General features: G+C 36.6%; 2 protein-coding genes and 1 pseudogene across 2 annotated transcripts in view; all 3 read left to right on the top strand.

The window, feature by feature from the left end:
* Positions 1–16,029: 16,029 nt before the first annotated feature.
* On the top strand, positions 16,030–60,690 carry LOC149818935 (putative E3 ubiquitin-protein ligase RHB1A). Its single transcript, XM_089985825.1, has 5 exons — positions 16,030–16,123; positions 32,978–33,102; positions 35,098–35,485; positions 41,362–41,471; positions 60,197–60,690. Exons 2-5 carry the CDS (start codon positions 33,037–33,039, stop codon positions 60,227–60,229), a joined length of 597 nt encoding a protein of 198 aa, XP_089841951.1. The 5' UTR covers positions 16,030–16,123; positions 32,978–33,036; the 3' UTR covers positions 60,230–60,690.
* Positions 60,691–101,890: 41,200 nt separating this feature from the next.
* LOC149818934 (G-type lectin S-receptor-like serine/threonine-protein kinase SD2-2 pseudogene) lies at positions 101,891–104,785 on the top strand (annotated as a pseudogene).
* Positions 104,786–119,352: 14,567 nt separating this feature from the next.
* Positions 119,353–122,486, top strand: part of LOC149818933 (calmodulin-binding receptor-like cytoplasmic kinase 2) — a 10,022-nt gene continuing 6,888 nt past the window's right edge. Inside the window, exon 1 of the mRNA XM_089984505.1 lies at positions 119,353–119,810. Coding sequence (XP_089840631.1) covers positions 119,609–119,810 — 202 coding nt within the window. The 5' untranslated portion in view covers positions 119,353–119,608. The remainder of the gene's footprint in view (positions 119,811–122,486) is intronic.

Raw genomic sequence — 122,486 nt, 5'->3', positions numbered from 1 at the left:
ACCAAAAGCAAAATAAATATTTTTTGTTGTATTTTTATCTATCTTTTATAAAGGGTTTTTATCCTTGATTGCCTCTTTCTCAAACTTAGTTTTAATGAGCTAATATACACTAGCACTTGCACACAAGTGAAACCCGTAGTGCTTAGTCCGATTAGAGTAATGTCATTAATAATGCCTTGCATCAATTCAAAAAAAAAAGTTGCCCTGTTTTTAGGTTAAGATTTTGGAGCATTATAAATCTGGTATTAAAGCTAGGATAAGATTTTGGTTCATGGCTCGTCCAACAATTCGACATCGCTAACCCAAATGCATAAACTCCCATCAGAGTTATCAGTTTTCAAACACCCACCACCAAGGTTGTTTAATCATGTATTTACCTAATGCATTATCTCTCGTGCCAACTGTCAATTTCCAAACAAAAAGATTTAACACCTACCGCTATTTGGGAGTATGTATATGGTGAATCCTGAATATATAAGGCTATATTTGGGAGGTTGTTGGCAGAGTCAGGAGGGTGTTGGAGATAGTTATGGCCAGTTAAAAAATCCTATTTCAGCAGAAGCCTACTTGGGAGAAGGAATGCATGGAATCTTGAATTTAAGGTGGGATTCACGAGGTTCCAAATTTTTACTTTTACCCTCTTTCAACTCTTTTCACAATGAGGTATTTACAACTCCTCATTTTGAATGGATTCAAGTGGGTAGTTACCAAAATACATTTGTCTCTCTCTCTCTTATGCTAATAGTTTTATATTCAGTTTCATCTAGGTAACCAAAATCCCACACAATCGTCACAGGTAAGATTTAGATCAGAAAAAAATCTTATTGGCTCCTTATCAAATTGGATCAGATATAAAATATTTGGATTTAGAGTCATATCCAGACCTAGATTTCCTATATAAATCCATATCTAGGTTGAATATCAATCGGATATTATTACTTTTTTACTAAATCTAATTGAATGAACTCATATTCAATTAGAGAGAAATGGAAACCTATTCACTAGAAAACCTACTAACCTTACCCACTAAGAAATAATTTTTTTCGAATTTTTGGTGTTTTTCCGAATTCTGACATTACAAATGTGTTCAACATGATTGATTTACTAGAAGTTGTTGATACTTGAATCATGCATTTTGGATGAAAAAATGGTATTTGGAGCCTCAAAAATTTATAAAAATTGCAAGCCATTGATTTTTGAAACCTTATAAAAACCTATCCATGCATTGAAATCAAATGCTCCAAGAACTGGTTCTTATAAAAACAAGCTCATAGATCATATATGTAAGGTTAGAATTTTGAAAAAACTTGAAAATCCAATAGCATGTTTCTTAGTGGGGTAGGGTTGATAGGTTTTCTAGTGGGTAGGTTTCCATTACCTTTCAATTGGATATTTGTCCCATATCTAAATTGTTTGGGTTCTTAATAATAGGGTCAAAATGGATTAGATTTGGTCAAATCTTTGGTTTGAACCTGAGTTTTGTTTCTAATATTGACTTAGATTTACATATTCGACATGTTTTTTATTAAAACCACTATTTATAATCAAATATATGATTGGATTCAGATCTATTCCATTTCATTTATAGCTTGTAGGTGCAAGTTTTTTTATCATTATTATTAGGAAGCTTGATGTTGATACTTGGGTGGGCCTAACAAATTAGAGAGTTGACTGAAATGATAAGCAATTTTATGTTTTAATTTTTAATAACCCTTATATATGCTTTTAGTTTGCATTTTTTGATTAATTTACTTTTACTAAAAGTGAATGCATCAATTATTGGGTAAAAACATAGTAGCTTTAAAAGTATACCTAACTTTTTTGTGCATGAGATTCAATCCAATTACAATTCATATTACGTGTAAAATTGTTTTCTAAACAAGACAAAGGAATTAGGTGGACTTGTAATTTGGAATCCTTGAGGGAATTGCTAGTGCTTCCAAACAATCAAGGAATTCCACATTTCCTTACAAATATACTTCCTTTGAATTTCAGTATTTATATTTCCCCTAACTCCCATCGTATCCCACTAAATGCCTCCTCCCAAATGCAGCCTAATAGGATTTGAAAACTCCGCATCCAACCACAACCTCTATTGGTTATAGTTGGCAACTCCAACATTGAACATCCTTGTCATCTTCCTTGTCAAGGTTGTCGAAGTACATGCTCAATCAACTTTGGGATTTGATAAATCTTAAGGCTATCTGAATTTGACATTTTAGTCACTAATGAAGCCTTAATCATCACCCTGCTAATGGTTTTAAAACCAAGTTAGGAAACAAAATCCATAAGCACTTTACCATTTCTCACGTTTGGTGAAACTAAAACCATTGAAGTGGGGAACTTGGAAATGGGACAAGGGGTTACTTAAAAACGGTGACTTGGTCTGTTAGACACAAAGTCTATAAGTATTTGTTTCTCCATTGTTTATATAAGAGTTGTTTTGTTTCTTAGTGGATGCTATGTTGACATAATAAACATCATGGTGTCTTGGATAGTTCCATGTTATTTAAAAAAAAGTTCATTAGGATTTAATAACTGCATCATGGTGTTTTGGATAGTTCCTTGCTATTTAAAGAAAGTTTATTAGGATTTGATAACTGTATTGTCATTTCTAATTTTTTATTAGAAGGCCAGTTTAGTCATTCATGTTGCATAATTTTATAAACATGCTAAATGTAATTGTAACGCCCTGAAATTTAAAAATTGTCTTCATCGGTCTAAAATGAGGTATAGAGCATAGTGAAAATGATTTGATTGGCCTAAGTTATCAAACCTCGGGTGGGTTATAGATGTGGAGTGAACTACGTAGGTTTGGATCCAACTTTTCCCATAGGGCTTGGATCCAAGTCTAACAATGAGATTCTATTATGAATCACATCCCCTTTCCATTTTTCAAACAAATCAGAGTAATTTAAATGTTTGTAAATAAAACAAGGCAAATTCAAACAAAAATAGATATCATTCCAAAATATATGTGATGCAAGGTTTTAGACGATCTAGAGCTTAGAAATTTTAACAAAAACATCATAAGAATGACTTAGAAGTCATGGTTCAACATCCCTACCTCGTATTCTAACCTGCACTGCTCAACACGTCATTCCTCACCTGTATTCCCTTTAAAGGGCCAGACTTGTGAAAGTTGGGTAAGTATATACACCAAAATTATACGGAACTATATAACATTAAAATATATGTATCATCACATTATTCTAATATAGATAACCATAAAAACAATCAGTATGGAATGAAAACAATATAACATGTGTACTTATATTAACTGATAAAGATGTGATCATGAAGAATTTTGTTTCACTTAGTTACAGTTCCCTTGAGTACATCGGGACACACATCACAATAGAAGATAACACTTTGGGTGTTTATTATGCTATATATTTTAAATTTCTCAAAAGTCTAACTGCCCTGTGTCCTAAGCAGGCATCTCATAGCTAAGAGATAGCTCCCGCAGAGGAATAATAAGAATTGTGTTACATCCTATATTAACTATAGAAGTTAGGGATATATCACCTAGGACACATTGATATCCTCAACCTCCTAACCTTCAAGTGACTGGAGACCAACTAGGATGCCTTGCTCCCATAAATTATATCAAGAAGATAGATGAACCTATCATTTGTCACTTCGAGGCTTGTAATGCTTACCCTCTCCAAGGTGGCAAATAGTCGTAATGGGTTACGAGGATTATTTATCTCATAACCCATCCGTTTGCTCTGATGCCTTGAACCATTTGAGTGTCTCGCCAATGACAACAAAACAATATTTATTTAAGTGTACATGCTCAACATGGACATCTTTGCAGTCATAGGGTTCTTCATAACTCCAAGCTCATTACAAGGCTAATACTAGTACATGCATGCCTTACATGCCTTATACTACGAATGCCACACCCCATACTTATAAGTCGGGTTCACTAGCTATAACACGAGTCACAAAAGTTTATGCATATTGCCAATGGTAACATCTCATTTTATTATGCATACATAGTTTGGTTTTTCAACAGTTAATATACTTGTATTTGGAAACCAACAAAATATTCAGTAAAAACAAGATTCATCAAATGTTAAATTGTCTTTCCTTGACTCAAACCATCATAAACCCACAACTCAAGTCAAATGAGATATCATTGCAAACTAAGGAGTCTCAACTCAGAAGTTGACCCTTACAATCTAGTGTTGATGCTTGTTCAAAAGAGTTGATTCACAAATACACAGGGGTTGACTCTTTCTTCAAAAGGGTTGACTCATAACATACAGGGGTTGACTCTTTTTCAAAAGAGTTGACTCATAACATATAAGGGTCAAATCTTTCTTCAAAAGGATCGACTCTTTTTTAAAAGAGTTGACTCATAATATATAGGAGTCGACTCTTCAGAAATAGGGGTCGACCCTTTCTTCATAAGGGTCAACTCTTTTTCAAAAGAGGACTCATAAGATACAAGAATTGACTCTTCAAAAACAAGATTCGATCCTTATAGGAAAGGGTCAACTCTTTTTCAAAAGCGGACTCATAACATACAAGAATTGACTCTTCAAAAACACGGGTCGACCCTTATAGGTCAAGTTTTAAAACATAGCTAAAATACTCAGTAGTGGTCGACCCTTCAGAAACAGGGGTCGATCCTTACTGGTCAAGTTTTAAAATGCAACCACCCGAGTGTCAACCCTTCAGAAACAAATGGTCGACCCTTGGGCCTGACTAGTGACCCTGTGAAGCAGTCAGGGGTCGACTCTTGCTTGCAGGAGTTGATTCTTGTTCTTCTCGGCATCGAGTAACCTCTTTCAAAATCAAACTTCTTGAGATAATTCCACATGATTTATGTGCATATATATATATATATATATATATATATATATATATATATATATATATATATATATATATATATATATATATATATATATATATATATATATATATATATAAAACATTACATAGCACCATGCAAATTTTCCTAAGAACACCTGCCTCAAAAAGTTGTATATTTCTATGATGGTGAAGCTAATCAAGTTGTGGTGAAGCAGGTAGAGGTTGCTTAAATAGTCTGATAAAATCAGTGGCTGATGGTAGTGGCGATCATGGTGGTGGCATTGCATTAGTGAGGAGGAGAAGAATCAAAGGTGGGTGGTGGCAAGTGCCAACAAGGTGTTGTGCACAAGCTTGATGTAATGGTGGGTGTGCAGTGAATGAAGGTGGCAACAAATGATGTGGCAACAAGGTGATGGCTGCTGGTGGCATCAAATGAGAAGGGTGGTGGCAAAGGTGAGTGGTCAGGTGGTGAGGGTCTCATTGTGTCAAGAGATAACACATGAGAGATCGAGAGAGAAATATGAGGAATGAGATGCATGAACCCATGGAAAAATGGGGTATTTATAGAAAAAATGGGTGAAGAGAGTGGTGACAAGTGTAGAGAGACTTTCAACACTTGGTGTGCTGAAGTCATCACTTGTAAAGAATGACTTTACAAGTGGAGAAAGGGGTAATACATGTTTTGTGGTTTGGAATTTGAATCTGGGTTGGATCCAACTGAGATCGAATCCAGGTCCAAACAAAGTTAAATCTAGTTGGGTCCCTAGTTTGGCTAACTAGGTCCCCATCCAGTTTCTAAAACTAGTTTGTTTACATTTTTAATTTCAATTGAGTCCCTACAAAATAAAAAAAATAAAAAATTGTCATTTGAATATAATTTAAAAATGACAACTGTGTCCCTTGTATAGTTGAGCCCATAACTTTCCAAAAATAATCATTTTGCCCCCAAAACTTATTGGGCATGCTCTGAACTCATTTCAACTCGGTTTTTGATGAAATAAAAACCATTCTTCTTAACATTTTGATAAAAACACAACCACATACTTCGAAGTTACAAAAATAGGCCTCAAAATTTTCATAATGTTTCACTTAAAAATTTTGGATATTACAATAATAGACTAATTTTCTTTATAAAAATATGTTAGATGCATTAAGTAAGCCCACAGAGTTTTACCCTACCAGAACAATGATAGTAAGTACGCAGGTAGAGCCAACAAGACTAGGTCTCCCTAGGGCAGTTTCTTTGAGTAAAAAAAAAAAAAAAAGATGCATTGGATTTATCAATCCCATTGAATTTGTAGTAATTATTAAAATTAGCCAAACATCTCCTTCTAACCCAAGCATCGAAATCAAACAAAATAAAAGAACTAAAAAAGGTATCGAAAAAATAAAAAATGTGTTGATTCATTGAGAATTTTTTTCCTTTTTTGAGTCAAAGTAAAAAATTACAAATAAATATTTGCAAATGGAGGCTCCCATGAACATACATATAATTAATCGGTTAACATATGTATGTAAAATGCATATAATATATCACTTTATTTACTTTTTTTATAAAAAATTCACCAAAAAAGTGGGGCACTCTTAATGGGTCCGCCACCTTTTTTTAAATATATATAATATCTATCTAATCGTTTGTTAAAATTAATATTTAGAAATTACTATAAGAAAAAAAATGATACAATCTAAAATATGGATATGTTTGGTAGTATTTTTTATTGATTTGTTTGTAATAATAAATAAATCCTACTTATGAGCAATTTATTAATATTTATTCTTTCGATCTTTTCTTATAAGCAAATATATAAATATCGAGTAGTACATCCTCCCATCTATAAATAAACATTTAACTGAATTGAAAACATGTTGGTAAAAAAAGCAAATATGTGCGTGCTTGAATTTATGTGTTGTAGGATTATATTCATAAAAGAAGGAAGTTGAATGGTAAAGGAAGCATTAATGAGGACTTGGATGATAAGGAAGCAGTGTGGGTTATTTATGTAAGTGCCGAACTGCCAGTGTTCACTATACAAAATCGTGGCAATTGTTAGGTGGACACTCTTGGGAGTAGATGAGGTTCCATTCCTGTTTAGGGCAGTCATTCTGTAAAATCTTTATTCATTGTTTAGGTATCATTGGATAACAAAGGAGTTATACAGTTACCTTTGCATCATGTAAAATGTGTTCATTGTTTTAGGTATTCTTTTATAAGATTGTGTATTTTTCACACTTGGTTAAATTTGAGATTTTTGAAAATTTAGCTAAGTATAGAAGAAGATCGGTAGAATCTCAATTTTAGGCCAATGTTCTTTGAGTATGGGCTTGGCCCAGGTCTCATTGACAAGGTCTAGATGAGCTAATCGGACGATAAAAAGTTTTATTTTCAACATTCAAATTTAAGCAAAATTTGAGACAAATTTCAGAGGCAAAATTTAAGTTATATATCGTTGAATGCGTCTCAAAATTTTGAGTATAATGATATTTTACTTTTTCAAATTCGAGATACGATTAGCCCCAAAATCATAATTTTTTGAAAAAGGACTGCCTCTACATGCCGAGTTTGGATTTAGATCGGACTGGATCCAATGCTTTTGATCCAAAGTAATATTGATCTGGACTCTATCCAAGACCCATATTAATTAAGAATTGATTCAGCCTAAGATCTAATTGGGATTTGGATATAGATTGGGATCTTAGATCCGGATCCAGATTCAAAACCCATACCCAACAAAAGTCTAGCTTTAAATTCAATTGTTATATTTAAATTAAAGTTAATTAGAGTTAAAAAAGACTCCCAGAGAGATAAAGTAACCTTTGAAAGCTTTTAGATATTTAATTATTAAATATTAATTAATTAATTAATTATTATTTTTAATTAAATCTGAATTTTGTTTTGTCAAGTTGTTTAGGACTCCTTAGAAGAGTATTTATATATGTGTATTAGGCTAAAGAAGGTTTCAGAAAGTTTAATTGAATTAGGAAAGAAGATTTGAAAAGTCAACATGAAAGAGTTTTAAATTTTTTGAAAAGATGAGTGAGTAAGAGAGTCTCAATTAGGGATTAGACTCCAACCCTCACTGGAAAGGCTGGATGGATAAGAGGGTGTGTCACCTCCCTTTTTTCACCTATTTATAGCTCAAAAAAAAAATCTTGAACCCCAAATAGAAAGAGAGAGAGAGAGAGAGAGAGGTGTAAGTTTTGGAAAATGCTTTTTTAAAACAATCTTTTTTGAGTAAAATCAAGTGAAAGCCAGACACCAAAATTAATAAAAACCGTCTTGCACGAGTGGTGGAGTCTGGGTCAATCTCAAGAAACGGAAAATACTTTGTATTCAAACACATAATCTAAACTATGTTTTATTGCAAAAAAAATCAGTTAATTAAATTAATAAGGGAGAGAGTGCAACCCTCTGCATTGAACTTTAAACAATAATTAACGACCTTATTATAACCCAAATAATTGAAATTGAAATAAAATAAAAGCCTAATCTAAAAATAAAAGAAAAAGGTCTTCAGTGCTTGAGTCTTCTTGTCCTCTTTGTGTTCCCTTTAATGGAACATGTAATGCATGTTTTTTTTTGCTCTTTGAAGGCTCCCTGAGGACACTTCTTGAGGGCCTGAAGGGGCCTCAGAAGGCACTTTGGGGGTACAAAAAGGGCTCTACCGCACGTTCCAATGTTTTTCTGCAAAACACAAAAACAAGAAACAAAGCAGTATGACAAAAACTAAACACGAATTTACTATCTAATGACTAAAAAAATCAGCAAAAACAAGATTTAAATTAACTAAACTAAGCATGAACTAAACTATGAACTAACTAATAACCTAACACTAAAATACAAAATAGCAAAACAACCTAACTAACTAATCAATCAAGAAGCTAATGTAACAAACTAAGCTTAACTAATTCAAGAAATCAAGAAACAAACTAAATGAATAAGAACACAATCAACTGAACATGACAACTACTTAATTAATTTAATCTAATATCACACGTTAATAACAATTAACAAGAACTAAACACGAAAAAAATGGCTAATAGTAAACTATGCTAATCGGCTAACCCGAATCAAATAAAACTAGTATTAAACTATATGCAAAATAAAAAATTTAACTAACTAAATTAAACCAACAGCTAACACGTGAATCAATTAGCAACTAAAGAACTTAAATAAACGAACTAACGTTGAACTATAGAACTATGGCTAATCTAAAAGAACTAAAAATAATTTAGCTATTCACAACTAAGAAAACCACGTTTAATGAAAACCACTATCTAACAAAGATTAACTAAAACACATGATAACTAATACTCTGACATCTGATGCAATACAAAGCTACAACAAACAACTAATGATAAATGACTAACACACATGATCTAATGAAATACGTAGCTGCATCAATCAGCATTAACAAAATATTAGACGTCAAATAGATAAAGGAATACAACTAGCATCTTATTCAAGAAAGATTAGAATAAATGCATCATGCTAACCTATATATTGTAAACCAGTTTTAACACACAACCATATCAATGTAAAAACAAAGAAAAGCAGCTCAATCAATGTTGACAGTCAACACACTCAACGTTGGATATCAAACAGAGTTAGAGTTGCTATAAAAATACTACTCGACTACTTGCAATAAAATAAAACTACATTAAACGACTACCAACTTTTCTTTTCTTTTCTAATAAGAAGTCTAACTAACCAAAAAGAAAATCTTCAATAAAACGTAATGGCAGGTATTGATCAACTAACTCAACCTTAACTTAATTGCATAAGCTATGCTCTACTTGACGTCAAACACGATTTTAGAAAAATGCTAAAAAAGAAACTAATCGGCTAAGCAAACAAAGTTCTATTTATTTGACCTAAAACAATGGCGAGTAAAAAAAACTTGCTGCAGACTTTCTTAAATTAAATCTAATCCTAAACTAATATAGATTCAAGGTGACAAAAATAAAAAAACTTAAACTAACACTAGCGATCTACCTAAATCAAGATGTTTCAATGCTTGAATCAAGAAAACAATTAACTATCAAAATGAAATTTGTATTTTTTTTCTTCTTATTTTTTCAGGTGTAGGATATGAACTAACCTAATTTAAATATGCAAATGATATGATGCTATGCTTTATGCAATGCAAAACAACAACTATAACGAAAAAGAGGGAGAAGAAACGACCTATCGCGGATTGCCTCCGATAGATGGGTTGAGAAGAAGATGGTTGATCTCAGTTGCACACACGCCTCACTGACGAAGAAGAAGAAGTTTCCAATGATGAAAGGGGGTTGAAGCAAGAAGAAAAAGAGGAAGAAAAAGAAGAAAGAGAATAAGAGGTAGAGAAAGAAATCAGCAAAAGGGAAAGAGAGGGAGCAAGGGAGAGAGAGAGAGAGGAGGAAAGGGGGTCTGTGTTTTCCAATGCTGGAAAAAACATCCCTTGCTTCTTAACATATAATATTTATAATAGAATATTAGGTTAAAACAAGTTTTTTAAAATAAGTCCAAATAATTTTCAAAAAGAGGTATTTTGAAAAATGTGTTTCATAAAACAAAACTTCCTAAACCAATGAAAACTTCTACTTAAACTCTTTTACACTAATTAAAACTCTGATTAAAAATTCTTAAACTAAATAAAATATTGAAAAACGTAGGGCAAGCTTTGAAATATGTGGATTTATGATAATTTCTATTTCAATACACTTTTTCAAAATTAATGATAAAAATGAGTTTTTAAAGTGATTTTATCATGAATCATGCATAAAATAAGATGAATAAAATGTGAATATTATGCATGATCAAGAGGAAAAGGGAGAAAAAGAAGAAGGAAGAGAGGAAAAGAGAAAAAGAGGGCTTCTTCTCCAAATACCCATCAATTTTTTTGGTTTTGCAAACTTCAAAAAAAGCTACGGGTCTTTCTCTTATTTTTGAATGAGAAAAATAGCATAGATTGGATTTCCATGCATGGTTTTATTGGAAATCCATGGGAAAATAGTAAATCTGGATACTTACCTTAATATGCATGGATTGGGATTTTATTTTAAAAAAATATCTATATCATAGAGTTAGACCGATCTGCCATGTGTTTAACATGCGCAAATCTGATCCAGATCTAGTGCATTAAAAATCTTGGAAAGAATATGTGTATATTTTGCATCTAGTTAAAGATCTCTGTACATGTTTGTTCTCATGATAGAACCAAATTTTTATTCATGTTAAAAACTATACATTAAGTGCTTGTTTCATGGTAAACTTATTTTCTTTGCATAACATAATGTAAAAAAATCGTTAGATGCATGTATGCTTGTGAAATTACATATGCAAACATATTTGAGTGTAAATATGCATATGAATATATACTTGAAATATGAATTTGTACATGCATGCAAAACTGAGTGAAATCATGCATATATATGCATACTTGAAAGATGAAATTTGCATATACATGCATCCTGAATATGAATATGAATATGCAAATGCATGCATAATCGAAAATAAGTATGTGTATTTTTGCACATTCAAAATATTTTTACATACACTTTTACTAAACTGACTGGCAACCCAGCCGAGATGGGCTCGGCTAGGCAGGCCCAGCCCCTGCCAGTAGGCTGGGCACGTGCAGACCTGGTAGCACCTGTCAGTTCCTATTTTGTTTAGTTCCCCCTCCCCCCCCCCCCCACAAAAAAAAAAGGAGATAAATATTTTTAATAAAAGTTTTCAAAACCTAGTCAACTGCCAGTTGGCTGGGCACATATATTTGGACTGGCTGGCAGCCTAGACAAACCTAGTTTCGGCTGGCCTGCCAGGCCTCAATGAACTTGCACAAGCCCAACCATTTGTTGGTTGGACAAGGTATTAAAAAAAAGGAGGTTATAAAGCAAGTTGCGCTTATGTGGATTTTTTTTAGATTTTCTATGAATTTGTATGCCCAATTTATCTTTAGACAAAGGTCTAATTAGTGTTTTCTAGTATCAATTTGTGAGATATTATTTTATTTGTTATTATCATTTTTTAATATATTATGTTGAATTGTCGTATATCAATTTATAAGATATTATGTATTTTATAGTGTCAATTTTTTAGATATTGTTTTGGTTGTTAATATCGATTTGTAATATATTATGGTGAATTGTCGTATATCGATTTGTAAGATATTATGCTGAATTATCGTATACCAATTTGTAATATATTATGTTGAATTATCGTATATCAATTTGTAAGATATTATATGTTTTCTAGTGTCTATTTGTGAGGTATAGTTTTGTTTGTTAATATCGATTTGTAAGCTATTATGTTGAATTGCCATATCAATTTGTAATATATTATGCTCAATTGCTGTATATCGATTTGTAATATATTATGTATTTTTTAGTATCAATTTTTATGATATTTGTAGTATGATTTCTATTGTAGAATTACAACAAAGAATTATCTATTTGCAAAAAAAAATATAAAAATATAATAAAGAAATATCGATTTACAACAAAGAATTATAGAATTACAACAAAGAATTATAGAATGCTAAACATTACAACAATTCACACTAATGAAAGTTAAATGCTACAACTATTTTATAGCTGAAGAACCCACACGTGATTCCTGTGTTGCGTTGCTCACTTTTGAATTAAACTGAGCTTGTTATTAAACAGAACAATATCAGGCACTACATTAAGTTCAACAAGAAATGCAAACATTCTTTCAAAATTATTACATAGCAAAAGACTTGTCAAACTCATGTCATTGTTCCACTCAAACAAGTCGGGGGGATTGTAGGTTCCAACGTTGTAATGCACGTCTGTAGGGTATTGCTGCATGTTGGAAATTACAAAAGTTAGATATTGATAAGTTGCACGTAATGCAATTTACATGAGAAGGAATATAATGTATTACATACTTGTTCATGTGAAGGTCTTGGTTGCTTAAGGGTTGGTTGTTTCTTACACATTTTCTTGCAAACCAATTCCAGTGCACCCTTTATCCTCCGACGACTGTGATCAGAGACATGTTTCCTTTTGATACCCATCGCTAGGTGAACATTTTTATTATAATCTACAAGGTTTACTCCTGACTTGTCGAAGATGATATTGACACTTCGACTTAACTTATCATAAGAGTAAGGAGAAATATGAATTTCATCTACGTTATTCGATCATGTTTTCTTAGATTGATCTTCATGAGCTACAACAAACTCATGGTGAATTAACTGCACTTTTTCAAGTAATTCCCTTTGACACTTTTCTCATACATACATAAGCTTCTTTGATTTTTTATGTCAAATCTACAATATGCATAAGTGACCTACATAGTTGTTGGTAACGGGTGGCTATGTGACACTTTTCATCAACACTAGATGGACTGACATTATTTGTATCTAGCAGTTCAATCTTTTCTTGTCTTATCCATCTTTGCATTAAATATGACTCAGGTATTTCTTGTATTTTCTCTTGATTAAGTGCCTTTAATACATGATGACATAAAATACCTTTGAATTCAAATAATTTGCACGTACATTCAACAGTTTTGTTGTCTATATTGCACGTAACATGTGCTTTTTCCTTTTTGGGTGCTCTTTGCCCTACCATACAACATGGTACTTGTGTATATTCTTATATTGCATATGCCCTTCTATGTTGCAATTCATGACATGTATAACCTTCTTTTTAGTCCATTCAAATACAGTTAGTGTATACAGATCTGCAGGTCGTGTCAATATTTTCATGCCCAAAGTTACAGGGCGGATGTTGAAGCATTTCACATCTTGTTCAAGCTCATTCTGTCTACTATCGTCTACAAATAATTCATACTATTCCATGAAGCGAAACATTGTTAAACATAAATACATTTTTTTTCCAGTGTCACATGCATAAATTCAACTATTTGTGTGCTTATCATACCTGTACAAAAGTATTGTCTTTCATATGTCAATGCCCACTTCTCTTTATCTGCATATAAATGTTGTAACCACACACAGTCTTCAAGGTCGTACATCTGAATCATTTGCTCCCAATTAGACATAAAAGTGACCTCGTCTATGCTCTAAAGTACACACTTTCTAAACTTTTTATCAAACCCTATCTTATGATTAAAAAGGTGTCCTATGTTCTTTGTTGCATTTTGAAAGATATGCCACAAACATAAACGATGATGTGCATATGGCCATACATGAGACACTGCAACCACAATTGCATAATCACCATTTATAAGTACATCTCCTGGGTGCTTCCCATTAATTGCCTGTGTAAATAATTTAAACAGACACTCAAAGGTTTCCTTGGTCTGGTCATACAAAAAAGCACCGCCTAATATGCAATTCCGTGAGTGATGGTTCACTCTGACAAACAACGCAAATGACCACTGTTATGTATTAGTCTTTATTGTTGTATAAAAAACAACCACATCATTGAAACATTCATAATCTACTCTTGACTTTGAACCTGCCCAAAACATATTCACAGCATACCATCTTCATCCATCCAGTTGCATTGTACTAAAGAAATCAGGGTCAATGCTTGAATTCTTCTGTAGGTAATCAACCAAAGAACATATTCATTCTTCATGTTGTCTGACATCTTCCTTCTCAAGTGGTTTCTTAGACCCATAGGTGTAAATGGTATATTCGTGCAACCACTATTTACGCTTGCGCACAAATTCTATGTCTTTCTTGGTGCAATGCCGACGCTATCAGCTATTTTAGCAATTGCAACACATGCTTAAGTTACTTTACGATGTGACCTTAACATATGAGTCATAAATGAAACAACTAATTCATGGTTATGATCATTGATTAAAGTACGAACTATATATATTTCATTCGAAAGTCTTCTTAACACCATTCTCGTTGGACAACCACATATTGAATTTGACTTGCTCCTTGTTGGATTTCCACTTGACTTCTTCCAACTTTGCTTAGAACAAACATATGCCTTTCTCACCACGACACCCTGTGCATTTTTTACCCAATAATACCTTCTAACACTCAAGCCAAGTTTTAAGGCATAATCATTATAAAATTTGTATGCAGCTTCCACATTATTAAACTGCATTTCCTCTACGGGAATAGAGTCAAGTATACTATCATGTAGACTTGAAGTACCTACACCTTTGTCAAGTGCACTGCCATGATCGTCTACCTTATTATTGAATTGCATTTCGTCTGTTGGAATATTCAAGTCAAGAGTGAATCAAATGCCTGCACCCTTCTTATCATGTGCATCATTAGTGCACATATTCACTTCTTTAGGTGCGTCGATACTATAGATGTTCATTGCTCCATGACTTTCCAATGATTACGATACATTATCTTCACTGCAACTAGTTGATAAGCTCAATACTGTCATGAGCAAAATATCAAATTGTGTTAGTCAACGCATACGTTTACTACAATTTATTCAAGATGCATATAACAACGAATACAGATTAGTTATAATACAAGATAAAAACAAAGACGAAACATGCAAATCTATATACGAGAAGCAGGAGGACATTTTCATCCAATGCATATTTATCTTAAGGGAGAACATTTTCATCAAAAGCATATATACTTTTTTTATATGTTATTTTATTATAAAGTCATCGTGGGCAACATTGGCATATGAATTCCTTTGTGCACACTGGAACACAGGAATTTGTGTTCCAGGAAGAACACACAACACCCTCTCATGACCTTCATCTCTCGTTCTTTTCACATTTTCTTGTTTTTAATATGCTACACCAACAATTTCATTTAGAAATGTTATCGTATCAAAACTTTTTTTAGGCAACATTTTTTTTATGAGTTTTTTTTGCTTTCAAATATGCCCTTAAGGGAGCGTTTGCGTGCCACGGAGGAGAGTGTCGTGGTACCCTCTATCGTTCCTTTTTGCTGAAATGGAATCAAGCCATCCTCACGAGAACTCTTTCTGCTGAAAGCGAGGGTTTTCATAGATTTTGGGTTCCTTTTTAGCAAAAAAAAAAAATGCCCAGTTAGGTCACGGAGGGGCCCGCGGAAATGCACCCCCATGGGTCTCCGCGGAAAAACCCCAGTTTCCGCGACAAGCAAACGCCCCTAGGTAAGGAACAAAGGAAGGAAAATTATTCGTTTCAAAGCAAGGATATAATAGTAAAAATACAATATCCTTATATTATATATATATATATATATATATATATATATATATATATATATATATATATATATGAAGAGAGAGAGAGAGAGAGAGGCAGGTGGCGGGGAAAGCCATCTGTTTCTGGCTTATTCTGAGGGCGTCTTGTTCGTGAAACCCCCACTAAACCCCAGCCCCACTTACACAACCCTCGGTAAGGGTTTTTTCTTTGTTTATTGGGAAGTTTTTTCGGATTCTTGACGAATTCTTGCTGTTTCACTGTTTCATTGGTTTCTTTCCAGTGGGTTTCTTTATGTTGAATTCGGTGTGGTTCGTTCTGAATCGTTACTTTTTTTCTTCTTCTTCTTTGGATTTTAATGGATTTCTTGTGATTTGATGAATTCGGATTTGTGAGATGTTCCGGGTTTGCGTTTCTTTATTTGTTTTGTCGCTTCGATTCTGTTGGAATCATGGGGGACTTTCTTTTTTTGAATGAATTATGGGTGACTTTCTAGGCTTGTTGATTATGGACTTCCTTTTATGTTCCTTTTGATTTTGGTGGTCTTTTTTGTTGTACTGTTGAATGAAATTGGGTAGTTAATTAGTCTTGATGAGGTTTGAAATCGTCTTCTCTTTTAAGGATTTTTTGGTGTTTTACATTTGCAACACGAATATGAAAGTTAGGACTATTCATTGGAGAAGATGAAGAATTTGGTGACTTTTTATAAGTTTATTTGAAATTGCATCAGTTTTCAGTGAATGTCGCCAGGATTGTCTCCATTGATTGGCATGGATGAAGTGATGAACCTTTCAGTTCTTGATGAACTTAGTTTTTCATTTTTTCGGAGTGGTGGAGCTCTTGTCATTATAACATTTATAAGTTGCGATCATTTTTGTGATAGTTTCGTGCTGACTTTTGATGTTCTCCGTTTTTCGCTCACTGGTTTGATCAATGGGCCTAGTCCTGATCGAGACCTCCATATCTGACCAAGATACTTTAAATAGCTACGGAACAAAGCCGACATAGATGTTTTACGTCCTCTTCTGCTTGAAACACATTATGCATTTGCTGTCAAGTTAGAAGCCCTTCCCTTCAGTTTCAACTCTTTGTTGACCTTATTTGGTGATATCAAACACCAAAAGCCTACCCCTAGTTCAAAGGGGTCCAATCCTATATTGTTTTATTTGATTCTTATGCAACACTATGCTCAACCAACAGTTTGTGGAAAGAGGCAACTGTGAAGCAGCCAGGCTACACCTCCAAATCAGTTGGCACTTGGCAGATTTCTCTCGTACCTCATAAGGTTAACATGTCTTTTCATTTTTTTTTTCTTTTCTATGGGGGGATCACAATACTATAATAGCTAAACTTTGTAAAACTCCTCCTGAAGAGGACCTCCCAACCCCTTCCATCAACCAGCATTCATCAACTTTGCAATCAGGGGTTAAAGCAAATAAAAAACAAAACAAAATGTTTAACTAATATAGTTCTACTAGCGAAAGACAGGTACCTAGTTGTTCATGTCTGAATCTTCTTTAGAATTCTATCACCCACAACAAATTGTCTGACATTCTTATGCAACCCTTTGAGAAGTACATGGCCAGATATTTCATGGGAAAATCTCCTATTCTGCAACCAAAGATGCATAATTTCACTATCCTCATGTTAGCATTAACACTGAAAATTGTTGATCCACATTTCTGTTCATTAATATTCGACTTGAAACTGTTGCAAAAGCCTTCAAACATAACTGACTATGACATATTCTTTAGACTGAAGTGCTCCTCATTATTAGGATGTCATTAGGAAATTGTAGTTAGATCAAGTGAGGGTTTCTTGGCACTTGGCAATGTTAGCCCTCATATAAAACCCGATTTAACAAGATTTTCATAATCCTTTCAGCTCTTCACATGCCACATTGAATAACAATGGGAGCACCGTCTAGAAGGTGAGAGCCTCCCCCAAATGACCATTTATATTAATTGAGATTGGGGCAATTGCTATGGTCTCTTTGATCCAGTTTATCTATTTCATTCCAAAGCCCATATCGATCAATCAAAGAGGAAGTCCCAGCTAATTGAACCAAACTCTTTCTTCAGGTACACATTTAGGGTGAAGGCTTGTACTTTGTCCTTTTGGATAGGGTGAATTGCTTCTTTAGCAATGATTCCAGATTTTATTATCTGCTTATCAAGGGTATATTGAAGGCTATTACAATCTTGCAGCTAAAACTTAACAATTATCTTATGTATATACTTCCCAAGATAGAAAATGGTTGGAATTTAGATATATCTTTGGCACGTCTTTTCTGTGAATGAGGATTTGGGAAGAATGATTAAGGGCTTTAATAAGTTTTTCACTATCTTGTACTGCTTGTAATAAAATTAATAGATCATCTTTAAGATCTAAATCCATTTAGCCAATGCAAAATTTTCCTAAATGGTTCCACAAAAGGTTTCATTATTAGGTTGTATCAATAATTCTTCCTACAGAAATATTTCTAGTTCTAGTTTCAGATATTCTCCCAAAGTCCTAAATGGCAGGTCCCACAGAGCTACCACACACCCACAGTGCCTAAATATTTCTATATAATAGAAGGAGATCTCATTAATAATGTTTGCTTTGTCCACCACACGACCACCAATCCTCAAGAATGGTGTGGAGTTCATTCTTCTTCTGCTTGAAGTTATCCTGTGGAAGAAATTTTAGATTTTTGACTGCCTATAGCCAGCCAACCCATGTGAGATTGTTGCCTTATGTTATTTCTTCCTTCAATCATCACTTCTTTATCCTTTGCATCAGTGCCATATCTTATCCTTCACTTAAAAATTGAACTTGGATTGTTCATGATGATAAGATTGTAATCAGGAATTCCTCCTCCCAATCTTTAGTCTCTTTAAAGTGATCTTTACCATCTAACATTTTCCATTGCATATTTTTGCTGATCATGTTTTGCTTCTTCCATGTTCAGAAACCAGCCCATTTGCGCTATGATCCAAGACTGTTTTTCGGAAAATTTATCTGCAAGGATCATTAAAATGATATAAAAACTTTAGGGAGATGATAAATTTTTGTCTAGTTTCTTAAAATAAGGGGGTTTAGACTCGGGTAAAGTGTTCTCCACTATGGACTGTCTAGGGACTCCTACCTTTCTACAAATCCGCCACATAATCTTGAGCCATTGTTAATTTTAAGTTGCTGTTTCCTTGTTCTAGACAGGGTTGTGTTGAAGAGCCCAGCCACACACCAAGAGTCATATATTGCTGTCTGAATGTATTCAGCTGATCCCAAAATCCTTCTTCTTATGACTAGTCATGGGATTATAGGCTATTTTCAAATATATATGAATCCATGAGCTATCCTGGAGGCGAATTGTTTGCGAGAAGTTACCAATGTAATGCTTTCCAGCCAAGACAATTTCTAGGATATAATGATACCTCCCAATTTGCCCAATATGAGGGATTATAAAAATATTTGTTCTCTCCATAGATCGTCTTCTATCTAGTAGTCAAAAGTGCTAGTAAGTAGTGACAAACAATACTCAGCACCTAGGCGCCAATCTCCTAAAAGGCTTAGTAGGCACCTAGGTGGGACTAGTCGGCCTAGTTGGGACCAAAAACAAAAAACAAAACCAAAAAATAAGATTTACAACAAATTCTTAAATACAATAGAAAATAGATATTCAACACATTTTTGCAAAATTAAAACTAAAAAATACAATTAAACTAGGTTACATTTCTAACATTCAAATCCATCGAAAAAGTATTTGTTTAGTTGTGTCATCTAGAGATCCACTAAAGAGTATAATTATTTAAAATAGAAATATAAAATTTCATAAAATAGGAAAAACTGAAAAATTTAAATGTTTAAAAGTACATCACCAAAACATGATTATAATGTTTTAAACATTATAGAAAACACAAATATAAAATGCTAAGCTTAGTGGACACTACCCCACCCGCACACACATACATATACGCACACCCCTAGGTGCCTAAGTGCTCCTAGGCAGTAGACCTGTGCCTAGGTAGCCTGGGCAAGATTGTAAGTACTAAGCTGCAACAACTTCTAATTTAGATTTGGCCGAGAACTTCAACCTTCTCCAATTTAGTTTTTTGTGATGTTCCGTTGCTTTGCTTATTCTTTGAATCAGTTAAAACTGACTTGATTTAGCTCATTAGCATTGTGGATAGAAAAAAATTGTTGGTGACTGAGTGTTGTTATGAGCATGTGATATTTGTCACAAAATGGCATGGATCCCATTGCATTCCAAAATGCGTCTCAAGGACCAAGAATACAATGTAGTTAAAGTTTAAACACACATTTACAATAGAAATACTCATAAAACACAAGACTTAAAAATGAGCAATTTCATTAACGATGAAATTCAAATAATACAAAAAAAATATAAAATTATAAAGAATCCTCACTACAATACACTCAAATCACATACATAATCCTAAAATTACCCATCACTTTCTCACTTACAAAGACACCCACCCTTTATATAGAGAACAAGAGGGAGAAGCGAGAGATTAAATAAGAGAAAAGGATAACCAATCTAGCAACAATTAGTTTGACTCGACTAGATTTCTGTCCATTGGACCAATAGGCCAACAACTAGCTCCTCAAGTCAACCAATAGTAGACTTGAGTATATATATACATATATAATATTATATATATATGTACATATCTTAACACTCCCCTCAAACTTACATTGACTCACCGTCTATGTCACATGGGTGCGGGTGCGGGTGTGGGTGCGACACGGGTATGGCGCAATTTCAAAAAATTCGGACACGGGGACTCTGCTATATATATATTTTAAAAAAAATATATTTTAAATATATATAATTGTATATATAATAATAAATTAACACATAAAGATTGTAAATTTTAAAGCAAAAATAAAAAAAGCAATTCTTAACAACACAAACTTATCAAAATATAACACATAAAAAAGCTTGTGAGTGTGATAAACAACAAAACTTATCATAAATTTGTCTCATCGTCTGAATTTGAGGAAAGAACATGATCAATGTAGTTCATGTTGAGAGTATGCAAATTATGTTCTCCCTCCAAGTCCAAGTCAAAATCTTCTGGATTTACAGCCTAATTCTTGGATGGTCCACAACTGCATCAGAAAATGACTATATTAGTATCTAACTTAAAACTTTGAATGCAAAGAAAAAAAATACTTATACTCTTCTTTGGTGCAGCGAGAAATTAATCGTAGATTAGAGTGAACATAAACCAAATCCTCTGCTCTTTTACTAGTGAGTTTGTTTCTTTTAATGTTGTGAATTTGAGTATATGTACTCCAATTTCTTTCACAACAAGATGATGTAGCAGGTTGGGATAACAATTTCATTGCAAGACGTTGAAGATTTGGTGTCTCTGATCCATATGTTGCCCACCAATTAAGGGGATTTTCCTCGTCTCTTGCCGCGAGTGCTGCTAAAGAATCAAATCTCCCAGTAGAAAACTTGCCAAACTCACTATTTACAACCTTAAACATGTGAGGATCATTAAAAAGTCTTCCCAAACATATCATTCTATTTTTTGATATCTCAGGATCTTCATTTGGAGAAACACGACCAACACTTGCTGTTAACAATTTTTTTGCATAGTATTTTAGATTAAGAGAGTGTGCCATGCAATGCAAAGGTGTATTGCTTTTATCTCATCTTCTCACTAAAACTGAATGTACATGATTGTAAAATTCTGAATCATCAAGTGCAATATCTTTCTTCTCATGTTTAAAAATGATACTTTGAACTTTTTCATTCATATTGTCCCACATTTCATAAATTCTATGAAGCCTGAGTACATCTCTGTCAACTTCTCTCAACATTTCCCAAATATGCTCTGTAAATTCAACAAAATATGTAATTTTATCCCACCAAAATCATCACAGATGCATTTTTTGATAGCTTGAGCCTTGACATCATCGTCAGTACGATAAAAATCCCAATCTTGATCAGCCACCATCATCATCAATGCATTCTTGAGTTGCTTAATTCTTTTCATCATAATAATGAAAGAAGCAAAACGAGTTTCAATAACTTTCAGTAACTTGAGATCAGAATGCTTATTAAATATAGAAATGGCATGGTGATGGTTTACAACAAAATTTCTAATATTTCGAACATCATGCTCTATTTCCTCAATCCATAAGCACATTTCATGTGCATGTGCATCATCTTTTGATGGATTGCATATACTCTTAAGTGCCAAATTTAAACTGTGTGCTGCACAAGGAGTCCAAAAAATATGTGAATATGTATCTTCACTTGCCAAATTCATTCCTGCACGACTGCAAACTGGAGCATTGTCAGTAATAATTTGCACCACACTTTTTTCACCCACTTCTTTTATCACTTCGACAAATAATCTCTTTAAATATTCAACATCTTTATACTCTTCAAATGCATCAAAAGTCTTCAAAAAGATTGGCCCATTAAGTGAGTAAGCAATGAAGTTTATCAGTGGTCGCCTTTGTATATCAGTCCACCCATCAGAAACAATCGACACTGCATGTCTTTTTCATGCAAATTTTTGGGTCTCTAACAAGCCTTCAATTCTATTTTTTTTCCTCTGCAAGCATGACTGTTCTTAGCTATGTCACATTGGTGCGGGTGCGACACGGGTGCGGCGCAATTTTAAAAATTTTGGATACGGGGACTCGGCTATATATATATATTTAAAAAAAATATATATATAATAATATATCCTGTGTGCATATATGTGGATATTGTCCTCTAAAGTTTGGCACAAGCATGAGTGTTTTTATAAACTTTGCAAATTGTACTTTTGCCCTTGCAGAAAGGGGGGCCAGGGGGCTCCCCCCGGCGCGGGTCCCGTTGCGTATTCAACGGGCGGGGGTCAGGGGGGCCGTAGGGGGGCAGCGCCCCCCATAAATTTTTTTCTGGGGCTTATGTTTGAGACTCATGCTATATATATATATTTTAAAAAATATATAAAAAGATCAATTTTTTTATGTTTTTTACCCTAAAAATGGATAATTTTTGGACTCAGTCAACGTTGACCGAGTCCAAAAAAAGACGGACTCGGCCTGAACTCGTTGACCGAGTTCGACTCGGCGTTGACCGAGTCTGGGCCGTGTCCGAAGCTGCACCCGTGTCGGGGCGTGTCGACTCGGGTGCGACGCCTCCCTAGCCGAGTCCGTGTGACATAGGTTCTTAGTTTTTCTGAACTAGGAGGCACATAACCACTCAATTTACAATTAGCCAAAGATGTAATCATATCTTTCCAATATGGACTTCTAGCTACATTAAAAGAAATTGAGCTTTAGTAAAAGAATCGACCAATCTTTTTATCAATTTCTACTCTTACCATGTTTTTGAATGACGCTTGTACTGTTTTATTGCTTTTCATCTTTCTTTTCTTTAAAAGCTCTTCTTGTATATCACTAGCAATAGGAAAAGACAGATTAATCGAATCATTTCTGATCTCTGCAATTTTCTTCTTTTCAGCTTCCTCTTGTTCTTTCTTTAATTGCTTTAACATGCCTTTGTCAACCCCTGAACATGCCCTAATTCCTTGACCATGAATATGCAAAAGATGTGCTTTCACACGCGTATAAGAACCTGTGAAAACAGTCTTACATAGATTACAATGAAACTGCACATTCCCACCACCACCACCAGCTTATATCCCTTTTGTCACAAGCCTCCAAAGTGGTTGCGAATATTCTAATTCAGGGTTAGAACTTGAACCAAATGTATTGACACTACCGCTAAAACTTGCCATTATATCTGAAAAGTGAAAACTGAAAAGAAAATAAGTAAATAAAATTGAATATTCTAATTTAAGCCCCTGCTGAACCTTGCGAGCCCCTCTTTTGCGAGCAGAGGGTGCAGGGAGGGGGGGGGGGGCTGTCGAAAAATAAGAACGAGGCAGGGGTAGAGCCCGCTGCCTCGTTATTTTTTCTGGCAGGGGTGCCCGGCAGGTGTAAGAAGGAGGAGTGGGGGAAGGAGGGGGCTCGACTGACAGGTCGAGCCTTGCCCCGTCAGATAGAAGGGAAACGAGGAGGGGCTCGAGCCCCTCCTCGTTTCCCTTCTGTCCGGCGGGTCAAGGCTCGGCTCGGCCTGTCAGCCGAGCCCCCTCCTTCCCCCACTCCTCCTTCTTACCCCTACCAGACAAATGGGAAACGAGGAGGGGCCGAGCCCCTCCTTTGTGAATCGGAGGCACAGGGACCCCTCTTCTGCGAGCAGAGGGTGCAGGGAGGGGGGGCTGCTGAAAAATGAGAACGAGGCAGGGGGCTCCCCCTTCCTCATTTTCCGGCAGGTGGCTGTCAGTCGAGCCTTGCCCCGTCAGACAGAAGGGAAACGAGGAGGGGCTCGAGCCCCTCCTCGTTTCCCTTCTGTCCGGCGGGGCAAGGCTCGGCTCGACCTGTCAGCCGAGCCCCCTCCTTCCCCCACTCCTCCTTCTTACCCCTACCAGACAAATGGGAAACGAGAGCCCCTCCTCTGTGAATCGGAGGCACAGGGACCCCTCTTCTGCGAGCAGAGGGTGCAGGGAGGGGGGGCTGCCGAAAAATGAGAACGAGGCAGGGGCGGAGCACCCTGCCTCATTTTTTTTCCGGCAAGGGGCTCCGCCACCTGCCGGAAAATGAGGAAGGGGGAGCCCCCTGCCGGACGAAGAGGAGAGAGTGGGAATGGGGGGCATACCTGTTGACAGAGGAAAGGGGGAGACGGTGGTTGGCGTCGCCTTCGGCTACGGTCGTCGGAGTGTATCGCCGGCGTGAGGAAGCTGCAGGGGATGGGGGGAGGCAAAATCGACAGGGTAAGCCTCTCGCCCTGTCGTAAACCCCTTTTAGGGTTCGAAAGAAAATTTGGATCTGGGTCGGGTCCAGATCCGAAACATATTTCAAAAAATGGACATTTTTGGACTCTGTCAATGTTGACCAAGTCCAAAACAAGGACGGACTCGGCCTCGACTCGTTGACCGAGTCCGACTCAGCGTTGATTGAGTCCGGGCCGTGTCCTAAGCCGCACCCGTGTCGGGGCATGTCGACTCGGGTGCGGCACCTCCCTAGTTGAGTCCGTGTGACATAGCTCACCGTAAGTTTGCAATTACAAAAGAAGTCCCATTACACGATATCAACATATTCTTCATGATACAAATCCTTGAAGGGGCTTTTAGATCTTCTTTGATATGCTCAAAATATCTTTAGAATTATCAATGCCTCCAATATTTTGAGAACCAGTAAAGAGAGCAAAACAAGAACAATCTAATAAGAAATAACTATACTTAATATATATATATATATATTATTGAGAGAGGATCGCTAAGCACACATGCATTAAATATATATAAAATATTTAATAAGTCAATTTAACATTTTTCAAAATCATTTAAAGTAAGAATTAATTTTGAAAAATCATTGATTTAAAACATGAGTCATTTATCACGTTAATCATTCATGAAAAAATGCACCCTTATATCTATCATAAAAGACAAGTTAATGCATAGAAGGCATGAATTTTCAACATTACCAATACTATTAAGAAATAACTAAAAAAAGAGTATAAATAACAAATCATTTTTACACAACGGAAGATATAAATAAGCATGGATCAATTAACAACAATATTTAAACACACAACTAATGCATATATGAATGAACCATGCAATAATTTAGAACCAATGAAAAATCACTTATGGACAAATATTAATAAATAATAATGAAAATTCTTTTTAAGAAAAATGAAGAGATTTAAAATCCCACAAATGTCAAGAAATGCTTAGATCAAAGAATTTCCCTAATGGAGATACATATCAACAATTCTCAAAGAGAGTCACAAGCAAAAATGAGAAATATTTCATTAACATATGCTTAGAAACACATTAATGCAAATCACACACGACAATCAATTATGGAATAAATCATGTAACTAAAGCATATCCAATGCAAAAGGCATGAAACTATTTCAATAACCATTTCTCATATAAGAGCAAATGAGTTTAGAAAAATTACTAAGAGATTTTAAAAATCTCATACATAATGACTGAATTTTGCAAACCTTAACTCTAGTTTGACCACCACAAGCAATCACTTCACTAGACTTCCAATCCTCAAAAATCTAGTCTATCAGCGACTAGAACAAGGGTATAATCTCAATGCTACTTATGAGCTAAACAAACACACAAAAGTGTGAATATACATCTCTTGTCTACATATAATAACACTCAAAATAAGTGTATAAGTGATTAGAACAAGAGCATAATTACAATGCCACTAATAGATTAAAAAGACACAAAAGTGTGGATAAATATATCTTGTCTACATACAATACTAAAACAAAAGTATTATCTCAATGCCACTTATGGGCTAAGTATACACACAAAAGTATGAATAAACATCTCTTGTCTACATATAATGACACTTATATATGAGGCATAACAGGAGAAAACATAAGAGGTAAGAGAGTTTGTAATGAAAATCAAACTAATGCCATCAATAATGATTTAATCAATTTTTTGAAACTCCACATTTTCAAAAACATAACTACCATCACAAGATATCAAGCATTAAAATACTGTAACAATGGCCATACAAACAAATGAGCGATAAAACATACTCATAAAAACCGAGGTTAATCACCTGCGAGTTAGATACATACCTAAACTGACAAAATGACATGAAGTGTACACAACTAATTCAGATTTCCAACAACAATGAGTTCAGAGGCCAACCATCCATCAATCAGAGTGATAAAACATACTCATAAAAACCGAGGTCAATCACCTGCGAGTTAGATACATACCTAAACTGACAAGATGACATGAAGTGCACACAACTAATTCAGATTTCCAACAACAATTAGTTCAGAGGCCAATCATCCATCAATCAGACCCAAGGCAAATGACAACACGTCACTCATAAACTTGAGAATCTAGATTGATAAGATAACATGAGGTGCACACACAACTCACCTTAATGGCTAACCCTGACCCAATAATAACAAGGTAAAAAACATATGATGCATTATATAAAATTCAGTGACGAACAATCCAAATGCCATAAAAAGGCAATACATATTCACGGAAATCAATTTTCAAATAGGTGAGTTCATAAAAATGAAAACGATTTGAAAAGGCAAAGTTTCAAATCAAAATCCAATAAAGGGGATGCAGTCTTAACATAAGAATTAGTGTAATTATATGCAAAAAAATATGTCAATTGATGCAATTATATGCGATGATGCCTTATGACAATTTTTACAAATTTGAATAATAAGTCATGCCCAATATAAGCAATTTACATACAAGAGATGAAATTTGAATTTTGAGAATCCTTCAAGGGATCATAAATCCACCAATCAAGAAACAAGTGCACCAAGCACATCATATATTAAAGATCAATAGATCTTACTAAAAAGACAAGGATACATGATTTTAAGAAGTTAGAGCTACATCATAAGTCTATATGAGGTAATTAAAGACAATCATATGGAGATTCCCAAATAGCTATAAAATCTTGAGTGTACTAGTGCTCAACCACACAAATACAAAGCCACTAGTGGGCGAGATACAAAGAGCCAACGAAGGGCTATATCCAATCCTCACAAAGAGGAACAAGAGTCATAAAAACAATATGGATGTTATTGATAAAAAACTCCTAAAGAGCCATAAAGGTCCACATATATATATGGTAACATCAAACGAGATTTTTCTTAAAATATAACACTCTCCAATAAGCATGATGCAAAATATCAATGCAGAAGAGAGAAACCACTAAGATGAATACATTTATTATATGATAACAAGTCATGCTTATGCAATTCAATAAAGACTTCTTAAGGCATATGCCTAAAGAAGGCCTTAATCCAACACGTCATTTGAAAATAATCTTACTTAATAGGGCAATATCGCTGCAATGAAATAACATATTCAAATGATGATAGAAAGATCTTGTTAGAAATAGATCACGATAAAAGTTCATGTTTACATTACAATATATTAAAAATTTCAAGGATAGTCCATACATATGTTAAGAGACATTCAAATATGAATTTTAGTATTTTGCAAAACACATAATATTTTAAGAAGCGATTCAAAAGAGTCTTAAATCATGAACCAAGAGTTCACCAACTTCAACTTGAGTGGATAACAACAAAAGTGTTATCCAAGGAACACATTCACAGATCCCACAAAGTGGATACACACAATAAGGCACACAATATATAAAAAAAATATATAATTTTCTTCAATGAAATAAGTGTGCAAGAGCTTATATATTTTTGCGAAATATAGTTTTTCACTACACATATTCATAATCTAAGACATATTTCATTTATCAAAACACAACAATTCCTACTTACTTCAAAAATATTTATGTTTAACATAACTCCTTTTTTAAAAAACTACTTACCATACATATGAAAATCAAGAAGCAAAGGCTATATACTGGAATGCGAAATCCTTGAATCCATTCCATTTATTTAATATGAATCCTTTCCAAGACCCCGATGCCTCGTTCTGATACCATGTCACGAATTGACATGGATCCCAATGCACTTCGAAATGCGTTCTAAGGACCAAGAATACAATGTAGTTAAACACACATTCACAATAGAAATACTCATAGAACACAAGATTTAAAAATAAAAAAATTTCATTAATGATCAAATTCAAATAATACAAAAGAAATATAAAATTACAAAGAATCCTCACTACAATACACTCAAATCACACACATAATCCTAAAACTATCCATCACTCTCTCACTTACAAAGGCACCCCACCCACCCTTTATATAGAGAACAAGAGGGAGAAGAGAGAGATTAAAGAAGGGAAAAGGAGAACCAATCTAGCCGTTGAGTTAGTTTGACTAACTGTTGGACCTAGTCCAACAGCTAGGTTTCTGTCCAACAGCTAGACTTCTAGCCGCAGTCCAACAGCTTGCCATTCAAGTCAACTAATAGTTGACTTGAGTATATATAATATATATATATGTATAAATATATGTATTATATAATATATAAATACATCCATATGTACATACATATACAATATGTATGCGTATATACATATATAATATTATATATATGTACATATCTTAACAGTATTTGCCTTAGCTGGATATTGCTCTCAAAAACGAAAAAAAAGGAAACAAGCTGGATCTAGTGACCCTATACGTGAGGTAGTCGCTTTCCCTCATAATTTTTGCATGCTTCCCAGCTCCTAATTAAAGGAAATACATCATACTGATTCTCCAATTTTCTCTTGCAACATATCCCATATATGTTCAAAAAAGGTCATATCCCCCTATGTACAGCTGTTTTTATGTTAAATAAATAATCATCTCAGCAATCCCTATTTTCTTGTCTAGTTGTTTTTTCCTTGTGCCTCTCTTCGTCCTTTGACCTTCATTTATGCTTGCCACCTTTCAATTTTGTCAATAAGTTCTTCTTTTCTATGTAAAGGATGATCACTTCAAATGTCAATCCTTTTACCTTAGCATAAGACCTTTATGGCTGCCATGTTGATCTTGTGTCCATGTTTGTGCTGTTCATGTTGTACATGCCTGAAGAAAATGACATGCCTTGATAAACCAATATCTTGAAAGGCTTTGAAGCAAACTCCTCAACGAATGAGTTGTAATTCTGAAGGTGCTTCTCAACCTATGTTAACATGGGTATTTCAAAATGCCAGTGTGCACATGTTGATCCTGATACTTTAGGGTGCTGGTGCTGGGTGTTTCTTGACATGTACATGTATTATATATTGTGAATCTGTGATGCTGTTTATCTATATTTTTTCTTTATTTTCAGCTCTGTTGACGATCTCACAAAGATTAGATATCAGTATTTCTCCATTTACTGATCCCTTTCACAAAATCGATCTCCCTTTGACTGTAATATTGGAGCTCAGCTATGTCACATGGGTGCGGGTGCGACACTTTAAAAAACCTTGGGTGCGGGGGTGCGGCAGGGCAAAAAATGTAAAAAATTATATATATATTATATTATATTATATATATATAATTTTGAAGTTTTAACGGTTAACATTGTCATAATTTAACAATTAACATTGTCATAATATCATTCATCATGCATGAAATTTATCAACCTAAATATCAATCAAATAAGTAAAGCAATTACATAAATCAACCTAAATATCAATCAAATAATTAAAGCAGAAAAGAACTAAATTACATACCAAAAGAGGTTCCGCAGCAGGATCATGAATAATTACATAAATAACGCTGAAGTAATGAATCTTAATAATTTTCTTCATCATCATCAAATGCATCATTAGAAGGAATTCTGGGCTCAGCTAAATCCATGTTTATCATGTTGAAATCAGAGGAAGCAGGGAGGGGGGCTCGGCCCCTCCCCTGCCGACCCAACAAGAGAGCGAGAGAGAGCAAGAGGGAGCAGGGGGGGCTTAACCCCTCCCCTGCCAAGCCAACAAGAGAGCGAGAGGGTACCTACGACGAGGGAGAGGAGGAGGTGGCGTCGGGCTCCCCTGCGAGACGTCGGGAGGAGAGGAGGCGAGCGAAAGAGCGGAGCTACGCGGGAGAGGAGAGGATTAGGGCAATTTTTTTCCCTAATCTTCTTTCGCAGCCCCTTTTGATCAAGCAACAAATTTTTTTTTTGCGTTCAAAAATTGGATGAAAACGACCTTGGGTGCGTTGATCGCACCCAGGGTCGTGTTGACCGCATCAGATGCCGCACCCGCACGTGCACCCGTGTCACATCGACGCGGGTGCGACACCTGCTTTGTCGAGTCCCTGTGACTTAGGAGCTCAACATGTCTGGAAGTACGGGAGAACATTCATCGACACATGTTTAGCTTTCGATGTGTTTGGAAGCCCTCGACCCAACGAATATTTCACATAAAGCAAACAAGGGATTCCATTAATCATTGGAACAACTCATTCATTGGAACAACTCAATGAAATTAGTCAATCCTTTTAGGAGTTCTTAATGATCATAGATAGAACCTATCCAATTTTCACAGTGAAATGGTTGACTGTTCACGGACTAGCTGTACCTACCGTTTCTTTTTTTGGGGTCAATATTAGCAATGCAGTTCATCCAACGATAAAATAAATAAATCTAATCCGAATTATAGAGCTACGGCACGATCAAATCCGAACAAACAAAATGTTGAATTGAATCGTACCAGTCTCTACTGGGGGTTATTACTCATTTTTTTACTTGCTGTTTTATTTTCCAATTATTTCTTCAATTGAGAGAAAGAAAGGAAATTCTCTTATCTCATTCGGAAGGATATCATACCCATAACTATCCATGACTGTTCATTCTCTCTCTCTCAAAAAGTTACCAAGTCAACTTGGTGAATCAGTTGATGTGGCCATTCACCTGGTCAAAAAATTGATTGACCAGATTTTCCACAAGAGATGGCCAAGTCACAAGTTTGCTCAGCCGAGTTTTCATATGACTCAGCTATGACTCAGTTGGTTCAACTTATGACTCAACTGAGTCATATGTATATGTACATTATTTATGTATTTGTTTATATATGATATGAGTTTACAATGTATATATTTTGCATAGTATATATGTATGCATACTTATGTAATTGTATATCATATATTTATATGTAATTACCTATATATTTAGTTGATTTAATACATTTAAAAGTTAACATGACCCGGCCTCACCCGGTCATGAGCAGGCACTGCCGAGTTGAGTCCCGAGCAGAGTTGTCTGTCAAGGAAGCAGGAGCTGAAAGCGATTCAGGAAACATAAGCGGGAAGCGGGAACTAAGAAGCAGGAAGTGAGGCACTTCTAAAATTTTAGGAAGCGAGAAATGTGGAACGACTTAGAAGCGAACCAGGAATCGTCTCGGAAGTGAGAAGGGAAGCGAATCGAAAGCGAAGAGTAAACGAAGAGGGCAGCAACCTAGGATTTGAGTGAGAAGCGAATAGGATTCAAGTTTTGCCGATATTGGGCAAAAAAATTTGTTAAAGGCTCCAAGCCTCCCCCAAAAAGAAAATTCATTTCTTGATATTGGGAAGTGAACAAGAATTTGAGTGGGAAGTGAGCGGTAAACGAGTGGGAAGCGATTGGGGAAGTGAAATGGGAAGCACACTTCCCCATAATGTGAAGCACGCTTCCCATTTAAAAGGGTTGCTTCCCCATGCGTTTTGGAAGCGACGCGTTTCACGCTTTCGAAATGTGTTTCGGGGAAGCACGCTTCCTTGAGTGCTATAGCGTTTCTGGTAATTCTGGTCCCGAGTCATTGGGTTTTAAAACATTTCTTTCTCTCCATATATATAGATATTCTTTTTGAAAAAGTGCATGTTATGTGAGCCTTACCCATATTGTAAGTTTGTGACACATACATGTACTCACTGTCCCCAATCATAAATACGCAAAACTGGAATAGTTATGAAACATCAGGGGAATAGAGGGAAAGGAAAAAGTACCCCTGTTTCTGTCAAGTGGATTGGGTTTACCTAAATTCCTTCTGTATCAAAAATATTTGTCTGACCCTTCAATATGTTTTAGAGAGGGTCAAGAATAACAACAGTTTTCAAAAAATATATAATTGTAAATAAAATAAAATCAGATGTGTGGTGCTTAAAAGGAAAAAAAAAACTTGGATTCGAGGCTTAAAACTTCATTATTATTTGGTGATGGCATCTCAGGCTGGCATGCTTCCTAGCATATTTCTGTTTGAGGCATTCTGTCACAAGACTTTGATCTTATTCTGCTTGTGGTGCAGATTTTTGTGTGTGCTTGTGTGCGTATGTGTGCATGCATGTCTGCGTGTGTATGTATATGTGTGTGTGTCCAGTTAGTGTTCCCTTTGTGTTGACTGTTCACTATGAGTGTATCTCAGAACTTTGACTGTCACATGGCCAATATAACAATTTTTTTTTTCACTTGGCATGGTCTAGCTTTTCAATTTTATTATCTAAATGCTCTATTTTCCTAGGGGTGGTGCATCTATCTAGAAATTTTAATTATTCATGGCATGTTTTGAGAACATGCACCATTTAATTGCGTTGATTGTCTTTGATTGGGTAGTCCTATTTCCTTCCTTCCTTTTCATGGAATAGGTCCAGGAACGGTTTGGTCAGACAAGCAATTAGAGGACTTGAAATCGAATCCATAGATAATGGGTGGTTGCTGTAGCTCTTCTAGAAGAGCTGAATTGAACAGAGGGCCTCGTGGATACCAGCATGTGTGTAGTTTCTGCTCTCTTTTCTCTGATAATGCAATGCCTGATACTTAGTTTGTATCTGTGATATTCTATGCCTCCCAATCTTTCGTACCTCAGTTTGCACATCGGTTTCATATCCTCAGTGTAAATCCTACTGTGTTTCTTTATGCAGGTTATGAGCTTCTTTTTCTTTTTCTTTTCCTTTCCAGGAATGTCTAGACTGCAGCTCCTCTTATAGGTTGAAGATGTTGGTAGATACCTGTCTCCCTGACAGTATATTTGCTATGGTTGTTGTGTCTCGATGAAATTGAAACCTGACTTATCCTGTTATTATTTGTTTAAATTTTCATGCGTTGTAACACTTTTCCCATATTTTTCTGTTTTGAAAAAACTACATTTTTATTTAAAAAAGTTTCTGCTTTCGTTTATTTTCCTGTTATTTAAGATTCTCAAGTGTTTTTCTTTTGGCACTAAGAACACAAGGGAAATCTCTAGTTTCAAGCATTGGATTTTCGAGCTGTTGGGCTCTAAGTTGGTTGTCCATATGGTGTTGGTTAAAGTTATTAAAATATTGTCATATATGTCATTCTTTTTCCAAATTTTGCTTTTCCCTTGTTGGCACACAAGTGCAGTGAGGAATGGATGTAGGTCAGGGTTCCTTTGTTTCTTGTTGGACATTGTAGGCTGTATTTTCACAAAATTTTGAAACCATAGTAAATGGTAATGGCATGCTAAATGAATGCTAGCCTATACCCATTTTTTGCACATAGCATGTTCTTCTATTTGTTTTTTCATTTGTTGTACAGAATGATGGCAATGTATGATCCTACTTTTGAAAGTGCCAAAATGAGTCTCAAACAAGAAACAAAGGCTGGTATGCTCCTTGATATACTTTTAAGTGGACATGTCAGCGGAGATGGCATTATCTTATTCCGAGTATGTCCCTCTTTGTTATAATTGTTGAGTTACTTTAGAATTCCATGGCTATCAGTTGCAATGATTAGTGTCCCATTCAATTATTCCCACGTTCGTATTTAGAAAATCAAAGCAACTCACCTGATAATGATAGAAAATTGTTTTTTTCCAATCAAATTCATTCCTCCAAAATATTCCATTTCATTTTGATGAACCCGTTCTTACCATAACATTAACATCATTGTGGATATTACAATGCGGAGCAACAGTCCCTATTTTATTTGTTTCCCTCTTTACTGTTCAAAGGGGGAGTCGTTCTGCTATTATGTAGATACAATATCTACTTTATACTGTAGGTGACCCAATCTAGTGGTTGTATAAAGAGAGACTACACATAAGAAAAGAAGAGCGCCCGGTGATCCACATATACTTACCTTAGACTCCTGGGATTATATTTATTTATGCTTTATCGCCTCACTATCAGGGTTCAAGGCTTCAAGCATGAAAAATCCATGGGGTCTACTACCCCTTTTCCAGATACTAATAACTTACCATAGAACTCCTAGGATCATCTAGTAAGAATCTTCCAATTCACAATTATTTCTTTTTCTTCGGAATTGAATTCTAAAAAAATTACACATGGTAATTCTGAAAGACTGGACACATGCAATGTGAAAAAACCCAAAGAAATTGACTTTGCTAGAGTTTTATATTTTCAGCATGAAATGGGTTTTTAAGAATCTATGAATGTGTTATTCTGTTTACGTTGGTTCATATTTGATAAAAGTTAAAACACTAGTGACCACTGGTATGTGCCCCATAAAGTTTAACCATCATCCATGTGCTAGACCTTCTCATCATGTTATATTTGAATGCAGGAAAGAGGTTGATTTTAATTATTGATTCATTTTTCTTTTAAAGTACTAGCAAATCTCAACTAACTGGATTTTCTGTCTATCTTACATGGGACAGAAGTTTGCGATTTGTTTTTTTTTTTATTGTTGTATTTATGGAATGGCCATTTCAAAAAGGAAATTATGTCATTATATGGGATTCATTCTTCACTTGAGTTTCATTTGAAATTTGAACATCTTTATGCAGTGCCCACGTGCTTCTGTGGAGCAGGATCCACTTTCTCGACACCACAGAGTCTCTGCAGGATCTTCTGATGTGTTGGTTAATACAAATTTGGGAACGTCAAACCGTGAGATATTTCCAACAGCTCCACCACTAAATGCAGGATTCAGACACACATCACATGATGTTGTAGATTCATCTGATAAGATAGTTCCAGTGCAGACATCTGAGGTTCAACCAATCGGTGATATTGTTAGTGGAACACATGAAGATATGAAGGGATCAATCCTCAAGGACCTGGATGATTCTTTGTCTGGATCGCCAAAAGTTTGTGAAGAAAAGAATTCCAAGTTAAATGAACCTGTTCCTTTGGCTAAGGATGAGGAGGATGTCTGTCCTACTTGTCTTGAAGGTACTACAGTATCTAATTTTCATCTTATATTACTGGTCAAACGTGTCCCACTAAATCTTTTAGTATGTGCAACTCCTCCGAGGTGGACAAATTCTACCTAGTCTGTTATTAGCTTTGGCTATTTCACCTTTATCTTGATATAATTGTTAAAATATATATATATATATATATACTTATATATATACATTCGTATATATATAAGTATATATATACATATATGTATATATATATACATATTGCTTTTAGTAAAATACCCGACAGGGGTATTATTGTAAAACTGCAAATGTACCTTTTTATTTTTTGTTTTTTTATTTTTCTTTTTTTGCCTTTTGTTTGAACCACAAGGGGCCCCACTCTTGTAGTCGTTGGGGCCCCAACGGTCAGATTTATGACCGTTGGGGGCTCCCAACGACTACAAGGGAGCCCCCTTGTGGTCCCTTCTTGTGCTCTCCTCCTCTATAAATAGAGGAGGTGTTCCTCTCTTATATGTATGGGTTTTATACCCCTCTCTTCCTTTCTTCAATAATATCCAACTTATGACTTTAAGTCATTTCCATATTTGAGAGTTTTTGTGTGTGCACATTTGGTGTTTGTGTTCTTGGCTCTAGTGATCACTCTTAAAGAGTGACACTTGCTCTATTGGTGCTTCCGCCTCCTTTCATTACATGGTATCAGAGCTCGGTTGGTGATTGGGCTTTTTTCTTTTGTCATCTTGGAAAGCGTGCCTCTCAAAGTTTTGAAGAAAGGAAGAGTATTTGGTGCCGATGGAACGTGACTCTAAAGTGGAGCTCTTTTTCAAGCTAAATGGGTCCAACTATCTCATGTGGGCCTCCGCTATGGAAAATCATCTAAGAGGTAAGAAACTTTGGGGTTTTGTTATGGGGACTACTCCCGAACCCTCTCTTGTTCTTACCAAAATTGAAAATGAAGTTGAAAAGGCTTTAGATGGCGATGAGCGCATCAAAGCCATTAATGAACATCAATCCAAAATCGAGGATTGGGAAAGTAACCATGCCAAAATTTTGGCATGGTTTATGAACAATGTAGATCTTAAAAATTGTGCCAATATTGCCAAGTTTAGAAGAGCCAATGAGGCTTGGTTTTTCCTTAAGGGTATGTATACCCAAAAGGATCTTGCTCGACAATTCTTTTGTCAAGAAAAAATTCGTTCCACCAAACAAATAGATATGAGTGTCCGAGATTATTTTAGCTCTCTTACCCCTCTTTGGGATGAGCTTGCCCTTCTTGAGCCCAAATGGGTTGCTCCACAAGACATTGAACTAAGAAGGGAACAAATTGAAAAGGAGCACTTTTTTCAATTTCTTCATGGGCTTCGCCTGGAATTTGAACAAGTGAGGGCATCTCTTCTTCATAGAAGCAAAGCCCTACCTATTGAAGATGCTCTTGCCGAGGTATGTCAAGAAGAAACTCGACTTGGTTTGAGCATTAGGAATGATGATGTTTTGACCGTTAATAGGCCCGGATCAAATGTTAAAGCATATAGACCTCCCCACTTTAACAAAAATATCAATGGGCCTAGAAAGGGGATCATATGCCACTATTGTAATGAACCGGGGCACATTAGACCGGTTTGTCCAAAGCTTAAAGGAAAGGTTGCCGCGGTTGGAGAAAATTCTCTAAAGAAGGAAGAAAGTACCAAAGAAGGAGATATCAAAGAAACTCTTAATCATATCTCTGAAGTTCTCCAACACCTTCTCAAGTCTTCTCCTTCAACATCCGGAGCCGCCATCGCCTACTCTTCATCACCTCCAGGTATGTGGATACTAGACTCTGGTGCTTCTTTCCATATGACATCTCATAAAACCTCTCTTTCCAATGTTTTTTCCGAACCCATGTCCTCCTATGTTTCAACGGCCGATGGAACGTCATTAAAAATAGAAAGTATTGGAACACTTGACTTCAAAAATTCTCAAAACTTTTTTGTTCCTAAAGTAAGAGTTGTTCCAAAAATTAATTTAAATCTTTTTTCCGTTTCCCAAATCACCGACCATGGATGCCAAGTCTCTTTCTCACCTAAAGATTGCATCGTGCAAGATCTCCAGTCAGGGAAGCTGATTGGGCAAAGCCATAGAAGGGGTGATTTCTATTTTATGGATTTTTTGACGCTTCCATCTAAGTCATCTTGCAATCTTGTTAAAGACAAAAGTATTGGAATTTGGCATGAGAGACTTGGTCATCCAAATTTTGTAAAAATGTCTCTTCTCCCTTTTTTGAACAATACTTGTAAAGACAATCACATGACTTGTAAAGATTGCATTTTTGGGAAATCTAAAGCTACTCCGTTTCCTCAAAGAAGTTATTTTGCCACTCGGCCTTTTGAACTTATTCATTCCGATGTATGGGGACCTTCCCCAATTTTATCTAAAGGAGGTTTTTCGTATTATGTGGTCTTTATTGATGACTTCACTAGATTTACGTGGATGTACTTCTTAAGCCGCAAATCTGAAGTTTTTTCGTTCTTTAAAGAATTTCATGCAATGGTTAAAAATCAATTTTTGGGAAATCTATCTATTCTTAGGTCCGATTCGGGAGGTGAATATATGTCTAATGATTTTCAAAATTACTTAAAAGAAAATGGAATTTGTCATCAACGTTCTTGTCCCAACACTCCGCAACAAAATGATCTTGCGGAAAGAAAGCATAGGCACATAATAGAAACTACAAGAACATTATTGATTTCAAAAAATATCCCAAAATCCTTTTGGGCCGAAGCGGTTCTAACTTCAACATATCTCATCAATAGAATACCTTCATCCTCTTTGAAAAATCTTTCTCCATTTGAAAAACTTTACAATATGTCTCCCGATTATAAAAGATTAAGAATTTTTGGATGTAAATGCTTTGTTTTAACTCGCAAAAATGCTAAACTTTCTCCTAGGGCTATTGAATGTATTTTTTTGGGATATGGCGAAAAACAAAAAGGATATAGATGTTTTGACATACTTAATAATAAACTTTATATCTCAAAAGATGTCACATTCCTCGAAGAAGAAAATGGTTTTTCGCATCAACCAAAAGAAAATATCGACTATTCCTTTTTATTTGACTTGTTACCTCAAGACAACATCATAGATGATCATATTGATCTTAATGAACCTCTTAATGAAGATCTTGTTGAACATCCAAATAATGATCAAAACTTAGAAGAAAATGCTTCAAGACAAATACAAGTCTACTCTAGAAGGAATGAAAGAAATCCTCCATGTGCCCTTGAAAGATTTTCTCAAAATGAGTCAATAGAAGAAACCTCTCAAAGAAGATCAAATCGCATTCCTAAGATTCCAAATAGATTTGTTTCTTATGACTCTTTTTTCCCTAATTATCGAGCATGTCTTCTTGCTATTCACTTCTTTCATGAACCATCTCATTACAATGATGCTAAACAATATGATCATTGGAATGAAGCTATGGAGCTTGAACTTAATGCCCTTAAAAATGCACAAACTTGGGAAATTATTGATCCTCCCAATGACAAGAAACCCATTGGATGTAGATGGGTATTTAAAGTAAAAACTAAGAGTGATGGTTCATTAGAAAGATATAAGGCTAGGTTGGTAGCCAAAGGTTATGCCCAAGAGTATGGGGTAGACTATGATGAAACTTTTGCCCCAGTTGCTCGAATGACTAGTGTTCGAGCCCTTATTGCTATAGCTTCTTTTAAAAAATGGCCCATCTTTTAACTTGATGTTAAAAATGCTTTCTTGAATGGTAATTTAAATGAAGAAGTTTATATGGAACCACCTCCAGGTATGAATTTAAATGGAAAAGTTTTAAAATTAAAAAAGGCTTTATATGGACTTAAGCAAGCTCCTAAAGCTTGGTATGACAGGTTTAGTAATGTATTAATCAATTTAGTTTTTTCTTCTTGCTATACTGACACTGCTCTTTTTGTTAAAAGGACAAGTGACTCTATTGTCATGCTTCTGCTGTATGTTGATGATATGATCATCACTGGGAATGACAAAAAGGGAGTAAATGATGTTAAGTCTATGCTAAAAGATACCTTTGATATGTCTGACCTTGGTTATTTGCGCTATTTTTTAGGAATTGAAGTGGCTTATTCCGAACGTGGATACATCTTATCTCAAATGAAGTTAGCTGCTGAAATTTGTACCAAATCAGGAATATCTGATGAAAAGAAAGTTGAGACTCCCGAAGTTATCAATGCAAAACTAAGACTTGAAGATGGTGTTCTCCTTGAAGATCCAACTCCCTACCGTCAATTAATTGGATCCCTCACCTATCTATCCATCACCCGTCCTGACATAGCTCATGCGGTTCATGCAGTGAGCCAGTTCCAGCACGCACTTACCACGGTTCATATGGCGGCCGTAATGAGAATTGTGCGATATATCAAAAATACCATCTCCAATGGACTCTTTTTATCCTCTTCCTCATCTCTTGAATTGACTGCTTTTACTGATGCTGACTGGGGAGGAAATCCCAATGATCGTATCTCAATTACGGGTCTTTGTATTTTTTTAGGTGAATCTCTCATATCGTGGAGATGCAAGAAGCAGCAGAAGGTCTCCTTATCATCTACTGAAGCTGAGTATCGAGCTATGGCGATGACAACTATGGAAATCGTATGGCTCAGAAGTCTCCTTGCTGACATGGGCGTCCTCATTTCCACTCCTACCAAGCTCTGCTGTGATAACAAAAGTGCGATATACATTGCCAGCAATCACACCTTTCATGAGCGGACAAAGCATATCGAGATGGATTGCCATTATGTTCGAGACGAATATCTCAGAGGGACTATCTCACTGCCATATGTTACTTCAGAATATCAGCTAGCTGACTTCTTCACCAAAGCGCTTCCAACTCCACGATTTATGTTCCTCCTTAGCAAACTTTCGGTCTTCTCCCCGTAAAGTTTGAGGGGGCGTGTTAAAAAAAAAAATATATACTTATATATATACATTCATATATATATAAGTATATATATACATATATGTATATATATACATATTGCTTTTAGTAAAATACCCGACAGGGGTATTATTGTAAAACTGCAAATGTACCTTTTTAATTTTTGGTTTTTTCTTTTTCTTTTTCCTTTTTCCTTTTTTTCTTTTTCTTTTTTTGCCTTTTGTTTGAACCACAAGGGGCCCCACTCTTGTAGTCGTTGGGGCCCCAACGGTCAGATTTCTGACCGTTGGGGGCTCCCAACGACTACAAGGGAGCCCCCTTGTGGTCCCTTCTTGTGTTCTCCTCCTCTATAAATAGAGGAGGTGTTCCTCTCTTATATGTATGGGTTTTATACCCTTCTCTTCCTTTCTTCAATAATATCCAACTTATGACTTTAAGTCATTTCCATATTTAAGAGTTTTTGTGTGTGCACATTTGGTGTTTGTGTTCTTGGCTCTAGTGATCACTCTTAAAGAGTGACACTTGCTCTATTGGTGCTTCCGCCTCCTTTCATTACAATAATCACTTGGATATCCTTTTTCATTAAACTAACGTCTTTATCATTATTCTGTTTTTGAGGCACACAGTGACACACACACACACATTTATGCACGCACACAAATTCAAATATGGGATATTGGAATTCTGTTGATTCCTTTTCTGTGAATCAAACATCTTTTAAGGCAAAAATTTGAAATATGAGCATTGAAAATTTCTCACAATATATTCAGGGTAATTTTTCTGTAAGTTCTGAATATTGCAATTTTAAGATTTTTATCCATTCTTTCTTTTCTGTCTTTTTCTTTGTTTTCTTTTTGCAAATTCACTGATATTTGATAATGAAATTTTGCCGCCAAATTCTAAGTTCTTGTTCTTAACTATTCTATGGGAGTGTGTGTTGGGAAATTTGTATTATGTTTCTGATCCTGTATGTTATCATGCAGAATATGACAAGGAAAATCCCAAGATAATAACCAATTGTGGGCATCATTTTCATCTTTCATGCATTCTAGAATGGATGGAAAGGAGTGATAGTTGTGCAGTATGCAATCAGGTTTGCTCTTTTATATAATCCTTTTTCAGAATATATTTTTTTTTATTAATGGATGCTTAGTGTTGCCTTTGCCCACTTTTAACTTTTAACCCAATATAATGTTACCATCATATCATCCTGCCAGTTGTACAAAATTCAAGGATATTTTTGAGATTAACAGAAAAGGTGGAGGCGCTTTTAAGGAAAAAAACTTTATTTTGTTGCATGTGGCAGCAGTTAGCTGTCAGGACCTATGTAGTCAAAAGCCCGGACTAGTCCGCCTAGTCAGTCTAGGCTAAGTAAAATGCCTAGGTGGCTACCTTAAAAGGTACCAATTTTGCCGACTAGGCACCTAGTCGACGACTAAGCTGCCTCCACCTAGGCACAAGGGCAGTTTAGTTATTTATTATTTATTTATATATATATATATATATTGTTATTTGTTGATATATATATAATTATATTTGTTCTGTGAAATCATGAACACATGCTTAGTTATTATATTTATGTGTGTGCTACTTTGCTTTTAGGATCTTTTCTGTGAAACATTGAAAGCATGCATAATTAATTTTAATTGATTATGTTTTTATATATGTGTGTGTTACTTTGTTTCTGTTGATTTTTTCTATAAAAGTCTGAAAGCATGTTTAGCATTATGAATTATGTAATATGTATGTGTTATTGTGCTTGTGTGAAAGGTTGAAAGCATATTTTGTTTATTATACTGAATATGTTATGAATAATTGAATATATATATATATATATATATATATTTGTGTTTGTGTATAATTATATATATGTATATTCTGGTTATATATATATATTAATATATTTTATGAAAGCATGTGTAATTTTGTACTTGTGTAATGAAATTATCTTATTAATAAAAGAATTAGACATATTTTTATGTATATTTTGTGTACTTTTTTATATTTAATTGGGGTACCGACTAGTCCCACCTAGTGCTTGACTAGTCTTTTTAAGGGTTTACCTACTAGGCACCACCTAGCGCTTTTGACTACATAGGTTAGGACTTGTTTTTTCAAACCATCAGCTGGGCCAAGAAATCATTACTTCTAATGAATTCTTGTTTAAGGCTGATATTTGTTTTATGTAATCTTTAGTTTAATACGTGATATGTCTGTTGCATTTTCTTTTGATCGAGTTATTCTGGTCATAAGTGCTTTTCAGTATCTTTTCTTTCTGATTTTATTTATAATACATTTTGAAAAGCAATTAAACATTTTGGACCTTGAAGGCTTCTTTAATTGTCAGTTTCATTAAAAGTTTGACATACCAAAATATCTAGTTGCTTAGGTTAATATTGACTTATCGCATACTAAAATCTGTTCAGTTTCATACACAAACTGTAACTCGTTCACTGAATAACAAAGCTGAAGTAAATGGACAGACACTTTTCTAAGTGGCAAAGTTCTATGACAATAAAGAAAATGACATGGTCAAGAAATCCTTTTGAAATCACTCCACAACCTTGTTAAATTGTATATATCCATATATATATATATTGTAGATGTATATAATATATATGGGTGTATATTTATAGGTATACATACTAATGTATGTATATGTATTATGTACATATATCCATGTGTATATATATAGTTATTATTGTAACTATAGTTTCTTTTCTTTTTCTTTTTAGTTCTTTTTGAACTAGTCAGCTAAAAGCTGAGTAGTCAATAGAAACAATGGAGCTGGTCCAACGACAAATAGAGCCGTTGGACCAGCCCCAACGTCTCTATTGTGTTCTCAAGTTGTATATAAATAGGGGTGAACCCCCTCTCTCAATGTAATGCTTCTTGCATATTGTATCTCAATAAATTTTTATTTTTTTATATATTATTCTTTGTGTGTGCCCTTGGTGGCATTTGTGATTGTGCTCTTTGTAGCATTTGTGATTGTGCCCTTAGTGGAATTTGTGCTTATGTACTTTGGACTTGTTGGACACTTTGTTCGTGCTTGAAGGTGCCTTGCCTTTCTTTACATGGTATTAAAGCTTGGAGATAAAGCTCGTTGGTGATTCAAATCCAAGTATTCATGATCGTGGTCGTGCATTTGAAGATATTCTCTTAAGTGTTCGTGTGATCCTTTTAGCGCTTGCGTGGTGGTGCTTCTCCAAATTTGTGGTGGAGTGCTCGTGTTCCATTTCTTGTCTACTCTACTTTTCTCTCTCTCTTTCTCTTCTCTTCTTCTTTCTATCCTTCTTGTCCCTTGTAAAAATGGATGACAAAGATAATGTCACCATGATGCCCATCAAACTTAATGATACTAACTATGTTATATAGGTTTCTATTATGAAGCATCACATATGGGGAAAAGGGTTGTGGTGATTAGTGGATAAATCCCATCCAGAGCCAAAACTAATCCTTACTAAAGTGAAAATTGAAAAAAGTACCTCTTTCTGATGGAGAGAAGACTAAGGCTATAGCTAGTTACGAGAAAAAGTGGAGTGGAGGATGATACATGTCAAGATTATGTCTTGGCTTATCAATAATGTGGACATTAAAAAATGTTTTAGCCTAGCAAAATTCGAGCACGCTAATAAGGCTTGAGAATATCTTAAAAATACGTATTTTTTAAAGATATTGCACATGTTAGCAATTTACAAGATAAAGCTCATACGATGACACAAGGGGACAAAAGCATTAAGGAACATTACAGTGACTTGTTCGAATGATGGGAAGTGTTGACTCTTCTAGAGCCTAAGTGACATTGTCTCAAAGATATCGAGCTTAGCCAAAAGCAAATAGATGCAGAACATTTCTATCAATTTATTAACAGCTTGAGACCCGAATTTGAGTCAACCAAATCGACTCTCCTTCGTAGGAGAAAAGTTCCCCCTATTGTTGACAATATTGAAGAATTAAATATGGAAGCGAACATGTTTAAAAAGCGTACTATCAAAATAGAAGAAGACTCCGTCCTACCCGTTTCTAGACCAGGAAATTACATACGTACCTGTCACATGGACTCTTCTATAGGGTCGCCACACATGCATTGATGCGATGTGACACAAGTGTGGGTGCGGCTACCATAAGAATCAACCACAACAGGTGTGGTCAACCCGCACCCAAGGTTATAAATGTCCAAAAATGGACTCGATCAACTATGACCGAGTTTATTTCAGTTCAAATAAAAACAACCACAAAATCGTGGTTTGGGGGGAGGGGGGTGTTAGGGCACAATTGCGTGAACCTCCCCACCCCTTCTCGACCTCCTTCGCCTCCCATCCCCACTCCTTCTCCTCTTCCTACGGTAGTGACAACGTTCTTCTCCTCTTCCTACGGTAGCAGCGACATTCTCCTTCTCTTTGAACATTAGCGACACTATTTAGCCTCTCTCTCCTCCCCTCTTCTTCTTTCTCTTCCTCTATTTCTTCTTCTTCTTCCTTCTCTTCCTCCCTCTACCGTCTCCTCTCTTTGTTCTCTCTCTCTCTCTCTCTCTCTCTCTCTCTCTCTCTCTCCTTCCTCCTCCTCCCCTCATTGGCGTAAGGGCCGAAAACCGAACCCAAGGTTATTGGGTTCGGCTCTGCTGTACCGAAGGTTGCTAGTTTCGGCTCTGTTGAATCCAGGACAGGACTGGGTTAGGCAGAACCCAAGCCTGGGTTTGACAGAACCAGAACACCAGAACCCAGGCCTGGGTTCGACAGAACCAGAACCCAGGGTTGTTGGGTTCAGATATGCTAAACCCAAACTTGGGTTCAAAAGAACCTGAACCCATACCTGGGTTTAGAAGAACCGAACCCATGGTTGCTGGGTTTGGCTCTGCTGAACCCAGGCTTGGATTCAGCAGAACCTGAACCCAGATGTGGGTTCAGTAGAACTGAACCTAGGCTTGTTGGGTTTATCTCTGCTGAACCCAGGGCTAGGTTTGAGAGAACCTGAACCCAGACTTGGGTTCAGAAGAACCAAACCCAGGTTTTGCTGGGCGAAGCTCTGTTGAACCTAAGTCTGGATTCGGCAGAACCTGAACCCAGTGTGGGTTCAACAAAATTGAATCCACGTATGGGTTGGGTTCTATAATTCTATTCTAAATTTAGCCAGCTATTTTTATGAATTTTATTTGAATAAAATGTTGCTTGACTTGTTTGATTGATATGCAATTTGCTTGACCTTGACTTCTATTTCATTGTTAATTTGATTTATTGCATGAATTTATGCATGATGAATTGATGATATGATAATTATTTTTATTTCATTAATAATGCTAACTTAAAACTGTGTGTGTGTGCATATATATAATCACTAGAATATGAGAACTAACATGTGAACCACTATTTTCATGGATTTTTTATTATTTTCTCTTGAATCTAACCATATGGATGTGATCTACATGCTTGGTTTTATAAGAACCTGCCCTTGAATCATCTGATTTTGATGCATAAACATAATTTTTTAAGGTTTCAAAATCAGTGGCTCATAATCTTCTTAAATATTCAAGCATTCAAAAGTCACATTTTTCATCAAAAATACATGATCCAATGGTTGATTCCTAGCAATTTCACCATGCCAAGCACATCCATATGGTTGGATTTGCAAAAAAAGTGTTGGAAATGCCCATATTTCTAGTTCTCATTATCCCCGTTACTCTCTTTCTCTCTCTCTCTATATATACCCTCCCCTCACCCAAGTTTTTTTAAAGTGCCGCATTGTCGCACCCGCACCTGCACCCATATTTGCACCCGCACTTATGTGACATAGATACACACTTACACGCCATCCCACTATGGAAGACAAAGAAATGATGATGATAAAAGAAAGGTTATTTGTCATTATTGTCATGAACTGGGACATGTCAAGCCTCAATACCCCAAACCAAATACTTATGAGAAGAAGGTTTCTTCAATTGGCTCTCTACAAGAGTTTAATGACATCAATACTACCTCTCAAAATTCAACCATCGAAAGCATGTATCTGGATTAATTAGTGGAAGCACTGCAACTTCTCCTCAAAGGAGTGTCTCCATCAACGTAGTCGCTATCTCATCTTTTTCCGATCCCGATAAATTTTCTTGGCTTCTTGACTCGGGTGCCTCATTTTATATGACCTCTAATTATAATATTTTATCTAAATGTCATAATAACTCAAGTGGGTCAAATGTTTTTACTAGTGATGGTACATCTCTCGATATTAAAGGAATAGGGAATTTCAAAAGTTCTTTTCAAAACTCAAAAAGGTTTACTATTCCAAAAGTTAGACATATTCTTAAATTAAATTTAAATATTTTATCTGTTTCTCAAATATCTAACCATAGATGCAATGTCTCCTCCTTTGATGGTTGTTGGGTGCAAGACCGTCGTTCAAGGAAGCTAATTGGGGAAGGCTATATAGAAGGAGACTTATATTACATTAGTTTTTTAGAAATACCCAAAAGTATTTTTTGTTGTAATGTTTAGAAAATTAACTTAGATATGTGGCATAAAAACTTGGCCTTCCTAATGTATCCAAAATTTAGTATTTTTCAAGTTTAGAAAACTTTTGTAAAGAAATTACCCTTTCAACAAATAACTTTTTTCTTCTTCTAGACCTCTTGAGTTAATAATACATTCAGATGTATGGGTCCCAACACCAGTTGTATCAAAGGGTGAATATGCTTACTATGTAATTTTTGTTGATGATTTTTCTAGGCATACTTATGTTTATTTCTTTAAATATAAACTCGAAGTTTTCTTATATTTTTAAATATTTCACAATTTAGCCAGAAATAAATTTGAAAATGATATTTCTATCTTTCAAAGCGATTCAAGAGGAGACTATTTATCAAAAGAATTCAAAGATTATCTAAATTTACATGGCATCATACACCAAAGATCTTGTCCTCATTCACCTCAACAAAATGGTTTGGCCAAAAAAATGCAGACACATTATAAAAACCACTAGAACTTTGCTTATAACAAACCAAGTACCAAAGGATTTTTGAGCTGAGGCTGTTTTAACTATGTTTATCTAATGTGTCACAAAAATAAAAAAAACTTTATGTTTCAAGAAATGTATAATTCTTAGAAAAAGAAGGTTTTTTTTTTTAAAAACTCTAAGGAAACCCCAGACTATTCCTTTGTATTGGATCTAATTCCAAAATTTGATGATGATTGTGATTATGAATCTGATTTTGATGAAGATCATGCAATTAGAAATGATTTGGAGAATGAGGAGCAATCTCACAATGATAATGAAGAGCAATCCCAGAAGGACAAAAACTGGATTCAATATTCTAGGCCAAAGGATCCTAAACCCCATGTGCATTAGATAGATATTCTAGAACTGAAACCCAATTTGAAGTCCAATCTAGAAGGTCATCTAGAATTTCAAAACCACTTGAAAAATTTGCATCCTATGATTTTTTTTCACCCAAGTACAAAGCCTATATTGCTTTAATTCATTCATATATATATATATTGTAATAACCATGATTTTTATCAGATAAATAAAGGTAGACTTTAAGTCATTAAGGTAATACACGAAATTTTATGGTTTTAATTATTTATTCGTAATTGGATCTTAGATAACCTATTTGGATCCTTGAAGTAAATCGGATTTTAATGAGACAATTTCTATAACACTTTAGTGGGATTGGTATAGCTTAAGGCGATGTTCGGATCCACCATATTGCATTTGGATCTTCGACATCAGAACTTTAAATATTAATCAGGATCCTTAAATTGAAATCATAAAGATCAATGTACATTTAGCTGGATCCATAATAGTTCATTTGGATCCGTAGTTCTAAATCAGAGTATGATCAAAACTTCGGATTTCTGGATCCGAATTTATTAAAAGGATTGACGAAGCACAATGGATCTTGGATCCATATTAATTTATGTTAATTTTTGGATAACGTAAATGGATCTATATTAACCTATGAAAGACCCACAAGATCGTATCGAAGAATAAACCAAATGTATTAAGAATATGGTATTTTAAAGCTACTAACATTTTGAATCCTTAGACGGATCCAAATTGCCCAACTAGGGGGTTTCATTAAAAGATTTGGGTTGCGGGTCTCGGTGGTGGCCAAACCGAAACCGTACCCAATTGAAGTGTAATATATATATACACATAAGATAATAATAACAATACTAAGTATAAATAAAAATATATGGATCCGTAGTTGGATCCGTATGGGTCCAAATATCGGACCCAAACCATCGATGGGCCGCATATTCAAATCGGGGCAAGAACGCGGGTCATGGATCCGGTCGATCCGCGCCTCGCACCGTACCGTGCGTTAAGTAAGGGCCCCTACTCGATAAATCGAGTGTTAGGGTTCATTTTTGAACCCTAACTCGTCGTGAGGGGTGGCTAGGGAGCGTGGATGCGCAGCCGAGAGGAGTGAAGGAGGTAACCTCCTCCTTCCGTTTCGGGGGCCACCATCCTACAAAATCCCCCTCCCGAGTCTCTTCCTCCCACCTCCCTCTCGTTTTTGCACGCGCCAGCAGGGGCAGCCGACACCCTCTGCATCTCCCCCTGCGATCTTCCTCTCTCGCCTCTCTCTCGGCTCTGCACTCCCAGCGTGCGACTGAGCCGGCGCTGGTGCGATGTTGGTCGATGTCGTCGCCTGCAACCTCCCAGCAACCCGAGCCACTGTCCTCTACAACCTCCCTGCAACTTTTCCCCTTTGCGAGCTCTGGTGACAACGCCACCACCTTCGTTTCCCCTTTCTTTGGCAGCACCGACGGGGTTCGTCTGAGCGACCATTGCACCACAGCAACCTTCGATCGTCGGAGAAAGGTAGGATCTGTAACTTATCTTGTGGGTTATTGAGTGGCTCTGTGTGTGCTTGTATTGGTCAAGAAAAAAAAAATTCTGATAACCTAAGCCGAGAACCCAATTTCTTAGATTTGGAGGGGGTTTCTCGTGTGTAACCCTAACTCAAAGAATGGGGGGTTGTATTTCGGATCTTTACCTTAAAATATGTACAATCCCGAGTGTGTATTTCTTTTTAAATTTCTGTAAATAGCTTCTTATTTTTTTTCATATATTCTGCTTTCAAATCCTGCTAAATTCTTTGTTAAATTATCAATCATGACGGAATTTGGATTTTTGGTTCTAGTACACTACAACCCAGTCGATCCTTGTAACTGCATTAGTCTGTATAACGTTAAATAATTGATAGTTCAATTTGGGTAATTTCGGTAATTGTTCCTAGCAAAAAAAAAAAAGATGTGCATATTGAACCCTGAATACAATATTCATTATTACCGGATGATTTTCAATTAATCTGTTCAGATATGTATATTTTGAATTACTCTACTTATATATATATATCAGAATAAAGACTGACCTGTGAATTTTGAGTGAGTATTCAATATTTTCTAATATGTTTGTGCATGTGTCTGTAAGTGCTTATGAGGCTGTTGAGCATCATGTATGCTATAACTATATTTTGAAGGCCTGACCAACTTATAGATTTTATTTTCATGTTCCGTACAATGATAGTGAACATGTCATTTAGTTAATTAGGTTTACTCTAATGACAATACTGCGAGATCTTGACGCGAATGCTGGCTGAGTTTGTCATCCTTGCCCAAGAAAGAACAAACTTCAACACTTGAAAGACGAAATAGGTTGAATTTTTAGTATTTTGGTTGATTTACATATTTGGTGTAATGGACCATCTTCTATCTGCAAGTTAAATGGGACATCTTGATTTCTTTGTAACACGGGTTGTAGTAAGTTCAATCCTTAGTATGTGACATATGCAATGATTACATGTTATATTATTTATGTTCAAATTATGAATCTGATCCGCATAACTTAGGGTTCTGTTATGTTTACCAATATATTTATGAATAGTCAGATAGTAAAACCCGATCCAAACGGATTGTGGATATGCGATTATGCTGCATGGCTTTCAAGAAAAATTAAAATCTGGTTTGCCTGTTTCCCAGGTTGAAGCAGCTGATCAAAATTTGTAATATGTTTAAACAGTAAATTGCGAGTTTGTGTGATTGACATATTAACACAGTTAATCAGAAATGTGTGTTTTTGTTAAAATAGCAAATCTTTAAGTGTATGATAGTCTAAAGATGTTATATTATTTTGACGGTTTTAATACTTGAGTAATACGTTATTTTGTGGATTGCTATTAAGCTGATTTGCCTATTATTTTGTTGGCTGTGATCCGATCTGAGTACTTGTGATCATGTATAAGCTTATACAGTTGTATGCATGATGTTGTGTGAAATTAAAAATGTTGCAGTCTCATAAGCTTCTTTCTCATAGTTTAAAGTATGTTGGTTGCGATTTGTTTTAGTAGAACTCATATGCTTTCTCAGATGAAATCTGATTCAGTCATGTTCTTCTCAGTGATGTTTGAGATACATTCTCTTGTATGTCCTGTTCAGTTGATATTGCTCATTTGGGGCTCAACTGCATAGTAACTTGTATATTAAGTTGATATTTAGTTGCATATTAAGCTGCATAATTTATGATGTTTAATTGCATATTCCTTAAATTGTTTCAATGCCCATTATGTGCATATCATCTAGAAGATTCAAATGGCCATTAAGATGCTTATTCTCCAATGTCCATATGCATGTTAAACTGTATATTTTTCTGAAGTATTATTGCCTAACACTACATACTTGTTGAAAGTATCAAATGCCAACTAAGCTGTATATCTTGTGGAATGTTCAAATGAGAATGTGTGGAGAAAAGTATTTAGTTATATTACCAAATCTCTAGGATTACACTGCATGCTCAATAAAGGACACCGACAATGTTTTTGCTTGTTGGCAGAGTTTTTAATACATGCCACCCTGTGTTGGGATGTCACAAGTCAAAACCTAATGGTACGTTGTGGCAATTTGCAATTGAAGAATAAATAAATAAATAATAATGATGAGGAATGATGATCTGGTAACCGAACCTATGGGTCAGTTTGTGGTGGGCATATGAATGTCAAGCCAGTGTATTGAGGGTCATGCATAGACCATCGAAGTTATGATGTGAATCCACATGAAAATGAAAATATAATATTGTTGTCCGACTGGTTTAAAGGCACCGGGGCATTCGTGCTTGACTGGTTTAAAGGCACCGGAGCACTTTGGGTGGGTTATGCAATCAATATGACAAAGGATTGAGACTGGTTTATACACCTTGGTAAAATGACTAAGGTTGGGAATTCTACTGCTATGATAGTAGAAGGAAGTTGGGGAAAAACCCCATACTTCGGGAACATAATTAAATGAAAAGATTAACCCACTCAGATTCGGGCTTACCTTGGAGAGGGTAAGTGGTACAAAACTCCGGGGACATGTGTTTTACTGTTTCGAGCTAAAGTGACTCGATGGTCCCCAGTCCTCGGAGTTGGGGGGACCCAGACTACCAATATGTCCTAGGTGATAGATCTTTGTTCTTCTGCAGAAGTTAGGGATGCATCCTATTTTGGTTTTGGCCTTTGGGAGGTTCTCTCGGTCACTGACCGCTCCCTTGGGATTTCAGTCTCAGTTAGAATGTTCGGGTTAATAAAACAACTTTGAATAATATACCCCCGAACGTTCTCTTCTGTGATGGTTGCCTCGGCCCGTGTGTACCCGCGGGATAAGAAAAGATAAACATCAATTAGAACAGTTAGGTATCACTGTGATGGAGTCATTAAAGAGACATTTGCATATTTTTCAGCATGTTTTATATTGTAATGATCTGAAATCCTGAAATGGGTCAATACGAGGTGATTGAACTATTACATGAAAGTTATGCATGTTATTGTTATTGCTGTTGCATCGCCTACCTCACTTGCTTATTCATGTTGCATACTATGCTTTACCTGCTCAGTTATTGTTATTGCATAATTGTTTACCTGCTCATGTATATGACTGTTGATTATTGTTGTTGCTTTACGTGCTATTGTATATACTAAAGATTTACACTTGACACCCACATCACATACTAGACTCATGATGTACCTGCATTAAGAGTCACAGTTTTCCTACTTAGACGTGGTAGTCTAATTCCAATCAATTTACTATTTTTCAGGTAAAGACTAGGGTTTATGAGCGGCTGCGGGATGAGGCATCAGATTGAGATTTTTGGATTTATTGTTCCAGGGATGGTTGAGTTCATTTTATGTTTTTAAAACTCTGATGTCATTATTCCTTGATAAATGGAAGGAAATAAATGTGTTGGGTTTTCTCTCCACCGTAATGTCTCGAAATGCTTAACTCTATTTTATTTCTTGTTTCCGCTGTTATATATATAAAAAAAATCCTCTTAAATTTGGGTAAAAAATTTTTGGGGCATTACATATATATATATATATATATATATATATATATATATATATATATATATATATATATATATATATATATATATATATATATATAACCCTCAACCTATGCTCAAGCCAAAAAACACTCTGAGTAGGTAGAAACCATGAGGTTAGAGCTAGAAGCCTTAGAAACGGCCGAAACCTGGAGTATTTAAGACATCCCACATGGAAAGAAACCCATAGGTTGTAGGTGAGTATATAAAGTGAAAACTAAGAGTGATGAAACTCTTGAAAGATACAAAGCCAAATTAGCTGCCAAAGGATATTTTTAGAAATATGACAGATTATGAAGAAACCTTTGCTCCAATTGCTAAGATGACCACTATTAGGACCTTAGTAGCCTTAGCTTCTATTAGAAAATGACTCATATAAAAAATGGATGTCAAAAATGCATTTCTTAATGGAAACCTAGTTGAAGAAGTTTTTATGTAAGGTCTATCTAGTATAACTATTCTTAAGGGAAAAACTCTTCGTTTGAATAACTCTCTATGGTGGTCTTAAACAAGCATCAAAAGCTTGATATGATAGGTTTAGTCATGTTATGTTTGATATTGGATTTCAATCTTGCTTTACTGATACAAGTTATGCTTGATATTTGATTTCGATCTTGCTTTACTGACATAACCTTGTTTGTTAAGATTTTTGATGCAGGTATCGTTATCCTTCTTCTCTATGTGGACGATATAATTATCACTGAAGGAGACAAACAAAGAGTTGAAAACATTAAAAAACTTACAACAACAACAACAACTACGTTTTTATCCCAAAACAATTGGGGTCGGCGATATGAACAAAAAAAAAATCATTTTGGGTCTTCCACATGAATCCTTCTCCTCCAATCATTTCTATCCAATGCCATGTCCTCGGTGAGATTCAAAGCATTCATATCCTTTCCTATCATCTCCATCCAAGTCTTCTTAGGCCTACCCCGACCTCTTTTAACTAATATATTTTTCCATTTCTCCATCCTTCTAACTGGAGCATTATTAGGCCTCCACCGAATATGTCCAAACCACCGTAAACGATTCTCTCTCATCTTATTTTCAATGGATGCAACGCCTACCTTCTTACGTATCTCATCGTTTCGAATCTTATTTTTTATTGTATTTCCACACATCCATCTAAGCATACGCATCCCAACTACACTCATTTTTTGAATATGATGTCTCTTGGCAGCCCAACATTCCGTACCATATAGTAAAGCGGGCCTAATTGTCGTCCTATAAAACTTTCCCTTCAACCGCAATGATACTTTTGAATGATAGAATTTAAAATGACTGATTTAAGTTTTTTAAAATACTTATGAATTGAAGATGCTTACTCTCCTAGGGGTTATATGTTGTCTTAGTCTAAATTTGTTCTTGATATTGTCTTCAGGTTTAGGATAACTGATGATAAGAAAGTTGATACTCCAGAAGTAGTCAATGCTAAAATGAGAATTAATGATGTGCAGATCCAATATCTTATAGATAGCTTATCAGAACACTTTCTTATCTTTCAATTATAAGACCTGATATAGCGCATGCAGTTCATATAACATGTCAATTTTAGCATGCTCCCACTTTTGTTCATATGATAGCTGTCTTACGTATTATTAGATATATTAAGACTTTTATTTATCAAGGCTTTTTCTTATCTGTTTCTTCTACATTAGATTTAATTGCTTATACTGATGCTGACTGGGGATGTAATCCCAATAACAAACACTCAACCACGGGTTTTTGTGTTTTTTTAGGTGAATCATTGATCTCATGGCGGTGTAAGAAGCTACAAAAGGTCTCTCTCTCTTCGATTTAAGTTGAATATCAAGGCATAGCTACAACCACCATGGAGGTGGTCTGACTAAGAAGATTGCTGACCGATACAAGAGTTCAGATAAAAAGAGCTTCATGAATGTATTGTGACAACAAAAGTTTCATCTACATTGCCTGCGCCAACATCTTTCGCGTGTACCAAACATATAGAGGTTGTCCAGCTGTAAGTTTGAGGGGGAATGTTAAATTGTGTATGTATATATATATATATATATTATAGATGTATATAATATATATGGCTGTATATTTATATATATATATACATGTACTAATCTATATGTATATATATGTGTACTATATATGTATATATATAAAATTATTATAACTATAGTTTCTTTTCTTTTTCCTTTTAGTTTTTTTTGAACTAGTCAACTAAAAGTTGACTAGTCAATAAAGACGATGGAGCTGGTCCAACGTCTCTATTGTATTCCCAAGTTGTGTATAAATAAGGGCGAGCCCCCCCTCTCAATGGAATTCTTCTTGCATATTGTGTCTCAAGAAAATATATATTTTTTATATATTATTCTTTGTATGTGCCCTTGGTGGCATTTGTGATTGTGCTCTTTGTAGCATTTGTGATTGTGCCCTTAGTGGCATTTGTGCTTGTGCACTTTGGACTTGTTGGTGGACACTTTGTTCGTGCTTGAAGGTGCACCTTACCTCTCTTTACAAACCTATGACTGGTGCATGAGCATGGAAGGATGGGAAGCCTGGGAAGAGTTCTGTAACAGCAGGGGATGTCAGGTCACTGTGATCTTGAAAAAATGCTGGGACACAGAGAATATATGCATTCAGAAAATGCATGTATAGTATAGTTGAAGTATCTGAGTATTCATAACAACCTGCAACATGATGTCTTCATATATTTTTGATATCATTGAAAAAGATGAAAAAGATGCGCATGCAACCTACAAAAAATATAAATAAAGTATGGACAACTAGTTTCGTGCATTCATGGGATGATACTACACAATATAATTAAATATTACTTGTGATCTAGTGTTACACTAGTACTGTTGGATATGTTCTAACAGCTTAGAAAATATGTTTAACATTGCTGATATTGTTTTTTGGAATATTTGTTCTCACTTTTCCCCTATAGTAGTAAAGTACTGAACTTTTTGGTGAAATAGGGCTTTGCCATTGAAATGATAGCTTCTGGCATCATCTTTCGGGCAGCCTACATTTCCAAAGTTTTTTTCCTGAAATTGACTTTTTCAATCTAGTTACAAAATATAATCCAAATTTTATGGTTATTTTTGTTCCAAAATTCATTTCTTAAAATTTGGCTGCCTGATTAGGGTGTGTTCTCTTTGAGAGGATTTCACAAATATATTTCCTTCTTGCTTGATGATTTTGATCTAATTTATGGGGTTAGCTATGTGACATGGACATGTAGCATGTGTATCTTTAATCAATTCAAGACAACACTTGGGCACACCTAGGAGTGTAACTGAGACGGTCATACCCGAACCTACCCGCCATCCCTAACCAATTATAGTTGACCCGACCCGATTTTAGTGGACCCACGTGTTCGGGTCAGGTTCAAAATATTGACCCATAATGAAAATGGTCAGGTCTTGGGCAAAGTTGCCAGTCGAGGAAGTGTGAGCGGAAAGCGAGGCACTTTCAAAATTTTAGGAAGCGTGGAACGACTTAGAAGCGACCTAGGAAGCGAACCGGAAGCAACCTAGGAAGCGAAAAAAGAGAAAAAAAAATAAAAATACAAAAAAAATGGTAAAAGGGGGAAGCGAGGGGGAAGCACGCTTTCCATGGGAAGTGCGCTTCCCAAAAATGGGAAACACGCTTCCCAAAAAAATTTTGTGCTTTCCAGAGCATTTCGGTAGCGCAACGTTTCGCGCTTCCGAAACGTGCTTGGGGGAAGTGCACTTCCCCACTTTCTTTGGCGTTTCCAGTAACTCTGGTCTTGGGTATGGCAAATGAAGACCCAAACCCGTTTGAGCCCAATTCGCTTTTTATACCCGACCCAAATGGTTCTTCATATTGTAAAAATGAACCGACCCGAACCTGACCCAATTATGTACCTGAATCCACTTTGTACCCGAACCGATCCAAACCTGAACTGATTATGTACCAAAACCCGATTTATATGTAAGCAGACTTCAACATAACCCAAGCTTATGATACACTTTGAATAACCCAAGCTTATGATACACTTTGAGTATGATATATCATTGATGTCTTTTTATTTCAACTTCAAATGATTGGTTGGTATGATTGGCATGAAGTTAGAATAGTTAATAAACTTCTCATTTGTTAGCATATAATATTAATAAATTGTTGATTCCATTAATTTACATATTATTTTATTGGTGGGTTCTTAGGTTTAGAATACCAATCATATCAAGACCTGAGCTGAAACCCAAACCCGTTAAGACCCGAACCGTTCATACGCGCATCCGTTAACCCATATGGGTCTACTTTTTTAGTCATCCCAGACCCGAATCCGACCCAAATCAAAACCAGTCTATTAAAATCCGAACCGGTTACTTTGTATACTGGCAAAACCAAAGCTCTTTGAATTCATATGGGGAAAAGTAGAAAAATTCAGCCAATTTATCTTGTTTTGTGATATATGAATAATATTGCAGGAAATATTAAATATCCTTCAAAATAAGATCCAGACAAATCTGACTTAATGGTCACATGGAATAAATGAACTTCAATTGAATTGGATCATAGTAGCTTCTCAACTCTTCAAAAAGAAAATCAATGTGACAGTTTTTTTTTTTGAATTAGATTAAAGATAGAAAAGTTTCATTGCAAGGAATCTTGCTTTATGTTACATAGCAGGTAAGGGCAACAGTTAAAAGGAAAAAGGATCCTTCAACTGTACTTGAAATATACAAATTCCCAATTTTGAGAGACTCATTCTAAAAATATTCCTCCAGTTCAACAGTTAGATAATCAGAAAATAGAATGCTAACTCCCTATGTCACATGGATACAGATGCGGGAACGGGACACCATGTGGATAGATTTGGTAGGACATAACAGTTCTAAAAAATTAGGACATGGGGACACAGTTGTACACACACATTTTTTTTTTAATTTAAAGTAATAAAACATGAATATCATCTCAAAGTTCAAGAGTAATTAAATCAAACAATGAAACTAAATTGAAACTGAAATACAATATAGTTGATAACAAATTTTAAAAGAAAAAAGAACGGCAAGTGAACACAGAATAAGTAGTCAAAATCCTAAAAGGAAATAGCTAAAATTAATTACATAATGTTGATTATGTCTCAGATTGATCTGGCTGTGTCCATGAAGTGTCCAGGTGTGTGGATGCATACAAAGTATCATATGTCTAAGGAAGGCATTCTTTTTTTAATAACGGGGAGAAACCACCATCTATCTCACATGGATATGGCTGTGAACACGGGGATTAGACAATTTTTTGTAGTTTCTAATCTGACTTCTCTATAAGGGGATACAAACAATAGGCAAAATAGAGCATCTGTATGATATAAAGTTATAAACCATTGTTATGGTTCTGAAGTCCTGTTATGGTCTAAGAGGTGTCGCATTGACTGCGACCCTATTTCAGTGTTTACAATGTAAAACTCCATGAGTACTCTCCCCTACCCACCGGAGATAGGTTCCCATTAGCTTTGACCTTGCGGCAAAGGATCCACACCCCATGTGTCTAATTTGCAACATCCTTCAACTTGAATGCCTTAAGCTGACCCACCTAGCCAGGTGTCTGGAGCCCTTATTGGCATCTAAAAAAGGTGTTTATGTTTTGTCGATTCATTTAACAAAATGATCCATATTATGTCTAATTTATTTATGGTTATCCTTAAATTTTGGCTTTTAGCTAAGCCGTTCAATCAGGAAAATCATTGGATACACTCATAGGTTCCAAACACCCTAGCAAGAAACACTATAAATTTTCCTTTTTTTGTCACACCGGACCTCCAGCTGTGATCTACATGCTTGATTGAGTAGCTGCGACCAGCCCTGAAATCATGAGTTTTCAGCATGTAGACAAAGGCCTATAGTGTACTAAAATTCACCCCTCAAATAATATTGATTCAGTGGTCTATTCCTACTAATTTGACCATGCTGAACACATCAGATGGGGTTATATTTGGTCAATATGACCTGTCCTCATGAGTTCAAAGTTTCAAACTAGGGGCTTTAGTGTAGCCAAGATTTTCCCGTTCAATCAAGCATAAAACTTTCTGGAGGTAATTGAAGGCTTTGAAAGGAAAAAAAAAATAAAAGGAAAATTTGTATGGTTTCTCACAATCATATTTTGTGACGAGTCACATGGCTTGTTGACTTTTCCTTTCTTGCCTATGCTAGGCACAGGGCAAGGCAGGAATATAGCCTTACTAATAAGCCTGTATTCCTTCAAGGTATGGGCAAAAAGTATTTAATACTGTACCAACCAAACATATTGGATCTAATACCAAACCTGATATCTTCAAAAAAAAAAAAAAAAATATATATATATATATATATATATATATATAGAGAGAGAGAGAGAGAGAGAGAGAGAGAGAGAGAGAGAGAGAGAGAGAGAGAGAGAGAGCCTAAATATCTATATTGTGAGAGTTTTTGGTTATAGAAATGACCCACATGCAATCAGTGAAGTTTCAGCTCAGTTCAACACTGAGGTCGACTGAAATATGTTTGGACTTTGTAGTTGAACAAATTTATAAAAGTGAGATTTTCCCCTCGTTTGAGAGCAAACAAAATGAATCCAGATTTTAACATGCTTCAGATGTCAACTTGAGCCAGAAATTGATACATGATATCTACGGACAGCTATCTAATGTTCGATGCATTGGTACCCAAAACATCCAGAAGCTGAAGCCACTGAAAATCCCAATCTGAAATTTTTAGATGTACATTTTTAGTCTTTATTCTCTTGTGCTGGGGTATAGAGTGGTAAATGAGTGCTGAGTGCTGTTTCCTAGACATGAAAATTTGTAGTCCTAAATGCTATATATAATATTACATGATATTTGCATAATTGAAGATATTAATGATTATCTGTTTTTGAAATTGCTGTGTTTGTGTCACTTAGCGTGGTATCCTATCCCCTTGTCTATGTGACATAATGCCCAACCTCATCTTCAAGTTTCCCTCACCTGTTTGTGTATCAGCATCTGAATCATATCATGTTTCTCCTTAAAATCCACCTGCTTCTCCTCTTTCACCTTAGAATTTATCTCTTCATCTGCTAAACTGCTGCAACTATTATTTTGTTCCCTCAACAACCTGGCAAAATTATCATCCCCTTAAATTGATATGCTGGTTGACATTTCTGAGTTTCAGAATTTTATAGCTATTCGCCTGAGGATCTGCTTCCACTTTATTAGATATAGAAAGAATAATTGATTAAGAGTAACAAGCTAAGTGTTTCTCGATAAGTTTGGCTGCCCATACTAAAAGGGTTTTTCTTTATTTGCAATTTTATTGTTACAATACTTACATGAAGAACTTGGATAAATGCAATGGTGGCATTAAATCTCTCATTTGTAATCTCTAACCATGAATTTTATAATATTCCCCCGTAGCTTGAATTTGATCATACTATTCATGTCCCTTAGCTGCTCTTCATTAATTATCCATCATAGCTGTACTCAAACTGCTTCCGTTCCAGGCGATGATGTTCAACGGACAAGGCAACTTCTAGCAGTTCATGTTGCATTGATACAAGCATCAACACCTTTGTTCAGATGCAGATGCAGAATGGTGTTTGTGGTTTCCGTAATTGTCTGTCTGAGGCATTCGTTTTTTAGATTGAAAGGGCTTTGGATTTTGTTGGTAGAGGTAGCTGTATTTTCATTCTTGACTCAGCAGAGTTACAGTCATGTATCTTCTTCAATCTTCATCTATAGTGTAGTCTCTTTACAGTAGCATCTTGGGTTGATATTTCTCAGGCTTGGAGCTTGCTCACCTATTGATGAATGTGGATAAGTAGTATACGAAGGTTGGTTGTTTGAATCTGAGATTTGCATCTCTTGTATAGCTTGTGAACAGGATTGGCATGATGCTTTTACAGCATTGATTTTGTAAATTGTTACAAATTTTCTCTTATTCAATTGCTGTAAAGAAATATAGGTTGATAATTCAAAATGCTGTTAAGTTGTTCGATTTTGATTTATTTATTTTGGCTTGCGAAAATACTCATAACCGACCAACTCGGATGCATCACTTTGTGGATAGACGGTGTTTTTTGCTACGTTTCAACTACAAGGTCAAGACCCTGCTGGTATCATGTTATCCAATCAGTTATCCCTGTTTCCAGTGTTCATGCTTTTCTTAGGGGTGTGGTCGCAATAAATCTATTCTCTTGTGGTGCTTAAAATGCTTGGTTGACCATGCGGCTCTGTTCATAAGGCCATCTGTAAATAGCGAGCTAAGAGATTGTCTAGACTCGTCTGTTGGTCTTAAAATTCTTTGTAAGGCCCTCTGGTTGGCACAGTTAACAGGGGGACATCCATCTATCTCATTTGACTTCTGATTATGCCAGTCACTGAGAGCTTTTCAGAACTTTGGAAGCTCACTTTCAGGTCCATTTGAAAGCGTGAACCACACACTTCTTTCAAAGCTTTCAGAGAAAGGACCACATTTCAGGGAATAAGAAACATGTTTTCTAAAATATAGACAATAAGGCTTGGGTGGCACTTGGGTCTCTCGGCAAGCGAAGCCTCAGTTGAATATCTAAGCCAATACTGACGTTAGGTTATCAAGTTGAATCTCCACCTATATATCTATGCAAAACGAATATGGTCTTCATGGGGTCACACCTCGTCGAATCAATAAGTGCTTTGAAATCAAGAGGCCGTCCATAGTTAAGGACTCAAGGTCGCGTCCCTCTCTCTCTCTCACACCACATATATATAATCAATTGTACTTACAATCTAGTTGAGATCTCACCATGCAAGTCATCATTCAATCTAACCTCGTAGATGTGATCAACATAGTCAATTTAGTGGGAATTGACCCTTGGATCATGTTTTCTTCTGACAAAAATGTTGCATTTACAACCGATGATTTTTACGTCACAACAAAAACAGTACATAGATAGGATTCTGACAATCCAACAATCTGCTCCTACTAGGGGTGGTTAGAGCTCGATCCGGGCCCGGAGATGGCCTGACCCATTTATTAATGGGCTGAGTTTTGGCCCAGTTCTTAATGGCCCCGGGTTTAAAGAGCAGCCCATGATCCGGCCCAATGGGCCAATGTTCAGCGGGTCAGTCCACCCCGACCCAAACCTATTTGTAGATTATTTTGTAATGAAGCTTATAAATTAATTCTTATAATACCAAGAGCAATGAATTAAATGAAAGATTAATGCGCTCGTCTAATTATCTTTTCATTTTTCATATAATCAATGCAACTAATTAGGTAAATAGTAATACTTACCAAGTTACTATGCAAAGTTTTTTGTCAAGGTGCTTGCTAATTGCCTGTATAAAACTATTGACAAAGTCGTTAGCCCCCTCTCAACGAGCTTTCATTCTTGGTCGTAGAATACAAGATTGTGTGGTCCTTGCTTTCTAGATCATCCATAGAGTATTTACTTCAAGAAAATCAATTTTCATGCTCAAAGTTGGCTTAGCTAAGGCCTTTGATTGTCTCTTGGAAGTACCGATTCCAAGTCCCGGAAGCCATGATGTGGGTCAAGTGGATGAGGAAACTTATTTGTCATGTACAGGTTAGTGTTTGTTTGAATGGTGAAAGGGGTACCCCTATAATGTTAAGTGCGGTAGGGCTGCTCTTTTTCATCACTTCTCAATCTGGCAGCTGAAGTACTGGCATCAATATTCAGGGGCGCCATCTGTGAAAGGGTTCATGCATCCAGTTGACATTTCAGGTATTACCTTCTTCATTTTTCAGTTTGATGATGATATTTTGATTTTTGGGGAAGCTTCTATTGAACAAATGAGTAGGATGACCCATTTTTTAAGTCATTTGGTCTTATTTCTGGGTTGACAGTAAACGAAAATAAGTGTTATGTGTTCGCGTTCATCAAAACAGAACCGGAATGTAAAAGTAATAACACATACTGGTAGATGCCATAAATGAAACTTGTGTGCACAGGTGCTCGACGTTCTCCTCAGCCTATCGATGTCCACGATGAAACCAGGTCGCCAAGTCGATGATGAGCAGGACCTTGAACCCAAAATGAAAGAGGACTTGGTTGTTCTCACTAAGCAACCCGGCCCTTTCTTATAGGCTTATGAGAGAAGCTTGTAATGTGAGGATTTAGTGGGAGGTTACCACTATTGGTGGTTATCCTACATGAGCAGTTGCAATAAGTGCCCTGTAACTTCCATGAGTTATGCTATCCCATGATGTATCCATGTCAAATTGAGTCACATTAGGTTGGATACAATTTATATTTCAATACTCTCTCACTTGACCCATTGAAATAAAAAAATATTTCATCAAGGTTTTACTGTTATCTAGATTTAATTTTCATGTGGGTTCACATGCTATCCTGTATCACAAGAATGAATCATATAAATCATGGAGATGAATACTTCTTTATGAAATGTCATATTTTCATTCACTATAATATAATTTATTTCCAATACTTTAGCATGTTAAAATTACCTTTATGAATAGGTTGGTCTCTAACCCATTTTATTGGTCCTCTAATATTGTTATTCTATTATTTTATCTAACTAAATGAGAGACCCTTTATGCAGAATCAATAATACATAAAGTCATAGAGAATCAATTTAGCTTTACAAATGTGATCACATATAACCATAATGTATTTCCCTACATTAGAAAAAATTAAACAAACCCATCTCATTTAAATGTTGAGAATATAATCCTGATGCTAGCTATTTAGTAAGAGAAACCACAACCATTTTCTTCATACCGATTGTATCAAAATATACTAGATGATTTTCAGTCATTTCTTTAACAACAAAATATTTTAACTCCATGTGTCGACACAAGGTTGAGCTCTTCTTGTTATTCAAGAAGGACATGTCAACTTCATTATCACATAAGATCTTTAGCGACCTCCCAATAGAGTCCACTATACCAAGATCCATAATGAAGCTTCTAATCTATATGACATGAGATAAAATCTTGTATACATCAATAATTTTTGCCCCAATGACTTTCATAAATTCATTCACTGTCCTATAATGAGATATGACACCTCAAATATTTTGAACCACTCGCGATTGCAAAAACATGTAAAGATTATTCGAGCACTCTTATTTCTCATAGACAACTTTTTAAGCGTTCTCACTCCTCATAGATAGCCTTCAGAGCGGTTGTTCTATTCTTCGTATGAGTGAGAGATTAATCGTTCTATACGAGATTTATATTGAAAAGGTAAATGTGAGGCTCTTTATTACTCACTTTTTCTGAGACAAACACAATTGGACCATTATCATTCTACTTTGGTAAAAACGATAATACTCATAGTTGCTTCATCTCCTCAATTTAAAGGAACTGACTTCAATTAATGAAACTAACAAATCATGTATAACTAAACACAATTCAGCACTGTACCTTTAGATACAAACATATTTCATGGGCTGATATATATATCTACTATTGCACCCAGTGTGAATTTGGAACACAATGACCTACCTTTGGGTAGAATCATTGTTTCATAAAGTTACACATAATCATAATACCAAATCTTATCATGGTCCAAAGAATCCTCAATTAACACAACTCAGATCACTTTGGTGATTGCATGAGTCAGCTACTCGAGACCTTTTACCACAAATATACTCGTACTATAGAGCATGCCCATGCACAAAAAATAATGCATGTATATTCATGACGAAATACATATTATATCATCAAAAAATATAGTTTCATGCTTTAACTCATATGCATAAATAAATTTTGATAAAAAACATCATATATGTCATGAATTTAGCTGAAACCAATTTAAAAATGCTCTAAACCGGCTCCAAATCGGTTCCAAAACTATCAAACATGTCTGAAATATATAAAAAAGCCTATAAACCCTTAAAACTGAATGAGAAAATCCATTCTCCTTCACAGATTCATGAAAACAGAGTTTCTATATTTAGGAACCAGTGAAAAACCAATAGAAACCGGTCAAAAAGGGTTCTGAATCGATCCTAAAATGCCCCGTATTGGTTACAGAACCGATTCAGGTGTAAATAGTGCATGAACCACATTTCGGATTTGATCTGATTGAATTCAGATCCAGATCTAATTTCAATGAATCCTGGGTTGGATCCCTCAGTTCAAATCCAGCCTAGATCCAGACCCATAATGATCGGGTCCCAAGTTGGATCCTATGATCTAAACCCGATCTAGATCTAGATCCGTAAAGAATCCAGGTCAGATCTGGATCCTCGATCTGGTCTGTCCAGATCAAACCCAGACCCGAAACCACAAATGGGTCCGGGTCGGATCGAGCTCCTCAAAACCGTCTAGATCCGGACTCAGTCTAATCAAGAACTAGGTGAGATCCAGACCACAACTCGATCCACCCGGTCCATAACGGATCGAAAATTCGATCCATAACGGATCTGATTCCGGATCAGGTCCGCCCTAGGAACAGATTCAATACCCAATCCACATGGATTGTGTTTGGATCAGGCCACTCGCCAGGTCGGGACCCGACCCGCCTGGAACAATTACTTGATAAAACAAAAAATGAATGCTTTCGGTTTCTAAAATGAATGCTTTTCGATTTCAGAAACTGAAAGGCTCAGACGCACGTCGCCCCCACGAACGCGCGGGACATCAGGCGCCCCCCGGGACTGGTGTTTCTGCCGGTGAAGGCCACCCCATGATGACATTATGCCGCCATCGAGTCCTCCCTAGCAGCACCGGCGAAAGGAAAGGTGAAAGTTTTTTTTTTATATACAAGCATCGCCGGGGCTGCCGTCACCACCGGCGGTCGGCCAAAGCAGCCGGCGGCGACACTCGATGGATGGTGACCAATCGTCGTCTTCCACTGCCGTCCGCCGACGGTTGCAATGGCCGAAAGCCTGCAAAATCCAAAAACCCTTGTTTCCCCCCCCTTTTTTTATATCTGTCCACCGTCGGTGGCTGTCGCCACCGACAGCTAGCCATTGCAGCCAACGGCGATGGTTGATCGACGACTACCAGTCATCGTCGGCCACCGCCATCTTCCGGCGGTTGTAGTGGTCGGAAGACTGCAGAAACAAGAAACTTGTTTATGCAGTTGTTTCCCGTCTGTAGTCGACCGCCGGCTGCCTCCGGCATCCGGATCCAAATGCCGTTGCTGACGGCATCCAATCGTCGTCATCAGCTACCCTCCGCCGGACTTCAGCGTCTGCGCGGAGGTCGGCGGTTGCAGAGGCCAGAATACTGCAGAAACAGGAAACCCTGTTTCTGTAGTGACCGTCGGCTGCCTCCGGCTGCCTCCGGCTGCCGATCGTGGATGACGCCGGCGACAGTGGCTCAATGCCGGCAACGATCTGCAGAAACGGGAAACCACCCGACGTCCCACTGCAGGCAACGACGTGGACCCTCTCTTCCTGCTAACCTACGATCGACCATACTGTTGTCCACGCCTGTGGCCGTTGGCGGCCAAACGCCTACAGCAAGTTGGCCCTGAGCAAGAGGGGGTCTCTGCGGTAAAACACAATTCCGACGAGTGACATTGGTCAACAATAGAACCAAATGTAAAAGGAGAATACATGTTAGTAGGGGAGGGTGTCTGTGTTCTTCCCGCAACGCAAGCTAAATTCAAGTGTTCTGGTGTGGTGTGTACGTAAGAATATCTTGGGACCCATGATGATTGCCTCCGATGACTTTATAATAAAATAATGTATAAAAAAAAGGAAGATATGCTTTTAACGGAAATGTCTTCTAGTAAAATAGATATGCGTTTGAGCGAAAATATACTTTCGCTCCCCGTATATAGATTTTCACATTCTGCCTTTGTTTTTAGCTTGTGCTATAACACATGGTCGCCTTCTCGTTCCTGTCTTGTGTTAGATAGAAAACTTTTCCTGGTTTGTTTCTATCTCGTGCAGATCACTATAAATCGAATGATTGTTTCGATCATTGGTGGGCATCAAAAGAAGATTTGTCGGCTATCTCTTTTTACAGTTTTCTCTTTTTCTTCATTTTCGTTAAGCAGTATAGAAAAAAGCAATAACACACAAACATTCCAACAAGTGCCATTAAAGTGTTGTGAGTACATTTTCATGTTATGCTATTGTTGAAGAACGTATGTCGTCGTGAGTGTCATTAAGGCATTGCTTTGTTATTGAAGGTAAATTTTATTGTTTCGACGGTTGAAAAATTAAAGATATTTGTAAGGCGGTGAGATCTCCTGACAAGAATGCTTGGTTACAAATGCAAGCAATGGCCTCTACCCCATTCAGTATCGTCCATTCACTCAATATATACAATGTAACCAAATCGCGGTTGTAGTAACATGTATATCGATTTGTGAGATATTGTTTTGTTTGTTAATATCAATCTGTAATATATTATGCTGAATTGTCGTATATCGATTTGTAAGATATTATGTATTTTCGAGTATCGATTTGTGAGATATTGTTTTGTTTGTTAATATCGATTTGTAATATATTATACTGAATTGTCGTATATCGATTTATAAGATATTATGTGTTTTCTATTGTCGATTTGTGAGATATTGTTTTGTTTGTTAATATCGATTTGTAATATATTATGCTGAATTGTCGTATATCGATTTGTAAGATATTATGTGTTTTCTAGTGTTAATTTGTGAGATATTGTTTTGTTTGTTAATATCGATTTGTAATGTATTATGTTGAATTGTCGTATATCAATTTGTAAGATATTGTGTGTATTCTAATGTCGATTTGTGAGATATGGTAACTGATTGTTAATATCGATTTGTAATATATTATGCTGAATTATCGTATATCGATTTGTAGGATACTATGCTGAATTGTCGTATACCGATTTGTAATATATTATGCTGAATTGTCATATATCGATTTGTAAGATATGTATTTTCTAGTATCGATTTGTGAAATACGGTTTTGTTTGTTAATATCGATTTGTAAGCTATTATGTTGAATATTTGATACTGTGATTCATTCAATCGTTTCTTTGACTTGCTTAATTAATCAGTAGTAGTTGTTATATGCATCTTGAATAAATCATAGTAAACGTATGTGCTGGCTAACGCAAATTAATATTTTGCTCATGATAGTGTTGAGCATATCAACTAGTTGCAGTGAAGATGTATTTCAATCATTGAGAAGTCATGGAGCAACAGACATCCATACTATCTACGCACCCGAAAAATTGAATATGTGCACTAATGATGCACATGATAAGAAGGGTGCAGACATTGAATTCACTCTTGACTTGAATATTCCAGTAGATGAAATATAATTCAATAATGAGATAGACGGGCATGATAGTCCACTTGACAAAGGCGCAGACACCTCGAGTCTACATGATAGTACACTTGAATCTGATCCCGTAGAGGGAATGCAATTTAATAATGAGGAAGCTACATATAAATTTTATAATGATTATGCCTTAAAACTTGACTTCAATGTTAAAAGGTATTCTTGGGCAAAAAATGCACAGGATGTCATAGTGAGAAAGGCATATGTTTGTTCTAAGCAAGGTTAGAAGAAGTCAAGTGGAAATCCAATAATGAGCAAGCCAGATTCAAGATGCGGCTGTCCAGTGAGAATGATGTTAAGAAGACTTTCGAATGAGAAATATATAGTTCATACTTAAATCAATGATCATAACCATGAATTAACTGCTTCATTTATGACTCCTATGTTAAGGTCACAATGTAAAGTAATTGAAACACATGCTGTAATTGCTGAAATAGCTGATAGCACCGACATTACATCAAGGAAGACATACAATTTGTATGCGCACGTAGATGGCGGTCGTGAAAATATACCATTCACACCTATGGGTCTAAGAAACCACTTGAGAAGGAAGGTGCTAGAAAATATGAAGAATGGAGGAATATGTTCTTTGGTTGATTACATAAAAAATAAAATAAAAAATTGACCCTGGTTTCTTTAGTGCAATCCAATTGGATGAAGATGAGTATGTTGTGAATATGTTTTGAGTAGATTCAAAGTCAAGAATAGATTATGAATGCTTCAATGATGTACTTGTTTTTGATACGACAATGAAGATTAATACGAAACAATGATCATTTGCGCAGTTTGTCAGAGTGAACCATCACTCACGGAGTTGCATATTAGGCGACACTTTTTGTATGACCACATCAAGGAAACCTTTGAGTGGTTGTTCAGAGTATTTACACAGGTAATGAATGAGAAGCACCTTGGAGCTGTACTTACAGATGATGATCATGCAATTGCAGTGTCTCATGTATGGCCATATGCACATCATCGCGTATGTTTGTGGCATATCTTTCAAAACGCAGCAAAGAACATATGACACATTTTTAATCAGAAAGCAGAGTTATAAAAAGTTTAGACAGTGTGTACTTGAAAGCATAGACGAGGTCATCTTTATATCTGATTAGGAGCAAATGATTCAGATGTATGACCTTGAAGACTGCGTGTGGTTACAATATTTATATGCAGATAAAGAGAAGTGAGACAAAGAAAAGTGGGCATTGACATATGAAAGACAATACTTTTGTGCAGGTATGATAAGCACACAAAGAGCTGAATCTATGCATGTCACACTGAAAAAAGTCTTGTATTCATGTTTAGTAATGTTTTACTTCATGGAACAATATGAATTATCTGTAGACGGTCTTAGACAGAATGAACTTGAACAACATGTGAAATGCTTCAAAACCTGCTCTGTAACATTGGGCATAAAAATATTGACGCGACCTACAGATTTGTATACACTAACTGTATTTGAATGGACTAAGAAGAAGGTTATACAAGTCATGAATTGCAACATATAAGGGCGTATGCAATATAAGAATATACACAAATACCATATTGTATGGGAGAGCGAAAAACATCCAAAAAGGCAAGAAGCACATGTTACGTACAATGTTGACAACAGAATAGTTAAATGTACATGCAAAATGTTTGAATTCAAAGGTATTTTATGTCGTCATGCATTGAAGGCACTTAATCAAGAGAAGATAAAAGAAATACCTGAGTAATATATAATGTGAAGATGAATGAGACAAACAAATATTAAACTGCTAGATACAAATAATGTTAGTCCATCTAGTGTTGATGAGAAGTGCCACATAGCCTCCCGTTACCAACAACTATGTAGGTCACTTATGCATGTTGCAGATTTGACATCGAAAAGTGAAGAAACCTATGTATGTATAAGAAAAGTGTCAAAGGAATTACTTGAAAAAGTTCAGTTAATTCACCATGAGTCTGTTGCAGCTCATGAAGACCAATCTAAGAAAATGGGATCGAACAACGTAGGTAAAAATCACGCTTTCCCTAACCCTTGTGAGAAGTTGCGCCTAAGCGTAAACATCATCTTCGACAAGTTAGGAGTAAATGTTGTAGATTATGATGAAAATATTCACTTAGCGAAGGGTATCAAAAGGAAACCTGCCTCTGATCGCAGTCGTCGGAGGACAAAGGGTGCACTGGAATTGGTTGACAAGAAAATGTCTAAGAAACAACCAACCCCTAAGCAACTAATCCATTCGCATGAACATGTATGTAATACAATATATTGCTTCCCATGTAAATTGTATTACGTGCAACCTATCAATATCTAACTTGTGTAATTTCCAACATGCAACAATACCATACAAACGTGCACTACAATGTTGGAACCTGCAATCTACCAGACTTGTTTGAGTGAAACGATGACATGAGTTTTACAAGTCTTTTGGTACGTAATAATTTTGGGAGGATATTTGCATTTCTTGTTGAACTTAATGTAGTATCCGATATTGTTCTATTTTATGACAGATTCGGTTCAATTTAAAAGTGAGCAACACAACACAAGAATCACGTGTAGATTCTTCAGCTACAAAATAGTTATAACATTTAACTTTCATATCTTACAAATCGTTGTAATCTTTAGCATTCTATAATTCTTTGTTGTAGTTCTATAATTCTTTGTTGTAGTTCTATAATTCTTTGTTGTAAATCACTAATTCTTTGTTGTAATTCTATAATTTTTTGTTGTAATTCTATAATTCTTTGTTGTAAATCGCTAATTCTTTGTTGTAATTTTACAATAAAAATCATGCTACAAATATCATAAAAATCGACACTAGAAAACACATAATATCTTACAAATCGATATACAACAATTGAGCATAATCTATTACAAATCGATACTGAAATTCAACATAATAACTTACAAATCGATATTAACAATCAAAACCATATCTCATAAATCAATACTCAAAAATACATAATATTTTATAAATCGATATACGATAATTCAACAAAATATATTACAAATTGGTATACGACAATTCAACATAATATCCTACCAATCGATATACCAGTGCACTGAAATTGGTTTGCAAAAAAATATTTAAGAAACAACCAACCCCTAAGCAACCAAGCCCTTCACATGAACAAGTATTTAATATAGTATATTGCTTCTCATATAAACGACAATGACAATGCATGTGAGGTATAGTGAATTAGAACATGGTCTGCTCAATGCATTTGTTCATCGGCGTGGTTTTTAGTTTGTAGTGTATCATCAACCTTTTCTATCTTTTGCTTTAGCTAATGTTCAATTTGAGATAGAGGGAAGATGATGATTTTGAATACGAAGTGCCATTGACGCGATCGCGGGTAAGAATCGAGGAACCTCCATCTTCTCCACCTTCTGTTTCGCTGTTGTCTTATCGCGACACACCAACATCATCGAAGAAACCCATGCTGGAGGAGCCAACTCCACCAAGAATGCGATTGCAGTTGAAATTGGAGCCACCATCTTTCCCACTTCAGTCTCTTCCTCCAAGATTGTCGTACCATGAAGCCTTGTCGTCGACGAGACCCGTGTTGGAGGAGCCTCTAAGAAGGCGGTCTGTGAGATTGCAGGAGCCCCTACATTCACCATTAGCATCTCTTCTGTCCTTGCCATATCGATAATTTTTTGTTGTAAATCGATAATTCTTTGTTGTAATTTTATAATTCTTTATTGTAAATTGATAATTCTTTGTCGTAATGTTATAATTCTTTGTTGTAATTCTACAATAGAAATCATACTACAAATATTATAAAAAATCGATACTAGAAAACACATAATATCTTACAAATCGATATACAACACAATTGAGCATAATATATTACAAATCGATACGAAAATTCAATATAATAGCTTATAAACCGATATTAACAAACAAAATCATATCTCACAAATCGATACTAGAAAACACACATTATCTTACAAATCGATATACGGCAATTCAACATAATATATTAAAAATCGATATTAAACAATTCAGCATAATATCTTACAAATCGATATACGATAATTCAACATAATATATTATAAATCAATATTAATAACCAAAACAATATCTCACAAATCGATTCTAGAAAACACATCATCTTACAAATTGATATAGACAATTCAACATAATATATTACAAATCGGTATACGTCAATTCAACATAATATCCTATAAATCGATATACGACAATTTAACAAAATATATTACAAATCGATATTAACAATCAAAATAATATCTTACAGAATGACACTAGAAAACACATAATATCTTACAAATCGATATACAACAATTCAACATAATATATTACAAAGTAATCATTATCGTATTAATCGCTATCACAGTAATCACTATACATAATAATTGCTATACAGAGTAATCACTATTCATAGTAATCGCTATTCATAGTAATCACTATGCATAATAATACCTACAATAGTACATTATGACATATAGTAGCAATTAACGTACCTTTGTCACATTTTTCTCCTCTTCATCCCCTCTCTTCTTCTGCTTTTGTACTTATTCCTTTCTTTCGGTATTAGCAACCATTGTTTGCGTTTTCCTTTCCCTTTTCTTGTCTTCCTCCTGCTTCTTCCTTTCTTTTTCCTTCCCTTCCTCGTCATGCTTCTCCATTTGTCTTTCCTTCCCTTCCTCGTCCTCCTTCTCCTTCCTTTGTCTTTTCCTCTCTTCATCATCCTCTTTCTCTTTCCTTTGCCTTTCCTTCTCTTCCTCGTCCGCCTTCTCCTTCTTTTATCTTTCTTTCTCTTTCCTTTGTCTTTCCTTCTCTTTCTCGTCCTCCTTCTCCTTCCTTTGCCTTTCCTTCTCTTCCTCATCCTGAATCTTCTTCCTTTGCCTTCCTTTTCCTTATTCTTCAATTGTCTTTGCTTCTCTTCCTCCTTTTTTTTCAACTGTCTTTGCTTCTCTTTCTCCTCTTTCTTCTTCTTCAATTGCCTTCGCTTCTCTTCCTCCTCCTCCTTATTCTTCCTTTGCTTTTCTCTATCCTCCTTCTTCTTTTGCGTTCGCTTCTCTTCCTTCTCCTTATTCTTCCTTTGCTTTTCCCTTTCCTCTTCCTCCTCCTTTTGCCTTCACTTCTCTTCCTCTTTCTCCTTATTCTTTCTTTGCTTTTCCCTATCCCCCTCCATATTTTTTTGCCTTCGCTTCTCTTCCTCTTCCTTATTCTTCCTTTGCTTTTCCCTCTCCTCCTCCTTTTGTCTTCACTTCTCGTCCTCCTTCTCCTTATTCTTTCTTTACTTATCCCTTTCCTCCTCCTCCTTTTGCCTTCACTTTTCTTCCTCTTTCTCCTTAGTCTTTCTTTGCTTTTCCCTCACCTCCTCTTCCTTTTGCCTTCACTTCTCTTCCTCCTTCTCCTTATTATTCCTTTGCTTTCCCCTATCCTCCACCTCCCCTTTCTTTTTCCTTGATTTCCTTTGCTTTTTTTCATTATCCTCCTCCTTCATTTCATTTTGCTTCTCTTCGTCATCCTTCTTCTTCTTTTTCATCTGTACTTCTTTCTCATCATTCTTCGTTGGATTATCATCTTCAATATCTAATGGATTAGGCTCCGCTCTATACTTTACCAACAATTGCTCCATTTCTTTATCATTCTCAATCTTCATTATTCTGTAGTAGGCTTCTAATTTCTCATACAAAGCATACTGTTCAACGATTTTGTCAAGAGATTAACCTGCTGTCGGCCAAGCATTTCTTCTCTTAGGAATGTAAGCCACAGGTAACCTGTACAATACAAAAACTCACCGAGACGACAAAGGGTGCTCCAGCAAAGGGTGCTTTGTCAACAGGAAAGAAGATGAAGCGCTAGATTTTTTGTGGAACGTTTAGGGAGAAATATTGCGAAGAACTCCTTTTATAGCCGAGGAGTTTAATGCTTATGGGACCCGCCAAAGATTTTTTGTCGGTTCACATTTTTGGCGGTTCATGTTTTATAATAAAAGATTTTATAATGACGTCTTTGTCAGCCAGAAAGATTTTCCTTTGTTACGAAAATATTGTCATAGTATAACACAATTCAATGATCAAATATCATACAAATCGATATGGAAATTACTGTTGATAGCTTATAAATCGATATACAGAATTAGGATAAAAATTAATATTTAAAATAAAAAATATCTTAAATCAATATTAAGAATCAAAACATCTTAAATTGATATGTAAATTCCTATTGATATCTTAAAAATCGATATTTAGAATCAAAACAATATCTTAAATTGATATTAAGAATCAAAACAATATCTTAAATCAATATTAAGAATCAACATAGAAATTGATATTAAGATTCAGAACAATATCTTAAATCGATTTGGAAATTCGTATTGATATCTTTAAAATCGATATTTAGAATCAAAACAATATCTTAAATCAATATTAATAATCAAAACATCTTAAATTCATATGAAAATTTCTATTGATATCTTAAGAATCGATATTTAGAATCAAAATACTATCTTAAATCGATATTAAAAATCAAAACAATATCTTAAATCCTTATTAAGAATCAACATAGAAATCAATATTAAGATTCAGAACAATATCTTAAATCAATTTAGAAATTCGTATTTATATCTTAAAAATCGATATTTAGAATCAAAACAATATCTTAAATCGATATTAATAATCAAAACAATATCTTAAAGGTTTAGGATTTAGGGTTTAGGCTTAGGGTTAGGATTTTTAGGGTTTAGGGTTTAGGATTTTAGGGTGTTAGGGTTTTAGGGTTTACGGTTTAGGGTTAGGGTATAGGGTTAGGTTTTAGGCATTAGGGTTTACGGTTTAGGTTTTAGTTTAGGTTAGGGTTTAGGTTTATGGTTTAGGGTTTACAGTTTAAGGTTTAGGGTTAAAGGGTTTACGATTAAAGGGTTTAGGGTTTAGGGTTTAGGTTTTAGGTTTTAGGTTTTAGGTTTTAGGTTTTAGATTTTAGGTTTTAGGTTTTAGAGTTTAGGGTTCAAATCACACCCTTCATAAGTACATATCGTTGTAACATTTTGGCTTCATAAGTAAACATCATAGTACGATTTAGCAAACTTAAGTACAAACCGTGGTAACTTCATAAATCTTTACAATTTTGACACCTTAGGTAAATTACTATTGCTCAGGGCTTATACAATTAGCAAAAATCGTTCATTCACTCAGTATATGCAATGTATCACAAATCACGGTTGTAGTAACATATTATCGATTTGTGAGATATTGTTTTGTTTGTTAATATCGATTTGTAAGCTATTATGCTGAATTTTTGTATCAATTTATAATATATTTTGTAAGCTATTGTGAGATATGTATAGCGATTTGTAAGATATTATGTGTTTTGTAGTGTTGATTTGTAAGCTATTATGCTGAATTGCCATATCGATTTTTAATATATTATGTGATATGTATATCGATTTATAAGATATTATGTGTTTTTTAGTATCGATTTGGAAGATGTTATACTATGTATTGTCTTATCGCGATCTACACAATGACGTCTATGTCGACCACAACTGGATGAAAATCGCAATTTGCATGAGTACAAATCATGATAAAAGTGCACGGATAAATCGTTGTCTCATCTAGCCTTCAAATATACACATCATTATACACATCATTTAGGGTTTAGCGTATTGGCTTAGGTATTATGTGATATGTTTACTGATTTATAAAAGATATGACACAATTTGTAATATATTTTGCCATATGTACATCGATTTGTAAGATTTTATGTGTTTTGTAGAGTCGATTTGTAAGTTATTAGGCTGAATTGCCGTATCGATTTATAATATATTATGCGATATGTATATCGATTTGTAAGCTATTATGTGTTGTCTAGTATTGATTTGTAAGCTATTATGTGTTGTCTAGTATTGATTTGTAATATATTATGAAGTAACTGAGACAACGATTTGTCTTTGTTTGTCTATGTGAATGATATCCATATGTAATATCGCACTTTACTCATAATGGTTTGCAACTATTGCTTAAATCAATTTGTACTTTACTAAGTCTAAACATCGTGTCAATTTGTGTACACATGCGTAAAACCCTGCAAAATATAAAACCCTAATATAGATATATATAAAACCCGACCCGACCCGTCCCGTTGTCCAGGTGTAAAACCCTAGTCTATTTAACATCTCTTCCTCTTTTCTGCGACAACGCAACTTCTTTTTCTTTTTTCTCCTCTTCCTTCGCCTTCTTCTTCTTCTTCAACATTTTCGTCAAACACATATCTATCTTATAGAGACTCATTTTTACAGAAGAGGTACTCGAAACATCCATATCGTTCATCGTCGAGTTCATTTCCTGCTGCAAAGCAATTCTATGTAGAGTTGCAGATACATCCTCTCAAAGAAAATGAGCTCATTAGTAATGACAGGCCACTCCACCATTTCCCTTGGGCTGAGGCTGATAGAGACTCTAGCATTTGTGTACTCTTGAGAATATGCTTCACAAACTTCAGCTCATGCACTACCCCCTTGAAGGGGCCGATAGGCTACATCATAAATCACTTTTACGTATTTGTCTTCAATATAATTTATGACAAATACGTAAAAGCGATTTATGATGTAGCCCATCGGCTGTTCAAGGGGACAATGCCTGAGCTGAAGTTTGTGAAGCATATTCTCAAGGTGCAACATTGCTAGAGTCTCTATCAACCTCAACCCGAGGGAAATTGTGCAGTGGCCTGTCATTACTAATGAGCTCATTTTCTTGGAGAGGATGTATCCGCAGCTGCACATAGAATCGCTTTGCAGAAGGAAATGAACTCGACGATGAATGATATAGTTGTTTCAAGTACCTCTTCTGTAAAAATGGGAGTCTCTAAAAGATATATATGCATTTGACGAAAATGTCCTCCCATAAATAGCTGTCCACATTCCCGCACCTGGATTTCATTAGAAGCATATCACTATTTTGGACATGGGTTTCATACTGGTGATGATATCTATTTTCTTTCTTGATGATGGTCATGTATTGTATCTAAGTCCAAACCATTGGTCATGATATATTATAACTAAATACTAATATTTTTTGTATATGAATGTGGTTTTAAATCATGTGGGTTTGTAGTTATGAGGTTCCGGCGAGAACAATATGTCTTTGTGAATGAAATCGATTTATATTTAAGAAGTTGACTCGATTTGTATCATTGAAGTAAAACCCAAAATCCTTAAACCTAAACCCTAAACCCTAAACCCCAATCGCCCGTAAAAGCGATTAGGAAATATCGTTGACATAGACATAGCCCGTAAAAGCAAATCGCGATAGCACGTGGCCTTCATACCTCATTGTGTAAATCACGATGGTACGTGTCATTCACTTAGACAAAGCTCATTGTCTAAAAGACAAATGTCATTGTGTAAATTGCGATGGTATAACGATTTACACAATGACATCTATGTCAGCCACATCTGGATAAAAATCGCAGTGCATGAGTAAAAATCACGTTTGTGCAAATCATTTCAGCCGTTTGTCAAAATTTATGCAAAGAGATTCATTACTAGTATATTGCTATTACGTTTCAGAATTCACCGTTTCAGACATTTATCAATCATTGTGTAAATCACGATAGGAACACAACTCGTAAAAGCAAATCAGTGGCATTTTTACTGTACACAACGCTAAACGCTTGTTTGATTTTTATTTACGAACGTTGATCATTACAACGATTTGTTCAGTGGCAACAATTTAGTCGATTTGCCTTTGTTACGAAAATATTGTCTTAGTATAACGCAATTCGATGATCAAATATCATACAAATCAATATGAATATTCCTGTTTATAGCTTATAAATCGATATGCAGAATCAGCATATAACTCGATATTTAGAATAAAAACAATAGATTCGAAACAATATCTTAAATCGATTTGGAAATTCATATTGATATCTTAAAAATCAATATTTAGAATAAAAACAATATCTTAAATCGATATAAAAATTCTTATTGATATCTTAAAAATTGATATTTACAATCAAAATAATAGCATATAAATCGATATTAATAATCAAAACAATATCTTAAATCGATATCAAGAATCAACACACAAATCGATATTAAGATTCAAAACAATATCTTAAATCGATTTGGAAAGTCATTTTGATATCTTAAAAATCAATATTTAGAATCAAAACAATATCTTAAATCGATATTAAAAATCAAAACAATATCTTAAATAGATATGGCATTTCCTATTGATATCTTAAAAATCATTGTAATGTTTAGTCAATTTGCCTTTGTTACGAAAATATTGTCATAGTATAACGCAAATCGATAATCAAATATCATACAAATCGATATGGAAATTCCTGTCGATAGCTTATAAATCGATATACAGAATCGACATATTAATCGAGGGCTTAGGTAGAGGGTTTAGTGTTTAGGCTTTAGGGTTTAGTAATATATTAAGGGTTTATGGTTTAGCATTACGGTTTAGTAAGATATTAAGGGTTTAGGGTTAGGGTTTAGTGTTTGGGTTTAGGTTTTGGGTTAGGGTTTATGTTTTAGGTTAAGGGTTTAGGGTTAACAGTTGAGGTTTAGGGTTTTACGGTTTTAGTGTTTAGTGTTTAGGGTTAGGGTTTAGTAAGATATTAAGGGTTTAATGTTTAGGTTATAAGATTAGGTATAGTAATATATTATGCGATATGTGTACCGATTTGTAAAATATTAAGTGCTTTCTAGTATCAATTTGTTAAATATTTATAGTATGTAACTGAAACTTGTGCGTGAAGAATTTACATTATAAATACATGAGGTGGCCATTTGCGTGTTCAAATCGTTGCACATTTAGCGATTTCTATGAAAATCACTTCAAAGCATCATACCTGTAATTAAATAGCTGTCACGTGAACCGCTATCGTCTACAAGTATAAATCGCTATTGTATCAATCATATAAATCATTTCTGCTTTAAACGTACAAATCGCTACTTCAAACATACAAATCACTACTTCAAACATACAAATCGATGTAGAAATCATACGCTTCAGAAGTACATATTGTTGTAATGTTTGGGCTTTAACAGTAAACATTGTTGTACGATTTAGCAAACTTGATTACAAATCTTAGTAACTTTATAAATCACTACTGCATTAAATGTATAAATCGTAAATCATAACTCATAAATTGCCACAACGATTTGCCTTTGTTACGAAAATATGTGTCATTCATTTATAAAAGAAACATATACGACAAGTCATTTCTTTTATTGGCACGGTAAATACCAACTCGATGCATAGTATAGTGCGATGCAACTATCATGACAGATAACATGAAGAATGATGTGCATCTAGATTTAATTTTGCATGGTCGACAGGAAGAAATCCTTTTGCCTCATAAGTGCGCGTAGTTTTCATTCTCCTCCTCCTTCTTTCTTTGCTTTTCCTTCTCTTCGTCATCCTTCTTCTTCATCTTTAGTTCTTTCTCATATTTCTTTGTTTCATTTTCATCTTCATTATCTGATGGATCAGGCTCCACATAATAAATATCCAACAATTTGTTCATGTCTTTTTCCATTCTCAATGTTCATTATATTTTGGTACTTTACATAACCCTCATATATATCGGATTGACGAATGATTTCTCCAAGAGTCATTCCCTCCAACGGCGAAGGCTTTCTTGACTTAGGAATTGTAGTCATTGCTAACCTGCACAACACATAAATTTAACTGCATCATTGTATGTTACAACCGCCTCCCCAAGTATATATTATTATAAATTATCACATTTGTTACACAATCACCAACATTACAAGTCATCGTAATATTTGGCTTCATAAGTAAACACCGTAGCACGATTTAGCAAAATTAAGTACAAAGCGCGATAACTTCATAATTACACATCGCTACTGCATCAAACATATAAATCGTTGCTGCTTCAAACGTATAAATCATTGTATAAATCACACCCTTCATAAGTACATATCGTTGTAACGTTTTAACTTCATAAGTAAACATCGTAGTACGATTTAGCAAGCTTAAGTACAAATCGTGGTAATTTCATAAATCATAAATACACATGACTACTGCTTCAAACGTATAAATCATTGCTGCATCGAACGTATAAATCGCTTTTTCAAACGTACAAATCGTTGTAGAAATTAAACCCTTCATAAGTACATATCATTGTAAATCATAAATCGCTACTGCATTAAATGTATAAATCATTGCTGCTTTAAATATATAAATCATGAATCATAAATCGGCTAAATCACTACTGCTTGAAACGTATAAATCGTTGTTGCATCGAACAAATCGCTACTGCATTAAATGTATAAATCATTGTTAAATTCAAACTTACAAATCGTTGTAGAAATTTAGCCTTTATAAATTCATATCGTTGTAATGTTTGGTCTTCATAAGAACAAATCATGCTAACTGTTTTTTGACGCCAAGAAGGTGGATAGGTACAAGTCGATTTGTTTTAGTATGAAAATAAGTGTTATTTAGTATGAATAGTATATCTAGTTGTAAGATTTAACATTCAGATTTATATAACAAAAATTGATTTGTTTATATAACGAAACCTTAAACAAAACTCACCGAAAGGATATTAGTTTTGCTAATCCGACAATGGAGGAGAAACACCTAGAAAGTAGATGCAGTCGATGGTGACAACAGTGCTTCGACTACGCTCCAACGGTAGTATACGACACAAAGGGATGCTCCGGCGACAATAGACGACGAAAAGGGGTGCTCCAGTATCAGCAGACGACGACAAAGGATGATCCTGCGGAAACAAATGACGTCAAAGGTTGCGTCGTCAAAGAGAGCTCCTGTTACATCAGATGGTGCATCGTCAAAGGGTGAGACAAAACGTTTAGGGCGACATATTGCGAGGAGCTCCTGTTAAAGCAGAGGAGTTTACTCCTTAGGGCAAAAACAATGATGATTTTAACCCTTTCTCTCTTTTGGTGGGAGGACATTTTTGTCCTTTACTCAAAACGTTGTTTCATGACACTAATGGCGGGAAAGGGTACTTAAGTCTTTGCAAACAAACCAGACTCCGTGGCTAAGTGATGCCGACACACACGGGGAAACGCGCCCCACGTGCTTACATACGTGGCGCTCATTCAGACCCGAGAACACACCTGCGTGTTCGGGGGGGGGGGGACATATAACCTGCTGCGTGTTAGTAGAAGCCATAGAAGAAATGAGCGTACGTGGGTGCTCAGTGTTCTCCTCAGCCTATGGACGCCTATGATGAGCCATGAGCATGACCCTGAACTCAAAATGAGAAAAAAAAAGATACCTTTGGCTGTTCTCATCAAGCAACCGGGCCCCTTTTTGTCCCTTCTTATAGGCTTATGAGAGAAGCCTGGAGTGAGAGGTTACCACTATGGGTGATTACTCTAGTTGCAATAACTGCTCTCTAGCTCCTAGCTCCTATGAGTCATGCCATCCTATGATGTACCATGGTCACTTTAAATTGGATACTATCCATATTTCAACATTTTGTATCTTTGTTTAACTCCAGTAAGCAACTAGAGGTGGTGGTGACCTCATGATTCCTAAAAAGGTTGTTAAGGAGTTGAAACAGATTCTACGTAGGGTTTTGTGAAGTGGAACCTCCAAAGTGTAAAAGAAAACAGCCCTTGTTAGGTGGGATCAGGTGACCCTCCCCACCGATAGAGGGGTCTTGGGGATTAGATCACTCTTTGAAATGAACCTTACCTTAATAAAAATAGTGGTGGAAACTCAACGGGGATTCGTGTGTTAAAATCTTTTTTGGGGACCTTTTTTTCCATGGCAATTGAAAAGGTCGGCTCTATTGGGCTCTCATATCTACAGAGCATGGTTCAAGATATGACTGATGTTCATGGAGCAGCTCACAATAACTCAAGATGGCGGTGACTCTCAAGCTAAATCCTCTTGGGCCCATCTCGTGAGTGGTCATTTTCAGTGGCATCCTTCTACTTCTCCCTTGTGCCACCCGACATGGACATACTTTCCTCACCGTTGCTTTTTGGGGCCCGGGCCAAATGGACAAGATTCAGATGCAAGTTAATCTATATGCAAACATGGTCTGCATCTTCCGAGCGTTTGCTACCTTTGTTGGAATGCGGAAGAAAAACTACAGCTTACCTTTTTTGGTTCTGCCCAAAATTTCAGTTGTTATATTCAGCATGATGGAATCTTACTGATTTTCATTCACTTGAACCTTCTTTTTCGGCTTCGGCCTAACAAGCGATGGTTGTTGGTATGATGCATTTGGGTATGCTCTGCATGATGGGTGGTCTGGACCGAGAGAAATGAAAAAAGTGCTCATACCAGATCCATCCAGGAATGTATCATAGGCTGCCATTGTATTTTCCGGCAGCAACTTGCACTGGCTGTCTCCTCTCTACAAATCCCTAACGAACTTTCTGTCCTCTTTCCGGCCTGACACCACGTCAGCCCCCCTCTCATGTTAACTATTATGATTCCGTTATCAATATATATTTTTTCATTCCCTTAAAAAAAGATAAATATTATAACCAGTTAATTCCAAGAATTCAATGGTCATTAGACGAATGATAACCAAGTTCATGAATTTTCATAGTTTCTACATTTACAACCAAAGTTATAAGTTCCTATTGACGATTCCTCATCGATTTTGCTTATATGTTCTTCTTTTAATAAAAGTTTTCTTCATTCTAAAAAAAAAGCCCGATTAATTCCAAGTATCTAATCAATGGCCATTAGGCCAAAACCGACCAAGTTCACCAATTCGAAAGTTTCTACTATTACATCCAAGTTCATGAACTCCAAATTCTCTACTTTTTGCCTCGCCAAAAGATCTCCATTCAAGCATATTCATGGCAATGCTGACTTAGAGGTTAAGTATTTGAACCAATTGTTTTAAAGAATCCAATGGTCATTAGACAAATACCAATCAAGTTCATGAATTCCCAAGGTTCTAGTAATACAACCAAGTTTATTAATTCCAAATTCTTCACTTTTTCCCCCTATTTTAGGGAATGAAACTCATTAACGTGATCTTTTGGCATAATGCACCAGTTGGGAGACCATGAAACTGGTCAAACTTTACATGATACCCAAATGTCCCTCCTCCCCTTTTAGGTATATTGGAATTGAGAAGGACAAAGACGGCTTACATGGGCCACCATAAAGTAGTCCCAAAGGACTGATAATGATAGTGATGTGTGAAGGTGTCTTGCTAGTTTGACCCCCACCCGTGACAACAACAAAAGATAAAAACAACTTTAAAGATGCTCATGATTAGCTGTGGTTTTGCTTAGTACCATGGGTAAGGACTAGGGTTGTCAATAGGTCGGGTTTGGCTGTGACTAAGGTGGAACCAAACTTGGATTAGATTTTTTGGTACCGTATCGGGTTCAGACCCAAGTTTAATGGGGTTCACTATAAGAAAAACCATACCTGGATCCAATAAGAACTACATGAACCAAACTAGGACCATACCCGGTAAAACCATATATATATATATATATATATATATATATATATATATTTTTATCATTTTTGCATTAAAAAATTGTGGGTCTTAATCGGAACTCGGTGTAATACCTCGAGATTTCTAACTTAAAAAATTTTAAAAAAATTTGAAACTTTATTTGGCGATGTAAAAGGGGGTTATAGCACGGTGGAAAAATCATTTTGGTTGGCCTAAGTTAGCAAATTCTCGGGCGGATTATAAGAGAAAGGTGAACTGCGTAAGCCTGGATCCAACTCCTTCCATAGGATTTGGATCCTGGTCTAATAATAAGGATTCTATTCAGAATCCAACCCTTCAATTTTTCAAACAAATCAGAGTAATTTAAATATGCAAAAATAAAATAAATTAATTTAGGCAAAAACATTATCATTTTAAAATGAATAAGATGAGGTTTATAATTCAAAGTTTATGAATAATATGTTTATCAAAATATCCACAAAATGGAGTAAAAAATATAAAAAATGAACTGACCTAGAAGTCTTGGTCTGTCATCCCCACTTCGCATCCTGGCCCGCACTGCGCAACTATCGTTGCTCACCTGTGCTCCGTAAAAATGTGTTAGACTGGTGAAAGTCTGATAGATATATACACCAAATCTATACAGAACTATATAACATTCAAACATATATTCTCATCCAGATGATACAACACATTAGTTCAAGTATCCAATAACAAAACAATTATGAAACATTTATGAGAACATGTTAACATTCATTATGACCTTATTCATAAGACAACTTACTTGAAGCTCATAGTCTTACGTACAACTCAAAGCTCGTAGGTGCTAAGCAACATAAATCAATTTACACTAAATGATGTTTTCAATACAAAGTTGTGTGATCAGCAAGGTCTGTGTTTCTCTTAGTTATAGTTCCTCAGGTACACGAGGATGCATATGGCAGTGGGAGAGAACACTTCAAGTGTTTATTATTCTATGCATTTTAGATTTTTCAAAGGTCTACTTGTCCTTGATTTCTAAAACAGGCAACCCGTGATCGAGAGATAGCTCTCGCAGAGGACCAACAAAAATTATGATGCATCATGAACTAATTACAATAGTTGGGCACTATCACTTAGGATACATTGATAGCCCAACCTCTCAACCCTCAAGTGCATGGAGACCAGTTTGGACGCCTTGCTCATATAAATCATCAAGAAGATAGATGAACCTATCAAAGAACACTGGAGATTTGTATCACCTATTCTCTCTAAGATAGTACATACAGACATAATGGTTATGAGGATTGTCTATCTTATAACCATCAATTTATTGCTCTAGTGCCTTGAACCATTCGAGTGGCTCGCCAGTGAAGGCGTCATTATTTATTTATTTAGGTGTGCATGTTTAACATGTGCATCTTTGCACTTAGAAGGGTCATTCATAACCCCCAAGCTCATTGCAGAGCCATTAGTAGTACATGCATGCCTTACAGTACCTAGACACATGCCACACCCTATGGTTGTTAGGACCTCAATTTCATTCCTTCAACTACAAACTCCATATGAGCCATATCCAGTTTGTGCATAGCTCAGTATGCATATACATCCTTTACCTGGGGTCATATTATCATATACCCGCATCCAGGGTTAAGGGAGTTGTCTTTCATCGTAGGAGTCGACTTATCAAATTTCAAAGTTGACTCACATAGTTCTGGGGTTGACTCTTACTTCAGAAGAAATATTTTGTTTGTATTCAAGTCTTAGACTCAGTAAGAGTTGACCCCCAGGAAGCTAGGGTTGACCCTGTGTCAAGGGTCAATAGTAAGCTCAGTAGGGGTCAAGTTTTTATAAAAGTCAATAGTACTTAGCAGTGGTTCAGATATTTATAGAAATCAATAGAACTTAGCAAGGGTCCAGGTTTTTACAGAAATCAATAGAACTTAGTAGAAGTCCACTTTTTAAAATAGAAGTTCTTACATGAGTCCACTTTTTAAAACAAAAGTTCTTAAACCAAATCTTTGCCTATTTTATGAATAATTTACATATAAAAATACATGCATAAATATCACATAATTTGATGTAAATCTGTGTAAGAATACCTACCTTAAAGAGCATGCTAATCCAAAGAGACAAAAAATTTCCAAAATATTCATGAAGAAATTTTCCTCCAAATAAGATGTGAACCTCTGATGATCCTTATGAGTGTGTGGCTGAACCGGGTAAACAACAAATCCAAATGAAAGGGAAACTAGGTCAACCTAGGGGGAAACCAGGTCAGCCCAGAGGAAACCATGTAATACCCACAAATTTTTTGGATTTATAAATAAACTACTTTGACATTAATTATCATTGGCCGTTGAAAATCAAATTATTTATAGATAATATTCCTGTATTTATTGGATCATTGAAATCTCAAATATGTGGTAGTTAATTTTTATCTCGAAAATTTTAAAGGAGAAATCAATTTATCGAAGAAACTATTAAATTATTTATCTAAATATTGTATTAGATCCATTGAATGAACCTATTTTAAATTGAGTTTGGATTCAAACCAAGTTAATGTAAGTTATAAACATAGTTAAAAATCTAATTTATGTTATTCGAGAATACAATGGTGTCCATATCAAAAATTCAAAGAGAACGGAAGTGATTTCATCAAAATCCGAATTCGTACAAGTCTTGAGCATGCTTGACAACTTCAAGTGCAAAATTATAATTTTACTAGTCTATTTTTAGAATTTCAAATATGGGATTGCATTTGTATCAAAATTCTAAGAAGAACAGTCTTGATTTTACAAAAATCAGAGTTATAACGCATCCATAGTGCTCTTGACAAGTTCTTGAGAATAGTGGTAATTTTACCAAATTTCAAGGACAAATATAACGTGAATGTCATAGTTGTCCCACTCTATGTTGACCAAACCTCATAGGATTCCTATTTATTCAAAACCAAAACTTGACTTAGCCTAGAGGTGAAATAAACTTTTTACTGGGGACCTATTAAAAAAAGGTAACTAAGAAAAATTATAACTAAACTACCTAGCTAACTATTCTAAAAAGTAAACTAACCTAGTTAGATCCTAACTAACCAACTTTTCAAAACCATGGGACAACACATGGTTTTGAGCCTCTTATTTTAAAAAGAGAGGGGCTCCCCCCCTTTGTCTTTCTAAGTGACAACTTGATCTTGCCACTTGGCAAGATCTCCTTGCCCCCTACCTCCTATAAATACCACCCGCCCTCTCTCCCTTTTCTATCATTCTCAACTTAGCCCTCCTCTCTCCCTCTTCCCTCTCTCCTCTAGCCCCCTAGTCGTCCCCCCCCCATGTTCTCCTCCCCTTAGCCACCTCCTCTCTTCTTACCTTAGCCACCTTCCCTTCTTGCTCGGCTAGCCTACCTCTCACTTCTAGCCACTAGGCTAGCCCAACCTTTAGGTTTAGACCTATCCTAGCTATGCCCTTAATCTGAACCCAGCCCTAGCCTAGCCTACCATCCCCTAAGACCCAGCCCAATTTGAGCCTAAGCCTTGATCCACTTAGCCCCCACCTAAGCACACCTGGTTTGACCAAAACCTTACTAGACTCTACCTTCTTCCACCCTACCTAAGCTCTGCGTAAATTAGATTAGCCTAGCAAGGTTTGATTCTGCCAGCCTCCCTCAACAAAGTTATAACCTGAGAGGAATCACTAAAGTCTTAGGACGAAAATTCCCCCAATTTTCGCTTCTATCAACAAACGTTCTAAGGTAGGATCTCTTCCTACCAAATGCTCGTAAAATTATAATGTTTGACTTTATGATCAGTTGTTTTATTTAATGCATCAGTACAAACAAATATTTTTTGAGGGAAAGGGATATTTTCAAGGTAATGGATATATTTTAAGGAAAGAGATATTTTACGAATGGTTTACAAGGAAATAAATACTTATCTTGGGATATTCTCGCATATATTATGAGAAAATGTGTTCGCATACATGATCATACATTGTTTCATGCTCACATGCATTCATTTACGCAAAAATCATGATTTCCATAAAATAAATAAATAGTTCAATCATATTGCCAAGGTTCGCGAAACTCGATGGGCCATGCATGTACGTAACTATATAAGGGCCATTATCCATGATTATGCATGAGAAAAATATGGCTCAAAATGGAGCAATGGTTCAAAGAATCTCTGGAATTCAATTTAAACACAATGTGATGAATGGCGTGAAACTTATGATATTTTGGCTGTATGCATTGGATCCGCCTGAATAGGCAAGGTGCTCGAAAAGGCCAAGAGTGCTAGAGAAACACTGAAAGATAAGATGATCCATACACGCATACCTAAAGTGACATCCACCTTCATAGGTGCATGCTTGGAAGTATATAGAGCTTTCACTGAATGGGAGGAAACATATTACTATGTCATAAAACATTGGTTACCCAAATGGGGTATGTGGAACATCGATGCCCTTAAACACCCAAGAGAGGCAGACATAGTAATAAGATACTGACTAAGAAAAAAAAACTTCATGCTTCCCATTCAAAGCTTGGCCTATCTTGAAGAGGGTAGGAAGTACAAACTCCGATGAATACTATTGTTAATATGCCCCTCGAGTAGTAATGACTCGACGTCCCTGTCCATCGAAGATATGGGATAGGATCTACCAATAGATAAATCCTAAGTGGGTAGTTTCCATACTTCTACAGAAGGTTAGGGTGCATTCTTGTTTCTCGCCTAGGGTGGACTTCTCTCCCGGTTATTGAACTGCCTCCTGTGGAGTCATAGAGCCAATTAGTCGTGCGGAGTATTAAAATACATAGCATAACAAACTCCCGTATAGTCTCAGCTAACTCAAAGTTTCCTCTATGAGTATCCACAATGAGAGTTAATTATCAAAACATAAGAACTTCATGCTCACATTAATTATGGTGTTACTTTACTTAAAGCATGCTCATTCCTCTGATTAAAGCATGCATACATGTTTATGAAATGTGACATTTCAATAGTACTTTACTATGACATCTGAATTTTTTTGTTCACTGTTTAACATTTCTGAATCATATTTTTCTGTGTATCCATTATATATCATCCAAAACACCATGTTGAATGTTATACTTTTACTTGGAAGGCTTTCACAAGTCTGACCCTTGTTATGGGCAGATGATTACAAGTGAAGAAATACGATATAGCTGCAAAGCGTATGCGAGATGCTTCCACACAGTCGATGAGCCAATCATTTTCCTTTATCGGGTATTGAATTCAGACACATGATATTGCATTGATTTTGTAATATTTTAAATGATACATCATTCTGTTAAATAAAAGTATTTTATCTATGTCATATTAATTTCTTTTGAATTCAGTATAATCGTTTTAAGTGAAATGTAAATCGCCCAAGGTTTTGAACCCTTGTTCGAAAAGGTTTTCGCTGATGATTTAAAAAAGTAATTTTTTTTTAAATAGTCTGAATTCCTGGTGCGTTACAGACATGGTATCAGAGCAGTTTAAAAATATTAGCTTACGACATGTCTAGCAGTCCAACATCGCTCTGTAAGTATTTCTTTGCGTAGATTGTTATTGTTTAAATATCTATGATTACTTATAATACTCTAAAACTTAGTATAAACTTTAAGATACTAAGATTTTATTTGCGCAAATGTGGACTATCAAAACCAATACTGTCAAGACATCTAGAGTAGCAAGAGAGGATCACTCTAAGAAGCCTAAACTTTCTAAATTGTCAGAAGAAATTAATGATGCAGAATTCAGACAATGCAAGGAATATCCAAAATTCGCCAAATATAAAAAATGATGTCCCATGATTCTTAAAATGGGATATATACTTTTTAAATGACTAGAGATAGAAAACCAAGGAACTTCGATTCCCCTCATAGTCACAAAAATAAATTTTGGAGAATGATTGGGATATGGCAAAAAGAGTGATAGAAAGAGAAATCTGAAAAAAATATTCGGTCATCTTCGATTCATTAAAAAAGAAATCTTGCATCACCAACAACCAAACTCAAAAAGCAACGAAACTCATGATAGACGACCGTATCCCCATAAAACTGGTGGTTGCCTCTATTACAGTAAGAGGGACCATTTTGCCCAGAATTGTTACAAGAAGGCGACAGACTGACATAAGTCGTATATTGGAGAATCTTAACTTTAACAACTTTCTAGGGGTACTAAAAGCTCCACCATGGCGTAGGCACACTGAAATTAGGATAGACCTTTCTCAAATATCCTTTAGAAGAAAACAATCACGCTAATTTTTGTCAAATTATTGTTAGCCTTTTTGTAATTACCAGTGAAGCTGGGATTTTTGAGTATATACTAATACAAGATATAGTTATGATTAATACTTTTCTATACTCTCCATGGTTAAAAATCTGGAACCACTTGATCAATTGAAAACAGGATGCTCGAACTCACCCATAAAGTGGATGATTGACTAAATAATGTAGCTATCATGATTGAAACAAGAACTTGGATTTTTAAAGAGTAATGAGGTTTCATATAGGCCTTTGGTAGAGGCAGTTCACAAAGATTCAATTAAAAAAAAACTTCAAGGAAGTAGAGAAGGAAATATCTAAGTAAGGGTGTGAAATTATATGTTCGATATACATATGCTTGTGTTTATATGTTTTGAATTGAGAAATATGATTGATCGAATATGCATACGCATGCTTTGAGGTTCAATTTATGAACATATGAATGACATAAAATATGATGTTAAGATATGATATGATGCATATATAAAATGATTGAAATACATCACGATAGGAATATGTGAGTTCTTTTTTATATGGGATCCATTGAACGTTTGAGCCCAGATAGGTGGCTTACAACCTTGTATATGATCATCTGAATTGATAAATATTTGTGTTAGTGCCCAAGAATGGTGGCTAATAATCTTGTGATTTACATTGCCATATGACTATACTTTATGATATAATGCATGTTGAATGTATACACGTTTGTGCCCGAATTGGCGGCTAGTGAACCAGTGAATGATCAACTTGATTATGCATGTATGACAATAAAATCCACTTGATAAATTCAAACTTGTTGAGGAAAGATTTCCAAGAGGATGATCCTATGAGGTTTTCCATATCCAAGATCGAATAGTCCCTTCTAGTTAGGCTATCCAATCCTCCCTTCTAGCTAGGCTAGCCAACCTCTCCCTCCTAGCTACTAGGCTAGCCCAACCTTTAGGTTCGGATCTATCCTAACTATGCCCTTGGTCTGAACTCAGCCCTAGCCTAACGTACCATCCCCTAAGACCCAACCCGGTTTGAGCCTAAGCCTTGACCCAATTAGCCACCTCCTAACCACCTTCGGTTTGACCAAAACCCTACTAGACTTGGCTTTACTAGACCCTACCTAAACTCTGCCCAAATTAGCTTAGCCCAACAAGGTTCTAGTCCGCCAACCTCCCTCAACGAATTTACGCCCTCGGAGGAATCACAAAAGTCTTAGGAGGAAAATTTCCCCAGGTTATTTTGGAAATTTTCCACTTCTATCAATAAATGTTCTGAGGTAGGGTCTCTTCCTATTAAATGCTCTAAAAATTATAATGTTTGACTTTATGATTGGTTGTTTAATTTAATGCATCGGTACAAACAAATATTTTTTGAGGAAAACAAATATTTTTAAGGTAATGGATATATGTCAAGGAAAGGAATATTTTACGAATGGTTTACAAGAAAATAAATATTTACCTTAGGATATTCTCGTATATATTATGAGAAAATGTGTTCACATATATGCTCATACATTGTTTCATGCTCGCATGCATTCATTTACATGAAAATCATAATTTTCATGCAATAAATAAATAGTTCAATCATATTGCCAGGGTTTGCAAAACTCGATGAGCCATGCATATACGTCACTACATAAGGCCATTATCCATGATTATGCATGAGAAAAACATGTCTCAAAATGGAGCCATGGTTCAAGGAACCTCTGGAATTCAATTTAAACATAGTGTGATGAATGACATGAAACTTATGATATTTTGGTTGTATGCATTGGATCCGCATGAATAGGCAAGGTGCTCAGAAAGGCCAAGAGTGCTAGAGAAACACTGAAAGATAAGGTGGTTCATACACACATACCTAAAGTGGCATCCGCCTTCACAAGCACAGACTCAAACGTACACAAAGCTTTCACTGAATGGGAGAAAACATATAACTGTGTCATAAAACATTGGTTACCCAAAAGGGGTACGCGGGCCATCGGTGCCCTAGAACGGTCAAGAGAGGCAGACACAGTAATAAGATACTGACTAAGAAAGAAAAACTCTCTGTTCTTTATTCAAAGCTTGGCCTACCTTGGAGAGGGTGGGAGGTACAAACTTCAATGGATAGTATTGTTAATATGTCCTTCGAGTGGTAATGACTCAAAGTCCCTGGCCATCGCAGATACGAGAGAGGATCTACCAACAAATGAATCCTGGGTGAGTAGTTTCCATACTTTTGCAGAAGGTTAGGGTGCATCATTGTTTCTAGCCCAAGGTGGACTTCTCTCCCGGTAATTGAACCGCCCCTTGCGGAGTCATAGAGCCAGTTAGTCGTGCAGAGTATTAAAATACATAACATAATAAACCCCCATACAGTGTCAGCTAACTCAAAGTTTTCCCTGTGAGTACCCACAATGAAAGTTAATTATCGAAACATAAGAACTTCATGCTAACATTAATTATGGTGTTACTGTACTTAAATCATGTTCATTTCTCTTAATAAAGCATGCATACATGTTTATGAACTGTGACATTTCAATAGTATTTTACTATGACATCTGAATTTTTCTGTTTACTGCATTAACATTTCTGAATCATATTTTTCTGCGTATCCATTATATATCATCCAAAACACCATGTTGTAAATGTTGAATGTTATACTTTTACATAAAATTGGTATGGATCCCTACTAAGCTTTCACAAGTTTGACCCTTTTTATGGGCAGACGATTGCAAGTAAAGAAATATGATATAGTTGTGGAGCGTATATGGGATGCTACCACACAGTCGATGAGCCAATCATTTTTCTTTCTCGGGTACTGAATTCAAACACATGATATTGTATTGGTTTTGTAATATTTTAAATGATACATCATTCTTTTAAATAAAAGTATTTTATCCGTATCATATTATTTTCTTTTGAATTCTATATAATCGTCTTGAGTGAAATGTAATCTGCCTGAGGTTTTGAACCCCTGTTCGAAAAGGTTTCCGCTGATGATTTTAAAAAGTCAAAAATTTTAAAGGGTCTAAAATCCCAGAGCATTACAAACTAGGTCAACCTAGAGGTAACCCGGGTCAGCCTAGGAGAAACATGGTTAGCCTAAGGAAGACTGGATCACCCTAGGAGGTGAATCGGGCCACTAGGGAGTTGAATCGGGTGGGTTAGGGCCAAGAGAAAGTGGGATAGGCCAAGGAGAAGTGGGCTAGGCTAAGAGAAGGTGGGCTAGTCTATGGGGGTGACAACAACCAACATGTACCTATATCACCATCCAAGAGACCGTGGCAAACCATGGTATTCACCTAAGCTCCCAATTGCTTATTGAGAATAGGGAGGATGAAATTCTCCTAGCAGGAACTTCTTCCTTTAATGTTGTTGCAACTTGAAAGCACTCCCGTGACAAACACTCGACGCTCCCTTTAATGAAGTCTGCCCGGTGTAAGAGTCACCATCCCAAAGCCACAATAACCTTGCACCTTGCCTTGGAAGGTCTTCTACTCATCCAAGACCGTCTGCATTAGGTTTTTGATGAAGAGCATTGAATATGAGTTGGATGTGAATCCAACTCTCTAGACCCGATTTAGGATTTGATACTCTAGAAGATCCAAGTCTATTCAGACCTATTCAGGTTCAAATGGATATCCAGAGTAACTCTATTATTTTGGCACATCTCAATTTTTGAGAATTTTATTTTTTTAGCTTTTTAAAAATTATCTTTTGTGGAGATTCCATTTTTTGCGAATATTGGAATCATTAGTGTAATATTATTATTATTTTAGGTGTTGGATCTTACAGATCCGGATAGTTCTAGTGTCTGATAAGATTATTTTAAGGCATTAGAGGGTGTATGAGTTATCAGGTAAATTTTTATTTTAAATAGTTTTAATTTTTATTTAAAAAATATTAAATAATGTTGGAGATCCATTTGAAGCATTAGATCTTACCCAAGATCCAATTATTTGGATATGGGTCCATATTGGTGCCCCTATGAAAGGACCAATATGAACCTCTTGAGGAGTGCTTGACATAGTCAAAATGAGGCCTTATGATTTTTTCAAAACATGAGGGAAATTTTTGAAAGTCTTTCAAATAAAGCCTTCTCATTGGTCACATGAGAGGTGACCATGCGAAGGCTTAAGGGAGTTCAAAAAAGTCGTGTAAAGCTACAAATCCAAATTTTGGTTGTTGAGAAAAGAGAAAAAAATCAATTCAAAATATGTTCTCTCATTGGCTCTTCAAAGGGTGGTCTTGGGAGCTTCCATAGCCCTTTTCAAAAGAAGACATGCATTTGACAAAGGGAGGTGGCCTCCAACGTGACTAATGGGAGGCCATGCTACCTTTTTCACCCTTTAAAAGAGCCTAGAAAAATCGTGAACCCCATTATTTCTTGTTTGAAAATTTTCTAGAACAAAAAAAAGAAATAAGAAAGGAAGTCTTCCGCTCTTGGATGATTTTTCTGAAGAACTTGGAGTCCAATCTTTGTGTGAATACTGTTGCTGCATCTTCTGTGAAGGACCAACTTCTGTGAAGGTTCATCTTGGTCATGTGAAGCCCTTTGGAGCTGAAAAATAAAGCTACAAAACCGTGTCCTATGAGTTGCTAAAAAGGAGCATAGCTAACTTGTGGTTGTGCTTTTGTTTTGCCAAAAAACTTGCATTGTTGCTGAAGAACCGACCCTATACTATTGAAGAATCATTTGAAGACCTCACCATCGAGTTGTTGTACTGTACCACGTGTTGTCTAAGCCCTATGCAAGTCCTTGTCAAGTTGTTGTCCTCTTGTTTTCGGCTTTCACTTGAGCGAGTTTCTATTGCTGGTGCATGTGACTGTTGCAGTGAACTGTGGCCTGTTTAAGGATCTTAACAAACTCTATTCGAATCTGGCTTGAGAATATATTCACTCATTTTTAGTAGATCTATCATCTAAATTGATAAAAAAAATTGCATTTTCTGAATTTGAATCCTGTGAAAAATTCCTGCTAGTTAGTTCTTTAGAACTTGAACTGTGTTTTAATTTCTATTAGACTAACCGGAGTTTGGGATATGGTGAAAGGGCTTTTGACATTGGAGAATACACGATCAGAAGTGTTTGTGTGTGCATATTGAACAGTAAACCCAAATATTAAAATTAGATTAAACTAAATTTACTATTAAATCATGTAAACATAACTTAGTTCTGTGACTGTTTGTGGGTCAGATATAGTTACACCATTCAAGGAATAACTCTTATTCTTTTTCATAAAATTTTTTATATGATAGCTTGTTGGAAAGATAACATATGTGGCTAAAACTTATATGTTTAACATATTTTCTGATTCATTCGTTTTGACTATCAAAATTTGTCTGGAATCGAGAAAACAGTCATTCGGGTGACTGTCGGGACTATAACAGTCTGATTCATTATTTGGTTTGTATTGGAGCCATCCGAACTCCGATTCAAATAATTTTTATTTTTATGATTTGATAATTAAATTTTATACAACTTTCATGTTTGACAAACTTGCTGAATCATTCATATGTATGGTCAAACGTGTTTAAGAATGGACAGAATAGTCTTAGAGGTGACTGTTCAGGACTGTATCAGTCCAACATCTTGCTTGGGTCGTATCGGAGTCATACGATGTCCGATTTCAATGATTTCAGTTTTTATGAGTTCAAAACTAAATTTTTTACAACTTTCATGTTTGGGTCATTGATTGAATCTATAAAAAACAGTCCCATCCTGACCTATTCATACTGGAGAGTTCCAGCAGACCCACTTGTGAACGCCGATCCATTGGTCTGGTGTCTGATCCGTATCTCGACCATCAGTGATTGGATTTTCGAGTTTTTATAATCGTTGGAAAGGGAAGTCTGCTATCTACAGAATTCGCTTTGGTGTTGTCCTTCAATTTAGAGTGCAACATGGTACAAATGACCCTTATAATCCATTTATATATATAGAAAGAATTTAGCATAATAGTGCTGCAACAAGTGATGGAGATATACTTGCTGCAACATAGACAGAGAACCAAAAAAACACAGTTATAACCCATTGATTCCAATACGACTGCAGCAAAAAACATAAGCAACTGCAGAAAATACTGGTAAACAACCACATTAGATTGCACTATACTCAAACTATGCATCCAATAAGCTTCCATTAGACTGCAGAACATCCATCTGATTGAAACTTTCTGCAATAAAATTTGTCTTCATCTCTCAAACTTGTTCACCGCAATTGGTGAGTCAAGTTTCATGAACAAATGGTTCGTAGCAGAAGCTCTTACAATTCTGCTTGAAGCCATCCAGCAATGAAGTCAACTAGCGTTAGCAGGGATCGTCCTACACGACCAATTCGATCGTTACCAATCCAAAACTGCCTCGAGCTCGACCACTTGAACCAACCAGCATTTGCAGCAGCCTTCCTACACAACCAGCATTTGTAGCCATGCCCAGTCAACTAGCCCAAACTGCCTCTCCACCAATCCTATGATCCCAAGAATTTGCAGATAGCCTTCCCCTGATAGTTGAACCAACATTCCGCAGGATATAGAGCAGCGACCATAACAATAGATGTCGTAGATCTGCGAATGAAGTACTGGCAGGCAGGTACATGAAAACACTAATAAGTACTCACGCGCACATATATCTACACACACACATAAACGCACACACACGCATACACCACCCACACACAAAAACATGAAGTGAGGAGGTAGCAATGCATTTCTGCCTCGCCCCTTCCGAAGACGGTGGTCCAGACTGATTATTGCAGCTATGGTCCAACAATAACCGACCTCATAAGCTCCAGCCTTCACTTGTACCATAAAATCTAACTCTAATTCGCTGCAAAACCCCGATAATAGGATGTCCTGATCTCCTTCTCGTCAACGCAGCTGCTGAAGGCAAGCCACCGGAGTGAAAACCTCTTACAGTGCCTCAGGCCAGCAAGGTCCAACCAGCGCTGCAATTCGTTAGGAAGAGAGACGTGTAGCAGGAGACCAAATCATTGTTCACCAGTTCAAATTGAGTCATGGCAGACTGTGTTGGTCGGTGAACACAATACCAACAATAGGGAAAAAAAGGTTGGGGCGATGATCAGATCATAGCCTGTCGATTGCCAATCCACTCCAACGGAAGAATCTGCCGTTATTTCAACCAATGGTGCATACCTGCTCATTCCATATCAGCTTCCCTTAAGCGCTGGAGTAAGCACCGATTTAGACATAAACAAGTGTATCAGGCTTGGGTGGTGTCATTTCAGATCATCATCTGGAAACTTTGGCAACTGTGGAATGCCATATTATTTGAAAATTCTTCACTGCAAGGGCATCAAATTCTGCATAGCTGTGGCAGGGCCATAAGAGAACACATTCTTAGGATATGCAATGCCTCTGTTCACACTAGTGTCCGATTGTGGCAAAATGATGGTAGATGGACTTCCCTGCCAGTTGATTGGGTTAAAATCAACATCTCTTTGTTTATTCCATCAGCGTTGGCATGTGGGCTTCACAGTGCGTGATCATCAGGGCCACTATATAGCTGCAAACAGTTTTTCTGCCAGTTCCGATGTCAGGGGCAGGGGGTTCTTTCTTGCTGAGCCAGAATTCTCATCCAAATCCTGTATATGTAATCTTATTATAGAGACTACATGAAAAGACCAACTCAGGGAAGTCAGACAAAGTATGGAGCAAAGGAGTAGACGAGCAGAATTACGTCATATCGTGGAACACCTACTTAGCAATTTCAACGGTGATCTTGTGTATTCCAAAAGAATCTAACCATGTGGCTTGGCTAGATCTTTAGATGTTTTAGGTTCTTTAAACCAAGAGCTCATTTGGCATGATTTGAGTCCTGATTGGGCTCCCCCCTTTGTAAATTATTTTATTGATTCCTTAGAAAATAACTGGTAGGGATCCGCCTAACCCCATCTTTCTCTGTAAAAAGAAAAAAAAGGGTGAGATAAATGTTTTGGAAGCACACATTACTCCATGCAACATGTATATTCCATATAACATTTACAGAATAGAAAACATGTATACTGAATAATCATTATTTTTTCATCTATAGCATTTCTATAGCCCTTAGAATTTAAAAAGAAAAAGATAAAAAAATTATAAATTTAAAAGAAACACTTTAAAAATAAAGTTATTGTTATAATATTGTAACATTATCATGTTGTTTTAAATTTATATTTTAAAATATCTTTATTCTAAAACGTGCTATTATATGATCTTGAGACTGATAGTTATAACACCACCACGGGGTTGCCTGCATAGCCAGTAGTGTGGTTGTGAGTAGGGGTGTCAACGGGTCGGGTTTACCTGAACCAAACCCTATAGGGTCCGGGTATGGTGATAAATACATGAATTTGTGAAAATTTTATACCAGACTCGGGCCTAACCCGAGTTTCGATTAAGACTGACAATTTTTCATTGTAAAAATAATAAAAAATATTATTTTATCAGGTATAGTCCTGATCTGGTTCATGTAGTTTTTATCAGGTCTGGGTATGGTTTCTCTTATAATAGACCTGATTAGACCCGAGTCCAGAACCGATACCATACCCGAATATCTGGTCCAAGTCTGGTTTTACATGAGGCTCAAGTACATGAAAAAAAGGCTGATTAGTGCCTTTGTCACAGGTACATAAAAAAGGCTGATACTTATAACTACATGAGGCTCAAGTTTAGCTTTTAAGCTTGTCATTGTCAAGCTCAAGCCACAAAAGTTCTTTGAATGAAGCTTGAACAGCCTAGTGACTTTGTCACAGGTACATACCATTTAGAGGGACATGTCTATACGACACACTACAACACATGGACAAGCCACATGACACGTTAAGACAAGTATGACTAACATTTTATTATTATTTTATTTTATTGATATTATTTTAAAAGAAATCCTATCCAGGTCAGATTCGAAACAAATGTCTGGTTTATTAGGATCTCGGTCAGATTTATGGCAAGTATGTTATATTAGTTATGAACTCGTCTGACCTGTTTGAAAGTTCACACATGAAAAATCAAATAGATTTTAGAAATTTACAGCAAATACATACCACAGAGTAAGGGGTCTCAACGGATCGGGTTTGGTTCGGACCCAGGTAAAACTAGACTCAGGCCTGATTTGAGATGATGGTACCAGGTTTAGATCCAGGTTCAATCAAACCCATCATAAGCGATACCATACCCGGATCCTATAAGGGTAAAATAATATTTTTACCTTTTTTTATATTGAAAAATTGTGGATCTTAGTCGGAACTCGGATCTGGCCTGGTATGAAATTTCACAAACCATACCTTACTCCATATATTAATGGAAACCTTTGGGTCCAACCCGGATTCTAATCAAACCTTATCATTTATTAACAAACCCTGACCCTATAGGGTTTGTAGGGGTTGAGTCCATGTCAAGCCCGACCCATTGACACCCCTACCACAGAGACAGATCAGATCCAGGATTCCAGTGTCAGGTCTAGATCATGAACCAGACCCACTCTTCAAAATTTAGATCCAATGTTGGGTATAACTCCCTAAACCATATCCATCTTATTTTCATCTCTTGGAAGGCTGATTAACCCTACAAATGATAAGGTTCACTATTTGAATATTGTCGGCAAGGGAAAATCTCATGATAAATTAAATTTTTTTAGTAAAATCTTGAAAATATAGGTATATATAATAAACTTAGTGCTATATAATTACATAATGATACAAAAAAAATAAAAATAAAAATGTTAAAATTGTTAATATAGTGAAATTATCATATTAGGATTATGGTATTTTAAAATTATGCAATATCTTGAAATTATCATAATAGTTCTATATTTTTACCAGCTTGTAAAATTTCACGATATTTTCAAATACCGTTCATATTTATGACTATGCTCTAACTTGGCACTTGGCAGTATTGCATTTATGGAAGATTTCCATGAAAGTAATTGTTTACTTAAAAGCACATCATTAACAAATAGGATGAAGATAAACTTTAATGTAATTGACTTCCATTTGTGAGGTTGTGGAATGATTTTTTTTTTTTTAAATAGGTAAACTAGGAGAAAGGGGGGCAAATGGATCACATTAGGGTCAGACCTTGGATCGAATTCCAACACATTGTTTTTTGAAATGGATATTAAAACAGAATCCAAATATCGTTTTTGGATATGATCCTGACCTTGGTCACACTGTTTTTGGATCCAGTTAGACATTTTCTGTTAGATCCATGTCTAGATCTATGTAGGTGAATCCTTGTTACAAGTTCCTCAGACTGTGACTGATCTTGTTGGAGCCCAAGGTTGGAAATCTGAGTTATGTTGTACTTTTTTACATGTGAATATACTTGTTCTCAAGACATTTTTTATGGATCTAATAATATTATAGTCACAAATATTGGTATCGGCTATATCTCAGTGAGGCTATTTTTGAAGATATTATAGGTTTGGTGCTAAAATCTTGAAAAAAACTTGGGGCTTTAAAAAATATAAAAAAATAGCACAAATAAGTAAAAAAACATCATGTTTAGACAAAAAATACATATATAATAAAAGAAATAAGTAAAAAATATAAAAAAGAAGGAGAACATATTTAAGATATAAAAATAAATAAAAACAATAAAACAAATTAATAATATCATGATAATATCACGAGCATATCGTGATAGTATCACGATATTTTACCTATATTATTGTTTGCTGATTTTACAGTGATAATATCACGATATTATGAAAATGTCACTGATCATATCGGTGACAATGAATAATATCATAGATAAACTAGTTCCAAATCCAGATCTACCTCATCCAATCCTTCTCGGATTCAGAATCGGATCAACTGTAATCCAGTAGTCTATATCAAACCTATTTTTAACCCCCGACAGCAAGGCGTCTTCAATTGGCTCAGGTCATGGATTGCATGTCAGCATGCAGGTTTAAGTTGGATGTCTGCCTAGTGTGGGTTGGTTTTTTATTCGGATCTGGTATCCCATTCCAGGTCAGTGACATGAATGGTGTCCAACATGGCATGCCATTTACAAGTATTAACACGTCTCAAGGCTAGGGATGGCAATGGGGTGGGGGGGGGGGGAACAAGGTCTCCACCCCCGCCCCGCCTCAAGATTAGAACCTCCATCCTCGCACGGGGATGGATTTTAACCTCCACCCCTGCCTTCATCCCCGTTTCATGTCCTCCATCCCCGGTTCAAACGGGGATGAGGCGAGGCCGGGTGGGGCTGTTGCGGGGAAAAGTGGCGGGGACAGGGCAGGGAAAAGTGTACGTCCAACCCCGCCTCCATCCCTGAACGGGGATGGATTTTAACCTTCATCCCCGTCTCATACCCTTCATCCCCGGTCCAAATGGGGCGAGGCGGGCCCCGCTTTCCCCCGGCCCACTGCCATCCCTACTCAAGGCTATTTTACATGCAGTAAAGGATATTGTATTCAATAATCGGATTTACATTCAATAAAGGATCTTGCGAATAGGCTTAAAGTACTGGATTTGGTTATTTCCTGGTCAATGTTTGAATTGGAACCATGACTTAAGTCCTAATTATATATATAGAGTATTTTTTTGAAATCTCCTGATTTTATTGCAAGATTTTTTGAAGACCAAGTAATCCTAAGAAAACACCATATTTTCAAAATATCAGCTTTTGTAAAGGTATTGTGTTTTTATCATGATATTATCATGGGATTAATGTGATTTATATTTTTCATGTATTTTATGTTGATTTATTATATTTTTCATGTATTTTATGTTTTCTTATATTTCACGTACTTTATTATATGCGTTTAAAATTGCAATATACTGATATTTTCTCAAGAAAAAAAAATTCAGCAATGTCAAAGAGCTTTTCTCAGGAAAATCTCGGGATAAATTTATACAATTGATTTGTTGGGAAATCTTTAAAAATATCGTCATGGATATAAAAAATAAAAAATAGAAAATGCACATAAAACTACAGACAAAACTAACTAAAGCAAGACGTGAAAAAAAGGTTTTTATCTTGTAACATCACACAACATTTTCTTTTAAATAATTGGATCAACTTGAGAAATCGCTATCACGATATTTTCAAAATATCGTCGGTATTTGTTAATTAGCTTGCAAGTCGGTCCCCAACCTGAGTAGTGCCAAACCAGCATTTCGGGTCCATACGTGAAAAGCTCCCGACCCAACTCTTATTTAGTGCACTCCAAAAAACGATGCTTCCAAAAGGGCACAAATGCAGACTGACACGGACGGTCACGCAAAACCCTGAACCCTCTCTCTCTCTCTCTCAAAATCCATGGCGTCCTTCCTAGAAAGCCCTGACTAACGGCGAAAATACGCCAAGAACATGGACGGAAAACGGTCGTCCATATTCCTCTTCTCCGTCGCCTTCTTCCTCACAGTATCGTCTCTTAGATCGGCCTCCAGGACGTCGGCAGCAGAAAACGCAGTGGTCCACGCCGCAGCCCTAACTCATCTCTCGCATTCTCCGCCCGATTCCGGGAAGGGAACTACGATCCTCACGGGAAGACGCCCGGTCGAGCTCGAATCCCGCCAGAGATCGGAGGTTGCAGAAAACTCTTCGTTCCGGGGGTTGAACTCCGAAAGGGCGTCGGTTCGGAGTGAGAGAAGGTCACTCGAGCTCCGATCGAGTTCGAAATCAAAGAAGATCTCCCGGAGTTACAAACAGTATCGTTACCTAAGGGCGGAGATTTCAGCGAATTTGAGTCCAGAACCCGTCGACCGCGGAGGTCTCGGCAGTTTCCGGCCGGAGAGCAGAGTTTCCGAGCTTCTCCGCACGAATTCAAGTGATTCGACAGCGAATTCGACGACGGCGATGGTCTTGATCAGGGAGAATTCGACGATCCTGAGCGGGAATCGAACCTTCGAGCTAGGGTTCTTCGTTCCGAGCGTTGGTTCCGGCTGGTTCCTCGGCATCTGGTACGCCGGCATTCCCGTCCCGACCTACGTCTGGGTCGCGAACCGCGAGATCCCGATCCACGACCCTGGGGATGCCGTAGTGGCGCTTCTGCAGGAGAGCGGCCGGCTGACGGTGATGGACTCCGCCGGAAGGGTCGCCTGGCAGTCCGATAATTCCGAGAGGGCGGTGGGAGCGGCGCTGCTCGACAACGGAAACCTGGTGCTTCTCGACGGAACGGGGAGCCTCGTTTGGCAGAGCTTCGACTCGCCGGCGGACACGTGGCTTCCGGAGATGCCGATCACGGCCCGCCAGAGGATCACCTGCTGGCGGAGCCCTGCCGACCCGGCGCCTGGGATCTACTCGCTCCGCCTCCGCCCGCCGGTGTACGGCGAGTTCGTGCTCGAGTGGCGCTTGCAGAGGTCCTACTGGTCGTCGGGACTATGGACGGACGGCGCCTTCTCCGGCGTGCCGGAGATGACCGTGCCTTACATCTACAAGTTCCGCTTCGAGAAGCCCTTCACCCCGGACGCCTACTTCGTCTACAGCGAGCCCGAGGCGGATTTCCGCCCGCTGTCGCGGTTCACAGTCGACAGCTCCGGCGTCATCCGGCAGTTCACCTGGTCCTCCCAAGCGACCATTTGGAACATGTTCTGGTCCCGCCCGGAGGACCCCTGCCGCGTCTACGCCGTCTGCGGCTCCCTTGGCGTCTGTACTGGTGACCCGGAGGGCGTCTGTACCTGCCTCGCCGGGTTCCAGCCGGCGGATTCTCTCAGCTGGGATGCCGGAGATCATTCCGCCGGTTGCCGCCGCTTGTCGGCTGTCGACGGCGGGGACGGATTCGTCATCCTCGCCTCTTCCGCCGCTGCCGCTTGGGACGATGCCGATGTGGTTTCATTCGCTGGTGTCACGGGAGAATCGTGCCGGATGTCCTGCCTGAAGAACCTCTCCTGCATTGCCGTGAGCCACAACGAGGCGACCGGCTGGTGCCGGAATCTGTACGGGCCGGTGCTCAGTCTCGCGAATTCGACGGCCGGCGGGGAGGGAGGGGGGATTCTGTACGTAAGGGTTCCGTTTGAATACGCGACGGTTAGGGATGGTGATGATGGTGCGGGGGGTAAGGGGAAGCCGACGTCTTTACTGGTGGGTTTGGTGGTGGGTTTGAGCGGGGCCGTGCTGGTGGTTTTCGCTCTGGTGGTTCTGCAATTGGTGGTTTTGAGGAGGCGACGGCGGTTGGGGAAGCGGTGGGAAGTAGCAGGGGAGGAGGTCGAAGTGGTGGAGGTGCGCGGGCTGAAGTCCTTCTCCTACCGGGAGCTCCACGACGCGACCCGCGGCTTCTCGGAGAAGCTCGGCCACGGCGGGTTCGGGGTGGTCTTCCGTGGGGATCTCGCGGACTCCACGCCGGTGGCCGTGAAGCGCTTCGAGCGCCGGCCGGGGAGCGGCGACAAGGAGTTCCGGACGGAGGTGTGCACGATCGGCGCCATCCAGCACGTCAATTTGGTGCGGTTGAGGGGGTTCTGCACGGAGAACTCGGATCGGCTGCTCGTCTACGACTACATGGCAAACGGCTCGCTGAGCTCATTCCTCCGGCAGGACGGCGAGCTGATCCTCGACTGGAAGACGCGGTTTTCGGTCGCCATCGGGACGGCGAGGGCGCTCGCGTACCTCCACGATGGGTGCCGGGACTGCATCATACATTGCGACGTGAAGCCCGAAAACATACTCATTGACGGGGATTTCACGGCGAAGCTATCGGATTTCGGGTTGGCGAAGTTGGTGGGCCGGGAATTCAGCCGAGTGCTCACGACCATGAGGGGGACGAGAGGGTACCTCGCGCCGGAGTGGATCTCTGGCGTGGCCATCACCGCGAAGGCGGACGTCTACAGCTACGGGATGACGCTGGTGGAGATAATTGCCGGTCGAAGGATATCGGCGTCGGTGGCGGAGGGAGAGGGGGGAGGGGAGGAGGAGGAGAATGGGAGCGTGGGGATGGAGGCGGGGGAAGAGCGATGGTTCTTCCCGGCTTGGGCCGCGAGACAGATCATCTGCGGCAACGTCGGGGCCGTGGTCGACCCGAGGTTAGCCGGGACGTGCGATATGGAGGAGGTGGCGCGTGTGGGGATGGTGGCAGTGTGGTGCATACAGGACGAGGAGAGCGAGCGGCCGTCGATGGGGAGGGTGGTGAAGATGCTGGAGGGGACGGTGGAGGTGGGCGTGCCGCCGCCGCCGAAGTCGCTCCAGGCATTGATAGCGGATGCTGCCGGTGGGGGGTTCTCTGGTGGGACGTCCATCATCGGAATTGCAGGTTCATCCTCGTCGGAATAGTTTGGAGGGAGAAATTGAGTGAGATACAGAGGGGAAGAATCACAGGCGGCCGAAATTGTGACTTGTGAGAGAGACGAGGGTATGGATGGCATTTCGGAGTTTAGTTTTTGGAGGATTTGAGTTTGGTCTTTCTTAATTTTAAAATCATGGGATTAACAGAGGGATGAGAGGATTAAGAGAGAAGTATCAAAGGAATTTGCAGGAAGATGGTCATTCTTAATTTTAAATGAGAGGATTAAGAAAGAAGTACAGAGGGAGGAAGATGGTCATCAACCCCGCAAAGATTGTAATCTTTGGTGACTCCTTTTTGGAGAATAACATGCATGAAGTAAAGATGAAATAGCGCTCATTAGATTAGAGAAAATGAGCAACAGTTTGGACATGGTCCCTGGCACCTAGAGAAAACACACGAGAACCCATTTTTGGGAGTCCAAACAAAGTTTGTGGGCTCATCTTGTAGGGATGTTAGGGTTTGTTTGCATGCGAGGAGTCTCGTATTTCTCGATCAAAATCATTGCTGTTTGCGTCAGATTTCATGGGATCTTGGTCATCAAATTCTACAAAAAGAGGGGATGACTATCGTAAATGGATTGGTAGTGCCCCACCACCTAGCATAGCGGGCTTGGTTCGAATCATATTGGGGCCTACCCAAAGGAGGAGCCATTAAAACTTGTCAAGTGATGAATCTATCTTACCCTGTTTATCAAAGAATTTCTTGGTTCTAACTGATGTGGATTTCATCATTACTGTCAACTTTTATCACAAGTAGGTGGGGGTTGTCTGGTGCCATCCCCTCCCTCCCCTTTTCCGATGATCACTATTTGCTCGGTAGAACAGTTGCTAGTAAATGACAAAGAGAAAGGGATCGGCTATGGAATGCGTCGAGTTCATTTCTTTTTCACCACTCTACGAGTGTCACTTACACCAGTTTGATAAGCTTAATGCCGGTGAGTTCAGGTGTGTCCTGATAATCTAATGCTGTGAATGGTTGTATCTGGGCCAGACCAAGGTCCAATGTAGAGGTAGAGGTACCATGTTCAATTGTGATTAGGGATGGTTAATGGGCTGAATGCGCTGAGTTTGAAGTGTTCAAGCTTGGCTCATTCTTGTGGCATGCGGAGCCCAAGTTAAATGAGCTGAGTTTGATATGGTGTTTAAAAAAATACCTTGATTTAGAGGTGAAGGATAAGATTACAAAAATATACATGTAAAATATATTAAAAATATATTTTTTACTACCTAACGAGCTTATACCAATCGAGCCCAGATGAGTATCTTGTTCGTATTCAGCTTGCTGAACCTATTTACGAGTTTTAATGAGCTCTATAAAAATCAAACATGAGTCCAGTGGCTCGGCTTGTTTCTCAGCCCTAATTGTGATTGGATCTGGCTTGGTAAAAATCAGACCCAAGTTATTCATGTAACCCCTATTATCAAAATTTCAAGATCAATGGCTCAGTGTTGCCCAAAAGGAGGGCATTATGATAGCAAAGGTTTTGTCAGATATAGCTTCACTGTCGATAGAATCTAATTGAAAGGACAAGCCACCAGATTGTCATTCTTCAATTGAAATCTTGTAACCATGCTTCGGGAGATCTGCCTAGCTTATCGAGATAAAAAAAAAGATTTTGCATGTATTTCTGGATTCTGACTAAACGAGGCTCAAAATCAATAATATTCGGACATTGTAGTTTAACTTGATTTATTAACCAGACCTACTTTAATGGGTCCAGACTCTAGTATCCAGTCAATATCAGGTCTGGTTGGATAAGAGCTGAGTACCTGACCCGTTGACAGCCTTAATTGATAAATGATTTGCTTCTACAAACACTCTCCTTGGTCAGGTAGCTTTTTTTTCATATTTATAACCTGAAGAAACCACACCTGTCAGGAAGACCTGGCCGTGCCGGCTCAGCCTGCCATATCTACGGTCATTCTGCAGGCGGCATAAAAGTCCGAAGCTAGGACCCCGCCCGTGGGGTCTATGCTGGTGATAGGCTTGCACAAAATAAGAGTGGAGCGTTGCCTTGAAGCATGCTTGGCCCATCTAAGGCATCAAAGTTCGGTAGGTTAAAACCCTAAACATAGATTGTGTTGGACCTGATCTGTATCAAGTGGATCTCATTTTTGTGTTCTATGAAGTGCTGGAGTATTTCTAGCGATTCGATCATTGGGATCCAAACTAGATCAGGCAAAATAGAGTTGAATCTGCTTCTGGATTTTAGGTTATAATACCGACCTGATTAAAAAAAAGGACCGAGAAGAAAGTGTTTACAAATAAAAAATGCAAAGGTGTTGGATTTGATCCAGATCCAACAGAAAGTACCTTTCCAACTTCGACTCCAAATCAAGAAAACATCTGATCATGTAAATCCAAATAATATCTGAATATACATCTGGATCTTATTTGAAAAGACATATCCAAGAATATTATATCAGATTCAGATCGGAGGTATAGCTGAATCAAATCCATTTGCAACCCACCAAGAAACAAGAAAAGGACCAATCAGAAAACCCTAACAAACACAAAAAGAAAACAAAAGAATAAAAACCCACCAACAAAAACAGAAAGAAGAAGAATAAGACGAAGAAGAAATAATCGGCCGTACCTCAGCATATAGGAAGAAGGCAATCCCAAATAGAGCCTCAAGAGGTGATTGTTCACCATTACCGACACCAACGAGAGAGAGAGAGAGAGAGAGAGAGAGAGAGAGAGAGAGAGAGAGAGGTACCTATCGATGGGTCAACAAAGTAGAGGGCATCCAGCAGTCCGGCGGAGGGCATCCTTCATTTTGAGGATTTGGGTTTTTTCAAAAGGGAATGAAAAGAAGAAGGAAGGGAGCCCTAGCGGAACTCTAGAACTGTCGCTGTTTTTTTAGCGTAGATTTAACAGTAGTTTTGAACTGCCATTGTAGGTTGGTATAAATTTAGCGACAATTTTGAACTGCCATTGTAGGTTAGCTTAGATTTAGTGGCAGTTTTGAACTGCTGCTGTGGGTTTACCAATAGCAGCTTTCGCCAAATTGCCTTTCAACAATGGCAATTTTTTAAAGTGCCCCCTGTATAAATTGCCAATGAACCCCTTATTATATTGTGGTTGCTAGTAACTTCTAATATTATTGAGTATCTCAAAACAAACTTTTTTTTTTCGAAAAAAATGATCGTATGACAAAAATGATGCATTAAAAAAATGCCTCACAATTTATTAAATTTGCTAAATGGACAATTGTTACAGTCCAAAAAAATGACTATATCCATATCTAGTGCCCAGGACCTAGACGCCACCTCCAAAGCCCCAAGAGGGTCGATCAACAGTGTGGGTTTTAAGATGATGACATGACAACTGGCGTGACTTCTCTAATTAAGGAAAGCTAATTGTTTAGAGTCCCAAATAGAAATAAGAAAAACTGGATACGTGGCATCATATAGAGGCAAGTTAATTAGTAAAGGGGTGCCACATGAGGGGGACATGAATTCAGAGAGTCCTAAAGGACATCTCTCCTTTCTAAAAATTCATTAGTTGCTTTTAATTAAGAGTCCTTAATTAGTTCATTTAATTAGTATGGAGTTCTTAATAGAATAGGAGTCCTAGCTTAAATGGGTTCTTGACTTTTTTTAATTAGATAAAGTGTTGGTTAATCAAGACTCAACCCTAACCCCTCCATATAAAGAGGTCTAAGGAGAGCTCATATCAGTATTAAATAAGATTAGAAGTTCTCACATCTCTCTCTAACCATCCATCTCTTTTTCTCTCTCTTCTTTCTTTTTTTTTCTCATTTCTCTCTACTTTCTCTCTTCTCTCATGACCCCCGGTCCTCCGTGGACCCCTTTGCATATCAGATCTATGAGGGTTGGATGATGTAATACTTAGCAATTTTCTAAAATTTAAAAATTTATTTAATTTAATTTAATAATAAATTTTAATGTTAATTCATTAATTAATAATATAAGTTATTACATCACATTGAATCATGATAGTGAATCCTATATTGGATTGTGGGCTCTTTAGATAGAATCCATAGTCCATGTAAGAGAAGTGTCCAACTAGAAAACCTTTTAGAGAGAGAATTTGAGACCCAATAGGAAACCCAACCCTCCTCTATATAAAGGAGGTTGAACATCCTTATTAGAAAACACTATTGACATTGTTTTAGAAGGGGAGAGAGAGTAACATGTTTTAGAGAGGAAGAGAGCTAGGAGAAAAGAAGATCGACCAATGATTTCTTTTTCGTGATTTTTTTTTGGTGATTGGTCATAGGATTCGATCATACTCATGTTTTTATTCATTTTTGCATGTTTAATCTGATACAAGGTTTGTACCATGGCGTTGGACAACAACCACTTGAGTTGAAAAGAGATCTATGATCTCTTTTGTATTCCGATAGTGTTTTAGTAGAGTTTTATCACGCTTTTATCTTTATTCACGTGTTCGGTATTTTATTCATTAATATTTGCGTCAAGGTATGAGATTTCACATTATTCAACATGTTTAGGATCTAGTATAAGTCGATCAAGCATGAAATCATGTTTCTACAATTTGATTTCAGTTGTATTGATATTTAAAACCCTATTTTGCTTTTGTAATATTCATTTTAATTCGTAGGAGTGATTTAACATGTTTTTCAGTGGAAAATGATTTACATTTGGGTTTAAATTCATGTTATATGTTAGATTTAATGTTTACAACATTCTTAAATATTTATAGGTATGAATATGATGCATTTTTAATGAATCAAAATTGTTGGATGTATTTTTTATGAAAATCATGAAGTTCTTAATGTGTTTTCTTAAAAATTATATTTTGTCTTGTTTATTTATTTCGATCAGCCTTAAGAAAAATCTAGTTCTCCAAATTGGTGAACTCATAAATCCTAAAAATTTTTGAAGATGTTTCAGACATATGGAAGCAATTTTAAAAAAAAGTTTGGGATCAAATGTGTCACGGTTTGGAAGATAAGACCTCCACAAGTTGATAAAAAATTTCTATCATAAGAGGAAATCTATTTAGACTATATAGTTTAGTAAAAATCATATCTCCCAAAATATTCTAAATTTATGCTTGAGATTTTTATGTGTTAGTTTGTATATGGTAGAATATATGAAAAAAATCTTGTAGGTTGATTTTTTATGATTTAGAAATTAAAATTCATGGAAGTTTGGTCTAGAACTTTTAATTTCTGAAAAATAGTGTGTTAAATAACAAAAATATCTTATATCATGAAATTTTTAATTATTTTTGAGAAACAGATTTAAGTCTAGTTTTTTAGTGACTTGTGTCAGACATATCAAGCCAAACATAAAAATCCTAGAATTTATTTCATTATATGGGATGCATGACTGATTTTTCTTTGAAAAGACTAAACCAGACAAGATTGTTTTGTGAACAAAAAATAGTCAGTGTTTCCAAAATTTTTATTTTCTAATCTGAATTGAGTTTAGGTCAGGGTTCTTGTAGATAACTAACATATACATGAAACTACAATAAAAATCTTATATCCTGATTCATTTTGTATGATTTATGGTTGAGTTTCTAAGAATAGGTAAAATTTTGTTTTTACAGTGTTTGCATATAAATAGTTTTGGCCTGTTTGCATATCATGCATTGAATTGCATGTATATAATGATTCTATATTTGAACCAGGTGTATTATGTGCAGCATGATGATAATGTATATCATGATGTGATCTTATATGTGCTTATGATAATCATGTACAACATGCTATAGTATGTGGCTTATGAGGTTGATAAGCCACATAATGTTTAATGCTTACTTGAATGCTTGAGACAGTTTGGGAGGTAAACCATATGGTATTGTGGCTTATGGTTGATCTACATGTGGTTCTATTGAGGCTTTGTGCTAGTGCAATATTACTGTACTATTTTAGCCTGAGGATGGTGAGGGTTGGCTTCAACTGATAGTATATTAGTATACTAAGAAAAATGACAACCTTGGGTGAGGATGTCCTTTGTTGTCCCGACATTGAGTGAGGATGCCTAATGTTTTGGCTTAGGGTGTGGATGCCTAATGTCAGTTGAAGGACATGTATAAGACCCGGTTAATAAAATACAATTGTGTCTAGTTAAGATACACTTGAAAACTGCCTTAGACTTCAAATTTTTTCTTGTGACAGTACCCACAGAGGGGTCAGGAGAAAACTTAAATTAATAGCAAGTAAAATACTCATGTATGCAAAAATAATTGTCAATAATAGAGATAAAAGTTACCTCATGCATTATTTCATGTATCATGTATGCATGGGTGCATGCATTAAGTGAGACTATAAGCATGTTCGAATTTTGATGCATTGGTTTCTGTATCATGTGTTGTTGCAAGTATGTTTGAATTATTGTTATGTGCTTAAATATTTTCTAAGGCTGATGTATGTTGGATTTATGCTTTATTCTTTACTGTTGAATAATGTGAGATTTCATACAAGAATTATGAGTTGTCGCCCATCATTTAATATTTTTAGATTATGAAACTCAAGCTTAACTGAATAGGTAATAGCAGGACTTGCTTGCTAAAGATGGGAAATTTATGATTGGTTGTTAGATTCTAAACGTTATGTGATGAATTTAAACTTTGTGAACTTAAAGTTAAAGTTTATTAAGTTTTAATTATGGTTCAAACTATCTCATTTTAAATTAGGGTTTAAAATGAATGGTTGGTGTATTGGGATGTCAATATGTGATGTACCCCATATCCATGGAATGTTTTTCACTTTAAAAAAATACTGTATGTCATAATTTTGACAAAGGGATCTTGTCTTTGGCATCTCTTTCATAAGCTTAGTTCTAGTGGACTATTAAATGCTAGCGCTTACGCACAAGCTGAGCCCCTAGAGTATAGTCTGGTTGAAGCAGGACCATGATCAGTCTTGGAGTCATTCACTTTTTTTTTTTTTAAATTTCATGTATTTTTGGGAGTGAATTTGGGGCCGTTACAGACAACCAACCCTTCTTTGGAGCCCGAGCTCTCCTAATGCCTGGATCGTGCATTTTGCACTTTTGGCAAGCCGAGTGGTATCTCCATATTGCAGATCATGTGTATGCATTTTTGAACATGAGGAACCTCATCTCAACCTGCTACAGACCTCCCATGTACCTCTACCAACCTTTCTTAGCCTTAGACTAGTTTTTGTTAGCTTCATAGGTCCAAAAACACAAAATCACATCTTTTCGGGTGCCTAAAATACCCAAATTCATCAAATCGATAAACTCTGATAATTAGCAGCCTTTCCTTGAGTTTAGGACTTATCCTAGACCCGCATACACATTCTTAGGCGTCCCTATAACTCCTAGAAAATATATATGTTTGAGCTCAAAGTATATTGTTCAAGCTCGGCTTGGCTCCAAGCTTGAGCCGAGCCAAGCCGAGCTGATCCTAGACCTTTACAGCACGAGCTGAGCCTAGCCTAGACCGTACATAAAAAATGTCCACAACGGTGGGATTAATCCTTGAGCTTTTGAGAAATGGGCAGGACTCACCAGTAGGGTACAATCCTTTTTGTCTGTCATCAATAGATTGTCAATAATTAAAATAAACTTGCTGGCAACTGGATTCAAACATACCACCTTCTTAAACCATTAAAGAAACAACAACTGTTGTACTATAGTAGAAATAAAAAATATACATATAACTTATACAAGCCTAATTGAAAGCTTCAACGAGTTCACTCACTTGATCAAGCTCAGCTCGTTTATCTAAACTGAGCCTGGTCTTGTGTTCAAGCTCTTAGCGGACAAGTTCAAGCTGAGCTTAAACGAGCCGAGCTTGAGCTAGTTTGGCTAGTTGTGCATCCCTAGGAACAAAACCAGGTGACTTAATGAGCCCACCTCCCTGTGAGGTAAAATTTCCGGTTTAGGACAAGACCACCCAAGCTTACGTGCCCCAATTGACCAGTGTGTTAAAAAATCTTAGGATCCATGTGCTAGAGATCTTATGATCTCTTATACATCCATTTCATGCAGTCTTAGATCTAAGATTCGAAGCAATCAAATGTGAACTCAATTTTTACATGTTAAAAATATTCAGTCAATTATTCTAGACTGTATCTATTTTTTTTTAATTCAGATTAAATCATGAAAAAAATTGGTGGCTGCATTTTCTCTTGTTTTTTTGAAAGGCAAGAGGGGTTTAGGCTGACCCTACCAGTTATACAACTATATCATTGGGTTTTGAACTTGCAACGTCCCAACCAGGGGCGTAGCTAGGATTCATGTGTGTGGGGGGGGGGGGGCAAACAGGGGTGTAGCAAAAAAAAAAAGTGTGATAGCCTGGGGTTTGGGGGCAGCGCCCCCAGAAAATTTTTTTTGAGATAAAATAAAAAATGGCTAAAATTATTAATAAAAATCTATTTCATATGAACAAATCAAAATATTTGCTGCAGTTAGGGTTGGGCTACAAAAATGGATAAAAATCTATTTCATATGGAATCTGGGCTTTTAATTTTTTTTAACTAGGCTACAACCCAGTTCTGCCCCCCCCCCCCCCCCAAGCTCCACCTATGGTCCCAACACAAGGTGACGTGCACTAGCTGCTCCTACCAAACAAGTGGAGCCTAGCTCATCTTGATGGGTCATTTTCTTTTAAAAGCCCCTCTGTTCTTGAACAAGGTTGATGAATGGACCCACTTGGCATTCATTGTAAGAAAATCTTATTACCATAAAAAAAAATCCAAGCACATTTTCCCTTATTAATATGCTGGTTAAAATCAATAGATCTTGATGTAATTAAGTTGGACAAATTAATTTTCTTTTTCACCCGCAAACCATTATCAATGTGTTTTTTTTTTTTGAGAAACCATTATCAATTTGTCAGTCACCTAAATATGTGCCAACAAACTTTTTTTTTTAATCTTAAATATTATAAAAGCAGAAAAATGGGTAATAGGTGCCAAAAACTAGAGACTTCCCGTGACAATACTCGAAATTGGAAAATATTGAATTTTCATTCTTTTGAACAAACTTATAAGCAAAACAGTGACATATGTGTGGCAATACGTTTTCCCATGAAATTCTGGGAAGATTTTTTTACATTTACATTTTCATTTTCTTAGGTATCCCAAAGAAAACAGCAAAAAAAACAGTTTTAAACATTTAAAAATAAAGAAAAATACAAATTCAGAGAATATGGCAAAAAATAAAAGAAGTTTTCATGAAATTTTACTTAAAAAATTGTATGTCACGACAAAGTCATGATATTTTCATTTGAATTAATACACAATGCATATCCATTGACAATATCATTGTAACCAACGATATCATCATCTATTAATGATGACAAGGCATACATAATAAGCCTTATTGTTTTCTTTCTAACCAACGATAAGCTTTATCGTTTTTCTTTATTATTGTTTGTAAAATCTATAAAATCCCTTGTGAAGGGTCAATACAATCATCGATTTTTTGCTTTGTCCATCATATTTTTTTTCTGTATTTCTCTTTTCTTATGGTATCAGAGCAAGGTTCTATTAAATCGTTGTCATTTTTTTCATTGTCGTTTGCTGCTGTGACCATCTATTATCGAGATTCTTTACTAGGTTGGTTGATGTCATTACTATTTTGCGTTGAGTTGATGGTAAGATTATTCTTGCTGTCAATATTCATTATTTTTTTGCTGATCGCAGCCACTGCAGTGTGTGTTTGGCAGCTAATTGGCTGTCATAGGTTTCATTGACTTCCATAGTCGATTCATTCAGTCTTACCCACATAAAATTGATGGCTTTTACCAAAACGCAACATGATGACAGATCTAGAGTCTCAGATATTCCCGAGACACATTTTTATTTGCACCACTTTGATAATCTAGGTGCAATTAATTCTAGTCTCCTCTCTCTTGAATGGTGATAATTATTTAACTTAGAAGAGAGCCATAAAAATGGCTCTTAGCGCGGAAAATAAATTTAGATTTATTGATGGATCCTTACCATGACTCATTTTTTCCTCTGGATTGCCAAGCATAAGATCGATGTAATCATATGGTATTATTGTGACTTTTAAAGCCTTAACTAAAGAACTGCAAAAAGTATCATTTATGCTCACACCGCCAGAGAAGCATGGGTCGATCTAGAGGAACAGTTTTCTCAAAGTAATGCTGCCAAAATCTATCAGTTAAAAAAATTAATTTCAGATCATAGACAAAATTAGTCATCTCTTGCTTCTTACTATACCACTCTTAAATCTTTGTGGGATGAATTGAATTCATATTTACTTATTCCGGATTGCACATGCAGAGCCTTCAAAGAGTTAAATGAATGTCAATAGTAGGAAAAAGTGTATCAATTTCTCATGGGTTTAAATGACTCGTTCACTATCGTGAGGAGTCAAATATTAACCATGAAACCCTTACCGAGCATTAGTCAAGTGTATGCCCTTTTAATGTAAGAAGAAAACTAGAAGATGTTGCAAGCCAATCCCGCAGTCATAAGTGAATCAACTGCTTTCACTGCCAATACAAATCCGCATAATCGAGGTAACACCTTTTCTCATTTTTCGAAACAAGGTTGAGGATGCCCAAGGTGTGAACATTGTGGGATGGTCAATCACATCAAGCCACAATGTTATGCCTTACATGGTTATCCGGTTGACCATCCTAAACATAAGGTCAGCAACGTGTTAGTATCTAAGCCTCACTATTCAAATATTGCCAATGCAACAATCGAGCAGCTAGCACCACTTGCTATGCAAAATGACATTTTCTCTTCTTTGATGCAACTCATTGATGACCAAAAGAATCATCTTATGTCTTGGCTCAATACCGATGCTCTAGTTTCCTCGGCTAATCTTGCCAGTGATATATTTTCAAATATTTCTTCCTAGATCATAGATACGGGTACTTCAGATCATATGACTCCACACATATCTTTGTTAACTTATTGTTTTCATGTTACTAATATTAAATTACTCAATGGCCAAAGCATGAATGTTACCCATGTAGGTTTAGGTACTGTAAGAGTATCTTTGAATATTTTTCTCAAGGATGTTCTTTGTGTTCTATCTTTTCAATTTAATCTATTATTAGTCAGAAAATTATGTTTAATCTTTTAATATTATTGCCACCTTCTTTATTTTATTTTGCATATTTCAAGACCGTTTGACGAAGAGGTTGATTGGAGCAAGTGAAGTTTGAAATGGGCTCTATCACTATCCACCAGCCGACCCATATCATCATGCCATGGCTTCCAAAAAAATTACTACAGTAGAAATATGACATTTACGACTAGGTCATCCCTCTAAGGATCAAATTTCTCAGTTATCCAAATAGTATTATGATATTTTTCCTTCTTCAGATTTTTTATGTAATGTTTGTCATTGTTCTAAGCAAACAAGGTCTTCATTTCTTCTTAGTACTAATAAAGCTTCTGTCTTTTTTGACCTTATACATTGTGATATTTGGGGTCCATATCATAAGTCTATACATAATGGGGCTAATTACTTTTTCACCATTGTTGATGATTTTTCTAAATGTACTTGAGTTTATCTCATGAGATACAAAAATTAAACCTTTCATTTCCTTATAAAATTCTGCACCATGGTCAAAACTCAATGCAATTGCCATTTGTAACATGTTTGCACAGACAATGGTACTGAATTTATGTCCCATATGATGCATGATTTTTTTACTCAAAATGAAATAAACCATCAACATTCTTGTGTTCATTCACCCCAACAAAATGGGCAAGTAGAGCAAAAACATCATCTTCTCGAAGTAGCTCGTACCTTTCGTTTTCAAGCTAATAATGCCATTAACTTTTTGAGGAGAATGAATTTTAACCACCACTTACCTCATCAATCGAATTCCCACACTCATCCTATAAGGAAAAACTCCATATGAGATGTTACTCAATGTCAAACCCTCCTATACCCACCTACGTGTTTTTGGTTGCTTATATTATTTTAGAAATTTGGAACCTCGTGATAAATTTTCTCCTCTTTCAAAACATTGTGTCTTTGTTGGATACCCCTTCGGTCAAAAAGGTTATCGTCTATATGACTTGGATAAACACGCTTTCTTTACTAGTCATGATGTCATATTTTATGAGATGATTTTTCTTTTTCACAATCAAATTTTTTCTTACCCAGATCCATATGTTCTACTACATCCTGTGCCTAATTAAAAACCTTTATCACCAACTTTTTCTTTGCCTCCCACACCATCCACTGATCACACTCATCCCACATTTGATCTCTTTCTTGATTCAGTCAATACCTTCATTGCCTCTGCCTACCATGCAGATTGCGTTACACATATTTCCAATACATTACGTTGCTCTGCTCGACTTCACCATTGTCCTTCTCACTTAAATGACTATGTGTGTTCATTCGCCCAAGTTCCGTCCATCACGACTTCATCCAATCCTCGACCATCTTGAGGTAATGCTTACCCAGTTTCTCACTTTCTACCATATCATAAATTCTCTCATACTCATCTTGCTTTCTTCGGTTCCATTACCTCTCAGATTGAACCCCATAGTTTTAGCGAAGCTGTTAAACATGAGCATTGGTAAAAGGCCATGACTGCTAAAATTAATGCATTGCAGAAGAATTAACACTTGGAATATTATCTCTCTACCTCTTGGCAAGAGATCAATTGTATGTCGTTGGGTTTTTAAAATCAAACATCGCGCTAACAGATCTGTCGAACACTACAAAGCACGTTTAGTTGCCAAAGGGTACACTCAAGTTGAAGGATTTGATTATCATGAGACCTTCGCTCTAGTCGCCAAACTTGTTACTATGCATTGCCTACTCTCTTGTTACAATTAATGGATGAACTCTTTTTCAACTGGATGTCCACAATGCATTCTTACATGGAGATCTCTAAGAAGAGATTTACATGGACCTACACCGAGTTTTCCTGGTAAGGGGGAGCACCATATATGCAAACTCAAGAAATCTTTATACGACCTTAAACGGTCATCTCAAAATTGGTTTGCAAAGTTCTCTCTTACTTTTAAAGATGTCGGATATCATCAGTTCACAACAGATTATACTTTGTTTGTCCACCGATCTGGATCTTAGTTTACTGCTTTACTTGTTTATGTTGATGATATCATTATTACCGGTAATGATTCTCAATCTATTACTCAACTTAAACTTTTTTTGCATTCACATTTTCACTTAAAGAATCTTGGTAAGCTAAGGTACTTTCTTGGCATCGAGGTGACCCACTTGTCCCAAGGCATTTTCTTGACCCAACAGAAGTACACACTTGACATTCTCTTTGATAGTGACTTATTGGGCATCCACTCAGTGGACTTTCTCATGGAGCAACATTTTTTTCTTTCACCTGATAAAGGCACTCCACTCGATGATCCCACTCGTTACAGACGACTGATGGGTCACCTCATTTATCTGATAGTCAATCAACCGGATATCAACTATTCAATTAACGTCTTGGGCTATTTCATGCAAATTTTGTGAAAGCCCCATCTTGATGCTGCTATTGGGTCCTTCGATATTTAAAATCCTCCCCAAGCAAAGACATTCTTTTGCCTTCCTCTAGCCAACTTCAGCTCACTGCATATTTTGACTCTAATCAGGCAAGTTATCCAATAACCCGTCGATCAACTACTAGATATCTCACCTTTCTTGATAGCAGTTATCTATCCTAGAAAATAAAAAAACAACATATTGTTTTTCGCTCTTCCGCTGAAGTTGAATATCGTTTTATGGCTACCGCCACTTGTGAAATAATCTGGCTTAAAGCCCTTTTTTGGATCTTGGCGTCACTCATCTACAACCCATGCGGTTATATTGTGACAATCAAGCCACCCTTCACATCAAACCCTATTTTTCAAGGACATTGAACTTGATTGTCACCTCATTCGTGAAAAACTTCAAGCTAGTGTCATTAGCACTACTTATATTCCTTCTTGTTATCAACCTGCCGATCTCCTGACTAAAGCATTGAGACATGACCAGTTTCAGTTCTTAGCATCAAAGTTGGGCATTATGGATCTCCATGCTTCAACTTGAGGAGTAATACACAATGCATATCCATTGACGATATCGTTGTAACCAACAATATCATTATTTATTAATGACGATAAGGCATAGACGATAAACCTTATTGTTTTCTTTCTCACCAACGATAAGCTTTATCGTTTTTCCTTTTTGTTTTTTTGTAAAACCTATAAAATCCCTTGTGAAGGGTCAATACACTCATCGATTTTTCACTTTGTGTGCTTCATATATATTAATTTTTTTGGTATTTCTCTTTTCTCATGAATGCTAAAACAGTAATATTACTTTTAAAATGTAGTGATTTGTTGGCCCCGAAGGGTTTGGCATAGTGGGATGAGGCTTAGCCCACAAAGTTTTACTTTGCCAGGAAGGCAGAGCCAGCGCGGCGGTCTGGGTGTAAATAAAAAAAAAAAATCTTCTGTCTCACAGCGGGGGTCCCACGCCAGGTTTGATCGGTTGGCACATACGTAATTAACGAAACAGTATGAGGATGATATCGTGAATTCGGATTTCAAATATGACAGAGACAGAAGGGGGACTCGTTCCACCAGCTGACTTGAATCGTCAACCACCTCTCTCTCTCTCTCTCTCTCTCTCTCTGTGGATTGTGAACCAAAAATTTCTAAGAAAACAGAAGGAAGAGGAAGAAGAAGAGGAAGAAATAAGAAGGGGAGGAAGAAGAAGAGGAAGAAACCTTACTTCTTCCTTCGGGCAGTTGCAGAGCAACGTTTCTCTCGGTGAGGAAAGGAGAGGAGGAAGCAAAAGAAAGAAACCTGTTCTTCCTTTCGTCACGAAATTTTGATAAACGTTTTCTTCGGAAATGAAAAAGACGAAAAAATAGAGACGCAGAGCCCGATGAGGAACACGTCCGTCGCTTCGTCTCGCGGGTATTGGAGTTGGGGTTCCGGCAGGCGGGGGTCATCGGAGATCTTGGAGTTATCGCAGAGATCCTTCGCTACGGTGTCCTCCGCGGAAAGCCGGGGGTCCCTATGGAATCCCTTTGGATGCTTCCGGAGAAGCGGATCGTCCGTCGATGAAGATACGGATGAGCCTTCCAGTAAGAGACTTCTCCCTTCTTCCTTTTCCTCTTTTCTCCGGGCTTTTTAATAAAAATTGGAACAATTACCGAAAGATCTCTCTTGAATTTTCGTGTTTGCAAAAGATTGCCTCGGAATCGTTGCTTTTGATTCCGGAGAGTTGTAAGAAGAGCGTCATACAGGAAGGATTCTCTTCAAAAAGTGAAACTTGTGTGCAAAATCCGTTATCATCGGGCGATTTTGAGTTGTGTGTGTGTGTGCGTGTGTGTTTTGAGTAGTCTTCTACTGATTCATTCAAGAAATAGAGATTTGAAAAGTTAAATCGATGACTTGAAGAGTGATTTCATGCTCACATGCGAAGAACTTGATGGCTGTCTTCACAGTTGTTCGTTATGGATGCTGTGGATGTAGTTGCTGAAGTGTTTTGAATTTTTCGTTTGCTAATTTATGGTTCTCATATTCTGCTTTTTAATTTGTTAGCAATCAACTTGAGAAATGGATAGTTGGAAGACGAAACAAGGATGAAAAAAATTGATATGTAATTTATCATGCTTTAGACCCTGTAAATTTTGCATGAAATGATCCAACAGACACGTAATTATGCAACGCTTTGTTTGTACTGAAATCTTCATAAGTACAGTTTGCGATTATGCATGCAACGTTAAGATGTCCTATATCGTACTTTTATGTGCTTTCTATCTCGCTTTTTGCTTTTCTTCACGATTGGTGATTTGTTACAGAAGCACAGTGATGTTGCTGCCTGTAGCTCATGCAGTTGCTTCCCTTTTAGTGTCATAGGGTGCAGTTTGATGATGGTTCCATGCTGTAAGAATATAACCACGAAATACAGTTTGAAATTATTAGATGGAGATGACGAAAGTGTGTTGTTTCTATTGTTATGGTCTCCTTGAGCTGTTCATTTTCTTAACCCTTTAAGCATCATCAGCCTCTTTGAAAAAATTAAATCCATAATGCAAATGTGGTAAATACTGCAGCCTATGAGGACACTGTGAATTTAACGATAACATGTACTATTTGACTTTGTCTCTTTTTTCCCTTTTTTTTTACCGTTCATTTCTTTCACCTAAAGGCTTTGTAGATATGAATTCATCAAGCCAAGGGCTTGTCTTCACTAGATTGTGTTCTCTAGTATTCTTTTTAGATAAGAATGACTGACACTAGTCAACTAAGTAATAATTCATCTCTTGGTTGTACTTCGGACACTTGATTTTCTCAATAGGTTATGTCAAGTGCCTGAAAAGCGACGAAAAAGTTCAGGAACCACATTTACTTGGAAGTCTGTTTCTCCATTACTAAATGGAAAATTCAGAGCTTCAATGTTCATGTGATCTCCTGATCACATCAAAAAGGATTTTATGTTTAGTCATGAATTGTTCTTGGATTATCTATATTTCATGAGCACTGCAACAATCTGGATCTTAAGAATTATCGTTGGCAGTTTATGATCCATGGAAGGTTAACATCGTTCATCTTATATCTACTTCTGATCTTAGTGGCAACTGCATTTACTTCCTTTTCTCGTAAATTGAGATAGAAAAGCAGAGCATTTTATTGAGAATAAAAAATTGTTAGAATATATACTGGAAACTATATGCCTCAAGTTTTGTCTTGCAAAAATATATCTTACCATTCATGAACCTGGTTCATGATTATTGTGTTTTCGCTGCTTGAACTAATTTCTGATTGAGCATTCGTGATTTGGTAGACACAGTGAGTTTGATTCAGTTTTTCCTTCAACCATAAAATTTTGTCTATGATCTCATAAAATATTACTTTAATTTGTTTTTCATTCTTGTTCAATGATGTCCATATTCATCCATGTTTTCCAAAATGTTCTACTCCAACTGTGTCTGCTAAACAGAAAATGATATCAGAAGGAAAAACAATAAATTTAATCAATTATATCTTCTCCAATTCAATTTGCAACAGTGACGGGCTATGAATAAAGTTTATGTTGAGACTGTCTGCAGCATCAGTCAATAACAATGTTGTTAAAAATGCACCACAAGGCACAAAAGGCATGCCTCACCCCAAGGTGAGGCTCTTTGTGCCTTGAGGCACAAGTAAATTTGCATAAAAGCCTTAAGACGCACGCCTCATAGGTTATGAGGTGTATGCCTTAGGGCAAGGTGCGCCTCAGTGTGAGGCACATGCCTCATTAAATCGAGTCATTTGACCATTATTTGGGGTTGAGCCCGACCCTAATTAGGGTCAGGCCTCTCACTCTCCCTCCCTCTCTCTCGCGTCTCGTCTCTAAGAAGAAGAAGAAACAAAAGAAGAACCACAAGAAGAACCACAAGAAGAACCACAAGAAGAACCACAAGAAGAAGAAGAAGCTCATGGTAGGTATCGTTTGCCTCTCTCTCTCTTCTTCTTCTTCTCCCCCATGCTTCCTCCCCTCTGCTCTATGCTTCCCCCTTCTTCTCGTCCCCTCTTCATTTTTCTCTTCTCCTTCTTCCCTCACAGATTTCTTCCTCTTCTCTCCTGTTCTTCCTCCCCTATTCTTGCCTGTTCTTCTTTTTCTCCCTTGTTCTTCCTCCCTTCCACTCGCCTCCTCCCTCTTCATTTGATTGTTATTTGTATGTTTTTATTTTTTTGAATTTTTATTTTTCTATGAAAGCATGCATAGTTAATTTTGTTGATTAATTTTTTCTGTAAAAGCCCGAAAGTATGTT

This window comes from Nuphar pumila, chromosome 13 (assembly GCF_984573655.1).
Source record: "Nuphar pumila chromosome 13, dmNupPumi1.hap1.1, whole genome shotgun sequence".
NCBI lineage: Eukaryota > Viridiplantae > Streptophyta > Magnoliopsida > Nymphaeales > Nymphaeaceae > Nuphar > Nuphar pumila.
The sequence above is the reverse complement of the archived record's forward strand: the minus strand, read 5'-3'. Positions and strand labels throughout refer to the sequence as shown.

Excerpts from the sequence above, each read along its gene's own strand:
- LOC149818935 (XM_089985825.1), top strand. The coding sequence starts at position 33,037 with ATGGGTGGTTGCTGTAGCTCTTCTAGAAGAGCTGAATTGAACAGAGGG. Across the intron at positions 33,103-35,097 it reads GGCCTCGTGGATACCAGCAT|TGCCCACGTGCTTCTGTGGA; the intron begins GTGTGTAGTTTC and ends ATCTTTATGCAG. Across the intron at positions 41,472-60,196 it reads GTTGTGCAGTATGCAATCAG|GCGATGATGTTCAACGGACA; the intron begins GTTTGCTCTTTT and ends CTTCCGTTCCAG.